Source organism: Rhodamnia argentea, chromosome 2 (genome assembly GCF_020921035.1).
Source record: "Rhodamnia argentea isolate NSW1041297 chromosome 2, ASM2092103v1, whole genome shotgun sequence".
In the NCBI taxonomy this organism is placed as follows: domain Eukaryota; kingdom Viridiplantae; phylum Streptophyta; class Magnoliopsida; order Myrtales; family Myrtaceae; genus Rhodamnia; species Rhodamnia argentea.
In genome coordinates, this window is record NC_063151.1 from 8,763,004 (window position 1) to 8,871,889 (window position 108,886).

Sequence of the window (108,886 nt, forward strand, 5' to 3'; positions counted from 1 at the left end):
ATATTTTTTTTTTCTGACCTTTTATTAAATATTGTCGGCCTCTAGCAAGGGCAGCGAGCCCTAGCTAGCCGCATGCAAAGATAACGAGCCCTCGCCAACCACCGAGCGACCGTTGCAGCCCTCGCTCTCGCCGTAGCTAGTAAGGACACATAGCCCTCACCTAGTGTTTGAGCAAGGCTCCCAACCCTTTGTGCTCGTGTGTAAAGGTAGCAAACCCTCGCCCAGTGGCTCGCGGGGGGGGCAAGGCCTCGTGCTACCCTCAACAATAAAAAAGATAGAAAGGGAAAAAAACTAGAAAAAAATCAGTAATTTAACCAAAAAAAAAAAATCTATATTAGTATCGGTCGTGCCACGTCACATAGGACGCTTGGTGTCCATGTCATCAATTTCTTGAATCAACCGTATGAACTATATTTGCACTTGTCAAAATATTTATGATTAAGTTACTCAAATTAAAATGTTTAAGATTGTGCTGACACAAATATAATAAATTTAGGACCTTTTTTTTTTTTGATAAACCTCTGAATTTTCTCATATCCAACCCAGTCAGCATTGCCGACCTAACTAAGAAATTATATCTTCTCTTTTGGTTAGTATTTTAAAGTTGGCAAGTATTTTATTCAACGACTTTAAAATAGGTCGCCCAACTACGTCACACGAGACTAACATTTCCTTGCTCTCTACTCTTTGTGCGTGTGTGATCTACGTAGACAAAGATCGATGGGGGCAAGTCCCCGTTCGAAAGTAGGCGGCGTTCATCTTCATCATGGCAATATCTTCTATAAAATATAAGCTTAATATCTCACAGACAATAATGTACAACATCAAAATGTCAATTACGGGTCGTGATGATGTCATGTGGCCTTCCCTAGATTTCGCTCCCACGCTAATTAAAGGACGGGCGTATTGGATGGTTTTTCCGGGTCGTGTTTTATTTTTTGATGAAACTTTTCAGGTATTATAGATTTTCTCGCTAAAAAATAACAATATTTCTAGCTCTGAAGATTCATGCAAAATTATTCGCGGTTTTTATTTTTGAGAATTTGTAAATATTTCGCATTTGAAATGAAAATCATATGATAGGAACCGCAACATTCAAATATACGAATGTGAAATGATCTCGTTAATGAGTGCTCACGAGTCACTTGTCAGTCATTTTGAATAAATAAATTTGTCACTTTCAGTATATGAACCACACATGACACAACACAAGAAAGAAAAAGCATAACTTTTGAGCACTCTACGTAGGAGAATTTGTTTAAAAAGTCATAAATTTATTGTATGGCAGTCAATTCAGCCCACCTTTCAATTTTGTCAATTTAGTTTTAAAGGTTTTATCAATTTGTCAATTTGGCTATAAACCTTTCAATTGTACTAATTTAATCCTAAACCTTTTGACGATTTACCAATTTAGTTATTCAAGCCAATTTTGTCCAGATTTTGCTTACGTGGGCAAATTTTTACATTTTCCTTTTTAGTTTTATTTTGAACTTTTATAATTATGTTTCAAATTTTCTTTCCTTTATTTTTTTTTTAGGTGTTCCTCCACCGGTCACCATCTCAGCAAGGGTCCAACTTCGTTCGCTATTGTTGAGTGACCAGCGGAGAAAGAAGGGAAAAAAAAGAAAGAAAACAAAACAAAAAAAAAGGTAAAGTTATAAAAAAGTTCAGAATTTTTTTTAAAAAAAGTAGAAGAAGTATAAGCATCAGCGTTGTTTGTGTCATATAAAATAACCGACGTCGACGTCAACGATTTCTTATCAAAATTAGTAGAAAAAAATTAAAATGGCTAATCTTCAAAAATTTTAAGATTTAAATTGATAAAATTGAGAATATTTAAAATTAAATTGACTTCCGTACAATAGATTTTTTATTTTTGGATATATTTCTAAGAATCAACATGAATAAATTTTGAAATTCGTCCGGGAGAATCACGAAGAAAAAAAGAAAGAGCGAAGGAAAAATCTCTCGATATCCATTTCGTCGCACTTCATGCATAATGATTGCCCAAAAAGTGGGGTCCACCCCCCAGTAACTTTTGTTCCTCGTCCATCAGCCATTAGCAGCCACTTGTAGTTGACAAAGGGTCGCGTCGATCTCCCGCAGTTGCTTTCCTCCCAGAACCTCCCACTACCCAATCCACGCTCGACACGCGTCCACCTCGAACCCGCCACACCGCCACTGTCCTAATATTATCGCCACCGCCACGCTCCTATATATCAACGCCTCCGCCGCGACGTACCCGTAAAAACGATCCGTTCGCAAAACTCTCTTGACCCGCGGACCCGCGCCGACCGTCTGAGTTGCAGCGCGATGCCGAACCCGAAGGTCTTCTTCGACATGACGATCGGCGGAGCGCGGGCTGGGCGGGTCGTGATGGAGCTGTACGCGGACACGACCCCGCGCACGGCGGAGAACTTCCGGGCCCTCTGCACCGGCGAGAAGGGGATCGGGAGGAGCGGGAAGCCGCTCCACTACAAGGGCTCCAAGTTCCACCGGGTCATACCCGGCTTCATGTGCCAGGTACTTGAGAAATCTTAAGCGTCGACAATCAGAGAATTTGAGTTCATCTAAATTTTCTTCGACTCATGATCGGAGCGTATGCTGAATCTTTTTTCACTTCTTCCATATAAGGGAGGCGATTTCACGGCGGGGAATGGGACCGGAGGGGAGTCGATATACGGAGCAAAGTTCGCGGACGAGAACTTCATCAAGAAGCACACGGGGCCGGGGATCCTGTCCATGGCGAACGCGGGGCCCGGGACGAACGGGTCCCAGTTCTTCATATGCACCGCGAAGACGGAGTGGCTCGATGGGAAGCACGTGGTGTTCGGGAGGGTGGTGGAGGGGATGGAGGTGATCAAGGCCATCGAGAAGGTCGGGTCCTCCTCCGGCCGGACCTCCAAGCCGGTCGTGGTTGCTGATTGTGGCCAGCTTTCTTGAGCCGGAGGTGCTCTCTTTTTCTCTCGCGATGGCGCTTCGTATAATAAAAATGCCGCGCTTTATAAAGCGTTCGATGTTGTTGATCTATGGTATGTGCTCGTTTGAGCTCTGATTACTTCTTGGTTGCGTCACTCCTGTAAAGAAGAGAAGATCTCACCCATTTTTTCTTCTTGATGGGAAAATCTTGCGTCTTTTTTTTTTTGGTCAAAATGGGAAAATCTTGTATTAATTCGGCTGAAAATAAGGTGAAATGTTTACTTGCCTTTGCAAGAGCGAAACTTTTGACAGAGGTTGTTGTTGCTGTCTTGGTGAAATATAGAAGTGTGGTTGCGTGGAATTGTGATCCGAACCGGATGAACAGAGATATCTGTTGTATTTAGAGTGTTTTTGCAAAACGGAAACGAACTTTTTAAACGTATTCGACGACTTCCGCGTCAATATGGGTTGAATGGTATGGGATCGTCAAAATTGTATTGCATAAAAGTGAATTAATATGAGTGAAATGAGTCAATATGGATCGAATCATTTTCGATTTAATTTAAATCCAGTCCGACCCAACTATTTCATGTCCCTACAGGTCACTATGCTAAGCTGTCAGCTGTCCCCGAGCTTAAAGCAGCTTTGCAGTTAGCTTTGAACACTTTTGCTAGATGCTAGACGCTTCGTCTTTCTTGTGGCTGTTGGCAGCATGAGTGGGGATTTTCACATCAGCTTTTTTTGTCGAGTCCATCCCTAGGGGATCCTTCTATAGACCGGGATTTTATGATCAGGAAAGAGCTTATGCGAAACTTGACACTTCTAATTTTTTCATCATATATCATCTTATTTAGCCACGGTACAATGTGGCCACCCTTTTCTAATGGGTAAACCTCATCTTCAGAGGAATCAGCTCAACAAAGTAGGATTTTGAAAGACCAGGAAGAAAGCTCGGAGAAGTGCGCATTACAGCACCGTCACGGTGTGAAGATTAGATCCTCTTCTGGGCAATTACCGATTCTGCTGTCTATGCTCAATCCTCATCCGCGGAGTCTGCTATCTGTAGCAGCTTTCAGATAATATCGTCCCAAGAAAGCTTGCCCCTTTGATGCCAAGCGTTGCAGGTGAACACCTACCCAGTTCTACATGATTAACTCGGATATTTGCCAGCTCCGGTGCCGGCACTATGTGGTGACTAGTGAGATCAGACTTTTCCTCATCGATACATTCGCATAACACCGGATTTGCAGTGAAGCTGTATGGACTAGAAGCAAAGCTGCGAGCGTCTTAGAGCGGTTTAGTTCAGTTTAGGAGGAATCCTAGATTGATTTTTCCCCCACTTCCAAGCTGGACAGAGTTATTATAGGAAAGTTTTAGTAGTTAAAAAGGTCAAACTCGGTTGTACTAAACCCTCTTCCCGCCATGACAAACAAACAAGACCAGTTCTGAACCAGACAGTTTTATTAGGATTAGTTTCCCATCGGCTCTTTACATCTATGCTTGCCTTGAATTGCCTGATTTCATGGATCCTCAAATTTCGATCATCACGTTCCCTACTGAGAAACCCTTGAAACCAAAGAAATGAGCAGTCCTGCGCAGATTCCCCCGGAGAAAGGGTACCACCCTCAAGGAGCGGACCCGTCGCACCCCGTCGCCCATCCTCGCTTGATTTCAGCACTAAAATGAAGATCCGATCCAAGCGCCGCCGCGAAGATGTTTTTGGAGTTTTCTGGAGGACCTGCGGTTTTTGGAGATTGGCGAGGAGTGAATTTTCAGGAATCCGCACGATCTCTTTTCGGATCGTCGAGACTTGATTGCGGAGCTCGCGGAACTTCAACCGGAAGTTTGTTCTCCGATTGACGGCGACGAAGGCGGGTTTAGGGAACGAACTCGCGGTTTTGAACACCCGTGAGAAGCCCCGAGATGAAAGGAGAAGAGCTGAGAAACCAATTCAACGTCAAATACGGGCCTGACTTCACCGACTAACCAAATCTCATCTACGTTCAGGGGCAATCTCGTCCAAGTACAACTTTTTGTTTTTTCTTTTTTTTTTTTATCAAAATAATATCAGTATCGATGAAATAAGCAATAAATATTACAATCCACCAAAAGTTCTAGGATATATCCAAGTTTTTTTTTTTTTTTAATATAATAGAGTATCATGAATAAGCAATAAAATTACAATCCACCAAAAGTAATGGGATAGATAATACGACGAGATAGGGAACTAAGGCGGAGAAGGTGAGGGCCATGAGGCAATCAAAGGGCAAGAGACGCTGGATTGGATACTAGGTTTTTTTTTTTTAAATAACTAAAAATCGGTTCTAAAATCGGTCCAGGTGGGTCTTCACCTAGAATCAAAAATTGGACCGATTTCAACCAGTTCCCAAAAATTAGAATCGATTCTCGGACCAATTTGAGCATGAACCGATTCCCGATCCTATTTTTCGGATAGGCCGATACGGATTTCGGATAAATCCGGTCCAATTGCACACCTCTAGTTGTCGGGACCATGATACGAAGGGAGCCTTGGCTGGAGATTGACGGTTTAGTCTTGGGAGAACTGATTGACTAGCAAGAAGGTGCTGATTATGAAGGAAACAAAGAAAGAAAACAAAATAAAAAAAAAAATGCTAGACAAAGAGAGAAAGAAAAGGAAAAATAAAGTAAAAGTATACTTGGACGAGAATGTTAGGCCGCAAAAATGTGGCACACCCGGGATTGCCATAACAAGAACTAGAAATACACATGCCATAGATAAAAAGGGTTAGCGAACATACCCGGTTTGGAATCCATCTTTATGTAGAAAGACGACGATTCTCAAGACCAAATCTTTCCCTCTATTTCTTTTGATTTGTCACTGGCCGATGAGAGAGCCACCACAGAACGAAGAGGGGTGCATTTTGAAAATTTTTGAGACAAATGGCTAGAGAGGGGACTTGTGCCTTTTATAGTGGTTTTGGCACGGGCCCTCTCATCACGGGTTGTGCCTCTTCGGCCTACATTAAGTCAACCCATGTTAAAATGCATCAAGAGTATATGTCATATGTTACTACCCATGGACCGGGACGAGATTTGGTTAGTTGGTGAAGCAATGTCCTTATTTGAGACTAAATTACAATATCCCTTTTGGGTCATCTTTTAAGAATACGGCTCCTTACTTCAAGCTCTTATTTAAAATTTTTTTTGAGAATTTCCAACCAACCGTGCTCCGTCGGACCGTCGGGCAATAGCACTGATGTGAAGGAGGTGCTTATATATTAAAAACATGGAATTTATATTTTATATTTTTATATATATTTTTTTTTCATTTTCATCTTAGCCCGTTTAGGAATGATCTAATTCCATGAAATTGTTTGTAGACATAGAATTTAGATCATGGATCGCACTGTCATAACTGCCATATGGGCTTGAGTTGGGCTTGATTGCCCACTTGGGCTTTACGTTCTCTAAGAAGAGAGGGTTGGGCTTTGTAGGATTAGACAGCCCCTTAAATTGCAGGGAGCTTGCTCCTCTTCTTATAATCTCGGGTTTAAGTTTTTGAAACAAATTGCCCCAAATTAACTTTTCATTAGCTTATTGGTTTAAATGATTGAAAATAGTAAGTAGAAAAAAACTATTTTTGAAGTATTAATTTTCTGCAAATGAGAAAATTATAGTTTTTTTAAACTTATTGTAATTATGTACCAATTCAATATTAAACTTTTTTTTTAACCAATTCTATTCTAAACCTTTTACATTTGTGGCAATGCAGTCTATCTAGTCAGAAATCGCAGGCGTGACACTATCGGCGTTGACGTGGCAATTTTGTAATAATGCATTTTAATATTTTTTTTCGAATTATTTATTTATTTATTTATTTTTTTTTTTTCCATATCTTCTTCTTTCTCTAGCTAGTTGCTGAGATTTGGTGACTCGCCGGTCTCAAGCGAAGCTCGCCTGCCCTTGGCGAGGCTCAACCTCGCCACGCTTCGGTGAGGCTCCACTCTCGCCTAGATCCGGCAAAGTTCAACCTTGCCGTCCCCGGGCGAGCTTTGCCCGAGGTTGACGAGTCGCTGGACCTCGGCGATTGGCTAGAGAAAGAACGAGATAAGGAACCAAAAGAAAAAAAAGATAAAGAGAAGAAAAATAAATAAATAATAGAAAATTCGAAAAAATAAAAATAAAAATTGCCACATAAGCACAGACAAGATCACATTAGCGATTTTTTGATAAAATTGATCGCATGAACCGAATTAAGACAAATATAATAGGTCTATGATTTTTTTGGTAATTCTACCATCTGCAAAGGCTTATTCCCTAAATTTCAGAGTGACCCCCATTGCGTGCAAAAAAAGGGCCACGCCAGCAACAAATGCTTGGCATGTTGACCAATGAGATAGAACCACGTCATATTTGCCTCATCACACCTTTTTCCAATTTTCCTACCCACTTCGACATGTTCAATCCGTTCAATTCAATCCCCTAGAATTAGTGATTTTTTAATCGCAATTGCAAGCCTCTTCTCTCTTCCTTCGTGTGGGTTGACCTTGTTAGAATTCATCGCATAATCAAATCAAAAACTTAAATCCAGAAAAAGAAATCGAGACACGAGATTTTATCATGATTCACTCTTAAACTAGGATTACGTTCAGCAGATGATTCCACTATAATTAGCATTTCGCACCTCTCGTTACATCATTTAATTATAAAAGAAAAAAGATTATAAATAATAGTAGCTATTCACGAGCCCAAACTCAAACTACTAATGAAAAATATGGACTTAAATTGTAAAAGTTCTTTGGTATCCAGGGCTTTTTGGTTGGGAAGTATGAATCGTACCCCAATAGAACTAAATTTAGGGTTTTCTTAGATGCAAGTAGCGCCCTTTCGTATCGTACGATGCAGCGGCCTACGAGGTTTGCTTTCTTCCTTATAATAATGTTCATCCCAAAAGTCAACGGGGTTGCATGGCGTAAACGATGCATTTTTCCTCCTATTTTAATAAAAACAGTTGAGTGAGCTAAAGTCAACCCTTCTTTGAGGGGTTTAGTTTAGTAGTAGTGGCTGGTCACTTGGGCTGCATATCTCTTCTAAACTCCGAATATGCTCCTCCATCGATGACCAACGTATATATTCTCCAAATAAAAGAACCGGATACTAGCCGAGGTAAAAAGGATAGGTTTAGGCCGGATCGTGCCACTTTCGCGAGAGAGCATGCTTGCGTGACGCCAGAAAAATTCGGACGATCGATATGCCAATTTTGTAATCAACAAGGTTTTCTCGAGATGTTGATAAATGTACGTATGAAATGACTAAAAATGCTCTCGAATTCTCGGGGACGAACCGATAAGATGGTACCAAAAGATCGATGGGTTCAATTAGCATAGAGGAAAATCCATCGAAAGCATTCAAATTGTGTTGCATCACCATTGTTGTGTTTCCAAGGGAAAAGTACCAAAAATGTGATAAACTTATTGCATTTATACCAATTCGGTCTTATAACTTTTTTTTTTATTGGTACCAATTGAGTTAATCCGGCCAATTAAATCGAAATCGCTGACGTGTCCGCCGACCGTCCTATATGGCACCCTCAACGCCGGCATACATGTTTTTATATAAAATATTAATATTTTTATTGAAAATTTTCCTTTCCTCCTTTTTTCCTTCCCATTTCTTTTGGCTGTTGGCGGGCGAGGGTCGGCCTCGGGGCCGCACCGGGGTGAGCTCCGGGGAGCCTCGCCTTGGAAGCTCGATCTCGCGTCGGAGAGGTGGACGCAAGCAGACCCTTCCCTAGGCGCGGCCCCGACACCAACCTTGCCCGGTCGAGGCCGCCGTGGCTTGGGTGAGGGGGACCTTGTTGATGCTCGCCCGGGCGAAGTTAGCCCTCATTGGCGATAGCCTGTGGTCGGCTGTCCACCAACAAAAGGAAAAGGAAAAAAAAAAAAAGAAAAAAAGAAAAAAATTTAAAAAATTATTGAAAATGTCCATGTTAGCGCGGCGATGTCACTTGGGATGACAGGCGTCCACATTAACGACTTCCAACGTAATTAGCTGGATGACTGAATTGATATTAATGCAAAAGGGTATAGGACTAAATTAGTCTAATTGAAAGGTTTAGTACTGAATTGATACCAACTTTTTTGATACTTTTTCTTGTATTTCTACTCATGGGATTGTTTATAGAAAGAAACAGAGTGGAGGAGGTCAATGCCTGCAAATAACTTCCCTATTGGCCGGCCTTTATTGTGCTTTACTCAATCTTCTATGAAGAGAATTGAACAATCCAATTAATCCAATTATAACCCTCATCATTTCCATTGATGTAATCAAAACCACCATCTTTTGTGTTTTCAGATTCACCCACCACCTGAAAATGATCTATATCTTGCCCTATCCCTGTTTATAAACCAAGAACCATAAGGCCTTATGTCACCTTCCTTTGTTTCTTTGTTAACTAACCCAACACTGGCCCTTCTTTTTGAAAATTTCTCACTTTTGTTGTCTTTTACTGGAGAGTGTTTAAACTAATGAATTGGTCTTTTGTGCCCTGCTGAGCTACTTCTGGTTGAATGGGTATGTATATATATGTCGATCGTCTCTTGTTCTCTTCCCCTTTTGAAAGTCTCTGGGAGCTGTTAGCTTTTTCTTGTTGGGTTTCCGTTTGTTTTCTGAGAAAATGGCTACACAGCCTGTGTCCTTTTTGTTCTCTTGTTGAAGTTTTCATTCTCTTGTTCTGTCACATGGACGAGAGCTCTGATAAATGCGCTGGGAACCAGATCTTTCACCTTCAGATGAAGAGCCAATGGCTTGGTCTTGTTCCTTGCTCATCACAATCTGAACTCTGGAGTCCTACTAAATCCTTGTTGATTCCAAGTTCTTAAGATTTTGTTGCGAGCTCAGAGCAGTGAAGCCGAAATGGGAGGGGTATGCTCTGGCTGCGTAATCTTAGACGATGAGAAGCCAGGGACGAAGATTGCAGTAGTTTCTGCCAAATTCAACTCAGTTGATGGATTCACTAAACCACAAGGTGGTTCTACACCCAGTGGCAATGGCAATCAGATTGCACTGGCAAAGTGCGACTCGGGTGAGCTTGAATCGAAGCGACCGACTCTGTTGACGCCTAAAAAAGCGGGCAACAAGGTACATTTTTCCTGTGGTGCAGTCTTTCTGTTTTTTATTTAGTTATTTTGTGAGGAACCATGGTGTATCGTGCTGCTCATAACTAATGTAGGAACCTGGTTGCTCATTAAACAATATTGAAGGAATCATTATTCTTGGCAATAGACTCACCAATGCATATGGCGAGCTATATAATAAGTTAAAATAGCTGGATGCTACACTTGAGTTTTACTGAAATTCTTAGAGTGCAGATACTTGGTTCACTTTTGATGATGTTCAGTAGGTGTGGACTAGCTGGTTGATTGTTTGACGGAATGATTCCAGTAAAATCGGACTTGAGCGAAGATTCAATTTTACAACTGTTACTCATAATCTGGATTGTGCAAAGATGCATAAAACTATTCGCAGATCGGATCATATGTGTCATGCCCGTAGAATTTTTACTGGTCACTGCTTAAATAGCTGTTCTGCACCTGAACAATTTCAAATGCCAGAACCTGAGTGGCTTGTACGTACATTATTTTGATAGGATTTTCCATTTCCTTGATTTCACTGATGATCTTAAAGTTGTTTATCTGGTGGGAACTGGGAGTTTGGAAGTTCTTGTTAACTAAATTGAGCTTTCTGTGATAAGACCTTTAATAATTTCTCATCAGGTGCTTCTGCTATCATCTAAATATTCTGAGTCTCCATCTGTTTGAGCCTTTCCTCTACATGTTGATTTCTGATGCGATCATTTTCAGAACAACCAGAAGAGCTCATCCTCGGGAAGAGTCGGCATCTTGAGTATCAAAAGGGCAATTAAAGTTTTAGATACACTAGAAAGAGGCAATTGGAATTTTAATGTCAGCAAGGGACTCATCACGGGCGCGGCTTCCCGGGGCTGTGAAATTTCGATACTGGCATTTGAAGTAGCTAACACAATTGTTAAAGGCACAAACTTTCTACAGTCTCTTTCTGAAAAGCAACTCCAGCTTCTAAAGGAGGAGATTTTAACTTCAGAAGGAGTGCAGAATTTGGTTTCCACTGACACAAAAGAGTTGCTAACCATTGCAGCTGCTGACAAAAGGTTGGTGGTCTTGTTGGCGAGTCTATACGGGAGATTATCCTATATGCATGTCAAGTCAAAACATGGTTGTTTCTATCTATACTCAGGGAGGACCTTGAAGTCTTCTTGAGAGAGGTCATCAGGTTTGGAAATCAATGTAAAGACCCCCGGTGGCACAACCTGGGTCAATGTTTTTCAAAGTAAGGTAGCTTTACTTGGTTCAGTTCGTGTTCAGGAAAATTCCTTGTTTTCCTGATACAGTTTACATGCTCATGGAAACGATTGTGATATGGCAGATTGGATTTGGATAATCCAAGATGCAAGCTTTCTCGAGAAGAAGCAGAATCATCAATGCAACAGTTGAGTTCTTTGGCACAGCAAACCTTGGTAAGTTTACTTTGAGATGAGTTCTGCACAATTTCATTTCTACTTAGAATCCCCTGTTGCCATACATGATTCTCGCATGTGAAATGTCAACATTTTGTGCCATCAACATTGTCATCCTACCATATCCGGAATACATGTCGGGTACCTCTTTAAAAATGAAGTGAAATTCGATATCTCTCAATTCTCGCCTCACATGTGTTGTACTGGTCATTGGACAAGCTGTGCACATGCTCCTGTCAAGTGTTCCGACTGTCTTGGCTGGATCATTAAAAGGCTATTCCTAGACTGTTGGTAATTTTTCCACATTTTTTCTTCTGAAAAAACAGATACAATTAAACAGCAACTAGCTTACAACTTTTGGGAGCATCCCTTTAATCTGTTCATACTCGACCATGATCCTTCTAAACCCTGCCTTTCGAAAAAGTTCAGATAATGGGGGTTATCTTCTTCTGTGATCTGAGAATTTTTTTTTTTTGTTGCTAATTTGCAGGAGTTATACCATGCGTTAAATTCTCTGGACAGATTTGAACGAGATTATCATAGCAAGCTTCAAGAAGCAGAGTCCTACAGTCTTCCTTTGAGAGGTGAGATATTGCAGATCTTAAGACTCTTTTTTTTCTGTACTTCGTTTATGTTCATGAAGCTTAAGCTCTATGCAAGCTAGGTTTGATTTTCATTTTGGGATGTCCTGTCCGATAGCTCGTGTGCCATTTTTCACGTTGGAGAGAACATTAATGTCATGAATATAATTAGATGAAGGAATCATCCCCGTGGCTCACAAAATTATCAGCAACTTGTCATCCATTTTGATAATTTCCTCCCTGATGAATGCTCAATATGAATAGGCTTCACATGAGAACTCGTGAAACTACGATTGGAGCGGAGCAAACTTTTTAACATGTCTTTGTGATGCCTTGAGTGGTGTCAGTAGCTCCTTTTTACATATTCCCATTTGTGAATTCAGCAGGTCTTGTTTATTATTTGACATATGTGTTTGGCTTCTGACGATTTGAAATATGTGGTCACCAGTTGTTTGTTTCTACTTCACATTCTGCATTTAATCTGTTAAGCATGTCCAACATCAATAGTCTGTTGTTATACAGTTCCTTCATTTTTCATGTATTCATTTACAGGAGAAGATCTCATGAACTTAGAAAGTGAACTCAAACATCAAAAGAAGCTTGTAAAGAGCCTGAAGAAAAGATCTCTCTGGTCAATGACAATGGAGGAGGTATACCTATGCAGGCTACTTACTACGGCATTCACTTCCTGATTTAGCTTCCTCATTGCCTTCTATTCATGTATGGTGTTGACCTGTTTGAATTGTCAATTGCAGATCATGGCGAAGTTTGTCAATATTATAGCATACATGCATCAAAGAATGATGGAGGCTTTTGGAGACAATGGTATGGACTTGCCTGATGTACAATTAGGAAGGCATTTGACCTCATTGCTGCTGCTCTAGTTGCATGCCTACCACTAGACATTTCTCACATCATTTGCTGCTTTGGAGGATGGTAGCGAAAGTAGGACACATTTTGATTGGAAATGCATAATCTTGAGCTTCTTAGCAGAATTCGAACATCAAAGTAACTTAAGTTTCTCATTCTCATGAATTCCCTGTTGCCAATACCTGGATAACCATTCTCCAGCAGTTTTAAGTAAAGACACCCTTAAGTTTTGGGTCTCTGGAGAGATCATAACAAATGAAATATTAAGGGTCTTGACCAACTGTCATTAATCTAGGACACGAAATAGGAAAGTACTAATCTCGATCCCTTACATGAGAATTTCAAGGAAGGGAAGAAATTTCCCCATAGCATTTGCTATATACTGTACGATTGATTGTCGGCCTTGTCAAGCATAATCATTTCCAACTTCCTTTTTACCCCTGATGCACACGTTGGTATGCTGTAAAACTTGAATAGAGCCCAGCCACATTAATCACCTCAAGAAGCAAACATGTAATATAATGGTGTCTCATGCAGTTTTCACATTGGCTGCCAATGCTTGCCATTGTAGGACTATGCGCATATAGAATGTGTATTTCAGTTGATTGTTTCTCAAGCATCAGTCTGTCTGACCCGTGCCAGGCATGATGACCTTCATCGAAGAATGCACAAAAAATATCGGAGGCCCCCAAAGATTGGGGAAAGCTGGTCTTGCACTTAACTATGCTAACATAGTCAAGCGGATAGATATGATTGTGAGTTTGATCCTTCCTTTCCTTTCCGATGCATCTGATTTCAGTTCAGAATATATGCCAACTGCTAAGTGTAAAATATATTTCATCAGGCATCTCACCCAGCAGCTCTTCCTCCTCATGTACGGAGTACGTTATACCACGCATTGCCAACCGTTGTTAAGACAGCACTTCAATCTCGTCTGCAGAGTATTGATGCCAAGGATCAGGTAATCTGTTCTCATTCTTTTCTTCTTTTCACAAATGACTTCAGTCGTGCATGGACTCTTCTTCCTTCCTCTATCCGTCATATCTATTTCCACTGTTCTACATAATTTGAGTTTGCCTATTCAGAACCATTCAGCATAAAGAACAATCGCAGTTTGTCTCACCACAACAGTGAACTATGACATCTGTCAAACATTTCCAGTCGTGATTCCTGACTAATATTGTCCTAGTTTTGGATTTATCCTTCGACAGTTGCCGGTTTGTCGTGTAAAGGCTGAAATGAACAAGACCTTACAATGGATTGTCCCTCTAGCAACAAATACAATTAAGTAAGTTTCAGTTAGTGACTTTCTCACCTGTTGCTTCGTTTCTTGCCCAAAAAAGAGTAAGAAAAAAGCACATTGGATGTCATTATATTCATGACCACACCACTTCCTTTGCACAGAGCTCACGAAGGATTTGGATGGGTTGGAGATTGGGCAAAGACTAGGTTTGTATCTCTCTCTCTCCCTCTCTTCTCTTTCTCCCTCTCTCTCTCTCTCTCTCTCTCTCTCTCTTGCCAATATGACATGGATTAAGCATTATCATTTGGTGCTTTTATCAGTAAAGAGGCCCCTAAGAACACATCTACAAGAAATGGCATGACTCGCCTCCAGACATTGTATCATGCAGATAAGGAAAAAACAGAGCTATACATCCTTGAATTAGCCATTTGGCTACACCATCTCGTCACCATGGTGAAGCAGAGAATCCATGCTTTCCAGCCTTTGCCTATTCAATCTGCCATTCACAAGGGGAAGAAGTTTCACCCCAAAGTGCAGCCTCTAACGTCTCCAGGACGTAGCATGGGAACACCAAGTCCCTGGACTGAACTATCTCAACAAAAGAGGTATTTCAAAGGAGACCGACATTCATGAAAATACAAGAAAACGGTTCTGTGTGCCAGAATGTTTCCAATGTAGTGAGCTGATTGAAGTAGAGAAAAAAACACTGAATTACCGTAACATATGGCCGTCGTTGCTCTGTAAGTAGCTCTAAGCAAGAAAGTCTTTTCCCTTGAGTACATAAACCTTTCCTAAGTTCTTCAATTGATTCACCAATCAGCATGTGATAGAGAATCAGTTTTTGCCTGTGAGAATGTACATGGTGTTGAAGGCACTCAAGGATTTTCTCCAACTTCACCCTCAGTTGACCCTTTTCTTGTACTATGACCAAACTGCCAGTAGTGTAAATTAAATCTCTCTCTCTTTCTCTCTCTCTCTCTCTCTCTTTACGATTGCAGTAGTTCTGGGATTCATTTGCTCTCTGGACATATAGGCTGCTGTCTAATTTTGACAGAAACTTTCCTCCTGAAGAATTTATCTAATTTGGAAAAGAATGTGTCGTTCCAACCACCCCAATTTCATGAGTAATTCAACAGTGACTCGAGAAGGTGAGATCATACGCCGTGGTTCTGATCAAATACTGTTTTGCAGTGTATCCTAAGCAAACCATTTAAGAACACCCTATAAACATTGCAGAGCCAATGAAGCAGCGCAATGTGTATAGTTGTTAATATGTCCATGAATTGGTTATGCCTACTTCACCTCTTTACTGGTTCCACATTGTAAAAAATGTCTCCGCCTAAACCACAGGTCACTTAAAATGCCTTCCACTAATTTCTCTTTCCTCCTTCATCAAGTCCTTTCAGGTGAAAAAAGAGCAAAGAAAATTGCAGGGCGCGTTATCCACGACCGTGAACTCTTTATACATAATCATGCCAAAAGAAGAATTTCATACTCTATGATTCCTCACTACATAGACCTTATTGCTATGACATATCTACATATATCCTAATTCACTTTCGTTCGCAACTTTGTTCCAACCACTCCCCTTTCATTTTCTAAAACAGGCTTGAACAGCCTATACCACCATAAAAATGCCACCTTTATGCAACCACTTACCACATTGATCAAGCTACTTTAGCTCAATGGCAATCGAGGGCATCTCTCTCAGAGCTTCGACCCTTCTTTCTCTTCTCGCCCTTCTCTTTTCCCACTTCGCAGCTTCACTAGCACAATCAGGGGTTGGGGCGATCCAAAGAACCAAGGACCAACTATTGCTAGCTAGCCTCCAACCAAGCACCGAAGCAACGTCGACCTCACCAGGATCAATCTCTTCCCAGCTGTTCCTCACTTCCCCTTCAGGGATTTCTGCGGCCTACCTCGTCAGGCCTGTGAACTCCGCCAGTGCAGGTGGTCACGACTACTGTTACATCCAAATCCAAGGAGGGGGCAGCGCAGTTTGGAAGTCGACATGTGCTTCTGTAAGCCAAGCCAACTCTTGCAGCCTTGTATTTTCCGGCTCAGGCCTTGAGATATTCGATGGAAGCCGGTCTTCCTGGAGAACTAATGTGGATGGGGGTCATCGTCATAATCCAGAGACCCTGCTTCTTCTTGATGGGGGAGACTTGCAAATCAGGGACCAGAGTGGAAGGATCGTGTGGATGGCGAGTGGAAGTCAAGCAGTCGACCAGAACTGTGGGTCTTTTGGGACCCCTAGAGAAAACTTTGCTTCCCCGCCATTTGGCAGTCCTAGTTACAAAGGCGAACCCGAATCTCTGTCATCGTCATCTTCATCATCTCTTGGGCAGAGTTTGGATCACAATGGTGAAGAATCTGAAATGGGTTATGACAATAATTACCAGCAGCAACAGGAGACGATGAATTATCCACAGCAACAGAGTCTCTCGGGCTTCAACCAGCCATTTTCTACCTTGAACCAGCCATTTGGTGCCAGTAACCAGGAAGGGCTGGTGGACAATGGTCCTTTTGAGAATGGGGTCTCCGAGAGGAGACTCATGATCAGTTTTGTTTTGTGTTCTTCAATCATTTTGTTGGCTTGCCATCACTTTTTTCCGTAATCTCTCTCTCTAAAAAATAGTGTAAAGTGATCGAGGATGCATTTGACATCGAGTGGAAAGCCGTTTTCTTGTATCAGGCAGATGATTTGGGGCACTTTCGTTAGGTTTATTTTACGAAAAATGAATGATTTGAACAATAATTTTTTTAAAAAATTGATAGCTCATATCGATTGAAATAATTAATCAATCAAAAATATTTTCATTGTCCATAACACTTTATGTCTAAATATTTTCGTGAACGGTGAAAATATTTTAGGTTTAGTCATTTTCGTAAGCGATACAAACAATCATTTTCAAAAACTTGTACTTCTTTTCTATTCTTCCGTTTCATTACCGGAAAAAATTTTGACGAATAAATGGGTTATATGATTTCACGGTGGATCAGCAAATTCTTGGGCCAAGCTGGATTCGAACCAACATAGATATATTGCCAACAAATTTACAGTCCGTCCCCATTAACCGCTTGGGCATCGACACCAGAAGAATCAATTCTAGGCTTATTGATAATTCATGATCAACTTCCTTTTGGAGTAGCCTACCCTCAGGGAAAGTCGATATGTGAAGCTGCATCATGCCAAACCTTGTGTGTGGACACTTGATTTGTCATGTCAAGAAATTAAAAATTCATCAGTCCAAGTCTGTGCTCTAGCTCCACGACATCTGAGCTCTAATGGATGCATTCCTCGCTGGGCTGTTCGTTGCAGCTGGCTACAAGCCTACTAGAGCGGGCACTGCGCCTTTCTGCTCATACTTGAGAAAGATGTTCTTCAAGAAATTAACACGATGAGTATTAGGTTAGAAACGACTTTACGCAGTTTGACGTTGTACGGTTGGGTTTCACTTCATCAACAAGTGACTTACTCTCGGCAATGCGATGCAGTTCAATGGGTTAGCATGGCTCTTCTTGGGCATTTCCAACGAGTAGCTCCTTGCTTTACATGGAGGCAAGTCTTCTTGACTCTACCTTTCTTCTCGCTGCTTCTTTAAGTAGACATTATCGTGTTCATGCCTAATGGGTATCTTGGGCATTTGCCAATAGGAGTTTGAGAAGAAAGAGAAAACACCGGAAACCTTTAGAGACGATTATTCCAGGACAAGAGAACAGACGAAACATCAGCGCGAGAAGATGTACATCCAGACCAGAATGGTTCATTATGCAGAGGAACTGTGGGAAGTATGGACTTGAGGGAATGGAAGAAGGCACCAGCGACATGATGGTTTCTTTGGCTGCGGAAGACGGTGAATCGTTTCATCTTTGTGCTGTATCAGATTTCAAATTTTAAGTGACTGGGACATCGACATGGTTTTCATCCTCGCATATTTGCAGGTACGATTGGATAGAGTACAAGAGGCAATTGAAGAAGGCAGAGCAATGGAATGTTGAAGTTTACTGATCAACACAAATAACCGAAGAACCAGTCCTTCCATTGATTCATATTTACCGTGCAAATGGGTGACTTTTCCTGCAACTTGCATTGATTTTACGTTCACTTTTAGCAGATTAGCTTATCATCTGCTAGAATCTATCTATTGCGACCGCGCGAGTCATATAATTAACGCCTGAGATGATATGACAAATGCGTTTGACCCTTCACCTGTGAGTAGATGAAAGAAACAGAACTGCAAATACTAAGAGGAATTGGACAAAAAGATTGATCTCTCGAGATATTTGAAGGAAACTTTGAGCAGCTGAAAAGAACACACGAGCAACATACAAGATTCATGTCAATATTGCCCGGCATAAATCCCGACAAAGCGAGAACATTTCAATATTGATCGATGAAATTAGAGTCCGTCCTCAAATTGTTATTCATCTGATTTTATGCAATGTCGTCTTAACTCAAAGTTCTGTGTCTAAAGCTATCTGCCGTCCGAGCCAAAAAAGAAACCAATATACTTCCAAGTTCACAAAACCATTTAAGGCCAAATATCGATTACTAGGCTAGTTTTGAGGTCAAGCCATCACGCACAATTAAAAAAATTATCAAAAAAGTACTAAATCTATCATAATTGTGTCAATTCAGTCATAAATCTTTTTTACCAATTGAGTCCTAAACCTTTTATAGTTATGACAATTCAGTCCACTTTGTTGGCCAGCGCTAACGTGTGGCGTCTCCAACGTGGACAACTTTTAATAATATTTTAATTTTTAATTTTTTTCATTTATTTTTTCTTATTATTATTTTTTTATCTTTCTTTATTTTTTCCTACCCCTACCGTGGCCGGCGAGTTGGGGCCGACAAGGGTCGCCGAATCGAGGCGGCGTCGCCTAGATTTGGTCGAGGGCGGCCTCACCATGGCCTCGCCCGTGTGGTCATTGTTGCTCGAGCAAGGGCCGCAAAGCCCATGATGGCCACAATACGAGTAGGAAGAAAAAACAAAAGAAAGAGAAAAATATAACGAAAAATAATAAAATTATTATTAAAAATAATCCACATAAGCGTCGGCCGGCAAAGTAGACTAAATTGGTACAATTACGAAAGGTTTAGGACTCAATTAGCTAAAAAAAGTTTAAAACTAAATTGACACAATTATAATAGGTTTAATACTTTTTTTGGTAATGACCCGACACAATTTCGCACGTTCATGTCACCGATATGCAATCGCAGAAAAGGCGGAAATCCGGCATGAAACATACCGAAAAAAGTAGAAATATAATGGAGCATATGCGCGTGCAATTTATGTGGTCCCTTTTTCGCACTGCATTTCTTCATAGAAGAAGAATTAGATTGGGCCCTCGCATGGCATTGAGAAAGTGACCTGCTAACGTTAAACGTGCGAACCACGTTGCCAACGGATGCCCCGCAGTTGCCCTCCGATGATCAAGTCGGTAATTGGAAGAGAAGAAGGATACAAACGACTCTTCTTAGGATTCCGAAGAGATCTAGTCCAACATGAAGGTCTCTATACGTGCACGGGTTACAGTCGGTGGCGGCCCCATTGCTGCCGTCCAATAGATAAAAGATTTAAGTGGTGTCTAACCTAAGTTCTGTACCATCGGATTTACAATCTACCAACCGTTCCTTCGGTAGTCACGATAGAATTTCGAATATGATTATATTTATCATATCTTACGCTTGGTGGGTGCTCAAGACAGGATGAAGTCGGATATAAGAATGATATAGCCTAGATAAATTTATCCCATAAGGGATGTGGAATAAAGGGAAGATAGGATTTTTAATATCCATAATATAAAAAGTTATTCTTCTCGTATAACAAACTTCTTTGAATTAATAAAATAATATTTATATAGTCAAATAATAATATAAAAAAAATTCAAAATAACGAAAAGTTCGTTTTTAGATTCTTATTTTCATTTACATATTCAAAATTTCATTTTACCTTATAATGTAAATTTAATAAATAAATACATATATATCGTATTAAAATTCAGTGCATATTTTAGGTATGTTAGTACTAAAGGTATATTAGTATAGTTTACTATTTGGTGAAATTTTAGTGAAATTTTCAAAAAAGGATCCCAAATGCCCTCATTTTCTCAAATAATGGCCTAAAATGGACCTTATTTCAAATAAAGGCCCAAAGTACTCTCATTATCTCAAAGAAGGGCTTGAAGTGTACATTATTTCAAATAATAACCTGAAGTAACTATATTAGTCTAAAAAAAAGGCTTGAGTTACTTTAGTTATGGACATTTTGGCAATTTACTATTTTATTTTATTTTATTTTATTTTTCCCTTTTCTATTTTTTAAGATATTTTGAAATTGTAAAAAAAACAAAAAATATTTTGAAAAATAAAAATAAAATAAAATAAAACAAAGAACACACGCGAGAGGTCTATTGATCTCCCATTGGTGGGGCGGCGGCTATGGCCATCGAGGTCGCTAGCCCTCACCGGGAGGTCGGTCCTCTCGCTTGTCTACTTCTTTTTCTTTTTTTAGCTTGTGTTTTTATATATATTTTTAATTTAATTTAACAAAAATTTGGGTTAAAATTTTTTTTTATAAAAATGCCCTTGATCGGTCGAAAAAATTGGCATGCCGGCTGGTCTATCGATAAAGTCAAGCCCTTATTTGAAACAACCATAGTTACTTCGGATACTTCTATGAGACAATAATGTCACTGCAGGTTTTTATTTGAAATAAATTCCATTTTATACCCTTATTTGAGAAAATAAGAGCATTTGAAGCCCTTTTTTGAAATTTTTTCAAAAATTTATTAGATAATAAAAAGAGAAAAATAAGCAAATAAAAATGAAATGGGCAATAGTTTCAGGAGAGATTCTTACTATCACCGTTTGTGCAAATTTTAAGTTCATCTACACCGATATGCCGTTTATGTCAATCGATGAACATGATCGGATATGAAAATATCCGGCTATATTATTGAGATTCACCAAACAATGTATACAATATAGCAGAATTTCTGAATTCCTATATGTCATATCATATCAAATCCAGTCTTATCCCAATTAAAAATTCACACAATTAGATGTAGCACAAGAGGGTAATTCCGTAACTCTACCACACGGGAATCCTTTGATACAAGAGCTCCTTTATGGCGAACCCAACGTGTCTCCACGTCGAAAACTACAAAACCTTGTCTCCATGCACTTGATTTGTGCCCTATTGGATTTGCTTTAAAGATTGTTATCCCTCGGACCATAATGCAAAATATCAACGGGCGTGAATGATTGCCCGTCTCTTTCGAGGGGTTCGGGTGCGTGCATGAACGGGATTTTCTTGAATCCTCCCGAGTGACGGAAGCTACCTGAAAATGCCAGCTTTGTAAGTGACAAAAACGTCATCTCCCAAAGGAAAAGAAACCGTGAACGGTTCGTATCTGCTGATGCCAAAATGCCTACTTGTTTGTTTTGCTATGGCAAATTTGCCCCCTGATCACTACGGCATAAGCTCCGCGGGGAAACGTCGAAGACGGTCCGGCCGGACGGGAATACCTTAAGCTCGGTTAGCGTCATAGCGAGATCGTATGTCTCGAACTAACTTTCGCGCGCCTGAGATTAATGAAGTTTTCGGATTAAATGGCGTCATTTTCATGGCTAGGCATGTTGTAGTCACAAAAAAAAAAAAAAAAGCTTTAGAAAAGGAATGTTGAAGGGATTACACAGGTATGCCCTGTCCTTTTCTTTCATCAATTAGAAGGCCAGCTGTTGTACTCCGCTTGGATTGTCACACAGTGAAGGGACTTTTCAACATTTTTTTTTTTTTGACAATTTTTTTAGGTGACATCCTCAGGTTGGTCCCGGTTATGGAGATGAAATGATTATGGAAAAATTACCAAAACAAAAAAATTAATTTATTAAAATTGTGCCAATTCTATCTTAATCATTTTTTCATTTGTCAATTGAGTCATAAACTTTTTAAATTTATGCTAATTCAATCCATCCGATCAATTTAGTCTAAAATTTCTGACTTGAACACCGATTGTCCTATGTGGCATGGTCGGTACTTATGTGAATAATTTTTAATAATATTCTTTTTATTTTTTATTTTTTCTTTTCTTTTCATGACTTTTTTTTCCTTTAGAGTGGCCATCACTCTCCGGCCATAAGAAAAGAAAAAAAATAAAAAATAAAAATAAAAATATCATTTAAAATTTTCTACTATCGGTCGCGCCATGTAAGATGGTTGGTGTGTATATATCAGTAATTTTCAGCCAAAATTAATTGGAAAAAATGAATTGGTACAAACATAAAAGATTTGTGATCCAATCAGTAAAAAAAAAAAAAAATAGAATCATGATTGGAGTGACACAATTACACTAGGTTTAAGAATTTTTTTTTTTGTAATTTTCCCGATGATTCTATTAGTTCTTGTTGCGCGTTAAAATCCCTCGACAAGGCTTTGTCGGCGATGGGTTCTAAGCCCGGATTGACTATGGCCCAATGAAGGTTGCTTACGCGAGAATCTTTTATCGAACTTAATCCGTTCGTTTTCCAAAAAGGGGTTCTGGGTCGGTTTTGGACAGAGAGTGTCAAATGCAATAGATTTACACAAAAGGGCGCGTTACAAACGGGCTTTCGACAACTTCGATGGCCCAATGTGCAATAGTAACAGTATGTGACAGACTTCGACGTGACCCTGGAATTGAATCGACGGGATCGGGAGATAACGTAGGACACAATGCTGGAATTTAATCGACAGCACTGGACGGGGAATTATAGGACACAATACCGGAATTGAATCGACGGCACTGGACAAGATGGGTGAAGGGTGCAACACCGGAATTTAATCGACGGTATCGAACCTAACGAGTAGACGCCGGAATCTAATCGACGACACCAAACTCTGGATATGATACTCGCCGGAATTGAATCGACGACGGGGATCCGAAAACTACAGCTAGGCTAGGCTAAAGGCTAAAGGTTAAGAGCTAAGAGCTAGTTTGAAAATGCAAGTGTTTTGGATTTGTTGTTGTGTGTCTTTGTATCTTGCTATTGCGAGGTATTTATAGGCAAGCTCTTTGGTAACCGCCGAGCGGTTTCTTCCTTTGGCCCCACGCTTTGCTCTTTTCCATAAGCCACGTGAATAACGGTTTCCCAGTCTTCGCGCCTTTTCTTTTTACCTCGTGGGGATTACCGCCAACCGCTTCGATCGTGGCCTCCCTTCGCGCGCTTTTCTTGCTCTAGAAGGAAGTGGCGCCAGAATTTATTTCTACACGTGGCATCTTTCTGATTGATACGTTCCTTGCTTCGATGTCCCTTCCCGTAGCTGATTATCGCTTCCTCACGTGCTTGTCACGAGTCTCTCTTGGATTTATTTTAAGTGTCAACAGTTCTCGAACATGATCCAACCTCCAAGTTTTATCTGGGCGAGATCATTTCTGCATGAAACTGTAACAACCGGGCCGTAGTCCATCGACGAATCCCAACATCCATTTGAGAGGGTCCTGTTACGACATTGTTCGTAACGACTAGACTCTGTTTCACATGGGTGAAGTTCGAAAAAAAAAATGTTACAAATGAACACATGAGATGATGACCATTTTAAGGCAGACAGTTACCATAACGGGGTCCAACACAGTGTGTAAGAAGGCGGCGATGGGATTGAAATATCACGATGTAGCCTCAAACCAACTAGAAAGCACACGAAGTCGATGGCTTTCTTGAAATACAGTAATTGGTTGGATCAACACTCGAGCACTCAAACACTCTAATTACACATTGCTTACACAGTATTTAGTCCCTTATAGTTCGTCTAGAAAATACTCTTTCAATCTCGCAAAATAGTTGTCAAATCTTTACCGCGGAATTTTACAGCTACAAACATCAATTGTTGGATGTAATTTACGATCGAGTCGCACCTTGGATTGCACACCGAACAGTCCTACACGCAGAGAATTTATCATTTGACAGTCTTTCGATTGGACTAACAGTCTGTTTTGGATCGCAAAAAGATAAATAATAATTGATTAGAAATTGCTGCGGGATTTGCTTTTTTAAACATTTGTGGCTCACAACGTATTCTTATTCTCTCAATCACCCGAAAATTGTTATGTTGGCGAAGCCCTTACACACATGCAGCCGCAACTGTTCACGCAAGGCTTCACTTTGCACCGATTTCCTAATAAACAAAACCAACCTCAAGTATGTGTATACGCTTACACTTTGCTCTTGAAAAAGACAAATGGCCAAGAACCACGAAATGCATTTGTTTCAAGAAAAATGAATGATTTGAAAATAAAATGATTGATTGTGTCGCCTTAAATAATTAAATAATGAAAAACATTTTTCATTATCGACAATAGTTTACGTCTAGATATTTTCATGAATAATGAAATTATGTTTCGTTCAATCATTTTTGTAAGGTATACGAGTCATCATTCTTAGGAAAATGATTTCCAAATCATTCAATTTCTGCAACACAAATGGCAAATGCACTGAAAACGGAAAATTCTTTTCCTCCTCTAACTTGGACTCAAATGCGGAAATTACCGTATTTTGCATCGAAACAGTTCTAGATATCCCGCGGAGTCCGATTCTCTGACCTTTAATTAATGATCCGATTTTCTTGCAAATCAATTCAAATCGTTGACGAGGTCTAACTTGAAACATAGATCGAACATATCTCGATGATGAGACAAACCCAATATTACCTTAATCAAGCCCTTCTGATGTGATAAAAGATCATGGCTCTCTATTGAGGAGAAAATTACACAATCAATCATAAACTTATTGCAACGATGCGAATACATTCTTTTTAAACTTTTCCATTTTGCCGAGATAGTCCTAAATATTTACGTGGAATTTCAATGTAGTCATTTTAGCCAATTTCCACCTGAAAAATCGCTGACGTGGCGGTCTAGTCATCTCTAGCCATCCAACGTGGCACACCGCCACGTCAGCGATTTCCAGCAAAGTTAAGCAGGAAGACGTCATTGATATTTCTCGCAAAGGCAGAGGACTAAACTTGACAAAATCGAAACGAGAAATTTAGTATTCAAGGCTCTTTAATTTGCAGAGGCGCGGCAATTTCTCCCGCTACGGGATTTCTCATTATATATAGATAGTCAGGGGAATGCGTTTTCATTCTGTTTTGGAATTTGACAGATTGAAGTTGAACGTGAGGAACTGAACCCTCTTGAGTTAACTTCAGAAAAGAGAAGAGATCAAGGGTTGTCATGACAAAACAGAGTTACCTAAACTACCTACCAAGTCGGCACAAACAACAAACGAAGGCAGAGCATTTGTGCAAACCGACAAGCGAGGTAGGACTATTTCAGGCTCTTTGATGCACAAGTTTCGCACGTCATTCATTACCGTCGAGAGCGAAATTTTTAATCTCCGTGGCGACATCCATAGAATCGCCATTTGCCCTACGCTTTTGTCGAAGTCATTTGGTGTCTAGTCATCTTTAAATGACGTGAAATCGAAGGGACGAAGTCAAGACCGGATCAAATCAAAGTACGATCGACGCACTATTGGATTGGCGGTCTTATTTTTCAGTTTTTCGATTTAGCGATTAGGCAGCATCCGGGATCCGTTTCCGCGCACCTCCAGAAGTTCACCTCCGTCCTTGGGCACATCCCCTACGTTGGCCGGACGCGTTTGGGTATCTTCACCCACAAGCTTTTCGAACAAGATCCGAACTTTATGGCACAAACGGAAAAGCTAAATCTATCTTCATATGAGCCAATACCTTATCGGTGATCCGTTATACTAAATTCGATTTATAACCACGTCAACCCAAGTACATGGCTAATGCGCAAACACAGATGTCATCCAAATGCACATTACGTTAAGAAAAATTGTCCAATCAATCCTAGATATATTGTATGAATGTCAAATCGATCATTAATTTTTCAGTTTTGCCAATTTAATCATAAAACATTTGTGTAAGATCCAATTTAGTCCTTTTTGGAAAGGGGAAAAAAAAAAAAAAAAAAAAAAAAAAAAAAAAAAATGGGGAAAAAAAAAAAAAAAAAATTATTTAAATTAAAAAAAAAAAATTTTTAAATTAAAAAAATTTAAAAAAAAAAAAAAAAAAAAATATTTTTTTTTTTTTTATTTAAATTAAAATTTAAATTTTATTTATTTTTTATTCTTTTCGCTTTGTTAATTTAATCCTCCGTCCTTGGGCACATCCCCTACCTTGGCCGATGACTCTTGCATGGACCGGGCGAGGGCATCACGACCCTCGCTATATCCGGGCGAGGGTTGCCTCACCCTTGATCGGCCCTAGGTTAGGCCAGCAAGGGCCAGGCAAGGTTCGGTTAGCCACTTCATCTGCCCAAGGTTGGAAAGAAAAAAAGAGAGAGAAAGGAAAGGAAAAAGGGAAAAAAACTAAAAACTAAGGAAAATTTTTAAAAAATTAAAAATTTATCCAAGAAACGATTTCCTACCAAAATAAGCTGGAATGTCTATGTTGGAAAATAATCAAAAGGCTTTGGGCTTAATTGGCATAATTTTAAATTTAGAATAAATTGGCAAATTGTTAAAAGACTAAATCGGTTTAGGATTGAATTGGCAGAAATGCGTTATATTCAAGACTTATTTGGTAATTTCCTATTCGCTTTTTTCTTTCAATTCTTGATATCTTGTTTGTACAAAGGTTTAGAATCAAATTTGACCAAAAAATTAAAAAATTTGACTAAATTGGCATCGGTCCAATATATTTAGGATTGATTGGATAATTTTCTTCATTATATTGCATTTATACCAAACACACACTTTAGAAGTGCTAGCCAGATTTATCTTTTCGTTTGTTCTCGCTATTGCATTTAATAACGTGCTTTTCAGTTTCTTACGAAGACATATCAAACTTTAAACATTGAAAAGAGATGATTAAAAATAGGTTTTATTAGAAAGGGCCCAGTTACATTAATCACGAAACCGTTGAAGAAAATTTTGTAGTGTACATTTCATGTGTAATCGTTGTTTTGGAAATCGAATATCATTACGTTTAGGCTCTGTTTGTTTCACAAAAAATAGCTTTCAGAATTTATTTTTGGATTTTTCGGCGATTTGTTTTATAGAAATAAATAATTAAAAAATATTTTCCTTCAATGAAAGAAGCACATACCAAAGTGGTGAAAATGATTTTCTTTTTTTGAAAAAAAAGAAATCATTCTCCATCATCTTTCCTCCCTGCATCCTTCACCATCCATTTCTATTAATGATTTTCTATTTTTATTTTTCAATTATTTTATTTATTATTTTCCTTTGGCCGATGACCGGCAAAGGAAGAAAGAAAAAAAGAATAACAATTAAAAATTGTTAAAAAATTCAAAAATTAGTATTCATTTTTAATAAAATTATAATAACCATTTACGTTAATATTGGCCATGCCACGTGTGATGACCGGGTCCGCGTAAGTAATTTTAGACCAAACGACGACCCGGAAAATTAAATAAGATTTTTTTTATTAAATGGTGAAAAAAAAATTTTTCAATTTATTTTTAGATGTCAATCGAAAACAAAAACTTTGACAAAAATATTTTTCAAAAGAGTCATAATTTATTCGAAGTAAACAGAGCCTAAGGTTACTCGTGCACGAAATGGCAATATCATGTATCAGTTATTTTACGGGAGAGAGAGAGAGAGAGCAGGTGTGGCCTTTTGCAGATGTGGGAATTCAAACCCTAGACACCTTCATTAATCCGTAGGCTCTGTACAATTCCATTCCGCCTGAATTTTCTGCGATTTCACGTAAAAAAGGTAGTTGAAATTTGAAGAGACCATTACCATTTCCCGCTGCAAATCACATCATAATCAAAGCTTACGTACGTGCCACCACATTTTCATTCCTACTCCTTTGACTTCTTCTATAAAATGTCGATTGGCCGGCACATATCTCACTGTCGTTGCGACCCCCAGAATCTCCCACTACTCCTGAAGAAGAAGAAGAAGAGGAGGAGGAGGCGGAGGGGAACGCGGAGATTGCTCCATCCAACCACCACGAGTCTTACTTCTTCTTCTTCTTCCTCTTCTTCAATTATACAGGCGCGGCATTGATGGCGAGATTCTCGCCATTGATATCTCTGCCATGGCTGCTCGTTTCCGTAACGTTCTTGGCAGGTATTCCCATCAACATTCAACAGCACAGCCTGCCCTTTTGTGACTTCTCCGTTTTTGATTTGTTTCTTTTTCGCCTTTTGCTCTTTTCAGTTGATGCGACGACCTTCACGTTAGTGAACAAGTGCGAGTACACCATATGGCCGGGCGTCCTCGCCAACGCCGGCGAACCTCCCCTCTCCACCACCGGCTTCGCGCTCCAGAAGGGCGAGTCCCGTCCCCTCTCCGCCCCCGCCGGCTGGGGCGGCCGCTTCTGGGCCCGGACCCGCTGCGCCCAGGACCCCGCCACCGGCGAGCTCTCCTGCCTCACCGGCGACTGCGGCTCCGGCCAGCTCGAGTGCGGCGGTGGCGGCGCCGTCCCTCCCGCCACCCTCGCCGAGTTCAAGCTCGACGGAGACGGCGGCCTCGACTTCTTCGACGTGAGCCTCGTCGACGGCTACAACCTGCCCGTGCTGGTGGCGCCCAAGGGGGGCGGCGGCGGGGGGCGGGGGAACTGCACGAGCGTCCGGTGCGCGGTCGACCTCGAAGGTGCGTGCCCTTCGGAGCTGAGGGTGACGGCCAGGGGTGACGGGTCGGGGGTGGCCGCGTGCAAGAGCGCGTGCGACGCGTTCCGGCAGCCGCAGTACTGCTGCAGCGGCTCGTACAGCAGCCCTCAGGCGTGCAAGCCGACGTCGTACTCGGAGGTGTTCAAGAGCGCTTGCCCGCAAGCGTACAGCTACGCCTACGACGACGAGACGAGCACGTTCACGTGCGCCGGCGCGGATTACGTCATCACCTTCTGCCCGACTCCCAGCACCAGGTGACTTTACCCTTCAGTCCTCGTTACTCGATGTGTCGTCGTACAAAGCTTTAAAAAGTCATCGACAGAGCGAAAAAGTCGCAAGAATTCCAATCATGCATAATGCGTCATATTTGCTCCATAAAAACCTTCAAATTATTTTTATTATGACATATTTACTTTAAAAATATAGTGACGTACCTAAGTACCTACGTGACATATTTTTTTTTTCCATCAAGATTCCATTTAATGAAATTTTAGACTAAAATAACGTCATTTTTATTGTCTCATATCAAGACTATTTATTTTCTGATGTCTATATAAACAGATTTTTAACGATTTTTCTTTGAAAAACTCTAATCATACATGTATAAGTTTAAGAATTTTGATGCCACGAAAAAAAAATTTAAGGTAAATGTATCACAGTGAGCATAATTTAAGATTTTTGGTGACTTTTTTCCCTCAAAAGAAACATAGTATGAAAGGGAAGAGAGCTAGGCTACAGGGCACATTGGAGTTATCATGGATTTGAGAGGGCAGTTTCGGCAATTCGAGGGAAAGTATTTTCGTCCACTCGAGAGACGTGGGTAAAAAGGCAAGATGCGAAAGAGGTGCGTGCGGCTTGTCGTTATTGTCACGCTTTGTTAGTGTAGTGGGCACTGGGCAATTGAGGAAGGACCAAAAATATCTTGCGGTAGATATTGCATTGCTATTTGCTCTTTAGTGATGAGGAAATCGACAGCTCCCCAGCTGGTCATTTAACTAAATGTGGTTGTTGGTGGTTTTTTCCGGGGGCAGCCAAAAGGCAGCTTCCTCACAGGACCAGACTCCGGGGGCCGCCGCCACGGACACGCCTCTCATCAACGGCACCATGGTCTATGTCGGCGTGGCGGAGGCGAGCCGCGCGTCGCGCTCCGCCCGTACCCAGGTGCCCGCGGTCGGCCTGGTCGGCGTGGCGGTGTCCACATGGCGGTTGCGGCATCTCCTTTCGGCATGAGGCGGGCCCGCGTAGGATTGTCCCACCCCCCCCCCACCCCGTGACCCGGAGCTGGCCTTTTCCACTTTGGGCCCAAATGGGGCGGCGTGTCGGGATCTCGTCGGATTCGGGCCCACGATCCTTTTGTTCCCGTCGCGTGGGCCCAGATGACGTGGTCTAAAAATGGATGAGTCGGTGATGGAAAAGCCTACCTGTCGGTGTATGGCGTCATCAACTACATATTGAGGTTGAATTTGAATTGGGGAGAAAAAGGGAAGGGTGAAAATATGTCCTTTTTTTGAGAAAAAAAAAAATTTCTTCACGTAAGTTAGATTCTTCCTCTTTTTTTTTTTTTGCCTCCTAATTTTTGGTATAGATGAGGGAAATTACTAATTAACCCTCTCCTTTATTATTATCTTTTGGGATTGGATTCGTACTTCAATAATAAGCTCGGTTGGTGGGTTGTCAAATGTTCTTTGTAAGGTGTGATGTCCACATATGGTGAGGGCCAATACAGTATAAAATACATATTTACACATCAATATTCATAAATATAAAAATAAATATAAATGCTTTCTTTTTCTCTCTCTCTTTTTTGTTTTTTGGGTTGTGGGGGGGGTGTTTATGGTGGAGGATGGTGTTTTATGAGGCACGACGACCATGGAGGACATTAATTCATAGTATAGGGCAAGTGCCTCATTTTTACTTTCTCCCAGTTGCATGATTAACAAAAGTTGGTCCAACTCCGAGGACAATATGACAGGTTGCGGATAAGATGCTGATAACATTTAAAATGTCCGAAATCGTGATTAAAAGGATTGTTTTCTAAAGGGTTGTGCTTCATCAACAGCAGGTCTCCATCTTGAACTCTTCTTTTGGTTCTGTACATTCGAGTTTAAAAAAGAATAAGAAAAAATTGTGGTTAGTGAGGCATATGTCCTTTGGAGATTCGCATGCTGAACCTATCGTCATGGAGGCTCGTCCTCGATAGTCTATAATTCAATTTGAAAATTGTGTACCAATATCCTTTCGAAAAGGTTTCTAGGGACCACCTCTTTCGAGCCATATATACTCAAATGATCCAAGCTCGTTTTTGTAGCCCGGGGCCCCAAAAGAGAAGACAAAAAGAAAGGAAAACTTGTCAGAAGTGGGATTTGAACCCACGCCCTCTCACGAGGACCAGAACTTGAGTCTGGCGCCTTAGACCACTCGGCCACCCTGACCATTTTGCTCAGCTATGCCTGCTTATCACTTAGTTTAACATCGTCGAAAGTTACCGTTGTTAATCCTCAAAACCGATGAGATTTTGCCTTTCCAGTTTCCAACCACCAGCTGAGGTGGTACCTTCTTTGGGTTTGTCTATGGTACCCATAATGTTAGGGGTGAGCATCAGTCCCGATTCTCGATTTCGAATCTTTGAAATAAGCAATGGCCTGTCCGGTTTTTGATTCCGTATGTTGAACCGAATCAAAGGATCAAACTAATGGAACCGGCGATATAAATACTTTCATTGTTCTTTTCCAAGTCCTTCTTTTTTTTGCATAATCGTCGTCAGAGAACTAGATGAGGAGCTTGGTTCCAATCTGGATTTCCCCAAGCTGTGAGCTCATCCCTTGAGCCTATGTGTTCATTGATCATGTATGGAGCCATAATCAGACATACAGGTCAGTTACCCCCAGTTTTAGATTTTGTGAATTTTGAGACCTTGGATTGGAGCTGAAATTCCCCATGGCCGACAGTAATATTGAAAATGGTTGATTGGCCTCACTTGTTGTGTAGATCTATCACCGATATGAAAGATCTTTGCGTTTCCAAGGCCAAAGTGATTGAGAAGCTTGGTGCATGGAACACCTAACCGGTTCCAAGTTCGGCAGGGTCGGTTCCCGATTCCACAAGTTGGGAAGTCACTCTCACTAACCGATCATCCCTGCATGAGCCCAAAACTTTGGTGGGTATGTATGGATTCAAGCCCAAATCATTTTGAGGTATATATAATTGCATATTTACATTCCTAGTGAAATTTGGAAAAGTGAAGGGTATGGATTCAAGCCCAAAACTTAGGTGGCCCAAGATAAATAGATTGAGGCTTTAGCTTTCCAAGGCAGAAGTAGATTTACCAATTTTAGCTAGAAAAATTAATTGATATAAGCTGTACAGACTGAAAAATTTATTGTATTTTGATTCTTATATTAGTTTCGTATTCTTCTATACATATCAGGATTCAATTCCCTTGAAAAAGATTAGTCGAGTTACTCGATAATTATCAAGAGAAAATTGGAAGGTAGTGACGGACTTCAATTAATTTTCCTTTTCAATAATATATCTAGAAACATAAAACTTTCTTAATTTGCTAACGACTGATTCTAACCAGAAAACATACGCATGCCCAAAATAAAAATTACGACAAAGTTTCATAAGAGAAATAGTTGTTATTTCACTAAGTGAACGAAATACCTTGTACAAATATGGATGGATCGATGAGTGAAATGACAAATGCCGTTAATGGTCCTTTGTTGATTCTGGACAAAAATATAAATGACAAGAACTTTGAAGATACTAAGACCGAAGGCAATCGCGACGAGCCATATAAACCATAGGAAAGCTATGATTAAAAAGGATAAATTTGCTAGAATCTTGAGTTCTTCCGTTGAATAGAGATCCTCTTACAATAAGGACATTTGGGTATTCACCCTTTGGTTACATAATGATTATATACAATGGTTACTGAATTTGAATGGAGAGATAACTTCCTAATCCTTAGTGGATATAAGATGTTATAAGATCTCCTATTATCTCACAACACTTATCCTGAAGGAAGCACATCTCACAACATACGCAGCGGATTACGTAAAAAATAACATGTCCAGAATCTTACTTGAATCACTAGTCGGAGAAATACATCACAGAACGGACATACCTCGTTTTCAAAGATTAAATGTACCTGTTGCAGTCCCTCGAGAGAGATCGTCCGTCCATTTGATGTTTCGTTGAGGAGGGAGTTCGTCGTCGTTTTCTCTTACGTTTTTTTCTCTGTTCTTCACAGTAGAAGAAAAGGTCGTTCTCATATTGAACGTGAGAACTGACGTGAACATTATCTTTTGGCAGTTAACTCATGGATAGGTAACGGGCTGGGTTAGCCCATCTTGGGCGGCCCCACCCATTTATATAACCCAACATATCCAAAATAAGTTATAAAAGTCCTACAATAGCGGCAAGAAACATAACCATCCAGTCGTTACGTTTTGATTATTGATTGTCCACTATCTATGATTTCATTGATCAACTTCCTAAGTCCTGATGAAGGCTCTCATCAATAGCTTTATAATGCTGTCAATGACTTCCTTAGCAAGTTGTTGATTCCCTTCAAGTTGTCAATCGTTCTATACATTGTTGACCAAACTCTGCTCTCATCGACTAAACCTTATACTTGTCGATAATAATCAAAAGTTGATTATTTTTGGGTGTCAATGTGTACCCCTTTTAAAAGAATGGAATGATTCAGCATTCATTCCATTTTTTAAATTAGATAATCAAGATCCATAATATGCCCCCTGTCATCCACAAATTTAATTTTTCCCTGCCCAATTGGTTCTTGATTTTTTTTCTCAAAACAGCACAATTATGTGCTAAATTTTCTTTATTCGGAATAACTTGGCCTTCAGTTAATTTAATCAGGCCATCTTTCCAAAGTAAGTTGAAGATTTCGTCCAACATATTAATGTCGAATGAGTAAACCTGAGTGTCTTTATCCCTAGCATTGTTGTGTCTTTCATTTTATCAAGCTTTAAGAGTCAACAAACGTAAGACTTATCGAGCATCATTTTGCCACATTTATTTTGATGTTTTCATTCAGGTCACATTCATCTTCCGACTCATAGTTTTCCATTAGAGCTGCATTTTGTGTTAGGTATCCTCGTCTCTTTATATATGTCTTTTAACAATTGTTCATACTTAGACACTCTCGTTGTCAATAGAAATAAATCGGCAAAATCTTGACCTTTAAATCTTTCTTGGAAGTTAAATTTTAACCCATTGAAAGCCAAATTAGCGAATTCTTTATGTGAGAACGAAGTGAGATATCTATTTTTGCTAGTAAAAGGACACCCGAAGTGCCAAAATTTGTATACGACGCTCCTTTTGGAGCCAAAATTTTTCCTAACTCACTTAAGTGTCAAATCGGAGAAAAAACGATAACTTAAGTATCAACAATGATTCGACAAAAAAAAAAGTACTAACAGCGAGAGATTCCGACAAAATAGTCCACGTGGTTTTTTTTATTAATTTTTTAATATTACATGGAATTTTTTAAAAAAAACTCAGTCCACGTGGCAATTTTTTTTTTCCAAAAATTCACTCCACATGGATTAAGTTTTTACAAAGTAAGTTAGCTTTTTAAAAAAGTTAAAATAAATCTAAAAAATAAGCTAAAAGTTTTTTTTTTTAAAAAGAAAGGGTTCGCACAGCCCTCACCGCTGCAGCTTGTATTTTTTTTATTTTTGTTTTTATATTTTTATATTTTTAGCTTATTTTTATTTTTTTAATATTATATGAAATTTTTTATTAATTTTCTACTTTTTTTTTATTGCTGATTAGTACCCTCCGGCAAGCCACATAGATGCCACGTAAGATTTTCTACGGAGCTCATCGGACTTGGCACTCAAATAATCATTTAAAAAAATTAGTGTTTAAGTAATTCGAAAAAAAAATCGCACCAAAGTGAGCGCCTTACACAAAATTTAGCACTTATGTTATCCTTCTGCCATTTTTTGCCTTATTAAATCAAGAAACAAAAGGATTCACTGACTTGCTAATATATTGATAAAATCTAGCCACATTAGCGACCAATGTTTAGGATATCGTTCTATAAAATAAAATAATGAAATTATCTTTCCATCTTCGCCCAATTACACTTAACTACATGGTAAATTAATGTATCAAGTGCAAGCAATTTTCGACAAAGACAAAAGAAATGATCTAAGTCTTAAAAATTCATTTGTCCTAGCTTCCCCACATCGAGCTATAAATCAACAATGTGTTTGAATGTATATTGCTCATCTTCCCTAGGGAAAAATGGCAAAGTCGGCCAATTTGAAACCTCTTGAAAAAAAGGCTGGTTATTGACTCAATTGGGATGTGGTTTCTCGTAAATATGTCCAACCCAATTGTTGTCGGATTTTTTTGAGAACCGTGTAGGGTCCAGATATGGATTTGTGTTGGCCATTTTAGCTAATGTTGGCCTTGCCAAATTTAATTGACATGTTATGCCCAACAAGAATATTTGCATTGGGTGGTACCAATGGAGCCACTAATGTTACATTTTCGACATTTGACAGTCTATCGGCCTATTGATCAGTTTGATTTGTTAAATTATTGTTACCAATCTGATTAGTTTGACAAATATTAGCCTATTTATTCCCATCATTTTGATCTCAATTAGAAGATTCAGATCTTTGCATAATTCTCAAAGAGGGTTGACTACTCTGACCAACATTATTAGCATCAATAAACAAGAAAGACTAGGAACGTACCTGTTGAACGACCTTGGCCTTAAGAGGGCGCAACATTGATGGCGATCGGCTTGATCACATCGAATATATAACTCACAATGTATTTGGCCATGTCATTATGCTACTCTTTGAACATTCTTCTCATGGTTAACACCATGTTGGGATTTGGTAACCCTCCATCAAATGTTCATCAGTATGATGCATCAAAAGATCAACTTTCTCCCCTTGATTATCTTCTACCGCTCTCCCTATGCGACTGAAGTATTATAATCCACGGCCGTCTTATTATAAGTCAACTAAGTATCTTTTAGAAATGTGAATGAATCGATGAGTAAATCGACAAAAGTTGTGAAGGGTCCTTTATTGATTTTGAACAAGAACATAAATGACAAAAAAAAAAAAAGTACCAAGACTAGATACTATTGCGATGGTCATGTAAATTGTAGGAAAGTAAAGATAGAAAATAAATTTGCGTGAAGATTGAGTTCTTTGATTGATTGGGTACCTCTTACAATAAAATAATTTGGGATATTTATAACTCTCTACACACAGCTACATATAGAGGTTACTCCATTTGAATAAAGAAATAACTCCTATTATCTAGCAAAACATAACCACCTAGCACTTATGTAGGGCAATCAATGACTTTGTCGATCAACTTCTTAAGTCTTGATGAAGGCTCTTATAGATAACTTCCTTAGCGAGTTGTCAATTATTATGTTCATTATTGACCAAACTCTGCTCTCATCGACTAAGTCTAATACTTATCGATAATAAACCCAAAATTTGATCATTTTTTAGTGTCAACAATGTGATCAAAGCCTAACAAAATTAAAATTGCCGCAGAGCCTAGTGTTGTCCTTTTGTCTTGCAAGCATCACACGGTCGCTTTACAACTTTCTAATCACGGGTCACGCAAGATCTCACATCTGTAAAGGAAAGAGATCGATTAAGGGCCTAAATCACCAACATTAACTTTGGTAACCCACACCTAACGAGGATGTCCGCAACGTTTTAATCAGGTTGTTGACCAAACACCGTGGCCGTAGGAAATTAAAACATTAGGTCACAACGTGCGCTTGTTTCAGCGTATCCTAGATTTGACTAATCAATTCAGAGTCGTTTGATTAATTAATTAACAGAAGATTCAGGATATTTGCCGGATCGAGGAGGGGTAGACGACCAACCTTTTGCACGGACAGAAAGACGAAGCCCCATTTCCGGGCAACGTTCGCAAGACACTTCATATGCCGATCGTTGTGACTAGAAAACCCTCCTCCGTGTCGTTTCAGCAGCCACAAAATCCCTCCCATCAAATCCTCAACAATCACCCAACCTGGTTCATTTGTCGGTCCAACCCGAAAGAGAAATTTCTTCTAAATCTTGCTATAGCTCCTGTCCTAAGACTAACCTTAATTGGGAAATACTAATTATAGCACATGTTCCCTCATACGAAAAATGTTACCGTAGACTCGTTCTGAGAATACCTGATGAACGAAAAACGAATCCGACTATGGCGCCAACTCGCAAAACGGACGGATAACAAAAGGTGTAGTACTTGTTTCCGTCGTGCTAAAATCTGTTGCATTGTGAGGTTTTACCAGTAGAATCCATGTCTATGTCTCAGCACCACCTTAATCGTATGATAATCATGCAATGCCATTCTAAGTATATGTTATTTCCGAACCGGATTGAGAAATTTGGTACCGTCTGCTCTTTGCAAGAGGCATACGTCCATGACCAAATATGGCAGTTTCTCCGGAGAGATAATCGGATAAGTTTATGATGGGGACCTAGCTAAATAATTTAAGAGTATACATAAGATCATGTAAGAATTTTATTTTGTAGAGTCTAACCCAATGTGGCAAAGGCACAAGTGGGTTTTGCTTATTATTAAGATATGTGTACATATATGTACATATTGTATTACAATAAGAAATTAAAGACAATACTAGCTAGCCAGAGTTTAAAAAAAAAACATACTTAGTTTGATTTATAAACTAATGTGATAAGTCCATGTTGAGTCAAGCTATATACGTAGTTCTAATCACTTTCTAGAACACGAAGCCGAATTTCTCCCCTCCACAACTCTTTAATTTTCACTAGCTAACTCTAGAAGGATTAACAAGTGTAAATTTGTTAGGGTTCTAATGATTCATGTGTCGTTTCAACGAAAACGGGAAAAAGAAAATCTGGCATATTATACTTTCATATGTTAGACCCTCTCTTATTTTAATCATATCTAGTTCCCCCGTTTTCTGCGCTATATGTACCTACAACTTGTTCATGCCATGAGCAAGAACATCGCCATCCATCTGCCGCACGTACGTTCGCTTCCTTTCTCCTTCCCATTTCACCGGCACATACCCGAGAGCAAAAAGCGAAGCATGTCGTCTTCCGAGCTCGTCCGTTCCCCGGCATTACTTTCGGCCGTGTTCGTGCTGTCTGTCTCGGTTACGTTTCTGCCGGCGAGGGCTGTGGTGAAGCTGCCGCCGAACGAGACGGTCCCGGCCGTTATCGTGTTCGGAGACTCGATTGTTGATGCCGGCAACAACAACAATATGTTGACTCTCGTCAAGTGTGACTTCCCCCCCTATGGCGAGGATTTCCAAGGCGGCATCTCGACAGGAAGATTCTGCGACGGCAAAGTGCCATCCGACCTCATGGGTTTCTCCTCTCTCTCTCTCTTAATTTGTGATCAATATGATAAATCTGATCGACCATACCTAATACCGATGTAGTCTCGAACCTTTTGCGCAAAATTTCAATATAGTCATTCATGCCAACTTTTGCCGGAAATCGTTGACGTGGCGTTGTGCCATATAGGACGGCTGACGATGATTGGATCGTCGTGTCGGTGACTTCCGGATAAAATTGACTAGAAAGATTACATTGAAATTTCGCGCAAGGAATTTTTTTTTTTTTGGACTAAAATAGCAAAATCGAAAAGTAGGAGACTGAATTGACATCCGTACAATGAGTTCATGATTAAGTGGGTAATTTTTCCTAGTCTCTCGTTAGGCACGATTTTGTAGCAAATAATAGAAGAGGTTAGCACTACCTATGTCCCATATGTGCCCCCAATACCTACTTAACTCACTTCATGTTGATTAATGATTAGCGTCTGTCTCCTTTTCCCATAAACCCACTCAATCAAATAACACATCCAAACTCAAACTCAAACTCAAACTCAAGCCCATACTGCAACCCAATCTCTCCCTCTCTCCCCAATTGTATCTTAATTCTAACCGTCCGATTTTAATTGATTCATAAATTGGACGTTTAGATATAATCTAGGAAAAAGGAAGCCCAGAAAAGAGGGGAAAATAGAGCCATCAAAGTCAACACCACCCTACACCAAAGTGCCATCAACAAGTCAGAATCAGATTGTGGGAAAAGCTTAGGGCGTGAATGATAACCATTTTTTTTCAGAAATTGATTTCTGGCTAGAAATAGTTTTTTCTATTTCTATTTCTGGATGAGTTTCTGAACAAAAAAATGTGTTTGATAACGATATAAAATTTCTACTCAAAATATGTTGGCCGACCGGGGGGGGGGGGCGGCGGGGGGCGGCCGCGGGCCGCGGCGGGGGGGGGGGGGGGGGCGGGGGCGGGGGGGGGGGGGGGGGGGGGGGGGGGGGGGGGGGGGGGGGGGCGGGTATTTGAGAAAAATAAGATTTCTATGTTTTGAAAGTAGAAAATTTTGTTTCCTTTCTTTCAAATCTATTTATAAAACGTTTGAATGTTTTTCCCTTAATGACCCAGCTGACATTATCGAGTAACAAGTCTCGCCAACTTTGTTTTCCAGTCATCCGAATCTGAGTCTCGCCTCAGCTACATCATAGCACTACAACGTGGCTCAATTTAATCTAACGACGACGTATTATCTAGTCATTAATTCCTCGACAAGTCAACAATAATAGGGAAATTTTGTTGTTTTGTTTAGGGTTCAGACATTACTTTCTCTTGTACGTTAGTTAATATTGCCTAATGTGTCTCCTATTTCAGCGGAACAATTAGGCATTAAAGATACCGTGCCCGCATACTTGGATCCAAATCTACAAAATCAAGACCTAGTCACCGGGGTGACCTTCGCTTCCGGTGGCTCCGGATATGATCCGCTCACGCCCAAGCTTGTGGTACATCTGCACATCAAGTTTATGTTCATTTTGTACTTTTAGACAACTCATGTTAAGTCATGCGTCTACCATTGGTGAAAAATTGTTCGATCTTTTGGACAGTCGGTCATATCAATGTCGGATCAGCTGGGTCTCTTCAAAGAGTACATAGTAAGGTTGAAAGGGTTCGTTGGTGAAGAGAAGGCCAACTTCATCTTGGCCAAAAGCTTGTACATGGTGGTGTCCGGGAGCGATGACATCGCCAACAACTATTTCACCGCTCGTGTGAGGCAGTTGCAATACGACGTGCCTGGATATACTGACCTCATGGTCGGATTGGCTTCCAATTTCCTACAGGTATCATTTTGTTCTTTTGGCTCTCCATAGATAGATGTGTAACATAAATTACCTGTTAGAATATGAAATTCTTTCAATGGTGATGCCTGAAAGGTTGGAGAGAACGATTAATGGATCATGTTGCTAAAAGTGCCCTTGCTTCAATATCTTTTTCGCAAGTCTATAAGTATGTACAACGACGACACACACACTCACATCTATAATATATTTGTTAGCCTGCTGAAATTGCATCCCATGACGAGAAACTCATGAGGTTGCGCAAGTTAAATCGTTGCATAGAAGTTGACCCGGCTTCATTAGGTAGCTGTTTCCTATTGTCTTCCACAAGAGCCACCTAATTTTGAGTATGATTGGAATTTTGCATCTACTTTTGCTTTCAAGTGTTCAAGAAACCCTAGCAATACACCCTAACATCGGCTTTGATCGTCGAAGGATTTATATGACCTCGGAGCTCGAAGAATAGCAGTGTTTAGCGCACCGCCAATAGGGTGCGTTCCTTCCCAAAGGACACTAGCAGGTGGAGCGGTACGAGGTTGTGCAGAGGAGCACAACGCTGCGGCTCAGTCGTTCAACACCAAGCTCTCTTCCAAGATCGACTCTCTCAACGGCAAGTTGCCCCACAGCAAGATGGTCTACATTGATGTCTACAACCCACTCCTCGACCTAATCAAATTTCCCCAAAAACACGGTAAGATCAAAGCAATACTTTATGAGTCTTTTGATCACCCACCGGGGGGGCGCCGGGGGTTCGGGCACTCTTCCTCTCGCAAAATGTTGAGTGTTCGAATCTCGGGGGTGACTAACGTGTTGCCCCGGGTTTGCTCCCTGTTTCCTGGATCCAAAGAAAACAAAACATAAGTCTTTTGTCGTGCAGAGTGAACGGACATGTCCGTAATTATCCATACATACATCCATAAAGTGCCACGTTTTCCTCCAACTTAGCTAGAGGAAACTACTTGTTTGATCAGTGGATTATAATCTTGGATACATCACTCGTATTTATATTTCTTTAATTTTGCTAGTGGGTGATGCTCATAACTTTTAGGGTTTTGTCAGCCTAACAGTCTGATAGTACTGCCAGTTATTTTTCATCACACAATCTCTTAATCAATAAGTGTTTTATGCAAAACACGAGGTGATGATGTGTAGATCTACGATCGAGGTTGTACCGTCCCCGACGATCTTGTGAGGGAAGCATTTCTCTAACTTTTAACCCACTAATCTTAAGAGTGATTAGAGGAAGTTGTGACCCGTCCATATGTTCATGCCTTTTTCTCTTTTCTAGTAGCATTAGATTCTCGACTTGGTGTGTAGGCACATTATTTTTGGTCATATTAGGTCAATCGCCCATAGAAGGTCGAGTTTATCGTTACAAGCTCTCAGGTGTGGCAAAACAACAAAAAAATAGGTTTCATATATGTAGGCGGGATTTATGGAAGAATCGGGGTTTTCCCCGTTCTTGATTTGAGGAAACTTCTTCCAACCAATCTTTTGATTGGTGGTTATATACATGGAACGCACCCATATTTATATTTCGCTAAAGGGTAATGATATAGGTGGATCCTTGAGGGTTTTTTTTTTTCATTTCGATCTAATCATTGAACTTGACATTCATTATGTGTAATGTGTCGTTACGTACATTTTTATAAAATAAATGGTCAAGTTTACATCCTAGGCCAAAATTATGTTTTGGATTGTAACGACATTTTCCCAAGGCTACAAATCTTTGTTCCTTTAAATGACGCCAGTATGGCAAATCTAATGTCAAGTTAACATAAGTTACAGTATATCAATTGACAATGCTAGAATTTTTAACGAAAGGACCACATTGAGTGGATTTTATAATATTCAAGGATTAGATTGAAAAAATAGAGTTAAAGTACTACATTGAACATGGAAAACAGTTCAAAAAATATCCATGTCATTATTCTTTAATTAAGTAAGAATGTGAGTGATGTTTATAACTTACTACCCACCAATCATAGATTAGGGAGAAAGGAAAACAAAAATGTTTTGTAAAATTACCATCACGACTTTTCAAAGGACATAATATTTCAAAATTCGAATCACTTAAATGAATTTAAAGCAAGCAATGAACGATATATCTAAATTCTCAATATGATTCTAAAACCGCACGCTCTTTCACCGTTATCGAACGATAGACTATCGTCCTACACGTGTCATCGTCCCTCTTGTCAAATTGGCACGATCAATCATAAGATCTTCTAGAGACATGTCTAAGCTCTGCTCTAACATTATACCGCATAAATAGAGATGGATTAACGATTCTCTCTCTTTTAATGAATCAAACCAGGTTTTATGGTTGCCGACAAAGGGTGCTGCGGGACGGGGAACATCGAGGTGGCAATACTGTGCAACAAACTGACTCCGTCCACGTGCACCGATGTGTCCGACTACGTGTTCTGGGACAGCTACCACCCCACGGAGAAAGCATACAAAACCCTAGTGGCTCCCCTCATCACTAAGTATCTCAATAAGTTCTTCTGATTTGGGCAAGATGAGGTTCATCATGTACATCCATGGAGCTCCACCATCGCTTCGATTGAATGTCGAACGCGTCTTCCCTAGAAACCAACGTCTTCTTTTATGGCTCGAGTCGTGATTTGGATCGAGAGAATTTTATGATGTCCATCGACATTCGACAATTTCAGTCTCAATTTTTCCTGCACTAATCTTTTGTTCACTTAATATTTTTCCATGTCCATGTATGACGCCCGAATAAATACTAAATAAGTGTGATTTCTATGTTAAGAATCATTTTTTCATGTCGCCGGTGTGCCACATAAAAATCATTTTCTTTTGAGTGGGCAATAGAATGAATTGACGCAATAAGTTCCAACAATCAATCTTTAGTTGCATGCATAGCTCAAAAGCTAGGGGAAATTTGCCCGAAAAGCTCTAGACTTATTATACGGACAGTCAATTCAACCTTAAACCTTTTAATTTTTTCAATTCAATCATAAACTTTTGATGATATGCCAATTTAATCATAAATTTTTTAATTGTACCAATTTGGTCATAAAGCTTTTGATGATTTGCCAATATAGTCCTTTCGGCCAAATGTCTAAATAATAATTTTAGGACTACATTGGCAAATCTTCAAAAAGGCTTAGGACTAAATTGATACAAAAAAAAGATTTATATCTAAATTGCCAAATTGTCATAAATTGATTTAAAAAAGGGGTTATGATTAAAGGTTTAGGACTAAATGACACAATTAGCATGCTAAGATTGAATTGGTTGTCGTACAATATGTTTAAGGCTTTTTGGATAATTTTCCCTTCAAAAGTGACCATATGAAAAATTCGTATGCATTTGAATTCCTAATAGCAAGCACACTAATTAGAATTTTCCTAACCTACATATATGTTGCAAGTAAGAAGACCATTTAACGACATTCAATTTCCACATATCTTCAAAGAGATTTCAGACACGTTATGCATAGCTTGATTAACAATAAATCACATGAAAACTTAAAGTACGGCCATTTAATATTCAGTGGGAGAGCTTCGAATCAATGAGATAGTACCGGCATAAATGGATCCTAATCTCAGGAATGAAGATCTTCCGATGGGTGTTTGCTTTGTTAGGGAAAAATATTTAGAATGGGGAGAAACAAAATCGGATTTTGAGATGTTGATTCACGTTTTTTAAGAAATTATTTATCCCATAACATTGCTAATGGTTATTAGTAAAAATCTTTCTACATACAATAAAGTCTCGAAGTGAGAATATCATATAGTAATTCTTATATTTCTCTAACAACTTTCAAAGGAAAACAATCGGAAAGAAGATGGTATATCTTTAGAAAGAAATGACAATGAAAGTTGAAATAAAAAAATATTGAACAAAAACGTTGAATATATAATAGAGAATTTTTTTTAACAGATATGACCTTTGAAATGTGGTATCCCTGTGAAATAAATGCTAATAAGATAACCGCCAAGTGGGAGAAGTCACATCTTTGTAGCGAAATACTTTTTAAAAAAAAAATATAGCCAAATACATGAGATTAATATACATACAAAAATATCTCTTTCGAGTTAAACTTTTATGTAGTGGTACAAAACTCTATCAAAGTTAACTTGTTATTTTAAATAATAAAATCGGATAAATGCATATATATATATATATATTAATTTCTTGTTTCAACGAAAAATTCTATAATTTACTTAGCATTATTATGGCCTTGTGCTTGTTCTTCTTTAATGAGCTTTCTACAAAATAACCCTAACTTTCGTAAGAAGCGATACCACTTCTATGCACACATAAGTGAAATATCTACCGCGTGTTTATGTTAAAACATGTTGCTAACTTATATTATATTTCATTAATAGTATAACTCACCCTACAATAACGTTACGGATGACATTGATTTCTCATGTCTAGGCTAATGTTAGTATCAAACAATCACCTTCAGTAACTTATTCTTACCCATTAAACCATTTAACTAGTGTCCGATAAAAAAAAAATTATAACTAGTGATGTATTGATATTAGGTTAGGTACTATTATTGGTGATTTTGTCGAAGGGTTTCAGCCCCATTAATTTTTAGCTCATCTTTATCACTTCTTCTGGTAAAACATTTATAAAGAAATTAGTTAGATTCTTGCTTTACCTTACATAGACAATTGTTATGGTACAATCCTTGAATCAATTGTCTTGCGTACTTATGTCTTAAACTAATATGCCTAGAGTTGCCATTATAAGTGCTACTACAAGCTTTTGTAAAAGTAGCCCGACTGTCATAGTGAATAGAAATAAGAGGGATAAAACTAGCCCATAATTTGATGTACAACAACTGATGTATAGTCCATTCAGCCTCTTTGCTAGTTGATGTTAAAGTAATGAATTTAGATTCCATCATTCAATGAATTATTCATGTTTGTCTATTGCTTGCTATTGCTTGCCTAAGATATAGCACATCCTCTTAACGTGAAGATCCATCCATAAGTGGAACGTATATATCCCACACTCGTAATCAACTAGCATCGTTATATCCTTATAATATAGCCGGATAGTTATTATTAAATAATCCAAAATTTGAGTTATCTTAAGATAACAAAAAATTCTAGTAATAGCATTCCAGTGTTCTATACTTGGATTATTAGTATATCTACTCAATTTACAGATAAAAAAAATAATATCAAGTCTAGGCACAATGCTAGCACTCGCATATTCAAGTTTTTTTTTTATTGCTATACCCGTATTATAATTAAATTTAACATTGGAATCAAATGAAATGCTCATTTTTTGAAAGTAAAATGCTACATTTTTTTCAACATAATCACTTTGGCTCAAAAAGTAACCCCACCATGTTTTTTAACTTTAATTCACAAGATAATAGTTACTTCACCCAAATCTTTCATCTTAAAGATAAAAATTAGATACTTCTTAGTCGCAAAAATTCCGATCATATTCAACGGCAACGAGGCAGAGCTCGGTGGGAGGCGTAGAGGGACGGCCTTGGCCGGGAAGGAGAGATAGAGAAGAGAGATGAGCGGGACATATATCTTATCCGATCATATCCTATCACCTATCCGATGTCATGTTCGATTGGCCAAGCGCATCCTAATAAATGACAACCACGGTCAAGAATTTTTAGTTACAACACGTCATCAGCGGGATTATACGGTTATTTCGCCCCACGTAACCCAAAAACACCCTCGAAGAAACGGCCCGCAGTCCCCGACGGAGATAATAAAATCAAGTCCTTCAAGAAATTTCCCCCAAATCGTTAGGGTTTCCCTGCAATTGAATCGTCGCCTTCCTCTGCTCCCGAGAATACGCGTGCGCAGGAGCCATGTCGTCCACTCGCAGTATCATCCTCAAGAGCTCGGACGGAGAGTCCTTCGAGGTGGAGGAGGCGGTGGCTCTGGAGTCCCAGACCATCAAGCACATGATCGAGGACGAGTGCGCCGACGACGGCATCCCCCTCCCCAACGTCACCAGCAGGATCCTCTCCAAGGTCATCGAGTACTGCAAGAAGCACGTCGACGCCGACCGCGCCTCCTCCGTCGCCGACGACGACCTCAAGGCCTGGGACGCCGAGTTCGTCAAGGTCGACCAGGCCACTCTTTTCGATCTCATCCTGGTCGGTGCTCGTTCCCTTTGCTCACTCTTCGATTCCGGGGATTCCGCGTAGGGTTTGGGTTTCGTGGGAGATTCTGTGCGGGGATGTTGTTTTGCCTTGTCTAGGCGTTCCTCGCCGACGGCGAGGATTTTGATGTTGGATTTTGCTGATTAATATGGTTGAGGATCTGTTCTTTTTAATCGGGCTATGTTTTGTACGTGCAAGTCTAGTGTAAGTTCGTCATCGGAGTCTAGGGTTCGAGGAGATGTTACGGTAGTAATAACGGATCGCGTACTTGTTGCTCCTTTGTCCTGAACATGTTTGGAAGTTCTTTGTTTCACGTGGCTTTTGAAGATTGAAGCACGGTTTTTGGAGCTCATCTCGGTTTCGTTTTCACGCGATGATGTCTTATCACTTGGGTTTTTGCTTAGTGAATGCTGAGGATTGACTATTTCAGCAGCACTATTATAGATAACTCAGGAGCTTTCGAAGTTGAGTTGAATCTCGTCTCGTTAAGGATTGCAGTACTTATTATTTACCGTATGGCGTTTTGCTTGATATGTGACAGGCAGCGAATTATCTGAACATCAAGGGGTTACTGGATCTGACCTGCCAGACTGTGGCTGACATTATCAAGGGGAAGACACCTGAGGAGATCAGGAAGACATTCAACATCAAGAATGACTTCACGCCGGAGGAAGAGGAAGAGGTTCGAAGGGAGAATCAATGGGCCTTTGAGTGAAACGATGTGCTTAGCGTTAAAGCCAACGTTTCGCTCTGGCATTAGTCATTCTTCACTCAGGGAAACTGGGGTCGCAGTTTCTAACTCGAGATCAATCTTCTAACTTCTTGCTAGTGTGATTGAACCTTGTTCTTTGTGTCATATATGGTCTTACTTTTTACATAGCACACGTTTAAGAGGTGATGGCTCTGTTTCTTGGTTGCTGCAATGCATTGAGGCCTCTGTTTTCACCTGTTTTACTAACTGTGGGTTGATAATGATCAAAGGTGTTGTTTAATTCGTTTTTATGCGCAGAGCTTGGTATTTTAAGTTGCAGCTTACTTGGGCTCAATGTCTTTATTCTGAATTTTGACTTATGCTGGTGGATCGAAATGAAGTTCAGCTTAATGGAAATCCTAAGGCCAGTATACCATTGTAAGTGCATGTTCTGTCTATGCATGGTTAAAACTAGTTAGAACTGATAGTTGCCCCTGTTCTTGCCATTGCCATTATAGGTACCGTCATATAGCTGCAAGCAATGACACACCTATGCCACGACTTCAGGCATGGCATGCTCGTATGAAGTGGGCTTGTGTTCATGTATACTCTTCCTTGGTTAGTAACATGACTGTTGATAACAAAGTGATTATGAACAAAGGTGTATGAGAAGGAAACAGATTTTGCAACTGGATGGATGCATATGTCCTCACTTCTAATAAACACTCTGTCTATGGCAATGAACTTGTGAGCTGAACAGGTCAATAGTGACATTGGCCGATGAAGATGAAAAGGCAGAAGCTTCATTTGATTTGGTTGTTGATCCTTTAATTCCTCTCAAATTCTTGGTCATTTTCGGGACTTGAACTTCTTCATCCGAGTACTACATTTGCATCAGTATCCGGGATAAAGCATGGCTCGGTAAAATTTTCCTCTACTTACAGAGAGTCATTTTTACTAATTACTACAATTGGACTACGAACTTTGTATTGTCCATTCGTCCACGTAATCGACCTGAACAAATCTTCTTTTACTGATGATTTCAAAGAGAGAACGTGTGATGACCGAATACCTCCACTTGCTTGAACGGTGAATTGGAAAATGATGAGTTCGGATTATTAGAATATTGGATTAAGTAATGAGGATATTTTTATCTGAACTCCCGGGTGTTTTTAAAAATTCATTATGTACCAAATGTTGTTTTAAGGACATGATATATTGGAATTAGATCTCATTGGGTCAAGTATGTGCGAAATTAAGCACTTGAATTTGGATTGGGCCGCATGTGGGCATGCAAAGGGCCACGTGTCATGCGTGCGGCCGACTTGGATACGTGGCTGCCATGTGTCACCGTCGCATGAGGCGGTGGGACACGTGTCAAGCGCACGTGACACGTGTCACGTCCCGATTCAACTTCAAGTAGGTCAACCCGCTGACGCGACAAGCACGACAAATCATAAGTCGCCGCAAGTCGCCGATCGAACCAAGCCGACTAAATCATTATAAATAGAAATTGCTGTTAGTTCATTCAGCGGTGTTAATAATAAATCTCGTCATTATTCTGTTGGAATCGACCGACCGCCAACCTCCTCCTCACACCGTTGACCATCCGCCTCCTAAAGTCGAATGCCAATCGCCCGTGTCCCGCGTCGCCCTAGCCGTCGCCATTTGTGAAGACGTGCTCCGCCGCCTTCATCTATCGCCCGTTGTTCATTTGTTGATCTGGAAATTGAGATTTCCTAAATTTAGGCAGGCGGATTTCTAACCTTTATGGTTTGTTTGGATTGACATTAGAATCATTTGTCAGTAGTTTGAAAAACTGGACCGTATTCTTGAAAATTATGCTTGATGCGCTTGATTTGCATTGCTGGACTTTTTGAAAGAATATGATCATGGTTACAAATGATTCATGCATTTTATGAAATTCCTGAATGCCAACGATGGCAAGATTTTATTGTGTGTACATGGCATGGCATTTCATGATGAAACATGTGTAACACTTATCGTGAGGTTTATTTGACGTTATACAGCTATGAGGTTTATCTGGCGATGCCCTGTGGGAGCCGAACGAAAATCGGGATGTCCCTCGGCGCTTTTCCGTAGGTTGGGGATGCCTTTGCTATATATTCTTGAAAGGAGATGCCTTTGGACTGAAGATGTTGGGTGAGGCTTATCCCCGAGAACGGCACACCCGCATGAGGTTTATTTGTGAAGGAGTAGGAGACATTGCATATAATTCATGAGTTTTTGGAAATGAAATGCCTATGCTTGAGATCCTTGCATTGAATTTACAAATTATTGAGATGGCATTTTGATTTCCATGCTTGCATTCCATTATGTTAGACGTTCATTTGTGGGGCGAAAGCTCACTGTTGTTGAATTGTGGTTTTTCGGATAGTAAGAATGCCATAGGTTAGTGCGGCTGCGGCTTCATCGGTGCTATGTTATGGGTTCTTCGAGAATGGATTTCATCCTTAGAGGACTATGTAGATACGGATCACCCTAATGTGAAGTTTAAGAAGTTGAGTAGTACCATGTCTATTGAAGTAGGACTGATGTCTTGCCCAGTTATGTATCGTTTCATAGCACTGTGCATAGTTGGTGAGAACGATGTACTTTTAGGTCCTCTCCTGTTCGTTGAGGACAATGATGGTCCTAATGATGGGTAAGTAAGGAAAGTAGTAGTGGGGGAAACGGGATGGTTTGCTCATGTATATAACGGAGTTGTGGTTGTAAGCAGTTGAACCATTTTTGGTTGTGGATAGTCGTTGACTACCCTGGATGGGTGTATCAATGCTTGCCATATAAATGTTCGCATCACCTCCTACGACCTTTGTGAGGGTCCTGACAACGGTCTTGCTCCATTTCCCATCCAGACCTGAGATTGCCATGGAGGGGTAGTTGATGTTGGAAATTAGGTCGGAGCTCGAGTCTTGGGGACAAGATAAACTGTCCGAAACATTTCTTGCGATGTTTTTGATCTGCACGATGTCATAGCCATAGTAGCAGAGGCAGTTCAAGTAGTCCGTAGTATTTGTCTCGTAAATGAGTTCTGGCTGTAATGCTCGTGTTGTGCTCACTTCTCCTGCTCCATAATCTTGCGGCGTGGCAGCTGTGCCCCGTGTACGTGGTTATAGGACCCCTCAAGTAATTTGTTTGGAGGGCTGCAGATGGACGCAAAGATGTGTTTATCTTCAGAAACAATTCCCCAAAGCAAGAAGGGAGGACTGGACATGACCGTGGATATAGTGTCTTGCGAGATACGATGAGCGATCTAGTCATTTCCGCAGCATCATACTGAATGTCAGTTGGTCAGCGAATGAAAATGGCTTTAGGCTTGACCTTATTTTGGACTCTTGCCAATTGCCATGGAATTTAGCAGGAGCGTGGCTAAGAGAGAGAGAAAGAGAGATATCATTAGTTACCCTTTATAATACTGTCCTAACTAGCCTGCGGTCATGATGGCTGTTCTGATGGCCGATGGACCCCAAGTGGGATTTCGAGACTTGATGGCTGCAGCGAGGCCCCACACGTGTGGGCATGCCATGGAAGTCCCGGAGAGAACATTGAAAGGTGGAGCGGCTTTGCCTGGAGTGCCTGTCGTTTCGTTGCCTATCCATGCTGCAAGAATGGCCACTCCTGGTGCAGTGACACCTGGCTGCAAAGAACAATGTGCGCATTGTCAGTTAATCGTCTTTTGCTTTAGCCTAGTTTGCTCACGAATGACGATACTCATGGAGCGAGATTTGGTCTTGCCTTGAGAATGTTCTTGGTGATGGATGAAGGGCCTCTAGATGAAAAGTATGCCATGGAAGGTGCTGGCATATAGTTCCCAACTACAACTGTTGCTAGGACTGTTGCCACTGGGTTGCTTCAAGATATATACCACACCAGAAAGTTGATTCATTGGAAAAGCATTAACAATGGTGAGATAACATTTTTTCTTTGCTTGTTTAATAAAGTGAAGTGAGTGACAGAATAGTGGCCTCCCTGGTGGAGTTCACGTAGGAGATGATCTCGGAGGCGTCTTTTGAAGAAACCACCATCATAGGGTATGCACCGTAGATAGATGCAACAGATCTTTCTTCGCCGTCGACTAAGATTAGGCCTACTCCTCCGAGATCTTTCATCACCTCTCGTCTCCAACGATCTTGCCTTTGATTTTGGCTGCATCCATGGAACTTGGGTTGCAGTTTCTGGTCACAATGTTTTTAAATCGCAAATTTAGTACTGGCATCTTGCTGCAGATGTTCCTTCATCGTTTTCTGTCATTTGCTTTGGATTTGTCTCTTGAGCAAGCTGTCGGATATAGCCCTATTAAGAATTTTTGTCATATGAACTTAGAACAGATTTCAAGTACCTTGTTTCTGACTCCAGTGCTTGACTTTGTTGTGCAGACTTGGCGTAGATCAAAGGATATACCGGGTGTTGACCGAGATTACTGAAATTTATGCCTTCACCCTGAAATGCATCTGAGACACTTAGGATGTTAAAGTCTTCTTCAGTTGCCGAGGGCCGTAACTTCTCTTTAGGGGACCTGGGAACAACACTAGATCAGCTTACAAGCAAGGGCAGACTGATAATTGCAAAATACACTAGATTTGATGATTCTGCTTAAATAGATAACAGGCCAAATGTGGAAATTCAGAAAGAGTAACAGTGGTTAATGCTCCTGCATGACAATGCGACGCTGTGATAGTGTTACAGGACTATTCGTCGAAATGCGAAAGGCGATGATGCCCTGCCAGAGAACCTGCTAGTGTCCGCTTCAGACTACAGCTTTCCAATTTAAGCAGTTTCTGATGATGATCAAGCTATGGACACATTCTTGTGAGTGCAAAAATTTATGTACGCTACCAAAAGATTTGATTGACTACCTTGATCACTTTGTTTTCGCTCAAAACAACATCAGTCTCGAAATCCCTGTCGATGGTCGAGGCAGAGACAGTCAGAATCCAAGGATAAGCGTTCACGACGGTTCCTGAGTTAGGCTCGTCATTCCCAGCTGAGCAGACCACAATTATCCTATTCTCTGCCGCATGGAACGCTCCTATCGCTATTGGATCCCTCGTGACTTCCGGTATCGCCATCGCAGATGCACCAAGCGAGAGCGACACCACGTCGACTCCATCAGAAATTGCATCATCAAAGGCAGCCATTATGGCAGACCCCCGGCATCCCTCCTGCGAGCATACTCCATAGATGGCAATTCTTGACTTGGGGGATCCGTCCTTTGCAGTCCCCGCAGCTAGGCCATAGAAAGATGCACCTGGCACAGCACTTCCTCCGGCAGTCCAAGGTTCAACGTGCATTGTGGCAACAATAATGATCTCAAGACCGTGACCAAATGCAATTATACTCCAGCAAGGATTTTGCCCCATTGGTGATGTTAGGATGCATGTGTGAGTTATGTTATAGAAGTCTCACGTCGAAAAATTGATGTGGTATAAAACAATTAATATATCCAAGTTGGTCTATAACTCATTGGGCGATGGGTTCAATTGGATATCTTGATGGGCTCGGACTTGGGCTCTTTGATCTCTCGAGTGAAGTAGGTGAATAAGATTTGCATTATTCGAACATGATTCTCCATATTTTTTCTCGTAAATGATTGTTTGGGTCACCAACTCTAGCTGATTGTCCACCCTTTCTAAGTGTAATTTTTTTGTTAACAATAATTTATTTGTACCGGTGTAGACATGGTGTTTGGTCACCGGACCGCTCTAGCTAAGTTGTGGAACCGCCCTTGGCCCAATGGCTCTTTCCCCAAGCCTCCTCTTTTTTTTTTTTTTTTTTAAAAGTAATTTAGTGTAGGGCCGGTTCCGGTTCCGGGTTGGAACCGTGGGCTTGGTCAACGGGCCGGTTCCGGGCTCACGGTTCCATATGGCCATGTCTACGCCGGTGTACCATATAAAAATCCTTTTCTTTTAAGTGGGCAATAGAATAAATCGACGCAATAAGTCCCAAGTTGGGGAAAATTTGCCCAAAAAGTTCTAAACTTATTATATGGATAATCAATTTATTATTAAACCTTTCAATTGTACCAATTTAGTCCTACTATTTTGATAATTTATTAATTTAGTCCTAAACCTTTCAATTGCGTCAACCTAGTCCTAAACCTTTCGATAACTTGTCAATCTAGTCTTAAACCTTTTGATGATTTGCCAATATAGTCCTTTCGGCAAAATATCCAAATAATAGGTTTATGGCTAAATTGAAAAATTTTAAAAAATTTTGGGACTAAATTGATACACAAAAAGGGGGGGTTCATTTTTAAATTGGCAAAGTATCAAAATGTTTAAGATTAAATGGCACAATTGAAAAGCTTAAGACTGAATTGGCCGTCGTATAATAGGTTTAAGACTTTTTGGATAATTATCCCTTCAAAAGTGACCATATGAAAAATTAGTACCCATTTGCATTGCTAAAAGCGAGCACACTAATTAGAATTTGTTCTTCACCTACATATGCTACAAGTAAGGACAACACTTCACGAAGTCTACTTTCTACAAATTTTTAAAGTGATTTCGCACGTTGTGGCGGCGCTTGTTTAACAATAAATCTCATGAAAGCTTAAAGTACGGCTATTTAATATTCAGCGGGGGATAGTATCGGCATATTTGGATCCTAATCTCAGGAATTAAGATCTTCCGATGGGTGTTTACTTTGTTGGGAAAAACATTTAAAATGGGAAGAAGTAGAATTCGGACTTTAAGGCTTGAATTCATTCTTTTTGAGGAATTATTTGCCCCACAACATTACTAATGGCTACTGACAAAAATCCTCCGAGATGCAATAAAGTCTCATAATGCGAATATCATATAGCAATTGTGATATTTCTCCAAGAACTCTCACAGGAAAAAATTGGAAAGAAGACTATATAGCTTTAGAAAGATATGACAATGAAAGTTGAAGTAAGTGAATATTGGACAAAAACGTTGAATATATAATAGTGAAAATTACGTTTGAACGGATATAACCTTTGAAAGGTAGTATCCTTCCGAAATAACTGCTAATAGTAACCACTACGGGAGAAAAGTCATCTCTTTGTTTGTTTTAACAAAATTACAAAATACATTTTTAATATATATATATATATATATATATATATAAATAGCCAAATGCATGAGATTAATATACATACATAAATGTCTTTTTCGAGTTAAATCTTTATTTAATGCATGTACCACAAAACTCTATCAAAGTTACAATTTGCTATAGCTTTGAACTTGTTACTTTAAATGATAAAATCGGATACATCACTCATATACTAATCTCTTGTTTCAATGAAAAATTCTATAATGTACTTAGCACTATTATAGCATTGTGCTTCTTCTTGTTTCATGAGCTTCTAGAAAATAACCCTAACTTTCATAAGAAGTGGCATTACTTCTAAGTTTGTATAGGTGAAGCGTCTACCACGTATTTCTATTACTAATAAACATATTACTAGTTTATATTATATTGCATCAATAGTATAAATCACTCTACAATGACATAATATATGATACTGATTTCTTATGTCTAAGCTAATGGCAATATTAAACAATCACTTTCAGCAACTTTTTCTTATCCATTAGACCAATTAGTGTTTGGAAAAAAAAAAAACTTATAACTAGTGATGTACTAGCATTAGGCTGAGTTATCATTAGTAGTGATTTTAGTCAATGGGTTTCAACCCCTTTTTTTTGAGGTCATCTTTACTACTTCTCTAGATAGAACATTTGTGAAGGAATCTATCAAATTCTTGCTTCACCTTACATATACAATTGTTATGATACAATCCGAAATCAATTGCCTCACGTACTCATATCTTAAGTCGATATATCTAGACTTGCCATTATAAGTGCTACTATAAGCTCTTGCAAAAGTAGCTTGACTATCATAGTAAATAGAAATAGAAAGCATATGACTAAGCTATAATTTGATGTCCAACTACAATTTTATTATCCATTTAGCCTCTTTCCTAGTTGTTGCTAAAGCAATGAATTTAGATTCCAACATTGAGAGAGTAATGCATGTTTATCTATTGCTCGCCCAAGATATTGCACATCTTTGTAATGTGAAGTCCATCTATAAGTGGAATGTTTATATCCCACATTCGTAATCAACTAGTATCGGTATATCCTTTTAATACATCTGGATAATTATTGTTAAACAATCCCAAATTTTTAATTCTCTTAAGATAACCAAGAATTTTGGTAACAACATTCCAATGTTCTATATTTCGATTACTAGCATATTTACTCAACTTACGCACGGAAAAAGCAATATAAAGTCTAGTGCAATACATTGCATACATTAAAGATCATATAGCACTCGCATATTCAAGTTGTGCTACTGTTCTACCAGTATTATAATTTAGTTTAACACTAAAATCAAATAAAGTACTTATTTCTTTGAAAGTACTATGTTCTAATGTATTTAATATCATTTCAACGTAATCACTTTGGCTTAAAGAGTAACCCAACTATGTTTTTCTAACTTTAATTCACAAGATTGTACCCCTTCCACCCAAATATTTCATTTTAAAGATGAAGTGTTAGATACTTTTCAATTGCAAAAATTCCAGTCATATTCAATGGCAATGAGAGAGAGAGAGAGAGCTCGGTGGCAGGCGTTGAGCGATGGCCTTGGGTGGGAAGAGGAGATAGAGAAAAGAGATAAGCGTGACACATATCTTAACCGAGCATATCTTACCATTGAATAGAATTATTTTTGAGTCAAAAGAGTAAAATTATTTTATATAGAATATATCCATACATTTTTTACCCCCAAAAAAAAATATATATATATCCATACGATGTTTGGATTTTTTTTATTGCTCCAAATATCATATAGGTTGGAAATTATCCTATCCGATGTTACATTCGATCCGCCAAACACACCCTAATAAATCACAACCGCAGTAAATAATTTTTAGTTACAGCACCTTTTCAGCGGGACTTTGATTGCATCATCGTCTTCCTCTACTCCGGAGAAAGGCTGTGCGCCGAGGAGCCATGTCGTCCCCTGGCAAGATCGTCCTCAAGAGCTTGGACCAAGAGTTCTTTGAGGTGGAGGAGGCGGTGGCTCTGGAGTCCCAGATCATCAAGTACGTGAGCGAGGACGTGTGCGTCGACGACGTCATCCCCCTCCCCAACGTCACCGGCAAGACCCTCTCCAAGGTCATCGAGTACTGCAAGAAGCACGTCGACGCCGACCGCGCCCCCTCCGTCGCCGACGACGACCTCAAGGCCTGGGACACCGAGTTCGTCAAGGTCGACCAGGCCCCTCTGTTCGATCTCATCCAGGTCGGTGCTCGTTCCCTTTGCTCACTCTTCGATTCCGGGGATTTCGCGTAGGGTTTGGGTTTCGTGGGAGATTCTGTGCGGGGATGTTGTTTTGCCTTGTCTAGGCGTTCCTCGGCGAGGGCGAGGATTTTGATGTTGGATTTTGCTGATTAATATGGTTGAGAATCTGTTCTTTTTAATCGGGCTATGTTTTGTACGTGCAAGTCTAGTGGAAGTTCTTTGTTTCACGTGGCTTTTGAAGATTGAAGCACGGTTTTTGGAGCTCATCTCGGTTTCGTTTTCACGCGATGATGTCTTATCACTTGGGTTTTTGCTTAGTGAATGCTGAGGATTAACTATTTCAGCAGCACAATTATAGATAACTCAGGAGCTTTCGAAGTTGAGTTGAATCTCGTCTCGTTAAGGATTGCAGTACTTATTATTTACCGTATGGCGTTTTGCTTGATATGCGACAGGCGGCGAATTATCTGAACATCAAGGGGTTACTGGATCTGACCTGCCAGACTGTGGCTGACATGATCAAGGGGAAGACACCTGAGGAGATCAGGAAGACATTCAACATCAAGAATGACTTCACGCTGGAGGAAGAGGAAGAGGTTCGAAGGGAGAATCAATGGGCCTTTGAGTGAAACGACGTGCTTAGTGTTAAAGCCAACGTTTCGCTCTGGCATTAGTCATTCTTCGCTCAGGGAAACTGGGGTCGCAGTTTCGAACTCCAGATCAGTCTTCTAACTTCTTGCTAGTGTGATTGGACCTTGTTCTTTGTTTCATATATGGTCTTACTTTTTACACAGCACGCGTTTAAGAGATGATGGCTCTGTTTCTTGGTTGCAGCAATGCATTAGGCCTCTGTTTTCACCTGTTTTACTTTGGTTATGCTTGCTTGCTTGCTTGAAGATGTTGCTAGTTTATCTCTAGTGCGCCAGAAATATGTGCCCCACTGTCTGAACACTAGGAGGTGTCAAAACTGGACTGAAAACCGAACCAAAATCTAAACTGAACCGGACCGAAATTTTGTGCATTTTCAGTTCAGTTCAATTTTGGTTCAGTTAATAGTATATGGATAATTTAATAGATCAGTTCAGTGCAGATCAATTCGATTCAGATCACGGTTTTCTCTCTCCTCTCTTACTGTTCACTACTCTGCGCTCTCTCTCACTCCCCTTGTTTCTGCTTTATTCTCTCTTCCTCTGTCTGCATGCGCTCTCTCTGCCTCTTCCCTCCTTTTTCTGCTTTATTTTTTCTCTCTTCTTCTATCTTCGTGCGCTCTCTCCCCCCATTTTCTACTTCATTCTCTCTCCCCCTTTTCTTCTTCGTGTTCTCTCTCATTGGAGCAGTGAACGGCTTCTCTTTGCTTTTATTAACATTAGTTCGAGGTTTTGCTTTCTCGCTTGTGTCGACTGAGGCCTCGGGGCTGTCTGTTCCCTCTTCGTCCTTCTTGATCTCGCCCCGGGGGTTGCCGAAGGGGACAGTGTTGCTGTTCTTGCTGCCGAGGTTCTCCGTGCATAGCTCCAAGCTCCGCGGGCTGAGCCTGAGCGAGGAAGCTCTCACCAGAGAGTGGACGATAACGGGTGATTCTTGGTCGGGTCTGGTGGGTTCTCTGTGGTCGAGATGGCGTGCAAGAAGCTCCAACCACCACGACCCAGACCCATGTTGGGATTTGATGACGATGAAGAGATGGGATTACGATATTGATGATAGTGAGGAGCACTTGGGGAGCTCAAATCAAGAAGAGAGCGAGCGAAGCTGTGGTGGTTGGCAGTGGTTTTGGAGGAGGCCGGCTTGAGCCTCAGGGTGGCCATTGGGTCTTGCACAAGGTGGGTGTCTAACTGAAAACTGAACCGAATTGAACCTAACCGAAATGAGTTTTTCAATTAAGTTCAATTCGGTTTAAGATAAATTTTGGTTCAATTTGAGTATATTGTCTAATGGTTCAGTTTGATTTTTCAAAAAATTGAACTGAATTGAATCATTGACAGCCCTACTGAACACAATTGCTAGTTAGGAAAATAAGTACCTCTAGTGGTCCTCATGGTATAACCGTGGGTTGGTAATGATCGAAGGTTTTGTTTAATTAGTTGTTATGCGCAGAGCTTGGTATTTTAAGTCGCAGCTCCCTTTGGCTCGATGTCTTTATTCTGAATTTTAACTTATGCCGATGGATCGAAATGAAGTTCGGCTTAATGGAAAGCCTAAGCCCAGCATACGATTGTTAGTTGATATTTTCTGTATGCATTGGTAAAACTAGTTAGAACTGATAGTTGCTCCTGTTCTTGCCATTGCCATGATAGGTGCCGTTACGTAGCTGCAAGCAATGAGATACTGATGCCTCGACTTGAGGTACGACATGCTCGTATGAAGGGAGCTGGTGTTCATGTATACTTTTCTTTGGTCGCCCTAGTATTAGTTCTTAAGGATTTTGGTGAAACTTAAGACATATCTCCTCTCCTAGAGAAGGGTGGCTCGGAATGGAAGCCCCAGTGCAAAGTTTATGCATCTTCTCGATGGAGCTTGACTCTGATAAAGTGATCACGATTAGTTATGTTGGCTTAATTACCGAGGTGCGTCTGGGGTATTTAGTGACATTAAATTATTAAGAACAAGGTGATTATGGACAAAGGTGTGTATGAGAAGGAAATAGATTTTGCAAGTGGATGAATGGATATGTCCTAAATCTTAATACGGTACGGCTCGGTACAATATTCCTCTACTTACATATAGTCACTTTTACTAAGTACTACAATTGGACTACGAACTTTGTATTGTCCATTCGTCCACGTAATCAACCCGAACAAATCTTCTTTTACTGATGACGTCAAAGAGAGAACGACCTGGTAACTTTGCTTTTGACCCGTTTTCTCGAATTCAAGCTTACTCGGAACTACCTTTACAGCCAATTCCTCCGGAGCATCGATGCTTGCCATATAAATGGTTGCATCATCTCCTGCGACGTTTGTGAGGGTCCTGACGACGGTCTTGCTTCGTTTTCTTTCGAGACCTGAGATTGCTATGGAGGGATAGTTGATGCTGGAAATCAGGTCGGAGCTAGAGTCTTGGGGACAAGAGAAACCGGCCAAAACATTTCTTGCAATGTGTTTGATCTGCGTGATGTTATAGCCGTAGTAGCAGAGGAAGTTCAAGTAGTCCGTAGTATTTGTCTCGTAAACGAGTCCAGGCTGCAATGCTCGAGTTGTGCTCACTTCTCCTGCTCCATAATCGTGCGGTGTGGCGGCTGTGCCCGTGTATGTAGTTATTGGGCCCCTCAAGTTGTTTGTTTGGATGGCTGCAGATGGATACAAAGATATGTTTTATCTTCAGAAATAATTCCACAAAGCAAGCAAAGATATGCCTTACGAGACATCAGCTGGTCAGCTGATGAAAATGGCTTTAGGCTTGACCTTATTTTGGACACTTGCCAATTGCTATGGAATTCAGCAGGAGCATGGCTACGAGAGAGAGAGAGATATCATTAGTAACTCCTTATAATTCTCTGTCCTAACTAACCTGTGGTCATGATGGCTGATCTGATGGCCGATGGACCCCAAGTGGGATTTCGAGACTTGACGGCTGCAGCAAGGCCCGACACGTGTGGGCACGCCATGGAAGTCCCGGAGAGAACATTGAAGGGCGGGGTGGCTTTGCCTGGAGTGCTTGCCGTGTCGTTTCCTATCCATGCTGCAAGAATGGCCACTCCTGGTGCAGTGACATCTGGCTGAAAAGAGCAATGTGCGCATTGTCAGTTAATCGTCTTACGGTTTAGCTTAGTTTGCTCGCGAATGAAGATAATTAGGGAGAGAGATTTGGTCTTGCCTTGAGAATGTTCTTGGTGATGGATGAAGGGCCTCTAGATGAAAAGTATGCCATGGAAGGTGCTGGCTTGTAGTTCCCAACTGCAACTGTTGCTAGGACTGTGGCCACTGGGTTGCTTCAGGATATATACCACACCAGAAAGTTGATTCATTGGAAAAGCATTAAGAATGGTGAGATAACATTTTTTCTTTGCTCGTTTACTAAAGTGAAGTGACAGAATAGTTGCATACCTGGTGGAGTTCACATAGGAGAGGATCTCGGAAGCGTCCTTCGAAGAAACCACCGTCATAGGCAATGCACCGTAGATAGATGCAACAGATCTTTCTTCATCGTCAGCTAAGATTAGGCCTACTCCTCCAAGAAATTTCACCTCCTCGAACTTGCTCGTCTCCGAGAATTCCTTGTCATCGTTGTCGCAGACAACGATCTTGCCTTTGATTTTGGCAGCATCCATGGAACTTGGGTTGCAGTTTCTGGTCACAATGTTTTCAAATCGCAAATTTAGTACTCGCATCTTGCTGCATAAATTCCTTCTGCTTTTGCTTTGTCTCTTGAGCAAGCTGGGCGGATATAGTGCTATCAAGAATTTTTGTCATATGAACTTAGGAACAGATTTCAAGTACCTTGCTTCTGACTCCAGCGCTTCACTTTGTCGTGCAGACTTGGCATAGATCAAAGGATACACCGGGTGTTTATCGAGATTACTGAAATTTATGCCTTCACCCTGAAATGCATCACAGACACTCAGCATGTTAAAATCTTCTTCAGTTGCCGAGGGTCGTAGGTGACCTGGGAACAACTCTAGGTCGGCTTACAAGCAAGGGCAGACTGATAATTGCAAAATACACTAGATTTGATGATTCTGCTTAAGTAGATATCAGGCCAAATGTAGAAATTCAGAAAGAGTAACAGTGATTAACGCTCCTGGAAGACAATGCGACGTTGTGACATTGTTACGTGACTATTTGTTGAAATGCGAAAGGCGTTCATCGCCCTGTCAGCAAACCTGCAAGTCTCTGCTACAGACTTCAGCTTTCCAATTTAAGCAGCTTCTGATTATGATCAAGCTATGGACACATTCTTGTAAATGCAAAAATGTATGGACACTACCAAAATATTTAATTGACTACCTTGATCACTTTGTTTCCGCCCAAAACAACATCAGACTCGAAATCCCTGTCGATGGTCGAGGCAGAGACAGTCAGAATCCAAGGATAAGCATTCACGACGGTTCCTGCGTTAGGCCCATCATTCCCTGCTGAGCAGACCACAATTATCCCATTCTCTGCCGCATGGAACGCTCCTATCGCTATTGGATCCCTCGTGACTTCCGGTATCGCCATCGCAGATGCACCAAGTGAGAGTGACACCACATCGACTCCATCAGAAATTGCATCATCAAAAGCTGCCATTATGGCAGACCCCCGGCATCCCTCCAGCGAGCATACTTTATAGATGGCAATTCTTGACCTGGGGGATCCGCCCTTTGCAGTCCCCGCAGCTAGGCCATAGAAAGATGCACCTGGCACGGCACTTCCTCCTGCAGTTGAAGCCACATGGGTTCCGTGGCCGACCATGTCCCTGGGCGTGCGGTCTGCTGTTGCCTCATCAGGATCAGCGTAAAATCTAGCTCCAATCAGCTTTCTGCATAGATCAAAACATCTCTGTTCTTTGACTTGAATTATGGAAGATAAGGATATACAGGCAGATTCTTTAGTTAGGATCAATTTGTTTGCAAATGAAGAGTCACTTGCGTACTCTTCTTTGATTTTCTCGTGGCTCATCCATAAGGAAGGGCAGGATCTGAATGTGGTTGGCAAAGGAATAAAGGAGCACATTCTGAGAATGAAATTCTCCAGCCAAGTATTCTTATACAGTTAGATGGTGATACGAAGAACTGAACTTAGTCCTTTCAAGTTCGAAAATCGCGCACTCAAAAGTTCTCACTTAAGAAATAACGATTGGGCTGTGATTGCTTGTTCTGCATCAAGTGCTTAGTGGTTTTCGATTCACCTGTTGCAGTTGGACTGACGGAAATCATCCCCTTCCATGCATTTTCCCTTCCACCGTGGCGGGATCACTCCCAAATCCTTATCGTCGAAGCTCTTCGACTCTGGCCATATGCCTAGTTATGGTTTGAAGTTTTAAGCTAAATTAGGACAGCTCACATACATGAGAACACATACACAGATCGTGGTGCCCTGGTGGAATATGTTTCAGCCTCCCAGTTTTACCTGTATCCATGATGCCGATGATGGTATCATATTCCTGGGTTGACAAGTCCGATTCGGAGCTGGGGCTCGAGTCGATTTCCAGATCAATCTGATGCTTCAAGAAGTCCCACGAACGAGTCGTGTGGAGTTGTAGTACTGGATCTTTGGAACACGGAGATGACTCCCGGCTTCTGAGCTATTGATCGCGCCTCCTCTTCTGACAAGTGAGCTGCGAACCCAGAAAAACTGTGCGAATAGCTGTGTACCAATGTAATGCCCTTCCTGGCAAAAAATCGACCGATGTTTACTCTCTGAATTTTCCCTGGACATCTTGGAAAAGATGAGAGGTTGTAACCATCTTTTTCTCCTTTTATTGGACCAACTTTTTCTTTTTAAAACTGATCATAGAAACGGCTTTTCTTTACGATCTGAGGATCCTGATAGTCTGAGCATTATTTTGTTGGAAAACAAGATTATTATAACCACAGGACTTCTGGGATGGAGGACTATAAATTTAAATCAGAAGCAAAAATTCTTACTCCAACTTCTTAGGAAAAGAAAATAAAAATCATTGCAGAAAGCTATAAGCTATGATAACTGAAGTATTATGTCCATTTATGCAATGCAATTGTCTTCCTTTGGCATGTTTGATTCAGTAGTAACAATCAGCAACATCATTGAGCTTCAGTAAGTCATTTGATCGTCTCACTTAGATGGCGCGGTTATTCTCGTCTAGCATGAAGAAGGAAAGGCAAAACTGACTTTTAAGGGAGTGTGTTTGTTCACCGTTTCAAAGAGCTGAGAAGCTGTGTGTGCTCGTATCTTAAGGATCCATTTGTGGAAGCAGCCGCTCCCATATAGACAATGTAAACCCCATTGTCCTTTGCTTGAGCTGCTTTGGTACCTCCAGGGAATGAGACGAAAGACAAGAGGAAGAACAGGAAGAACAGGAAGTTAGCGATAGCGCCTTTCATGGTCGCACAGAGCTGTCAGGTTCTCTCTGGTGAGCTTGAATGACAGAATCCACTCCAAACAGGGTGCTATGTTTAAAGTAGGGGCAAAGGGCGGTGACTGAAGCAAGGCATGCTTAGCACATCTTTCAGTGGAGCTTGCGCTTACGTGCTGCAAATGTCTATTTATCCACTCGAAGTGGGTCATAACTTATCTGAAACCCCAATAACATGTGTCGCCGGTGCCGGTGTTGGCACCTGGCAGTGGTGGTGAGGTGGTGCTGATGGTGGTGGAATTAGGCAGATAAGAAGAGGAATATCTGCATAGTGAAGACAGCACACGTTGTGTGTGCAAATTTTCAGCTTTTCTCAGCACAAATTTAGGAACTGTAGCAAACGAAAGATTCATGCCAAAAAGATGGGAATAGTTTCTCCCACCTTGGAGGAACACTATGACCATGAAACATGCCTTCCCTACAAGCATGAAAAGGGGAAGTGAGCAATGATCTGCCTTTTCTTTTGGTTACTCTTACTTGGCTAGTAAAAAAAGTCTAAATGCTGGATCAGGTGGACGTAGCTTTCGGGTTCCAAGCCTACGATGGAATTGGAAGGTTAAAAGTGTTCATCTCTTTCTTTGTTGGGTCAATGGCAACGTGAACCAATTACCTCTAGGAAGCTGTACCCACACTTCATCTGATGTCAAAGACTTCACCGCCATGAATAGGGCTTTTCGGCATACAAAGGCCTCTGCTAAGGAACATACATAGCAGCACCATCAGCATGGACACTTCTCTTTCCGTCCGAAGTGGATTATTATGCCGAGTCTGAGTTAAATTCGCTAGTGGCACAACCGCACAGCCCACTACACTAATTGTGCCACCATGTCTATGGTGCTGTACTGATGCCAGTTTTTAATTTGTCGAGACCTGAGTTGGATCCCGGAAAAAACCTTATTGACCTTATCAGTTCGATTTTCTGCGGATACCGCAGTAATATTAGATTGAGTCTCGAATAAATTAACCTGATATGCTGAACTCTAGCATTCGTCTAAGTCCTGTCATGTTGGAGCAGTCTCTCGATTTTCTTCCCTGTAACTTTTCCGTTTGTTCTTATGGCCTAACATACTAATTAGTTAACCTCTCAGCGATCAGTTGCAGTCTCCGCATCGCGCCATCCGAACAAAAGCTGGTCTTATTAGCCTCGCCAATCTACGCTCTCTGGCCTGCCCAGTTCTTGATCTCTGCCCCCCACACCACCAATCCGTACCAAAGACCGAGAACGCAGTGCTCTTCGTAGATCAGGTGCAAAGTGAACACTGAGCCAGTGACAGGGTATGACAAAGAGCGTTTAGGCCCAACAAGCAGCAAAGATGAGATTAGTTCACAGGAAAGTTTGTACTAAGCCACTTTGCCGTCCCATTGGGTGGAACTACGGGGGAGGAAAGACGGTGAATGAAAGTGGAAAAACACTTGGCGGGATCAAGAACGAATGCTCAACTTCACTGAGAAAAAAGGGGGTGGGAAAAGTAGTCTGTCAACAGCTTGCGCAGGTGGTCAAACCACCATCATTAGGTCAGCTCCTGAACAGGAGAAGAGAAAAAATAAATAGGCAATCTCATCATGACGACACAAGCCAACAAATCCCACGATCGAATAAACCAAATTGCTCGTTTCTGATGCTTTTGGCCGTTCAGAGAAGAAGATGGGTCAAAATACAAGAACAGCAGACTGAAAGGCAAGAACAAGTGGTAAAAAGTTCCGTTGCCGGGAATCGAACCCGGGTCTCCTGGGTGAAAGCCAGATATCCTAACCGCTGGACGACAACGGATTGTTGTGTTTTAGTTGTCACATAATATATTTATTATAAAAGACTGGTTCCCTTACTAACCCAACCTCAACATAAATGTTTCTTGAATTTTTAATTTCTTCAAGATAGTCCCTCATCTTTAGCCAATACGCAATGTCATCTCTGAATTTTTAATTTGTTCAATGCTGTCCCTAGGCTTTTGGTATGTTCTCAATTTAGTCCCACGAATATATGAAAAAAAGGTTCAATGTTATCCCTATACTCAAATTAGCATAAGGACGACATTGAATATCCTCATATGGTTCACGGACTGAATTGAGCACGTACCACGCAATGAACAAATTAAAAAATTGAGGGACCGCATATCGCGCACCGAATCGAAGTTGAGGAACCGTTTGCGACATCATCTCATCGGAAAAAAGCGGAAAAAAGCGGCAACGCTACTTTGACCTCACAATACAATGATTCGAATGTGGATGGATAACTCATCTTTCTCAATTTTTTTTTTTTTTTTTTTCTTTAAGCACCGGCATGGCATCTGTGATAGGAGGGATGGAGACATGGGACACGGATGGAGACATTACCAACTCGATACGACAAAAAAACAAACCCTTTCTCTTGTACAAAGCTGAAAAGAGATGAGCTCCATCGGCTAACCCCTCTTGGCTCTTATCATTACCAACTCCACTCGAACAGTGTGGCCCGCCATACCCTTTTGCTCGGTCGATGCGAGCCCGTTCTTCACGCGAGAACCTGGCTTTTCGGCCCGCGGGCGGGGCCGATTCAGTCGTTCGAAGGATCGGGGTTTGTGCGCGAAATTAGGCACTCGCGGGAAGGATTATCAAAAAAGTTGTATGTCTATTGCACTTCTTTCAATTCAATTTTAAGTATTTTGACGTTTTTTTTTTCTAATTGAATACATCCAGCCAATCTTAATAGAAAATCATTGATATGGACATCGACCGTCTTACGATATACGGCCGGCGTTGACCTGGATAATTTTTAGTAATACTTTAATAACTTTTTGAGTTATTTTTATAATGTTTATAATTTTTTCGTTTTCTTTACTTTACTTTACTGTTTCTTTTTCTTTTTTTCCCCTGGGCCTAGGGCTAGCGAGGGTTGCCGATCATAGGCAAGGTCCGCGATGCCCTCCTTGACCATAAGTCCAAGGGAAAAAAGGAAAAAAAAGTAAAGAAAATAGAAAATTATAAAATAATTTGGAAATTAATTAAAATTTTATTAAAAAATTATCTACATCAACGCCAATCATGCCATGTAAGAAGGTCAGCGTCCACATCTAAGATTTAGGACTTTTTGGTAACTCCCTCCCCCCACGTGCCCGGTATAGACCCATTATTTTCTCATCTGTCATATGTAAATGATGTTACAATTTCACGGTCTACTTGTACTTTAGCTCGGATGGAACTCGGAATACTTAATATATCTCATCTAGTTAGCAACATCAAAAGGAACAAACGGAGAAAAAGGACTATATCAGAAAAGAATAATGACACAAATATTCTCGAATATTGGTTCAATGTGTAACATGGTTCTTGAAATTTTAGCTCAATGTGCAATTTTATTTATGAACTTTTAATTTTTTCAATATGATTTTTGAACTTTTGGTACATATTTAATTTAGTCCCTATATTGTATGAAAATATTCAGTGCAATCCTTCCATTAATTCAAGTTTAGGAACGGTATTGAATATTTCATATAGTCTAGAGACTAAGTTGAATATGTACCAAAAGTTTAGGGATCAAGTTGAAAAAAATTAAAAATTTAGGAACAATATTGCACATTGAGCTTTAATTCAAGGATCGTATTGAATAAATTTAAAATTTAACAACTAATTATCATATTGAACCAAAGTTTAAGGACCATAAAGTCATTTACCATAACAAGAAAAAAGAGGATTTCATACAAAGGAATTGAGAGGAGGAGGACGTCGGGACCTCGTACAAGTTTTAATCCCAACGACTTGGCCACTACTACGTCGTACTATTGTGGGGCCCATCCTTTTTGACTAATTTTCTTCATTCAACGAAGGAAATTGAAAGGAGTAAGAGTAGGACCCACCCACATCATATATATGGAATATTTTAAATAAGAATCCGAAGTGTTCTCGTTGTTTCAAAAATGACCTGATCAAAAGTGTTTCCATCGTTTACATTTTTAAATTTCTTTTTCCTTTTTTTCTTTTTTTCCCTTTCTTTTCATCGATGGCTGGTCGGCGAGGGAAGCCCTCACCTACGACCATTGAGGGTGGCCTTGCTTAAATGGCGAGGCCACCGACAGAAAGGAAGAAAAAAAAATTATCAAATGTAAATGAAGAAATAACCTTGTTCAGACCTTTTTTTGAAACAATAAGAACATTTCGGTCTTTTTTTTAAATAAGGTCCACTGTAGGTTCTTACTTGACATTTTCTTTCATATATAAAAAAGAACAAAGTAAGAATCAGATGAAGGAAATTCGGCTTCGTTTACACTGTCTTAAGGGGGTCATGCCATGTCGACGTTTGATTCATTAATACATCTTTTTTCATAATTTAGCCAAGGTCATGGACACCAAGGTATCTATGAACCTATGAAATATTATGTAAGCCCATAAACAGATTAATTCTAGAACTTTAACTTATCCAACGGATGACCTCCAGTTCATTGGCGGCATCGCATTATGAAAAGCGCAAGCATGGGTTTCATGTTTTAGGAATATGTGCGCTGAAAGCTCTAAAACTTATCATTAAATGTAATCGGATCATAGAACTTTCAAAAAATGCTATTTATTTTTAAAACTTCTCAAATTTGTGTAATTAAGTTTTTCTGTTTACTCTATCCAATTTGGCTATCAAGAAATATTGACGCGGCTTTTTATTATTATTATTATTATTATTATTATTATTATTATTATTGATTTTTATATCCTACGTAGTACTGACGTGGCTGAAAGGACATCATTTTGGTCCAAAATTGATTTTTTTAATACCAAAAACTATAAAATGTACAAAAAAAAAAGAAAAATAATAAGCAACCTTAAAATAAGGAGGCTAACAACAACGAGGAACTGCAAGTTAAAGTTTTCTTTACCCAAAAAAAAAAACCAATAGTGAGGGCTACCACCTTCTCACCATTGGCGATTGTGAGGCGATGGTCGACTACCCTCGCCAACCACAGGCAAGGGTTTGCACAGTGGCAGCCCTCGGCTAAACTTGAGTGAGAGTTGCCAATCCCTAGTTAGGGCTCGGCTAGCCCCCCCACTCACCATTCCCCCACCATCATCGACCCTTTTCCATGATGGTGGGTCAGCGACGGCGCTTGAGTTTTCATCTTTTTTTTTTTTGTATTTTTCTTATAGTTTGCCTATTTTAATATGATTTAAAAATAATTTGCATTGAAAAATCACATTTGTACCAAATGACATCGTTTTGACCTTATGTTTCATGTTTTAGTCATGTTTTCTTCATGTAGGAAAGAGACAATAACAAAAAGAAGAAACGTGGTGTTTTTCATTAACTAAGTTGAATGGAGTTAACGGAAAAATTTGATTGTATCAATTTGATAAATCTTAAGATTCAATTGTGTTTATTGAAAGTTTTAAGGAATTAATTACACTTTCTTGACAACTCGTGGGATTTTTAGGACGGTTATCCTTATATCTTACATTACGGACTTTAGTTTCGTAAAATCAAGTTTGTAGTGATGAAGTTTACCCTATAGCGACGATAAGAAAAAGACATTCCTAGAAGGCTTTGAGACGAGATACGCATCGTTTCGTTGCTAACCATCAGCAAAATGACAAGAAAGGAAATTTCCCTCTGCCCAGAAAGTTTCCTTTGCAATATATCGAGGGAAAACAAAAATTTCCGTCGCTACAGCCTCTAGCGATGGGCCTGTCATTGAAAGATGCATTTTTCGGCTCATCGTTAGAGCTTGTACAGCACCGGCACACGACGCTTGACATGCAACACGACATCCCGACACGTAATTTCTTAAAAAATAAAGAATTTTGACATGTTGGAACACGTCGTATATTAAATATATATTTTTATATGTAAATGATAAATAATCATGCATATATAAAAATATCAATAGTAAGTTTCTTCTTCTTTTTCTTTTTGTTAGGGATTCACAATTTTTTTTTTGAACTGATCGGGTATTAACTTTGGAGTGGCTGAGTATATTATTTTATTATGTATATTTTAAATAAATTTATATTTTGACCTTTAATTTATTAAAAATGTTTAAAATTAATCCCGTACATGTCGAAGTGGTATGCCAAGATGATGGATTCGCATGTGCTAGCGTGTCCGGAACGCTAACCACGTGTCGGTCGCATGTCGGAGAGTGTCACATACGATACGAAGGCCTTCGAAAAGTGTCAGTGCTACAAAAGTTAGACCATGGATTTTGATTTTTTACTTTTTTGCTGTAGTAAGTAGAATCGAGAATCAATCGACCAAACATTTGCCGGGCGTAGAACGACTTGTTTGGAAAGGGAATGCCCGTCATTGGAAGGGAACATAGCGTGGAAGTCCAGCAAAAGCATTTGTACTAAGTGGGATGTTAGAATGGAACATATGATTATATGAGACACAAAAGTATAATGTGTCCCACCAACATCTCATCTGCTACCTCGCCATCGTGATTATCGCTTAGGCTAAAACAACGGTAAACAGATGCCCCCCCGTTGCTTTTTTTTAAAAGTCCTGTCTTATGTTAATTTCCAACCGGTGCAAACCTTGAGTGGGGGCACCGTAAAAGGATCAATTGGAACTACGTAGGATCCAGGTTCCATCCTATGCTTAGGCTGACTTTAGAGGATGTAGCATGCAACGAGAATATATGTGCCACTCGCGATCCCAAAAATACGATGTCCGATAGTTCATGCAACAAAGAAATCTGATCCTCGCCGCGTATCCTGTTTTCCCATTTAATGACCTTTATAAGAATACTATGCCGTCTATCGATGTCGTTTCGACATGTTTTGTCTCTGTTACCTTGAGTGTGTTCCGCATTCGATGAGAACCCCGAATTCCAAATACCCAAGACTTGTTATTACGAATGATTGGTGATGAACCGCGTCTTAGCCGAATGAAACGTTCGAGCTACCTCGATCGTCTCTTGTGCCATGGGTCCGTCTTTTATGGGGCCGCACCGCAACAAATCACACCCCTAAAAACCCTAACACAAATCCCCATCTCATCTCTCCTCCAGCCCCTGCCCTCGTCAGTCTTGCTGCCTTCAGCTATCCCACGCTGCCGCCGTCGCTCCAACCGGTCGGCCGTAGACACCCCGGCCAGTTGAAGCCGCAATGACACAGCTCAATCTCCCCCGCCTTTATCTCTTGCCACGCCCACCCCCTAAAGCCGCACGCTGCTAGGCCACGACCTAGCCTTCGTCATCATTGAGGCATCGGCGTTTCCTCTGAATTTGGAGGTTCATTGACAGCGACAATGCAGAGTCAGCACCCACAACGCCACGCTCCGCCATAGGCGATAAGCTTGATGCCAACGTTGTCGAGCCCCAATGACCCATGGTTGTAGGGGAGAAAGAGAGAGTGCACTCCAACGTGGTCACTCGGGCGCTGGCAAGAGATTGTGATCCTTCAGAGGTCGCCGTGATGGCGGCGCGGAGGCGCGACGATGGCATAGTTGTGGCATTGTGAATAGGGGATTGAGCAATGAAGAGGGAGTAGAGAAGAGAGATCCATGTTAGGGTTTTTGGAGAGTGATTGGGTGTGAACAAAAGTCAAACAAGAGGGACGCAGGTTTGCTGTCGAAGAGATGGCGGATTGGTACGCGGCGAGAGACCATAATTCTGCATCCTCTAGATGGACATCCGCAACGTGAAACTAATTTGGACTCGGTAAGAACAGGAATTTGTGCCATGCATTTGATCCACACAAACAGGTTTGTCCCGCGACCTTTTGTGTCCGATAAAATTTTTCCTCTTCGATTTTCAAATCCGGCGGATCATGCACTTTTGAATTAATTTTAAGAATTGGAAATTCATAAAACTTCGGTACGTAATTACATTTGGTTTGTCTTAATTAAGATAATATTTTGAATTCCTAGCAAAAATGTTACTCAATTTGGTTTTTTATAAGACAATGAGCACCGAGCCTAATGACTATGAGAGATCCTGAGCTTTTATATTCTGAAAGAAAAAAAAAAAAAACAAAAGCAAAAAGCTGAAAGGTTGGGAAAAAGACGAGATGACGATCAATATTGGTAACCAAACATGTCCACATCGGAGGTACATAACCATTTCCTTTTTCAATGCTAGAAACACATATAATATTATTTACATAATCAAGTTGACACATTATCCTACATCATCCTAAATCGCTCAAACATGCATTATCGTATACATATGATTTTGCGAAACCGAGAGGCCCTCTAAGGACGCGCATGATAACATTTCTGCTTTAAAAATCAACTTCTTATCAGAAGCTAATGTTTCTACTTCTGCTTATAAGAAATGTACATTTTTTTTATTTTTTTTAAATGGCTCCAAAATTACTTCTGAAATTTAAAAAATACTTTAAAATAGATTTGAAAAAAAAAAAACAAATTCGCATAACTAGACAGACTTTTACTTCCGAATTACATTATCAAACGAATTTCTCTTCCAAAAGCACTTCTAAAGTAAAAAATCTACTCTAGAAGCATTGCCATACGCATCCTAAACATTTTTCCCCTTTTAGCACAGCCTCTTTCACTCGAGCCCCGGGAGTTAGTACTCACTCGTTTCCTATTTTTTTTTTTTTTAAGTGATCAGGATTATGAAAATAAAAACACATATAAGGTTAGCTACCATAACCTAAGCATCTGAATTTTTTTTATTTATCAATCAATTAACAATTTTTTCCTCCTACATCATCAGCATCTCTCTTGCGCAAGGACAAAAAGAAAAAAAGAGACAGGGATAGATAACTTTTTTTTCGGTTCAAAAAAGAAGAAGAAGAAGAAGGAGAGAAACTTCATGGGTCCCCTACATTTCTTTGGGCATCCAGAGGATCTTGTACCTTCTCTTTTCTGCAGCTACTTGATTGGGACGTGTCTACGAGGAAGAAGATCCCTTCAAACCTCTTCCCGTTTCTCCCTGTCTCTCTCTACCTGGAGATGTCCGGTGAGATTCAAAATGAAAGTAGCAGTGTTTGTATGAGAGCGAGAGAGAGACTGCCACGTCTTCTTAAAATGGGGCTGTGAAGGTTCTCTGGAGTCTCTTCTTCTTCGGAATGTCAGGAGGAGGCGCCAAGCGAAGCTGCAACACAACAGACGCACGCCAGCAAGATTATGGTAATCGCAACGCACAGTAACAGTAAAGGACGACGACGGCAGAGAAATGCTAAGTGTCTTCGTCGCAAAGATTAGTCGGCAGGTTTTACTGGTTGACACATGATCATTGATGACAACCGAGAGAGGCGTTCGCCACGGCATCTTTCCGTAGATGATCGCCGTAAAACGTGTCGTATGAGTGGGCATTACCAGAGGAAATTCAAAGTTCCGGGCTGTCGGGTCATTAATGGACATGGGACTATCCTGATTCTGATGACCCAGATAAGGAAACTCTTAAGGGTAAGGAAACACGACAACAGACCCCAACACCCAATCGACGGCAGAGTTATCCAGTGTGCAAAAAGGAAGCACCTTTTCTTGCTGTCTTCTGAGGTTAGCATTCTCTTTCTGCAAATGGGCGATCTCAATTTCCAGCCCCGTTGTGTACGCCTGAAGGAAGTTTCCAAAAAAGAACAAATTTACAACCCTAACAGGACAACATAGAATGATCTTACCCAACAAAAACAAAAACAAAAACAAAAACAAAAACAAAAACATATAATTGGAAAGAATACAAAAGAAAAACAAAGAAAGTCCGTGAAACAGAGTCGACAATGTGGAGTTAAGCAGACCTAAGATCAGCAAAGTCATGACTCAACACACGTTAACATACTGCTCCCAAAATTCAGAAAGTCGTGTTCTTTGTAATTTTAACATTTTACGAACTTGGTTGGCTTCATTTAGTGAAGTGAGGTCACGCAAGGAGTAGAGAGACCTGTCTTCTGGCTCTGGAACGGGCGGCGGACTCTCTGTTCTTGACCAAGCGCTTGAACTTGCGATCGCGTGGATCGTTACGGTCACCATTGTTAGAGCTCCCCTTCCCACACAAAGAAGAAAACCTTGGAACCAAAGGAGGCGAATCAGCGCCAACACCGCCGCCGCGACCGCACGGCCCTTGAACTTGTCCTGCAGCAGCAACACCCTGCGCATCAGCCTCCGAGCTGTTCAGGCTCAATCTGGTAGTCGGGACGTCGGAGCCGAAGCCGGATCCTCGCGGCGGGTAATCCCTGGCGGGGCCAGCCAAGAAGTTGGTGAGGACGGTGCCCTGGAAGCCGAGGCCGACGCCGTTGATGGAGGTGGAGATGGCGGCGGGGGCGGGGGGCTGGCGGTGGTCGGGAGGGTCCTTGAGGAAGCCGAGGTTGATGTCCTTCCAGATGTCGTCCATGGACTTGATCGAGGTCGAGGGAGCGGTGGGGAGGGGAGAGAGCGCCGAGAAAGGCAGGGGAGACGAGGAGGAGTAAGCAACGACCGTGACTCCGTTGTTCTCAGCGTTGCCGTTGTTGGCTGTGGCGTTCTTGTTCAGACGTGGCGTTGACCACATGGTGGACATGGTTGTTGGCTGGTCTTCGGAGGAGGAGACGAAGAATCCAAACAACGTGTGGGAGAAAGCTCCCGAGACGGAGGAGAAGAAGATAGACGTGGTTGTTTGTGGGGGCGAGGAGGGGGTTATGTTGAAGCCTGTCTGGTTGGTTCAAGGGGTGTACTGGTTTTAGGTTTTTCTGGCTAAAGGGAGGTACGGAAGCACGAGGGAGGGCCCCCACGCCCCGCTAAACGCACACTTGAATCACACTTCAACGGTTCAACCCATGGGGGGTGCGATTAACAAAAGTTGGCCAGTAAAACCAATGTTCAAGTTGATGTGACCACGGACACTCAGCAAAATTCTCGTATGTTTGATTGTGAGCGTGACCCGGGAGGGAGCGAGAGACTGTCCACTTTGTCTTTAGCGGGGGCAGGAATGCTCAGGTCTTGGGCTTCAATGTCTCGCAGCGAAGAGGACCGATAAAGCTGGGCAATCATTGCGAGGGAGAATAGTGGGACGGATGGGGCAATGAATACGAGACACCAAGCATGTCCCCCATTGGCGAGGAGCAATTGCGAGCTGTGGGGAAAACAGTTCTTTCTAGTGTTTGGTCACGTACAATTCAGGACACCGTGAGTGACTAGAGCGAGAGTGAGAGGAGGAGGAGTACTAGTAGTACTACTGCTACTATAGGCACTGCTTTCTGAGGGAGGGAGGGAGGGAGGGAGGGAGGCACTATCGACAGATATGCTCCGAAAATAATATCCAGGATGGGGGGTGGAGCGTTTCTTCTTTTGCAGGTCTAGAATGGGAGTCCCTTCCTTCTTCAACGGTGACCAGTGGAAATAGCCGAGTGGGAATCTGAACCCGATGGGAGACGCGTCACTTCAGAGTTGGGCGTTTCCCTCTGCGACTGTACTGATCTTGAGGTGAAAGATAACCCACGGGGAAGCCAACCCATTAGATATGGTGCATCTCCCCTCGCGCAAGACGACAAGCTTCACGCATGGCTAGTCATGTAAAATCCTTTTTACCGAAAAGGAGGGCGGAAGAGATCGACCAGCTCAAAAAATGCGACCTCAAAGCTGAACCGTGCCCTCGTCTTCGTGCTTCTTAGGCGAGCACTGTCACTAGTTACACTGGGCAAGCAATAAGAGAAGGGAAATAGTACCCCTGATAATAATTTCACTGTGTAAAAGGACATTGCGCACAAACTTTATATAAAAGGGAGACGAGGACAGGAACGGCCTCTCAATAATGTCCACGCTCCGACCGTGACAGAACGACAATCTCATAACGACATCAACTACACGCACGGGCATCGTCAATCTGTGTGCCTAGGATGTAATGTCTACAACCAACATAAAAGATTAATCCCTTCTCCGAAGTCCATGCGGCTGAGACGAAACTGCAACATCATTTATTCACTCCTAAAGGGGAATTAATTATTGATTCACAAGCAAACATGTATCGTTGGAAAGAACCTCCGGCTGCCCTCCAAATTCCAATGAACCGAGAAACAACATTCAACGTTTTGATGAAACTGTACAAGCCGACAAACCAATAGTACAAAAAAAAAAAAAAAAAACCAGGGGAATCGTATGAGCTATTCCTTGTTTACACTGTCTGAATCTTTAGCAACATATGCATCTCTTATTTTGCTTTCACTATCTCCATCATCGAAACAACTAAAAGCCAATATCAGCCTCACCGAGAGAAACCCAACAAGTCAGGTGCTAGCCCACCTTTTACAGCATCGGCCTCTTTATCTTTACATCCAAATACTTCCAAACTGAGTTCACCCCGCTTTCTTCTTCTGGGGATGAAAACTTCAAATTCGTGGTTCCACAGAAGAATGGATTTATGCTTCAGCAGGTGGGGTCAATAGTCAATACCAATGGTGTTGGGATGCTGGACTTGGTCAGTAGACTTCGGTGAATATCTTCAAACAGTGTCTGGGTGCCCGTCTGCCTCACCAGTCGTATCATTTTGGTTAGCAGGGACCTCCTCGGCTGCCATCTTTTCGAAGGAAATGGCAAGTTCATTGTAACTTGATGATCTGGAGGCCGGCGAGCCCCGATATATCCATTTAGCCCATTCATTCCGCCTCCTGACTTTATCGTCCTGCAGTGCAATTTAACAGCAAATATATTGTTGGTTTAGCAATGTTGCCCTTAAAAAACAGAGTATTTGCACAAACAGCATGTAAATCTCCACCAAGTACTTCTTCAACAACAAGCTTCAAAAAGAAGCTCTAAAACAGCACCAGGTAATCATCCTGGCCTGATCAAATATATTGACACATAGTAACCTTACAACTAATGATGTCAGAATACCTGGACTTCCACGACCATCGAACCTCTCAAGGATTCTAATATAAACTGGATGCTGGTAGTGAGGCTCATAACCTGCAAAGACAACAGCCACAGTGCGATCTTGATTTAATGCAATAAGGTCGGATGCTACGAGGAGTAAAAAAGGGAACCAAGAGATTCAGGAGCTGGAGCCATGGGAAAGAAAGCAAACAGAAAAGGCAATCAGTCATACATTGATGATCCAATAAAGACCAAGGCGCAAATGATTGATCCAGGTAACGTGCTATATGAATGTGCGCGCACGCGCGCGCACGAGAGAGAGAGAGAGAGAGAGAGAGAGAGAGAGAGAGGAGAGAAGGTTCACTGGCATCATAAATTATCAACTGCCTAACGAAAGCATCTCCCCCTTGATGTAGCCAGCAAGATTGAACAATCAGACATTTATGGTGGTAATTTCATTAATGTTGAGTTTTGGTGTAATGGACTTTTGCATTGGTCCACAACTTTGATGAGTCCAGAAAGGACTATGACTCTGCTCCGAGTTAAATTAGTGATCTTACATAAGGAAGAGCAAGATGTATACAATGATAACTAAGTAAGACATGGTGATTCATCTTCAGAGGCTTCCTATTACAATCATGTTGTTTGTTTGTAAATTCACTTGGTTTTAATTGAGTATCAAAATTTTCTCTTCCAAAAAAGTTTTAAAAAAAAAATTTTTATGATTATAAAAAAAAATAAGATAGGAGGACCTTACTTGTTTTGAATTATTGTTTGTTTTTAAATTCCTTTCAAAGTACTCAACTAAGTTAGGCTCACTATAAGGGAATTCAGTATGCTGCAACAACCTCTTCATTAGAGACTACCTATACGATGGAATTGTTTTTCACCACGCACAAATATCTCCATTACTGTTGAATTCCAAGCAGCATGTAAAAAGAGAGGCGTGCGGGCAAATATTCCCAGAACATTGAACACATATTCTTCCCCTTTCGGTGCGACCTGATCCACAGGCTTATAATTACTTCCTTTACACCTCAAAATATGAGTCCTATTGAACCAACTTTACAACGTAATTCCTTCTGTGGGCACACTTACAACATATACATGATAAAGTGATCATTACCCAAGCCCTCCCTGCTCCAAATATTATGATTTCTCAAGATCTAAAAATGAATGAAATCTATGCATGAGACTTCTAGAATTAATTCCGTCTATCAACCATAACATGCCAAAATCTCAAGTCCTCATATAATGTTCATCGCGCGTCATATTTTATATACGGCATGCATATTAATTCAGTAAAGGTGAAAAAGTAATCAGCTCATATTCCTGTGCTGAAATTACAAAAAAATGGTGACTGTTAGTCATGTCGCTCCATTAGATGGAATCGGTTGCACTTTGATCATAGAACAATATCATTTCGAATAGTATGTCATCAGCTACTGTCCATGAAAACTGTTTCAGATAACGAAGCATCAATATGAGAACTCAAAAATCTGTGTATATTGGTCAAATCAGATTAGAGGAACTTACTCGAGGAAATGATGCTATTAAAGAGATGGGAACCCATCCTTCAGTATCCATTTTTGCTTTCAAAAACTCGTCCTTGACCAAGTTATCATCACTGAATCAAATACATTGTACAATGTCAGTCAGGAAAGTAATATGACCAGGAAATTAGCAATCACTTGATTAAGGATATTAGAAGTCCACTGCAAAACCTGAAATAATATTCTATCTGATGGACAATGTGACTAGGAAGAGAAGGGTCTGAAACAGCCATAAACATTGGAGTGGATGGTGGAGGAAAAAATGGACCACCACTATATGGCTCCATAGGCAAAGCATAGAATTGCGGAGTTATATCTGAAAGGAAGAGTCACATTAGTCAAGAAACCACATGATAAAGACCATGATTTCAACATAAGGCTCTGCTTACCAGCAAAATTCATAGGTACAAGTGGTCTCACAGGCGGTGGACCAACAAATGGAGGGGAGGTAGGTGGCGGAGGCGAAGACCGCACAAAGCCTCTAGGATTTGCTCTATGATGCTGCACATTAACATCTCTAGCACCTGAGAAATTTCCACGGTCCTTATCACGCCTGGTACTATTACTATTAATGTTACGAGGTGAACTGTCTCCACGATGATGAGGCCCAGAATTCCCCCTCCGAGAAGAATTACGATGATCGGTCATAACATGTGGCGGAGACACAAAACCTCTCAATGGTCTTCCGTCCCAGTGATTGCCCTTGTAGTTGGGATCTCTAACAGTCGTATTGGCAATTGGTGGTATAAAAGCTCCATAAGGGTTTGGAGCCATTTGGAATACTGGAAAGGGTGGTAATGGCGGAGGCGGAGGTGGTGGTACGGGATGGTGAGCAAAACCACCCTGCGCAAATGCATTTGGAAAGTTGCTGTTTGCACCACCACTACGCCTGTTCAATTTTTGACGAGCCGTCGGTGAATTATTTGACGTTGAGTTAGCATTCAAACTGTTGGAGACAGCTTGCTTCTGTGGTGAATGCAGCACCGGAGGCCCCTTTTCCATTTGAAAGACATGCAATGAGTTGTAGTCACGAATCAGTTCTATATATATATATATACAGTTGGGAGGCAACCAATGACAGAGAAGTCTAATTCCGAGGAATCAGTTGAGGGTCCATATCGTACGTACTCATTACAAAGACATAGAACATCTAATCTTATCAGTTTTCCGTACTTGACAAGCTCAGCACGACAACACCGATATTGAGAATTCGACATATAAATCATAAGCAACGAAATGCTATTCATCCTTCCCATACCACAAAATTTTCAGCGACGCAGATGACAAACAAAATAAAACAATGGCTACAACAAAGACTGGGAAATTTCCAAGCGAACCTGCGAAATGGAGACCGTCTCTACAGACGCAGCTTTGGAAGACGAAGAGTCTATACTCAACGATTTGGGAGAAGCCCTGGCCGAATCAGACAAAGCAGGCCAAGACACCGCGTCTCCCATCACACGACCCGCGTCGACAGCCTCACTCGACAGCTTGTTCCATGCCGGCTTCTTCGGCTGGACTGAGACGACATTGCGCATGCTCCCATCGGGGCTGTCCTCCGAGCTGCTCTCGGGCTGCAGGGTCGGCTTCTGCGGGGAGCATGGTCCCTGCTCCGCCGCCGACGACGACCACGAGGGAGGCGGCGAAGGAGACGGCGAAGGAGACGGCGACGGCGCCTCCTGCTCGAGGCGGACGACCTGCGACGCAGGCGAGGGGAGATTCTTGCGGCGCGATCGGGGGCTACCAGCGGCGGCGTCGGAGCCACGGGGGAAGTGGTGGTTGGAGGGAGGATCGGCGGAGGCGGCCATTTTCGGTGGGGGGGGGGGCTAGGGTCAGTGATCGGTGGCTGGTGGGGGGAGGGATGCAGAGAATCGGAGCCGCGAGAGGCGAGGATGTTGATGATGATCAGAGCGAAATGGAGATCATCGTGGGAGAGCAATCAGCTCGAGCTCGAGCTCAAGCCCAAGCCCAAGCTCAGACTCTGCGGATTGAGAGAGAGAGAAGAGAGAGAGAGAGCAATTAGGGTTTGGCGGCGGTTCGCGCGTTTGGGGAAGGAGGAAATGGAGAGTTGGATCTGGGCGGCGCGTGAAGAGGTTGGAGAAGACCGACGCGAACGCAAAACACCCCCCGTGGCAGCTCCAAGCCTGTGTGTGTGTGTGTGTGGGGGGGGGTCTCTCTCTCTCTCTCTGTCTGCTGCGCGTCTCTGTTTTTAGGGTTCTTTGTCTTTTCCACTTTCGTATTTGTTAAGACTAATTAACTCCGATTTGCTTTGCCGGTCTAGACTAGACCGGGGCCTAGACCCACAGGCCCGAATTCTCGTTGTTCTCTCGCAAATAATGTTTCGAATTTTAATTCAATATGTAATATAACCTCTAAACTTTTAATTTGGCTAATATGATATCTGAATTTTAGCTCATCATTCAATATGATCCATGAACTTTCAATTTATTTAATGTAACCTTCGAACTTTTAAAACATGTTCAACATTGTCCTCGAATTATAAGAAAATATTCAAAGTCATCCCCGAACTTGAATTAATGGAAGGACTACGTCGAACATCTTCCTATAAGTCGGGAACTAAGTTGAATATATTTTAAAAGTTCGGGGACCACATTACACATCGAGTTAAAATTGAGGGATCATACCGATCAAATTTAAAGTAAATTCAGATATCATTTATGTCATTATCCCTTAAAAACTAATCATTCGATGTTTACGCATAATTTAATTATGGGACAACAAAATATTTGTTACATCGGTGAAAACCTGCAACAAATTTCTAAAGACTTCAAGAATCCGTTGTGTCGAACGGTGAGAGATCGACACTTCTGCCGCTAAGTCCGGGAGCAGGGCGTCCACACATCCGTCTTCTCGCGTGCCTTCTTGAGCTCTACCCTGTTTTTCTGTCTAGACCTTCTTTGAGACACATAGAGGACCTCCAGCATGTTGAACTGGCTCACATTGTGATGGCCACATAACTGTAAAACTGTCAAGAGACTGTCTTGCACGCACAGGTTCACAAGGACTACACGTAGAAATCGCAAGCGAGATTTAACTGCCTGGGAGCTGTTATGCTCGCATTATCGGAGGCGACGGGATAAAGATTTTAGGATCATGCTAGCATGACAGCGTGATAGTATAATGGTAGAATGCCGGACATAATATCGGAGCGTTTTTTGTCATTCATAATACTTCGGGGTGAGGTTGCACTGTTATACGGTTACATTGTTAGTTTCTCAAATTTCAAGATTTTATAAGAGGTGCCAAACTCATTAATAGTGGGAAAATTACCAAAAAAGTCTTAACCTATTACGATTGTGCCAATTTAATCTTAAACTTTTGTATTTGCGCCAATTCAATCATTTATGCAAAATTTCATTTTTTAAAGTTATTTTTATTTTTTCTGTTCTTCTTCTACTTCTTCCTCAAGCTGGTCGTCGTTAATTTTCATCGGGTTAGAGCGCGAGGTGCGAATCATTCGACAAAGGAGATGTTAATGTTATTGCATTCATTCACAAACGTTGGTTCAGCCAAAGGACATTTCAATATTGGGAAAACCTCTGTCGCTGTCTCTCGTGTCAGGTCTTTCGTTTCCATTTTCACCAAACCAAACGTTTATCATGTGTTTGCGTCGCATACCTAACCAGAATTTTTTTTTAGTCAAAAACCAGATATACTTGAAACAATAGTAAAATCTCACCGGTAATGTTCGTAACGGATCAAAGTCGTAAAATGTAAGCTCCTCGACGGACCATCGGACTATAGTTGTGTGTGTATATATATAGATAGCCGATTACCTGGACGAGCAAAGAATCGGCAAAGCAACTCCCCCACCGTGCTTTTTTAAATCGTCTCAACTTTTAAAATGGATTCGAAGGCTTTCGGATCACCATGATTCGTCTACTTTCCCAGCCGTCGGGCCCTGCTGGGCAACTTCCTCGAAGTGGTCTTTTGCTACTTTCTCCATGATCTGCAACTTCCTTGAAGTGGTCTTCCACTTTCTCCATCGACGTATGTCTTGCCTTTGAACCCAGATTTTTGCCGCTGACCGACACTGGCTGATGAAAAAAACGTTCAACCGATCGAGAAATCTCAACCTCACAATAATATTCGACGTGCTGTTATGCTCTAGAGAACTCTTTTTTTTTTCCCAATCACTTGGGCGCGTAGCTCGCTTAGTTTGCAGCCCGCAAACGGGTCGAGCAGGAGCCAAGAGTTTCGTGGTTTGTTTGAGATTTGGTTTCTTTGGCTCAAATAGCATGTGCTAATCAATCCGAAGCCCCGATCTTTTTTTTTTTTTTCTTGTTTGCTTTTAAATTTTGTCTATTTCGATTTTTCCCATAGTTCAATTCTTAAGTTCATATATGTTATGTTCATCCTAATCATATGCACTCCCGATTATAGTCTGCGATGGTCATGACCTCCATTTCAATCCCAATGGGGCGGCCAAGGGGGCAATGGCAGGCAATGTGCTTCAATCCTTGGTGGCAGACACGGTTCGAGTCGGGTATCACGATGGTCAAACCCAGCCCAACCCATTGACACCCTCGGTGGCGGCAACGAGTTTTAAGAGTTTGATTGTGGGAATGGTGGATAGTTGAAATGTTTTATTTCTAATATCCCATAAAATTCTAACTAATACTAGCTGAGCAGGTTTATCCCAAATTATACTTTTACTCGCTGAAATCCTCAAAATGATATTACCGTGTTAAATTTACCGTCCCTTCGATTCAGCTTTTAAATGTCTTACATGTTGACATAAGTGGGCGACGGCCTAGCTAACACACTCAACTTGGACTCCGCGGTTGCCAAGGCTCCCCCAAACGACGTCGTTTGATCTCATGGAGAAAAATTAAAGAGAGAAAAATGGCGTCCTGACCAATTACACGGTTGGGAAAGTAATATGCAGTTTTATAGGAAAAGTTACCTTATGCATCCTAAAGATATTGTATAACGTTAATTCAACTTTAACTTTTTAAAATTTTTCTAATTTAGTTCTAAATGTTTGTGTGAAATTCTAAACCGATCAATTTTAGATAGGAACTGTTACCATGATAGTCTAATTATCGCCGGCCATCTTATGTGGCACACTATCATGTTAGCAATTTTCGACGAAAATCGATTAAAAAGACTACGTTCAAACTTCGCACCGAAGTTTAGGATTAAGTTGGTAAAATTAAAAAGTTTGTAATTGAGTTGACATCCATACAATAAATTTATGACCGATTGGATAATTTTTTTTAATTTTATGAATCGATTTGGGGATATCAAAAATTAGGTTTCCTGAGCAATGTCGCCAAATTAGAGTTTGTCAATGCTCATTTTAGTTAGGACATAAAATCAAGTCATTGAGAATATGAATCACACCTCAACAGAAGTAAGGGTAAATTGATTTCCTAATTTACGGGGATTCCATCCGAGGATGCCAATGCAATTTTTCAAAAAGGGCACGGATGCAAATGGAAGAAGAACCGAGGGTGTTCGTGCAAAAAATAGAAAGAGATTGGGGTTGTGAGGTGGGGAGGGACGACAGAACATCAGTTTGAAAAGCGACGGAGTCAACCCGAAGAGTTCGAGGAAGACGCCAAGCAGTTTACCAGTAGGGGGCGGAATAGTCCACAGTCCACGCGAGTCGTTCGACTTTCCACACTGAAACAGCGCCGTTTCTTCACGGAAGCTGCCCTTCGAGTTTCCACCCTCCGTCGCCACTCGACCACCAACCAACCATCCTTTGGAATCTCCGGGGAAAGATCGTGGTGTCTCCATGCAGTGCCGGCCGAATTGGTACAGAGAAAGTTGACAGGGGAATTTGGTTATTTTCAGTGGTAACCTAACGCAATGATTTGAGGCTGTTGGCTAGGAAATACAGAAAATATGACGATGACGATGATTGAGCTGTGCACTCGTTCTCACTTGAAAAAAAAAAAAAAACCCACGAACACATAAAACAATCTTCTCTATGGCGATGGCACGTGTAGTGTCTAATCTTTCATGACCGTCGGGGTATGATTCATACTCTACGTTGATAAAAAGGCATGGGGTCTCGCTCCTGGTGGAGATCCAGCAGGGCTTGCAAGGGTGTAACGCCTCCGGACGCTAGGGGATTTTTATAATTTGAGCACGCATTTATTAATAGTTTAGGTTTGGATTCGTGAATATCTACTGTTATACAATCTATTTCTATCATAATTGAGAACTGCAATAGAGAGCCGAGACGTGCTCTGCTGGGTGTAGTCCTAATTTGAGGATGAATCGGAATAAACTTTATATCTAGATTTTTCTTTGTTGTCTTTACTCTCTATTTCGTTATAATATTAACAATGACTTGAGTCCGTCCAATATTTTTTTCCGCTGGCCCACGTCGCTGCGCTTGAAACACACTTTGGAGTAGTTGGTGATGTGGATATGGCGTCTCGAGTCTTCTCTGAAGTAAAGGCCAGGGTCAACCCACGGCATGATTCCCGGAACCCGCACGGCTGGCTATAAAATCCCGCCCATGCAAAGGCAAAAGGCACCGAAGCCGAGTACAGCACTCAATCACAGGGTTTAGTTATAACAGCGAGATCCGAGGGCGAGGAAGCAAGCATCTTTAGCACCCGCCGTCACCGGAGGGCCGACGCATTTCTCTCTCCGATCATCCGATGGCTCAAGAGACTCAGAACCACACGCTCACGGTCTCCGGCTGGGCTGCTCACGACTCCTCCGGCGAGATCAAACCCTACACCTTCAAACGCAGGTGAGTCGGGAATGTCCCGGACGGCGCTTGATGAAGCATTCGAATCTGCATTTGTGGATAGACGCTGAAGCGAGTAATATGATGGTTTTTGCCTTTTTCGTGGTGATCATGAAACAGAGAGAATGGCGTGAACGATGTGACGATCAAGGTCTTGTACTGCGGAATTTGCCACACTGATCTCCACTATGCCAAGAACGACTGGGGCATCACCATGTACCCCGTTGTCCCTGGGTACCTCTCTCTCTCTCTCTCTCTCTCTCTCTCTCTCTCCTGTTTATAAATCGATATACACGGCGAGCTAACAGGCGAATTTCCGTGCGATGTGTGGGATGAACGACACAGGCATGAGATAACCGGGGTGGTGATTAAAGTGGGATGCAACGCGGGCAAGTTCCAGATCGGGGACCGGGTCGGGGTGGGCTGCCTGGCAGCCTCCTGCCTCGAGTGCGAGTTCTGTGCCAACTCGCAGGAGAACTACTGCGACCAGATCCAGTTCACCTACAACGGCATCTTCTGGGATGGCTCCGTCACCTACGGCGGCTACTCCAATGTCATCGTCGCTGATTACCGGTAACCTCTCCGACTTCTCTATTTCCATTTTCTCGCTACACGAACTGAAACTTCCATTGAAGATCTGTCCAGGTGGACAACGCACGTGGTATTGTTCTCTAGGGTCAGTTGAAATGTTTGTACTCTTGCGCTTCGTACTATGTATATCTCCAGCATTTGGCTAAGCTCAGAGATCCAACCCGGGAAGAGTTTGGTGCGATCTTGGCTCTATTTGCACATGATTAGATGGACCTATATCTGTTGTTTATTAGTTTGAATAAGCTCGCTTACCGGGCAAAAAACAGAAATTGACCTATGTCCGAAACCGTGCACATGTCCGATTGAAACCTGCTCGATGATTTCACTAATGGGAAATCCTTTGGGCTGGGTCGCTTGCTCGCGCAGATACGTGGTGCGCATACCGGAGAACTTGCCGATGGACTCGGTGGCGCCGCTGCTGTGCGCGGGAATCACCGTGTTCAGCCCTCTCAAGGACAACGGCATGCTGGGCTCGCCGGGGAAGAAGATGGGGGTGGTGGGGCTCGGCGGGCTCGGCCACGTGGCGGTCAAGTTCGGGAAGGCGTTCGGCCACCACGTCACGGTCATCAGCACGTCCCCATCCAAAGAGACGGAGGCCAAGGGGCGCTTGGGCGCCGATGATTTCATCGTCAGCACCAATTCTCAGCAAATGCAGGTTTGGTCTAGTCTTTGGTCAGTCCTGGCATGTTAAAGAATAAGTCAAACCTTTACTTACTCATGCTAAAGAGAGGCGATATGTTTATCTAAAGGGGAGTAAGACATAGGGATCGAATTGGGAATCGCCTGGACCACTAATAATTCACTGGTTCCTAAGTGGGATCGGACCGGATTGGATCAGAAACCGATCATTTATGATTTTATTTATCTATTGATCTTATTGGGGGTGTTTTGTAGGCCGGGAAGAGGACCCTGGATTTCATTTTGGACTCGGTATCGGCCAAGCACTCTCTTGGGCCCATCCTAGAATTGCTCAAAGTGGACGGGACTTTGGTCACTGTGGGTGCACCTGATCAGCCTTTGGAATTGCCTTCCTTCCCATTGATTTTCGGTAAAATTTCCCCTCTTAATCTTTAGTTCTGACGTGTCCAATTATATTCGTAAATTCAATATCATAACAATTTTCCCCTCGGGCAACAAAAAAAAAATCTATTTGATTTAGGGAAAAGGAGCGTCAAAGGTAGCATGACGGGTGGAATAAGAGAGACGCAGGAGATGATGGATCCGTGCGGCGAGCACAACATCACTTGCGACGTCGAGGTCATCACGCCAGATGCAATCAACGAGGCCATGGACCGCCTCGCCGGGAATGCCGTGAGGTACCGGTTCGTGATTGACATCGCCGGGAGGATATCAAACCTTTGAGGATGGCGTGCTAACGCCCGATTTAGGCCTTGATTTATTTTCCCGTTACTTATCCGTGTCAATTTTCCTGCGCGAACGATTCTCTCGAGTCATAAAGAGACGGATACCAAAATCGCTGCTGCAACAATCGGAGACGCTCAAATGTTTCCCCCTGTTTTGTGTTTGTCATTTGTCGGCCGCTCATGTGTAAAATTACTCACCTCAAGCTCGACATACATGTACGTCATCGTTATGGCACCTCGAAAAATAATCATGTGGCAGCTGACTAATCTGTTCGGTTGCCATATACTTCCTAGAAGATTCGTGCTTATTATCGTCAGCCACTCGTACAATTTCATCGACCCAGATTACATTTTGTTGGAAAGACAAACCTTGCAAGCATCTGCTGCTCCCGAGGTTGTTCCCTACGACGTCCACGTGGAAACGCCCCGATCTCTTTGGGAACCAGGAATGGCAGTTGCGAAACCCGTGCGCGAATTTAGGTGGTGGAGAAGGAGAAGCCCCCATCTTGGATGAGGTGGACAACCGTGCGGGACCCCGCGAGCGCCACGTGGCAAGCCGATGGCCAGATTTTAGAGGTTGAGGAGTGGAAGGAAAGGACGTATTTGGATTAGCGAGGCCCCAATTCTGGAGATGAGAAGCAAGCAATCCCCAAATCCTTTTTTGCGGCGTAGCTGGAAGGGATTCATTTACGGAAAGGCGTTCGCGTTCATGTAACGTTTTCATCCTGAAGTGGAACTGTTCGTCGATTTTTCTTAGTAATACGAACGGGTGTTAAGACAAGTGTTACATGAAGCACTTCGCGGGAAAATTGCTCAACAAGTTGTAAACCTATTTTACGGTAGTTAATCTAGTTATGATTTGGCAAATAAATAAATAAATAAATAACAATATAGTTATGAACCTTTTCAATTGTTTTAATTCGGTTTAAATATTTAGATAATTTGTCAATTTAGTCATTCCGACTAATTTTAATCGAAATTGTCTCCATGGCTCATATGGACATTTTTTCTTTTGAAATTTTTTAATATTTTGACTTTCCCCTTTTGTTTTATTTTTTTTCTATTATATTTTTACCGTTTTTCACTTTGCCGGTCGTCATCAAATCTAGCGAGGGCTGCCCTCATTGGCATTGTGCTAGGGCTGTCCTCGCCTAGGGTTTACAAGGGCGAGCAAGGGTGGCTGTTGCCTGAGGCCAATGATGTCCGCCGGCCATCAATGAGGCCGGACAATGGATGGTAGAGCGAAGAGAGAAAAAAAGAAATGAAATGAAAGGGGAAAAAAGAAGAAGAAAACTAATTGTCTAAGTTAGCGATATCCAACCAAAATTAACTGGAATGGCTAAATTGGCAAAACGTGAAAAGATTTAGGGTTAAATTGTCACAATTGAAAGGTCTATGATTGAATTGACAAATTGTTGAAATGTATAGTACTTAATGACACAATTGCCGGACTAACGAAAAAAAAATGAAAAATTGACACAATTGAGAGATTTTAGGACTGAATTAGCCAATGTACAATGGGTTTTTGACTTTCTGAACAATATCTATGCGATTGCTCACGTTCTTGACTAAAAATGAAGAAATAAATGACCAATGGTCTAACACGAAGCACAAAAGAAATATATCACTATTTTCAACATCTCACCTCTCGTTAATTTTTTTTTTCTATAACTAGTGGTTAAGGAATTTTGATTGGCGTATAGATCAAATGTATGATACAAATTTTGTCTCTATATATCACGTTTGGCATATGCCTGCTCCGATTGAGATTTTTCGAAATGATTCCGTACTGCACTTTAATTGTAACTACTTAAGGTGGGTTTTTCCTCATCGAAAGGAAAAAAAAAAAAAAAAAAGAGAAAAGAGAAATGTGCGTGATGCGGCTACCTACTTAAAATTAATGCGCTGCATAATATTTTCTTCTCCTTCCGAGATTAGAGGAAACTTTCTGCGATCATACTTTTCATTGATGGGTTATGAGTCATCACAACGCTTAATTACACACTTAACTAAAAATAAATGTGGATAATGTTCGTAACATCGGTTGGAGGAAATAAATACGCCAATGAGACGTAAAACAATACAGCGCTGTTGTCCTGTGCATGTACTCCAAATGTACCTTACAACACGTGCACCGCACACGTTATTTCCGGTAAACTTCTAATTTTATCTTACCTTAGCGACTTGCAAAAAGAAGCGTTTTACTATAAACATGATGTGAAATGGATTATCACCTTACGCTAATTAATAAATCTTTCATTCCTAAATGACAAGCTTACATATTATAATTACTCGGAAAAGTTGTGAAAAAAGCCCTAATCCCGTTGCACTTTTGCCAATTCGGTGCTAAACATTTTAATTTTGCTAATTTAGTCCTAAATATTTTACATTGCTGCCAATTTAGTCCATCCAGTCAACTATAATCGACCGGTGCTGATATGGAGGCCGATTGGCATTGACATGATAATTTTTTTTTTATAATATTTTCATATTCTTTCAATTTCTTTGTTTTTTTTTCCTTTTCTTTAATTTTTTTTTTTTTTGTTCATCTTGTTTCTCCAGCCGGTTGTCGTTAGGCCATACCAACCCATGGCTGGGTGAGGCTCAGCCTCGTCGGATCGGGGCCAAGCCAACCTCACGTAGCCGGGACGTCGTGTCGTCGTTGTTGGGCAACCTCGGCCTCGCCCAGCAATGGTCATCGATCCAGCAGCCGCCTGGAGGAAGAAGAAGAACAAGAAATAAAATAAATAAAAATAAAGAAAATAAAAAATAAAAAATAATACTAAAATTTGCTTCGTCAGTGATGATCGGGTTCACGTTAGTGCCGGTCGCCCAAAATTGATTGGATGTACCGAATTGACATAAATGCAAAATGTTTAGGATTGAATTGACACAAAAAAAAAATGTTTAGGACTGCATTGATACAAATATAAAATGTTTAGGACTGAATTGAAAAAAGTACAATAAATTTATGACTTTTTTGAAAATTTTCCCATAATTTTTCTAACTATGATATTAAACCAATATAGACATATTACACTTAGGTTCCATTTGTTTCGCGAAAAATGAATATATGAAAAATATATATTTTAAAAGTAATAGCTTATATTGCTAGAAATAATTGGTTAATGAAAAATACTTTCAGTATTGATAACAACTCATGCTTAAATATTTTCGTGTACAATGAAATTTTTTTTAGTTAATCTATTTTTGTTAGCAATACAAGCGATCATTTTTAGGAAAACGTTTTCCAAATTGTTCATTTTTCACAAAAAAAATGAAGGAAAATATTTTTCTAAAAATGATGTCTTGTATCCCTTACAAAAATGACTAAACAAAAATTTAAAAAATTTCGTCGTCCACAAAAATGTTTAGGCATAAATTGTTGTCGATAGTAAAAACATATTCAATTGATTAATTATTTTAAGCAATACAAACCGCAATTTTTAGGAAAACGTTTTCCGGATCGTTATTTTTTTGCGAAATAAACGAAGCCTTAATTCAAATTCGCTTTTGGCTATTCCTAACTAATTATGCATACATATAAACAACCTGGCAATGCTTATCGGTATGTGCCATCGGGCACAAAGTGGACATGGAGGGCGTAATCATAAGCGAGTTAGAAATAACAAGAGACTCAAATGATGAGCAAAGCGAAGTGCAACGACATAGGTATCGTTGTATTGCAACACGGTTCGAGGAGTTATTTCGTATAATGAAAGAGGAATCAAATGTGAGAATCAAGTTTAAGGTGTCACCACCGAAAGCAGAGTTGGAAAGAAGAGAACAGACGAAAGCGGTGTTTGAGAGAAACATTGCAGAACAAGAAAACCCTAGAGAGTTTCACCCAGAGAAAATATACTTATACACACACGTACACAGAGCTTTCAGCACCAAACGATGTTTTTGGCAGGAAGAGTTCCAACCTTTGTTGCAAGGAGTTTTGTGTTGAACTTATCCAGTCGAATGTTACCTTTCATTGATCGAGCTAGATTTGGAAAATGTTCTTCGTTGGTAAGTTAATCCCCAACAAACTTAGAAGCAAACCAAGGGCAATGCTGGATGACCGCTCTTATGAAACTTACCGGTCATAGAAAATGTTCTTGGGGGGTGCACAAAAGAAATAAAAAACACATGCATCTATTGCTATTTCTTCCTAACCATAGCCCATATGATCGCGTGCCCCCGTGGGGCGGATCATTAAAGATGATCTAAATATTATTCACGGTGTGGATATAAATTTGCTACGTGCAGTGCCCCACATTATAACCCCCCCTCTCTTTTTAATATCTGGCTAGCCTCCGGGTGTTTGAACTAGAGGTGAACAAAAGAACCGGGATCCACCCAAACAGAATCGTTTCGTATCCAACCGACTGATTTTGAATGAAAACTGGAGGGTACCGATCCGGTTCTTGCTTCCAATTTTCTGGAATCGGCAGGTACCGGTTCGGTTCATGGTTTCAAGTGGGAACCACCCAATTGGATCGAACCAATTTTCTAGAGCCGTATTTTCCTACATGAATGACATACACCACCTCCGATCAATCAATGGATTCTTGTTTGCTAGTCTTCACAACGTTAATGGAAGAATAAATTGAGTCACTCCCTAAAATGCGCGATCTTGTTCCTTCCGGGAAGGACAACTAGTATTGAACTTGGTAAGGATTTTTTCAGTTTAGGAGCATATGATGAGGCAAGTGAGGATAGGAGATTAACATCCATTGTTTAGCCCATGCTTATATCAGGACGTTGAGAGAGATACCATTTCTGGTTTTCGGCTGCGAATTCTTTCGACTTGGAGAATTCCTTGTCGAATTTTGAGAAGTTGTCGACCTTCCGAGTGCCCTTCTGAACGATCGCGTCCTTTACCATCAACAAATTCTCTCCCTTGCCGGTGCTCTTTTCCCTCTTAACGAAAACCTCCGCCCCAAACACACAAGTATCGTCCGTGAGATATCCGTGGATTTAGTCCCTCTCCATACTATGATCTTCGTTGGTGCCTTTTTTAATTGATGTTGGTGTTCAGTAGGATTGGTTTCATTGATTCAACTGGGAATCGGACCGGACTGGACCGGTGGTTCGGTTCTCGAGTGGATCCATAGAATGAGAGGGTGGTTTGCAGAACCGGTCATTAGTGGACGATTCTCGATTTTAGGGTGAGAACCACCCATCTTGGAGCCGATTACTCCTAGTTTGCACCACCCCGACTGCCCCATTCTCTCATGGCATCCAAAAATGTTAGGAGCAATTTCCCTAATTTTTGTGGCTAAGCCTCTAGACATCTGGATAAACAAGAAACAGAAACCCTAAAGGAAAAGGAGGAAAGCGCAAAAGGGAAAGAAGGAAAATGCCTAAGTCATGTGTCCCAAAGCATTGCAGGTACCAGAACACACCGTGTGAGGGACGATAACGTGCGGGCACAGGCAAAATAACCAAATTTGAGGCTGTGCTATGGTCAATGCCATAGCCAAACTAACTGTGGCTTCTTCTTCCAAGTCAGAGACCTCTTTATATATACAAGCCTCACTCTTCGTGTTCGTGAGATCACTTTCCAACCCTTTTACAGAAAAGAGACTAGAATAAGTTCTTTGATCAAACTTTAGTCTCTCTGATTTTAGCATCATCACACGGTTCAGCTCAGGAAACTGGTGTTCCCCGAGTCGAGATCTTCATTTCCGACCGCCGGTATGTCGTTTTCTCTCCTATCGATCTCTCTATCTCCTCTGTCCTTCTTATATCTAATTTGTGATAGGAACGAGGAAACACAGCTCGGTGTTTGAACAGATCTTTTTCGAGCAAATTAACGTTTCGAACTCCTACATGTTACGATCTACTGAGTTTTGTGTACTCTCGTTTCTCTCGTGTTTTGTCGCATATCCTATATGAAGAGCGGATTTTATTAGTCGATAAGAACTTCGTTAGCTTGCTTTTTTTTTCTTGCTGAGAGAATGTAATTTTTCTAATGGAGATTGGTGTATAAAGTAATGGCTAGGAGATCATATGATTTATCCGTTTTGGTTTGACAGGTGAGTCCCACAAGGAACGTCTAAACGGCATGTCGAGCAAGTCGGGCAGCGTCGATCAAGAGTACACACAAGCTCTGAGGACCAGGTCCTACGAGGATATGTGCACTAAAGTCCAATTCCAGATTGGCAGAACAAGCATTCGCAGATCGCTTTCCTCTCCTTCTCCGTCTACCGACGCCCGTTGCATGGTGCACCTCTCGGAATCGCTCCTTGAGCCCGGGCAGGAAACCCTCGCGAGAATGATCAAGACCTTGAATTTCCACCGTCTTCTCGTGGACTACTTCGAGGCGAGTTCGGAAGCATTTGACATGTGCGAGTTGCTCCTCCGGGGGATCCATCAGACCCGCACCAATTACCAAAGGATCAGAAGGGCAATCAAGTTGGCAAAATTGGTATCTGAAGACACAAGTCATGCAGAAGAGGAGAGCCGTCTGATATGCCTAGAGCTGTCTGCGTTCGCCTCGCAGACAAACCCCTTGTGGGCAATCGCCCAGGTTCAGTTGCCAGGGATGCACGATGATCACTGGGCATTGTTTCGCGAGTTGATGTCCAAGCGCAAGCAGATGCGGAGGACAACGAAGCTGGCCAGGGCTTGCAAGAGGGTCGGAGGGCTCGGCCTGATTGTTTCCTCCGGCCTGATCTCAGCAGCTTCGCTGGTGTTCACAAGCTGCAGAATTGGGATGTGCAACAGGAAGGAGAAGTCCATCCGGCCATCTTCATGTCCGGAGAAAAGCTCATCGACTGAAGGAGTTGGCGCGCAGCTCGACATCGCGGCGAAAGGGGTGTTCATACTGATCAACGACATGGACACGGTAAGCAGGTGGGCCGGGAGATTGCGCGATGAGGTCGAGCACGGAAGATCGAGGGCTGGGATGGCGGTGAGGAATTACACGAAGAAGGGTGAGATGGTGAGGGAGGTTGTGAAGGAGTTTGATGTGCACAACGCCTGCTTCTTGGAGCAGCTGGAGGAGCTTGAAGAGCATATATACTTGTGCCTTCTCGCCATGAACAGGTCAAGAAGGTTGGTTGTGGAAGAGATCTTGATCTCTCAGTCCATGAGCTGAATCAAAGTGGTCAATGATCAATTTATCTCACAAGTAATTGCTTGTCAAATTAGATCTTTTTGTGGTAGCTGCCATCTAAAAATAATATTGGCACCGAAATAAGCTTCAGTTTTCTCCTCCTTAATTAACTATGGTTGAGATTTTTCATGACAAGGGGGCGTCATCAGATGCTTACATTGTGGACATTAATTAATGTAATTAAGTTCAGTTGAATTTGTAGTATTTTATCCCCTTCAGTTAGGTTAATGGCGCGTTATAATAAGGAAAATCACGAGATAATGAAGAGAGATTAGGATGAGAAATGCTCGACACAACAGAAATTAAATTTCGCTAAAGCACTTGATTTCTAATTGCCGGGAGACCACTTTATTGGACGTTATGACTTACTCGTTAAATAATGTCGTAGGTACATAGTCACATCGTTCAATATAGGGGTAAGATTTGGTAAAATCTCACATTGGTCAATTTTTATCCGAGGTTGGCCAACCAAGAAAACTTCCCATCCGAAATCCAATATGTGTCCCCTATCTTTACTCCAAAATTGATTATGATTATTTTCTCCTACAAACTAGATTAGTCTCTACACGCCAAATATTCTTCACAAGAAGTTCCATTGACGGATTGTTTTTATTTGTTGTAGGAAAAAACTGCATTACCAACGACTTTTGTTCGCAGCTATAACTTGGCGAGAGTTCAATAAGATAGCGATGGAGCAAATTCCTCGCTACAAGATTGAATTTCGTCGCCAGAAGGTTGCATGTGCTCGACAATTGGCAGCGAACTGCAGGAATTTCTCTCGAAAACTCAAAACTTTCATACTTTCAAGGACGAAATTCCAACTTTTCCAGCAATAGAAACTCATGTAATTTGATCGTTAGATGGTTTGATCATCTTTCGTTTCGTTGCCAGAAGGTAGAATGTTGGTGATGGCAATCGATGGACTGTGGTCAACCTCATAGTGGTGCTCGGCCATATGATTGCGTGCTCACCGGGGCGGATCACATTATTTCTGCGTCAGATATGATTTAGTATAATCTAGAATATTATCCTTGATTAGGATTCAAATCCTCCAACTTGAGTTCCTCCACAAAGTTGTGATGATCCATGCCCTTAGAGACCATATTTATCTCTCTCCTCTTCCTTCACCGTGTGAATATAATTCTATTAAGAGCATGTTTGACAACGATTCCGATTCTCCGATTTTGTTTCCCAGAACAAAAAAAGATGAGAAGCTTGTTTGATAATGTAAGTGATTCTAATACTCAAATTCGTTGATTCTATTTTTGGAAACATATTTAGAGCAGAAATAAGAACAAAAAAAGTTATACTTTGTTCCATAATCACTTTTGAGAAACAATGGTAGAATTACCAAAATAGTCATAATTTTTTTTTCAAATTGAGGCCTAAACTTTTTGTAATTATGCCAATTCAGTTTATTTGATCGGCCGATGTTGACATGTCAAATTTTTAATAATATTTTTTCTGTCTCTTTTTTCTTTTCACTTTTTTTGTGGTTTGGGCTAGCTTGTTGAGGGCTCGGTGGAGGTCGCCACCCCTCGTTTGGTGGTCGGGAAGGCTACTAGTCCAAACCAAAAAAGAAAATGAAAAGAAAAGAAAAGATAAAAAAAAGAAAAGTAATTAAAAAATTAAAATATTACTAAAAATTTGTCACGTCGGTGCCAACTAGTCAAATTGACTGAGTTGACATAATTGTAAAAGGTTTATGACTCAATTGACAGAAAAAAGTTTAGGACTCAATTGATAGAATTACAATATGTTTTTGGACTATTTTGGTGATTTTCCTGAAAAACAAGACCAAAATTTAAGTACAAATTTCCTATTGAGCTTATGTTCTTTTTTAAGGATTTTACATATGTCTTCATGTTCCATGAAATAAATAGACTAATTGTGAATTACGCATAATCTGTATTCATTTTATTGGTAATACTATATAGGTTGACTTTATATTGACCAAAACTTAATTATTTGGCTTAAATGAAAAAAAAATTGGGAAGAAATATTTTCCCTGGGAATAGAAAATTTGTCTAGTTACTAAACGCGTTCTAATTTTCTAAAACTCGTCCAGGGAACATAATAATAAAAAAAATCAATTCTGACGAGAATTGATTTTTTGAATTAGAATCGTTGCCCAACGTACAAGTGAACCCCAATTGCCTTATTTTCTAATAATGATGATGATGATGAGGAGGAGGAGGATGATGACACTGCACGCAGAAAAACACACCGGGTGAGGGACAATAGCGTGCGAGCAAAGACAAATAACCAAATTTGAGGCGGTGCTCAATAGAATAGCCAGCTGTGGCTTCTTTGGTTGCTTCTTCATTAATTGCTTCTTCTTACAAGTCAGAGATCTCTATATATTACAGCCTCACTCATGTTCCCGAGATCTCTTTCCAACCCTTGGAAGGAAAAGACTAATATCTTCTTTTGATCAAAGCTTCAGTCTCTGCAATTTCAACAATATCACAAGGATCCGCTCATGAAGTTGGTGTTTCTCAAGTTCAGATCTTCGTTTCCGACCACCGGTACGCCGTTTCTCTCCTTGTCCTTTGGCTTTATCGATCTAGATTATAATGATCCCAACGAGGAAGCACAACTCGGCGTTGGTCCAAATCTTTTCGAGCATAATAATGTGTTGAGTTCTGTATGTTTCCGATCTCTCGAGTCTTGTATAGTCTCTCTTCTCTCATGTTTCGTCACAGATTCCTATATGAAAAGCAGTTTCCATTAGTCGATAAGAACTTCGGCTGGTTGCAGCTTTAGTTCTTGCCGAGCAAATGTATTTTTCGTAATGGCTTCGAGATCCTATAATTTATCTTGTTTTCATTTGACAGGTGAGTCCCGGAAGGAACGTCTAAACAACATGTCTAGCAAGTCAAGCATCGTCAATAGAGAGTATACACAAGCTTTCAGGACCAGGTCCTACGTGGAAATGTGTACTAAAGTCCAATCCCAGCTTGGAAGAATAAGCATCAACAGATCACTATCGTCGCCTTCTCTGTCCGACACACACCTCTCAGAATCGCTCCTCGAGCCAGGCCGGGAAACTCTCGCAAACATGATCAAGACTCTGAATATCCATCATCTTCTCGTCGACTACTTCCTGGTGAGCTCGGACGCGTGTGACGTGTGTGAGTTGCTCCTCCGGGCGATCCACCAGACTCACGCCAATTACCAAAGCATCGGAAGGGCAATTGAGTTGGCAGAAATTGTATCTGAAGACGCCAGTCACAAGGAAGAGCAGAACCGTCTGATATGCCGAGAGCTGTCTCTGTTCGCCTCGCTAACAAACCCTTTGTCGGCGATAACCTGGGTCCAGTTCCAGGGCATGCACGATCGTTGCATGGCATTGTTTCATGAATTGAAGTCCAAGCACAAGAAAATGCGGAGGAGAATGAAGATGTTTAAGGCTTGCAAGAGGGTCGGAGGGCTCGGGCTGATCATTTTCTCAAGCACGATCACAGCCGCCGCGCTGGTGGTGGCAATTCACAGCACCGTCGGCATCTTGGCAGTGCTGGGGTTGGTGGCGAGCTGCTGTGCCAGGACGTGCGATAGGAAGGGGAAGTCCATTAGGTCATCATCATATCCAGAGAAAAGCTCACCAACAGGAGTTTGTGCATCGCTGGACATCGCGGCGAAAGGGATGTACGTACTGATCAATGACATGGACACCGTAAGCAGGTTGGCCGGGAGATTGCACGACGAGGTTGAGCATGGAAGATGGAGGGCTGGGATGGCGGCGAGAAATTGCACAAGGATGGGTGAGATCATGTGGGAGGTTTTGAAGGAGTTTCATGCGCACACTGCATGTTTCTTGGAGCAGCTAAAGGAGCTTGAGGAGCACATTTACTTCTGTCTTGTCACCATGAACAGGTCAAGAAGGTTGGTTGTGGAAGAGATCTTGATCTCTCAGTCCATGAGCTGAATCAAAGCGGTTATTGATCAATTTACCTGACAATTAATTGCTTGTCAATTTATACCTTTTTGCGGGCTAGGGTTTCCTTCTTTTCTCTCTCTCTATTGGCAAACCCCCTCATCTCCCAAAAATCCTTCCCTCTTTCGAAATTGTCCTGTAGGCTAACCTTCCGTTTCTGAAGCCGAGATCTGACTTAGCCTCTGATTTTCTTTTTCTTTCCTTGATTGTCTTCTCTTTTCTCTCTCGATTTGTTTTGAGAGTTTATGTGTATGAATAAATTTATGCAACTGATCTTGGGTGGACGTGGAGACTAATTGAGCCATTTTCCCCGGTCAACAGCTATTGAGGTAGATGTTCGTGACGTGATTCTACAACCTCTCCATGGATAGATCACTCTCCTCTTTCGATCTAGATTTAGGTCAAGTTCTAGGGATCTTATTCTCCCGAACTATATCTAGATATAGATCTAAGAGTTCGTTATATATATTTAATCTGTGTTTTTACAATGTACTGGTGTTGGTATCTCTACACGGAAATAGTGATGAGGATGCTGAAGCTAGATGCGCACCGCAAGCCATTGGAAATGGTGTGGGAGATCTCGACGTGCGCTCATAACTGAATTTGGTGAGTGGCCACTAATTATTTACAATAACAGATCTGCTCTTGAGGGATAAGAGCTTGCTTTTAGTTGAAGATTGTGCTTTGTCATTTGCTTTCCGGCATTTACTTTTTTGTGTAGTAATTTGGGATATGTTAGGCTTCAAAGCCATTTATGTATCTCTCGAGTATTGTTCTGATTATTGAATGTGATCTGTTTTTCAACAAAAGAAAACAGTTTAGACATTTTTGTGATAGCTGCCAACGGCCTTTGGCATTCGTGATGTTTCATGACAAGGGGGCTTCATCGGATGCTTATACTGTGTGCATATTTTTCGAAATAAATCTTGTATCGGCAGCTTAGCCTCTGGACATTACTTGATGTGACCTAGTTCAGTTGAATTTGCTTTTCATCACCCCCTTCAGTTTGCTTTTTCTCCCTTAATTATGGTTGGTGAATGATTAGGTTAATGGCGCATTTGTCATAAGATTCAGAACTTTACGAGATAACAAGGGAAAATCACGAGAGCTTTGAGGACAATAACATGTACATGTGTATTATAGGTACATGTCGACTTTTTTTGTGTGCTAATTCTTGTCACAATTAGGAGACATTAGGTTGAGAAATGCTCGACATAATGAAGTTTGTGTTTTTACCATAAAGCTTGATTTCTGATTGGCAGGAGAACAGTCCGTTGGATGTTAGCTTGATAATTACAATCACGGAGATATTAATAGTTTGTGGGTCCCATATGTAAAAGAGAAGTCTTGCAATCAATTTTTTTGCGTTTGTCGTAAGAAAAGCAAATTATTGGCGAATTCTGTCGGCCGCTAGTACTTGGCAAGAATTCAACCAAAGAGCGACGAAACAGCTTTGCTACTTCAAGTTCTTACAAAACACATCAAATCCAATCTCACGAACTACCAAATTCTTGTGTGCAACAACACCTACGAATAAGTAGAAATTCCTAGAAGTTGACGGAAGTACTCATGAAACGACAAAAAGCTGCTCGGTGACTCCCACGCTGTCATCCACAGCACCCAGCAGCAACCCTCGTCTACATGGATAGATAAATTTTAGGAAATATATTAGCACGTGCATAAGTACTTGGATTAACTCAAAAAATGAGAAGCCAACTCCTTACTAGTCCAATCCGAAGCTCTCTCCTCATCTCCATGTCCATCATATCCATCTCTCCCGTCATGTGCACATCTATCTCTGATGCGTGTGTGGATGGGCAAATATCGTTTTGAGTGAAGTCGAGGGAAGGAGGGATAGATGAGAGTCAATGGAATGGATGTCGATGGGTAAATGAAAATAGGGAATAGACTACAATCACAACCAAGACATATAGATTATCATCGAGAACATTACCAAAAAAGTCATAAATCTATTGTAGTTGTGTCAATTCAGCCTTAAACTTTTTTTTTAGCCAATTCAAATGTAGACTTTTTGCATTTATGCCGATTTAGTCTATCCGACCAATATTGGCTGGCTGATGCCGACGTGTATACCGATCGGTGCTGATGTGGACATTCATTATTATTTAATATTTTTTCAGCTTATTTTCTTTTTCCTTCTTCTTTTTTCAGCCAATAGAGAAGAGGGCCGGCGAGGCTTACCATGAAAGAATCCAACTTCCAAGGATACATTACCAAGGACATGTATTTGCTCAAACAGAGGCAAATCTCATATATTTTTATTCATCAAAATCGTCTACCTCTTTATATAAAGGGATTATTACACAGGAAATAGACAAACATTAACGATATGGGAATTACCCAACGTTAAAGACATAAAAACTAGAAAACACAATAAAACATGGACTCAAATTCATTAAAACACGTAGAGAATGCATTAAAACACCTAGAGACTCTCGAAACCTACAACATATTTAAGACTCATAAAACTAGAAAATGCATTAAAACACCAAGAGACATAAATTTTGACTCTCAAATCCTATAACACACTTAAGACTCATAAAGCGTGGACTTAAATTTGTTCACCAACTTTGACCAGAAAATAACCATCTCAAGAGATCAACAAATTTCGACCCCCCCCCCCCCCAAAAAAAAAAGAGATCAGCAAATATCCAAGGAAATTGCTTAGGATAATCTCCCATTGAAATCAGTTACTCAATACTTGATCGGCAAAGAAAGAATCGACAACTCTTTATTCGAGAACTTTTCCACATGATCGGCAATCATTCTTGAGTTGATCGACAAAGCTCAATTCTCCCGTATCAATCTCACCATTAACTTCACTGTCGATAGGGGACAATTCATCTGGTCCTCGCACTCCAAAATCCCGACAGTTCCAAGTTCCCAATTAAGGCTTTGCCTCTTCTTTTACCAAACCTCTTGTTAATTCCACTTATCCAACAACATCTGCTCATTAGATGTCCAACCCCAACGGCACCCACCACAAGAACTAGGTTCCTTGGACTTCTCGGAAGGCTTAGGCTCCTTTAACCCCAAATCCTTCATCCCCAACCCAGTTCAATCCAATAGTTTCTTTGCCTCACAATGTATTTTAGGAAGCAACTCCCTTCGGGAAATAGGTCTTTCAAGAATCCAAGCTACCAATCAAATGTATGTTGGACCACTTGAAAAGTGTTTTAACATGCATGTTAACCTACTGATTGGACTTAGTAGCAAATGAGAAAATATTACGCATTCATAGCTTGCCAAATCATCTCCGAGACACTCCATTTATTAGGCGACATGTTTCCATACGGTCTCCCCGTTAACCTTTATTCTCTCCCCTCTGTTACTATGTCCTCCCTGTTACTGTCTGCTGACCCTCTCTCTCTTTTGCTCTACACTTTTCTCTTCTTCTTCATCATCGACCTTGCTGGAAAATAATTATGCACACGATAACGTATTGGGGAAAATGCGTAACACTGTTTGTTGTAATCAGAAAAATAACAAAATGAAGATGACGATAATAACGTCAATAGTAATAACCAATCCAATAATTTGTATTAATCTTTACACATAAAGATTACAAAGCAAATAAAATTGCTATCTATTAAACTCAAAAAGGAATTGGAGAAGAGGTGAGGTACAGCTAATTGAATCTCCTTAAGGTGATTAGTTCCCGCCAACGGTGCTAAGCAGATTCACGAACTATGTCTTTCAAGATACAACACATCAAACCTGTTTGTATCAGCACTATACGAATAGGACTCCGTCGAACACTTCTCAAAATCGGCACACTTGGAGGACGGCTATGAGAAAACTAGAGGAATGTACTTCGAGTTGTGAGTTGTAATTCTGAACTACGAAAGCACGTTTATTTATAGACCGGGAAAATGTGAGTTACGTGACATTAAACCACGTTGGTTACGCTGTATTTAAACCATGTCGGTTACGTGACATTAAGTCATGTCGGTTATTAAGACGTAAGTGCATATCGGTTACACTAACATTAAACCAAAAAAATCGTAGTCGCCGAGAGACATAAATGCAATAGTGTCTCAATAATATTGAGCCATTAACCCACAAAATTACATTAATCCTCCCCCAAGCCTTCATGAGAATTTTAGCGAATGGGTTGAATAAAGGAATCAGACTCCGAGGTGTGATAACACTCTCTTTAAGGAATTATTTGCCCCACAATACTGCTAATGGTTACAGGCAAAAATCCTCCAGTATATAACGTAGTCTCAAGTGGGAATATTAGATAGCAATTCTAATATTTCTCCAAGAACTATCTAAAAAACAATCGGAAACGAAGGCTATATTTCTCTTGTTTCGAAAAAACAAAAATTGAAAGTAAAAGTTATGAACAATGGGTAGAATAGTAGAATATATAATGAGAAAAGAACACACCTTTTCGCGTCCAAAAAGGTGTTAATTCTCATACACCTTTTCATTGTTCGAAAACAGTTTTTATCTAAAAATTGCAACTTTTCGTGTCCAATAACCGATAGTTCGGACACACCTCTTCATGTTCGAAATTGCACATTCAAGCACACATTTTCATGTTTGAATTAGTAGTTATTTTCGAACAGACACAAACACTCCAAAGGTTGTAAGAGTGCCTTATAAAATAACCGCCAATTGAATAGACATGACCTTTTAAATGTTGTAAGAGTGCATTTGAAAATAACCACCAATTGAATAAATACGACCTTTCGGAGGTTGTAAGAGTGCCTTAAAAATAATCATCAATTAAACTAATACCTTAAAAAATATTCATCAATTAAATTGATATACACTCATGTCCTTTGTCAATTGAACAAATAAAATAATTGTCAAGTGGGACAGAGCATCTCTTCGTTTGTTTTACAAACAAACTACCAATAATTCCCCACTATGTTTGTAAAACAAAACTAAAAAAAAAATTCTCAAAAAATATAGCTGACATTTTCATGAGATTAATATACCTATATAAAAGTCTCTTTCGAGTTAAACCTTTATTTAGTGTAAGTATCTCAAAAACTCTATCAAAGTTACAAGTGGCTTAGATTCAAACTTTTTACTCTAAATAATAGAATCGGATATACCGCACATATACTAACCTTTTGTTTTAGAGAGAAGTTCATAATTATTCTGCACTATTATGGCCTTGTGCTTGTTTTTGTTTCATGAGGTCTCTAAAAAGTAACCCCAAGTTTCATAAAAAGTGGCATCATTTCTAAGCCCATATAGGTGAAGTATTACCATGTGTTTCTCTTACTAATAAACACGCTACTAAATTGTATTATACTTCATTAAGAGTATAACTCAGACTATAAAACATAATAGATGATACTAATTTCTCGTGTATGGGGTATTGTCAATATCAAACAATCGCTGTTAGTAACTTGTTTTACCCATAATACCTTATAACTCGTAATGTGTTTGTATTACGTAAGGTTACCATTACTGGTGATTTTAATTAAAGGGTTTCAGCCCCATTTCTTTTGAGGTCACCTTTATCACATCTCTTGGAAGAGCCTTCGTAACGGGATCTGCCAAATTCTTGCTTGATCTCACATACATAATTGTTATGGTACCATCTTGAACCAATATTCTCACATACTCATGACTTAGACCGATACATCTAGATTTATCCTTATTAATGCTACTATAAGCATTTGATAGAGTAGCTTGACTGTCATAGTGAATAGAAATAGGAGGCATAAGACTAGACCATAATTTAATGTCCATCAACAAATTTCTTATCCATTCAGCCTCTTTCCCACTTGCTGCTAAAACAATAAATTCGGATTTCATAGTTGAGTGAGTTATGCATATTTATGCGAGAAACAACACATCCATATAACGTGAAGATCTATCCGGAAGTGGAATGTTTATCTTCCACACTAGAAATCCAACTAGTATCGGTGTATCCTTCTAATATTGCCGTATAATTGTTATAGAACAATCTCAAATTTTTAGTTCTATTAAGATAATAAAAAATTTTGGTAATGACATTCCAATATTCTATACTTGCATTGCTAGTATATCTACTCAACTTACACATGGAAAAGACAATATTAGACATAGTATAATGCATCGTATGCATTAAAGACCCTAGAATACTCATATATTCAAGTTGTGATACTGCTCTACCAATATTATAATTTAATTTGACACTGGTATCAAATGGAGTACGCATTTCTTTGAAACCAAGATGCTCAAATTTACTTAACATCTTTTCAACGTAATTACATTGACTCAAAGAATAACCCCACTATGTTTTTTAACTTTAATACCTAAGATAGTATCTACTTCACCCATATCTTTCATTTTAAAATTTGAAGTTAGATACTTCTTAGTTTCAATGACCCCAGTTATATTAGTTCTAAAATAAGCATATCATCAACATAAAAGCAGACTAAAACACCGTATTCTTTAGTGAATTTAGTATAAATACATTTATTATTACTGTTATGCTTGAAACCATTGGACAATATGATTGAATAGAACTTTTCATGCCATTGCTTATGTGTTTGCTTAAGCTCATAAAGAGACTTCACTAATTTACATACTTTTCTCTCATTTCCATGAAATATACAACCCTCTGGTTGTTCCATGTAAATTTTTCATTTAAATCTCCTCTTAAGAAAGCAATCTCGACATCCATTTGATGAACGCAATGGTCATAAATGGATGCTAAAGCAAAAAGAATTCGATTAGATGTTATACATTTTACAGAAGCAAACGTATCAAAATAATCTATTCATTCCTTTTGTCTATAAACATTGGCTACTAATCTAGCCTTAAACGCTTGGATAGAACCATTAGAATTGTATTTTCTCCTAAAAATCCATTTGCACCCAATAGGCTTAGATCCTTTTGATAAGTCTACTAATATCCAAGTATTATTGGATATAATTGAGTCCATTTCATCATCTATAGTTTATTTCCAAAAAGAAATATCTCTAGAAGACATAACATTACTACAATTTTTAGGAATGTGTTCTAAATTTAATACTAATGGGTATTTATTTACCACGTTATTATCTCTATCTCCTTTAATAGGGAAAACATGAGTAATAAAGTTTGAACCTAAATCCTTCACTTTTCTTGCTCTAATGCTTCTTCTAGGTTCAGCATGTCTTTGGAATCATTTGTTTTCTCATGAGAATCTACGTGTATTTCTATGGATTCAAAATTATTTGTATATTGCATTTGAGCGTTATTCTCAGTAATTTCAGAATCCGTAGAACATTTATTCGCAAAAAATTCCACATTTCTTGATTCTACGATGACGTTTAACTCTAAATCATGAAGCCTATAAGCTTTACTATTTTCAACATTTCCAATAAAGACACTTTGATAACTCTAGGACCAAGTTTCATCTTCTCGGGGTCGGGTACTCTATAGTATGCCAAACACTCCACACTCTAAGAAATGAAAGGTTTGGTTTTCTATCTTTTCACAATTCATAAGGGTTGACGTTATTTATTGTGGATGGTACTTTATTACGAATGTAACATGTAGCATGCAATGCCTCTCCCACAAGATTAATTGGTAGCTTCGAATTCGAGAGCATACAATTGATTATTTCTTTTAAAGACCTATTCTTGCTTTCAGCCAAACCATTTTGTTGTGGAGTGTATGGTGCTAAAGTTTAATGAATAATACCATGTTCTTCACAAGACGCTGAAAAATCATTTAGGAATATCCTCCTCCTCTATCCGAACGAAGGACTTTAATTTTCCTTTTTAATTGATTTTTCACTTTAGCCATATATTTTTTTAAACATGGTAAATGCTTCATTCTTTGATCCTAGTAGATAAACATATAAATACCTATTGCAGTCATTCACAAAAGTAATGAAATATCTTTACTACCACGTGTTAACATACCGTTGAGTTCACATATATCACTATGCACCAAATCTAGTAAATTCAAATTTCTCTTAACACTAGGAAATGATTTCTTTGTTTATTTGGATTTAGCACAGATTTCACATGTATCAAATTCGTCATTAAAGTTTATCAAATCTAACTTTTTCATGTTTAGTAAATAGCAAAAATTTAAATGCGCTAATCTCCTATGCCATAAATGAGGAGGATCAACAATATAAGCAAAAGACATGATATTATTATTGATGTTCGGTTGATACATGCCTTTCTTGGTATAACCTTTCCCCACAAACAGCCCATTCTTTGATAGAATAACCTTGACAGGCTCAAACAAAACTCGAAGACCCCTTTTACAAAGCAAATCAACAGAAACTAGGTTTCTTTTGACTTCGTGTATAAATAGTACATTAAGAAGGGTAGCATTCTTTTCAAAAGTAAAATCTAAAATGACTGTGCCTTTGCCAGCTACCTTTGCAAGAGTTTTATTTGTCATCTCAACCTCTTGAAGATGCACTTCAATAGTCACTTCAAAGTGCTTGAACATTAATCAATCATTGCATATGTGCACCGTTGCACCAGAATCTACCTACCAAGTAGATTCAACATTGGCATAATTTATTTCAGAAATGATGGCCACCGAAGCATGAATTTTCTAAAAAATATTCATGTTCATAAATTTTCCTTAAACCATGGCCACGTAGTTCTCTTCAACCATATTTGCATCTGTCTTTACTGTCGAAGTGCTCTTGTCTTTGAATGTGCTCTTGTGGTACTTGCACTCCTTTGCATAATGACCTTTCTTGCCATAAACAAAGCAACATCCTTTTTTCTTCTTCTTCTGCGGCTTTTTAAAATTTTGTCTTCTCTTGCGCTTCAAGTTTTGATGGGTTTTAGATTGAAATCCATTTCCCTCCACAACATTCACTTTGATATCATACCAAACAAACTTATCACATAAACGTGACTCTTCCTCAATGCGAAGATGTTTTTGTATGTGGTCCAAAGTGATCTCCTCCGACTTATACAACATCCTTTTTCCATAATCTTTTCAACTTGGAGGTAGTTTCGCAATAATTGCTCCAACTTGAAAGGATTATGGAATATCTATCTTGTGGGTGTGAATTTTATTTACCGGTACTTGCAGTTCATGGACTTGCTCCAATAAGGGTTTCATATCAACGAACTTGAAGTTAAAATACTTGGCAATTAGATATTTGTTCCTATCTTGTTCCTCCACTTTGTATTTGAACTCGAGAGTAATCCAAATTCCTCTAGCAAATTTCATCTCACTGAACAAATCATATAGCCGATCGGATAGTGTGTTCAAATTATGTCATCCAAAGAGCAATTCATCCTCCTCACATTTCTCAAATGCAACACTTTCTACAATTAAACTATAATAGTAAGCAATCAAAGAGAGTAAGAGTAAGAGAATATGCGCAACGAATTTATAGTGGTTCGGCTTTATTCAAGCCTACGTTCACTTCTTCACACTAGTAGCTGATCGGTTGGATTCTACTAGTGAATAGCTTAGAGGTTACAATTTGGTGAGTGGATTGTTCGCATAACACTTTTACACGCGTATGTTCACCTCTCAGTATTACTATGTAGGATCAAAGGAACATGAAGGATGTGAAGCTCTCTTGATCTTGAAATTTTGAACTCTTTTCCCTTGCTCGTCCGTTCTTTAGCCTTTAGCCTTGAAGAGTTCTTTTGTACTCCTCCATCTCCAATTGACCATTGCAAGATCTCCCGAGGATTGCTCTCCAAAACTTTCTGGTTTGGACGAGACAGTATACAAAGGATTTCGTAGCCGTTGAGGTCGATAAATGAAATAATACTTCTTTGGATCAAATTGCCCATATAATCGTGATCCTGAGTTTCCATAGATAGATTACTTCACTAGATTACTTCATTAGGTGAGTTATCCTTATCTCCATTAAACCGCGTCATTGATTAATCTTCATGATTGAGAATCCTCAAGTATGAATCTAGCTTGATCTGCTAGCCATTATGATAATGTAATGTATCAATTAAATAATCTTGAATATGTTTCTTTATATTCTGGTAGTTGCATGTGAAATACTCTTCTCAGAGTTTGAGCAGCATTCCAACGTATGAGCTTCCAGCTCTAAGTCCGGGCTTGATACAACATCTAGGTCTCTTAGAGCAATATCTGAGCCTTTTTCGCCAGATTCAATTCTATGTAATCCACACATATGGATAATTTGTAAAACAAGTACTTCATTGCATTAACTCGGATCAATAGATTATGTATTATTTTGTCAACTTCAAAATCAGTTAGGGGTTTTTCTCATTACCGAGGACCTGGTCCTAGAAGAATGGGACTCGGGAACAAGCGATAGGGTTTTCATGCCTAAGCACAGAGTTTTTGGTCCAAATGTCGAAATCTAGTTTTTCTTTTGTGAAGAGGAAATCATTTTCCTTAATTTAAACATAGATTTTGTGTTGACTCATTTTTGTAAGTGATCCAAACACCGAAAAGTGAGGAAACTATTTCTTTAAAAATATTTTTGACAAAACAAATGGAGCTTTAATCTAGCTCAAAATTTTCCACTGAGTTTCATCCATTTCATTTTTGGCTAAACAACCAAGTTTCATCCTTAAAAAATTTATATGTATAGCTAGCTATACCTATTTCTTCTCATTTTTAGCTACACGCCTAATTTTAGATGTTTCAATTGTCATCAGAACAAGGAAGATGAAACCAATGTAAGGAACATTAAAAGAGCTTTTAGCACCAAAAGGAGACGAAGAAGAAGATAAAAGTAAAGAAACAACGAATAAAATTAAGAAACTGAAGAGAGATGAAACAACTAACTATTTTGATGAGCATCCTATATATAATCTAAATATATTGTCGTGATGTTAAGGGCATTATGCGTGCAATACTATTTTAAGTCAACTGAATCATATGTTAAAGTTATCCTATCGAACTGATTACCATAATTGAGCAAGCTAAAGTGGAAAATGTACTATGTTGGTAAATTAATGCACAACAAACAAGAAAAAAAAATAATGCTGGAAAGCGCATTGTTGGAAACTTGCCAATCATTGAATTTGTTTGTGCGGCACATAAATCTAGTATATGATGCAGAAATAAAGTGATTCGTGTCACGTGAACACGCAATCATGTGGCTTATGTCTAGGCAAAAGTGTCCGCCGCACGAACATGTGATTATGCATGTCATTCCATTGTAGGAAACTTACCAAGCATAGAATATGTTCGTGCTGCGTACAAAAATGAATCACTTGCATCCCTTGTTGCTTCTACCTAGCCATAAGCCATATGATTGCATGCTCACGTGGCGCGGATCACTCTATTTTGCATCATGTATCTAGATTTGTGTGTTGCATGAAAAAAATTCAATAATTAGTAAGTTTCCTACAAAGCGCTTATCCAGCGGTGCGTTCATAAAAGATCGAATACTAAACAGGTAACCTCTCATCGCCCTATGGTGCGCTCAAGAAAGTTTGGGTACTAAATAGGCTTCCATTATTGAATCGGTGGTGGGTGCGAGTTAAGACTTGGATACTAAATGGGCAACTTATCAACTCACTATTAATAATTCATAGAGGTATAATACATTTAGCCCATCTATGCCTCAACCATTCATTCAAAAAAAAAAAAAATTCTAGGTAAGTTTTTCGAACCCGTTCAAATGGACAGCTTTATTGACTTTAGTTGTCATTTTGACCTCTTGTGTTCGTCTTGATGAGATTTAGGCAACACATCTCTTTTGTGCTTATATCGATTCAGTTAAGGTAATACACCTTTTATACTTATTCTATTCGGTTCACAATCGATATGCCCTCGTGATCTTAGTCTTATCTATACCAACTCATGATCGAC

The 108,886-nt window shown here is 40.5% G+C and overlaps 12 protein-coding genes, 2 long non-coding RNA genes, 2 other non-coding genes and 1 pseudogene across 16 annotated transcripts; 11 read left to right on the top strand and 6 right to left on the bottom strand.

Moving 5' to 3' along the window:
- The first annotated feature begins 2,160 nt into the window (after positions 1-2,160).
- Positions 2,161-3,236, top strand: LOC115738631 (peptidyl-prolyl cis-trans isomerase). The gene is made up of 3 exons (XM_048274458.1): positions 2,161-2,523; positions 2,635-2,958; positions 3,170-3,236. Exons 1-2 carry the CDS (start codon positions 2,314-2,316, stop codon positions 2,941-2,943), a joined length of 519 nt encoding a protein of 172 aa, XP_048130415.1. The 5' UTR covers positions 2,161-2,313; the 3' UTR covers positions 2,944-2,958; positions 3,170-3,236.
- Positions 3,237-9,570: 6,334 nt separating this feature from the next.
- Positions 9,571-15,008, top strand: LOC115732975 (annotated as a pseudogene).
- An 826-nt stretch (positions 15,009-15,834) lies between these two features.
- Positions 15,835-16,767, top strand: LOC125313942. The gene has a single exon (XM_048275283.1). It carries the CDS (start codon positions 15,835-15,837, stop codon positions 16,765-16,767), a length of 933 nt encoding a protein of 310 aa, XP_048131240.1.
- A 1,105-nt stretch (positions 16,768-17,872) lies between these two features.
- Positions 17,873-18,257, top strand: LOC125313852. Its single transcript, XR_007197530.1, has 2 exons — positions 17,873-18,006; positions 18,095-18,257. It is a non-coding gene; the product is annotated as an uncharacterized LOC125313852 (long non-coding RNA).
- Positions 18,258-28,087: 9,830 nt separating this feature from the next.
- LOC115738630 (thaumatin-like protein 1b) lies at positions 28,088-30,162 on the top strand. Its single transcript, XM_030671302.2, has 3 exons — positions 28,088-28,265; positions 28,356-29,061; positions 29,839-30,162. The coding sequence occupies exons 1-3, from the start codon at positions 28,202-28,204 to the stop codon at positions 30,035-30,037; spliced, it is 969 nt and encodes a 322-aa protein (XP_030527162.1). The 5' UTR covers positions 28,088-28,201; the 3' UTR covers positions 30,038-30,162.
- A 993-nt stretch (positions 30,163-31,155) lies between these two features.
- TRNAL-CAA lies at positions 31,156-31,239 on the bottom strand. Its single transcript has one exon. It is a non-coding gene; the product is annotated as a tRNA-Leu (tRNA).
- Positions 31,240-37,826: 6,587 nt separating this feature from the next.
- LOC115738675 (GDSL esterase/lipase EXL3-like) lies at positions 37,827-42,601 on the top strand. The gene is made up of 5 exons (XM_030671372.2): positions 37,827-38,190; positions 39,531-39,661; positions 39,764-39,997; positions 40,430-40,685; positions 42,312-42,601. The coding sequence occupies exons 1-5, from the start codon at positions 37,911-37,913 to the stop codon at positions 42,503-42,505; spliced, it is 1,095 nt and encodes a 364-aa protein (XP_030527232.2). The 5' UTR covers positions 37,827-37,910; the 3' UTR covers positions 42,506-42,601.
- A 3,079-nt stretch (positions 42,602-45,680) lies between these two features.
- Positions 45,681-47,041, top strand: LOC115738666 (SKP1-like protein 1B). The gene is made up of 2 exons (XM_030671362.2): positions 45,681-46,112; positions 46,660-47,041. The coding sequence occupies exons 1-2, from the start codon at positions 45,822-45,824 to the stop codon at positions 46,831-46,833; spliced, it is 465 nt and encodes a 154-aa protein (XP_030527222.1). The 5' UTR covers positions 45,681-45,821; the 3' UTR covers positions 46,834-47,041.
- Positions 47,042-47,464: 423 nt separating this feature from the next.
- LOC115738665 (CO(2)-response secreted protease-like) lies at positions 47,465-63,515 on the bottom strand. Its single transcript, XM_048274612.1, is given in 11 exon segments — positions 47,465-47,823; positions 58,890-59,385; positions 59,607-59,814; positions 59,913-60,027; positions 60,143-60,385; positions 60,536-60,636; positions 61,043-61,556; positions 61,926-62,037; positions 62,147-62,291; positions 62,293-62,407; positions 62,912-63,515. Coding segments are annotated over 11 exon segments (2,313 nt in total). The 5' UTR covers positions 63,100-63,515; the 3' UTR covers positions 47,465-47,747.
- Positions 55,779-56,951, top strand: LOC115738667 (SKP1-like protein 1B). The gene is made up of 2 exons (XM_030671363.2): positions 55,779-56,102; positions 56,558-56,951. The coding sequence occupies exons 1-2, from the start codon at positions 55,812-55,814 to the stop codon at positions 56,729-56,731; spliced, it is 465 nt and encodes a 154-aa protein (XP_030527223.1). The 5' UTR covers positions 55,779-55,811; the 3' UTR covers positions 56,732-56,951.
- Positions 63,516-64,830: 1,315 nt separating the features above from the next.
- On the bottom strand, positions 64,831-64,902 carry TRNAE-UUC. Its single transcript has one exon. It is a non-coding gene; the product is annotated as a tRNA-Glu (tRNA).
- Positions 64,903-71,703: 6,801 nt separating this feature from the next.
- LOC115738621 (bZIP transcription factor 27-like) lies at positions 71,704-73,704 on the bottom strand. The gene is made up of 3 exons (XM_030671290.1): positions 72,941-73,704; positions 72,538-72,615; positions 71,704-72,151 (listed from the first exon to the last, which is right to left on the bottom strand). The coding sequence occupies exons 1-3, from the start codon at positions 73,553-73,555 to the stop codon at positions 72,080-72,082; spliced, it is 765 nt and encodes a 254-aa protein (XP_030527150.1). The 5' UTR covers positions 73,556-73,704; the 3' UTR covers positions 71,704-72,079.
- Positions 71,704-84,401, bottom strand: LOC115738622. Its single transcript, XR_007197438.1, has 2 exons — positions 84,368-84,401; positions 71,704-71,999 (listed from the first exon to the last, which is right to left on the bottom strand). It is a non-coding gene; the product is annotated as an uncharacterized LOC115738622 (long non-coding RNA).
- On the bottom strand, positions 75,197-79,579 carry LOC115738618 (la-related protein 1C-like). The gene is made up of 6 exons (XM_030671286.2): positions 78,734-79,579; positions 77,786-78,389; positions 77,568-77,712; positions 77,380-77,470; positions 75,865-75,936; positions 75,197-75,652 (listed from the first exon to the last, which is right to left on the bottom strand). Exons 1-6 carry the CDS (start codon positions 79,202-79,204, stop codon positions 75,473-75,475), a joined length of 1,563 nt encoding a protein of 520 aa, XP_030527146.2. The 5' UTR covers positions 79,205-79,579; the 3' UTR covers positions 75,197-75,472.
- On the top strand, positions 83,798-86,198 carry LOC115738620 (probable cinnamyl alcohol dehydrogenase 6). Its single transcript, XM_048274248.1, has 7 exons — positions 83,798-83,995; positions 84,035-84,132; positions 84,250-84,363; positions 84,475-84,702; positions 85,087-85,375; positions 85,615-85,768; positions 85,880-86,198. The coding sequence occupies exons 2-7, from the start codon at positions 84,038-84,040 to the stop codon at positions 86,080-86,082; spliced, it is 1,083 nt and encodes a 360-aa protein (XP_048130205.1). The 5' UTR covers positions 83,798-83,995; positions 84,035-84,037; the 3' UTR covers positions 86,083-86,198.
- Positions 86,199-91,442: 5,244 nt separating this feature from the next.
- On the top strand, positions 91,443-93,314 carry LOC115738721 (UPF0496 protein At1g20180-like). The gene is made up of 3 exons (XM_030671431.2): positions 91,443-91,463; positions 91,703-91,769; positions 92,111-93,314. The coding sequence occupies exons 1-3, from the start codon at positions 91,443-91,445 to the stop codon at positions 93,172-93,174; spliced, it is 1,152 nt and encodes a 383-aa protein (XP_030527291.1). The 3' UTR covers positions 93,175-93,314.
- Positions 93,315-95,599: 2,285 nt separating this feature from the next.
- On the top strand, positions 95,600-97,328 carry LOC115738619 (UPF0496 protein At1g20180-like). Its single transcript, XM_030671287.2, has 2 exons — positions 95,600-95,720; positions 96,030-97,328. Exons 1-2 carry the CDS (start codon positions 95,675-95,677, stop codon positions 97,118-97,120), a joined length of 1,137 nt encoding a protein of 378 aa, XP_030527147.1. The 5' UTR covers positions 95,600-95,674; the 3' UTR covers positions 97,121-97,328.
- The last annotated feature ends 11,558 nt before the right edge of the window (positions 97,329-108,886 follow it).

Excerpts from the sequence above, each read along its gene's own strand:
- LOC115738631 (XM_048274458.1), top strand. The coding sequence starts at position 2,314 with ATGCCGAACCCGAAGGTCTTCTTCGACATGACGATCGGCGGAGCGCGG. Across the intron at positions 2,524-2,634 it reads TACCCGGCTTCATGTGCCAG|GGAGGCGATTTCACGGCGGG; the intron begins GTACTTGAGAAA and ends CTTCCATATAAG.
- LOC125313942 (XM_048275283.1), top strand. The coding sequence starts at position 15,835 with ATGGCAATCGAGGGCATCTCTCTCAGAGCTTCGACCCTTCTTTCTCTT.
- LOC115738630 (XM_030671302.2), top strand. The coding sequence starts at position 28,202 with ATGGCGAGATTCTCGCCATTGATATCTCTGCCATGGCTGCTCGTTTCC. Across the intron at positions 28,266-28,355 it reads TTCCGTAACGTTCTTGGCAG|TTGATGCGACGACCTTCACG; the intron begins GTATTCCCATCA and ends TGCTCTTTTCAG. Across the intron at positions 29,062-29,838 it reads TGCCCGACTCCCAGCACCAG|CCAAAAGGCAGCTTCCTCAC; the intron begins GTGACTTTACCC and ends TTCCGGGGGCAG.
- LOC115738675 (XM_030671372.2), top strand. The coding sequence starts at position 37,911 with ATGTCGTCTTCCGAGCTCGTCCGTTCCCCGGCATTACTTTCGGCCGTG. Across the intron at positions 39,662-39,763 it reads CGCTCACGCCCAAGCTTGTG|TCGGTCATATCAATGTCGGA; the intron begins GTACATCTGCAC and ends TCTTTTGGACAG. Across the intron at positions 39,998-40,429 it reads TGGCTTCCAATTTCCTACAG|GATTTATATGACCTCGGAGC; the intron begins GTATCATTTTGT and ends TGATCGTCGAAG.
- LOC115738666 (XM_030671362.2), top strand. The coding sequence starts at position 45,822 with ATGTCGTCCACTCGCAGTATCATCCTCAAGAGCTCGGACGGAGAGTCC. Across the intron at positions 46,113-46,659 it reads CTCTTTTCGATCTCATCCTG|GCAGCGAATTATCTGAACAT; the intron begins GTCGGTGCTCGT and ends GATATGTGACAG.
- LOC115738667 (XM_030671363.2), top strand. The coding sequence starts at position 55,812 with ATGTCGTCCCCTGGCAAGATCGTCCTCAAGAGCTTGGACCAAGAGTTC. Across the intron at positions 56,103-56,557 it reads CTCTGTTCGATCTCATCCAG|GCGGCGAATTATCTGAACAT; the intron begins GTCGGTGCTCGT and ends GATATGCGACAG.
- LOC115738621 (XM_030671290.1), bottom strand. The coding sequence starts at position 73,555 with ATGTCCACCATGTGGTCAACGCCACGTCTGAACAAGAACGCCACAGCC. Across the intron at positions 72,616-72,940 it reads GTTCCAGAGCCAGAAGACAG|GCGTACACAACGGGGCTGGA; the intron begins GTCTCTCTACTC and ends AACTTCCTTCAG. Across the intron at positions 72,152-72,537 it reads TCAGAAGACAGCAAGAAAAG|CTTCGCTTGGCGCCTCCTCC; the intron begins GTGCTTCCTTTT and ends GTTGTGTTGCAG.
- LOC115738618 (XM_030671286.2), bottom strand. The coding sequence starts at position 79,204 with ATGGCCGCCTCCGCCGATCCTCCCTCCAACCACCACTTCCCCCGTGGC. Across the intron at positions 78,390-78,733 it reads AGACGGTCTCCATTTCGCAG|GGGCCTCCGGTGCTGCATTC; the intron begins GTTCGCTTGGAA and ends CAAATGGAAAAG. Across the intron at positions 75,653-75,864 it reads CGATGGTCGTGGAAGTCCAG|GACGATAAAGTCAGGAGGCG; the intron begins GTATTCTGACAT and ends ATTGCACTGCAG.
- LOC115738620 (XM_048274248.1), top strand. The coding sequence starts at position 84,038 with ATGGCTCAAGAGACTCAGAACCACACGCTCACGGTCTCCGGCTGGGCT. Across the intron at positions 84,133-84,249 it reads CCCTACACCTTCAAACGCAG|AGAGAATGGCGTGAACGATG; the intron begins GTGAGTCGGGAA and ends ATCATGAAACAG. Across the intron at positions 84,364-84,474 it reads ATGTACCCCGTTGTCCCTGG|GCATGAGATAACCGGGGTGG; the intron begins GTACCTCTCTCT and ends TGAACGACACAG.
- LOC115738721 (XM_030671431.2), top strand. The coding sequence starts at position 91,443 with ATGTGTCCCAAAGCATTGCAG. Across the intron at positions 91,464-91,702 it reads TGTGTCCCAAAGCATTGCAG|CATCATCACACGGTTCAGCT; the intron begins GTACCAGAACAC and ends CTCTGATTTTAG. Across the intron at positions 91,770-92,110 it reads ATCTTCATTTCCGACCGCCG|GTGAGTCCCACAAGGAACGT; the intron begins GTATGTCGTTTT and ends TTGGTTTGACAG.
- LOC115738619 (XM_030671287.2), top strand. The coding sequence starts at position 95,675 with ATGAAGTTGGTGTTTCTCAAGTTCAGATCTTCGTTTCCGACCACCG. Across the intron at positions 95,721-96,029 it reads ATCTTCGTTTCCGACCACCG|GTGAGTCCCGGAAGGAACGT; the intron begins GTACGCCGTTTC and ends TTCATTTGACAG.